General features: G+C 40.2%; 8 protein-coding genes, 3 long non-coding RNA genes and 1 pseudogene across 11 annotated transcripts; 11 read left to right on the forward strand and 1 right to left on the reverse strand.

Moving 5' to 3' along the window:
* The first annotated feature begins 1,866 nt into the window (after nt 1–1,866).
* Nucleotides 1,867–3,016, forward strand: LOC119734000. The gene has a single exon (XM_038207381.1). It carries the CDS (start codon nt 1,904–1,906, stop codon nt 3,014–3,016), a length of 1,113 nt encoding a protein of 370 aa, XP_038063309.1. The 5' UTR covers nt 1,867–1,903.
* A 10,447-nt stretch (nt 3,017–13,463) lies between these two features.
* On the forward strand, nt 13,464–20,684 carry LOC119733670. Its single transcript, XM_038207064.1, has 9 exons — nt 13,464–13,485; nt 14,274–14,443; nt 15,308–15,459; nt 15,981–16,074; nt 17,133–17,330; nt 17,693–17,863; nt 18,439–18,586; nt 19,363–19,493; nt 20,300–20,684. The coding sequence occupies exons 1-9, from the start codon at nt 13,464–13,466 to the stop codon at nt 20,627–20,629; spliced, it is 1,416 nt and encodes a 471-aa protein (XP_038062992.1). The 3' UTR covers nt 20,630–20,684.
* Nucleotides 20,685–33,931: 13,247 nt separating this feature from the next.
* On the forward strand, nt 33,932–41,393 carry LOC119733671 (anti-sigma-I factor RsgI2-like). Its single transcript, XM_038207065.1, has 4 exons — nt 33,932–33,938; nt 36,230–36,424; nt 36,519–36,599; nt 40,948–41,393. Exons 1-4 carry the CDS (start codon nt 33,932–33,934, stop codon nt 41,391–41,393), a joined length of 729 nt encoding a protein of 242 aa, XP_038062993.1.
* An 11,772-nt stretch (nt 41,394–53,165) lies between these two features.
* Nucleotides 53,166–54,767, forward strand: LOC119733616. The gene is made up of 4 exons (XM_038207026.1): nt 53,166–53,256; nt 53,791–54,014; nt 54,177–54,336; nt 54,459–54,767. The coding sequence occupies exons 2-4, from the start codon at nt 53,814–53,816 to the stop codon at nt 54,677–54,679; spliced, it is 582 nt and encodes a 193-aa protein (XP_038062954.1). The 5' UTR covers nt 53,166–53,256; nt 53,791–53,813; the 3' UTR covers nt 54,680–54,767.
* Nucleotides 54,768–60,755: 5,988 nt separating this feature from the next.
* LOC119733751 lies at nt 60,756–62,902 on the forward strand. Its single transcript, XM_038207123.1, has 5 exons — nt 60,756–61,289; nt 61,503–61,835; nt 62,086–62,297; nt 62,427–62,591; nt 62,689–62,902. The coding sequence occupies exons 1-4, from the start codon at nt 61,116–61,118 to the stop codon at nt 62,545–62,547; spliced, it is 840 nt and encodes a 279-aa protein (XP_038063051.1). The 5' UTR covers nt 60,756–61,115; the 3' UTR covers nt 62,548–62,591; nt 62,689–62,902.
* Nucleotides 62,747–65,890, forward strand: LOC119733672. The gene is made up of 9 exons (XM_038207066.1): nt 62,747–62,908; nt 63,017–63,142; nt 63,473–64,115; nt 64,216–64,364; nt 64,472–64,645; nt 64,756–64,953; nt 65,073–65,270; nt 65,377–65,601; nt 65,731–65,890. Exons 1-8 carry the CDS (start codon nt 62,747–62,749, stop codon nt 65,596–65,598), a joined length of 1,872 nt encoding a protein of 623 aa, XP_038062994.1. The 3' UTR covers nt 65,599–65,601; nt 65,731–65,890.
* Nucleotides 65,891–79,408: 13,518 nt separating this feature from the next.
* Nucleotides 79,409–81,458, forward strand: LOC119733610. Its single transcript, XR_005271945.1, has 3 exons — nt 79,409–79,524; nt 80,298–80,356; nt 81,177–81,458. It is a non-coding gene; the product is annotated as an uncharacterized LOC119733610 (long non-coding RNA).
* Nucleotides 81,459–91,667: 10,209 nt separating this feature from the next.
* LOC119733673 lies at nt 91,668–94,498 on the reverse strand (annotated as a pseudogene).
* Nucleotides 94,499–100,614: 6,116 nt separating this feature from the next.
* LOC119734050 lies at nt 100,615–101,948 on the forward strand. The gene is made up of 3 exons (XR_005272019.1): nt 100,615–100,803; nt 101,231–101,342; nt 101,827–101,948. It is a non-coding gene; the product is annotated as an uncharacterized LOC119734050 (long non-coding RNA).
* An 8,798-nt stretch (nt 101,949–110,746) lies between these two features.
* On the forward strand, nt 110,747–112,237 carry LOC119733674 (the record flags this gene model as incomplete). The annotated part of the gene is made up of 1 exon (XM_038207067.1): nt 110,747–112,237. A coding segment is annotated over exon 1 (1,491 nt), but the record flags the coding sequence as incomplete, so codon positions are not given.
* A 1,716-nt stretch (nt 112,238–113,953) lies between these two features.
* On the forward strand, nt 113,954–115,746 carry LOC119733617. Its single transcript, XR_005271946.1, has 3 exons — nt 113,954–114,020; nt 114,983–115,070; nt 115,682–115,746. It is a non-coding gene; the product is annotated as an uncharacterized LOC119733617 (long non-coding RNA).
* Nucleotides 115,747–115,755: 9 nt separating this feature from the next.
* Nucleotides 115,756–116,845, forward strand: LOC119733618. The gene is made up of 3 exons (XM_038207027.1): nt 115,756–116,053; nt 116,252–116,423; nt 116,538–116,845. The coding sequence occupies exons 1-3, from the start codon at nt 115,817–115,819 to the stop codon at nt 116,639–116,641; spliced, it is 513 nt and encodes a 170-aa protein (XP_038062955.1). The 5' UTR covers nt 115,756–115,816; the 3' UTR covers nt 116,642–116,845.
* The last annotated feature ends 27,334 nt before the right edge of the window (nt 116,846–144,179 follow it).

A 144,179-nucleotide genomic window follows, 5' to 3' on the forward strand; every position in this document is an offset into this window, starting at 1 on the left:
ATTGTCAAATTTTGATTTTCACATTTAGACTTTATTTGTAGTATATTTACGCTTTAGAAACTCACTCGCCCTCTTTAATTTAAAGTGATGGTAAAGAAGTCCTGCCTGTTCAGATGTCTATTTTTCATATAATTTCCAGGTTCGTTTGCACACGTCTGCATAAATTCCAACATTGAGAAGGTCATGCGCAATGCTGGATCGTTTCCGCTGTCAGTCATGAAGACTTTAATCAAGGCGCACGTGATAATCCAGACACGAAAAAAGACCAGAAAAAAATGTTGCAACCTGACGCCACTTTTTTCTTCACATCATCTCAATGCAAAAATGATAAAACGCAAATCTGGGACTGAGAAACATTTCCCATTTTGTTAGGAAATACTTAAGCGTAAATGTACTACTGTACATGCACATGTACTACAAATAAAGTCTAAATATGAAAATCAGAATTTGACAAAGTTATAATAATGTCCTAAGTGTGGCCCTTATTTACGAAGGTACAATGTAGTCCAGTAAGTTTGCCTCATTTTTGGGGCGAACAAAGTCTTTTAAAGTGATTGTGAAGTTTAGGACACCATAAGCATTAGCATTCCTAGCGCTATCATCAACAAATACTTGCCGAACTCTTCCGAACCGACATTTGGGTTCGATTCGTGTAGGGTTCGGTTCGGAAGGCCATCAAGTAAGGCTATTTTTGGTACTGTTCGGCTGTAGCACAAAATTCTTGTAGTCTTTTATCATTCCAAAACGTTTTTTTTTTTATTGAAGCCTATTTTTTCATAATTGTCAATATAAAATTTGACTTTTAAACTGATTTTGTTGAGTTGCTTATCTGGACATGGTCCACCTGCATCATCACAGTCCAACAAAGACTTCATCGCACACTGACATGCAGCTGGCATTGAAAATGTCAGACCCCCCCCCAAAAAAAAAAAATAGTCAGACCCCCCCCGAACTTCCAAATGTCGCACACCAAAAAATATGTCGTTGCAAGGGTTGTATACATGTAGCAGAGGATCCATGCGAAATGAGAAAAGAATCAAGTTGAACAAGATAATAAAACGCCATGTTGAGGGATGTACTCATTCCCTAGCAAACATGACTAAGTTGCACTTTGGATATAGTGATGATGACTACCAAAAAAGCTCTTTAATGCCAGGCACGTTGTGCTTTAACACATGCCAAATTTAATGGTGCTTTAAAAAAAAAACCCACATGTACATGTACCTGTACATGTGTCGGTTTAGCAGGAATTTGGTGCACTGTAGATGTGTACAATATCAAATCGTTAGCAATTTCCATTTCTTCGCAAAATGTCTTTAAAGTTGCTCTCAAAAATTGAAATTTGTAGCTCTGCTTTTTTATTACCAAATACTCACATACTAGAAAACGTGATTAAAAACACTCTTGCCAGGGGGTCACAGAGTTTTTGCTTTGTCGAAATCAAGACATTTGAAAAAAAAATTGTGCACTTGGCTGCATCTCATTATGTGGGAGCTTCAGCAGAGTTTCAGCAAAATGTGGGACATGCAAAAATTACAACTTTTTCCTGAAATTTGTTGATTTGACATAGATTGGTGCGTTTGTCTTTTTTCAGAAATTTGAAACCATGGAGTTGGCCATTGCTGTGTAAGCTATGGGCTCCGTGCACCGACAAAGAGGGCGCCCCTTTACCTAGCAACGACGTCCCATGGGCGGGACATTTCACTGGTTGACGCGCACTGATCCTTGTGTGTGACGCACGTACACCAGGGGATTTGTACTATGTACATGCAGTGGCCGCGCTTTGCGGCAAATTTTGCAGTCAGGCCAGATGGCGTCGGTCGGTTACCCCCAAATGTACTCTCTTTGCCGGTGAGGGGTACTTGTGAACGGAGCGGATAGCCATGAATCTAACAACGTTAAAATGGAGTTGACATGCTTCAAGTGCAACAGACGTATCCGTGTGAATGAAGGCACGAAAGAACTGGCCGTACATTTACGCTGGGTGCATGGAATCTGGGGCTCTACGGAGGAAAGACTCATATGTTGTCAAAATGGTTGTATGAAGACTTTTACCCTAATGAATTCCTTCTTGAGGCATATTAGATTATTTCACATGTTTGCACCTATTATTAAAAACCCCAATGGTCAGGAAATTCAAAATCATGAGCTGGAGAATGATGAACACAATGCAGGTTCAGACTCTGAACCCGAAGAAGAAGATCAAGATGCAGATGACCCAGAGCAGGCCGATATCGAATACTTTAATAATTTTGATGAAGATTTAGTAAAGCAAGTTGCTGCCTTACTGATTGTGAAACTAAGATCTTCTGCATCAGTGACTTTTTCAACAAGAGACAAGGTTATCAATGGAACCAAGGTGATTTTTAGTAATACTCTTCAGGCACTCAGACAACATACATTGTCTGTAATGCAGAATCATGGGATTGATCCAAATGCTGATGATGTGCAGGAGTTGTTTGGAAAGTTTTCTTCTTTAGAAAATCCATTTTCTGGCCTAGAGACACCACATCAACAGATGAACTATATGCTGGATAGATTATTGTTAGTGCCACCAGTTGAAACAGCTTTGGGAACTAGGATTGATCAGGCTGTTGATCGAAAAACCGGTCAGACAATACAAAAACTTGTAACGGAAACATTCCAGTACATTCCTGTGTTGGAAGTACTAAAACTTGTCTTGAATGAACAGGTAAGGCAACTTGTTGACAGTGAAAAAAAGTCCCCTCAAGGATACTTCATCGGATATCAGGATGGGTACTCTGCTGGTCAGCATGGATTTTTGATTGATCATCCAAAAGCACTTAGATTCCAGCTGTATTACGATGACGTGGAAGTCGTTAACCCCCTTGGTAGTAAAACAGGAATACACAAACTTGGCCTGTTTTATTATTCAATTCAAAATCTCCCACACCACTACAATTCTTCAATGAACAGTATATTTCTATTGGTTGTATGTTACTCAGCTGACTTGAAAAAATATGGATTCGCACCAATTTTTGAAACCGTTCATTGAGGAAATGAAGCAGTTAGAAAGCGATACTGGTGTACAGCTTCATGTCAATGGTAACATATTGAATGTCCATGGTGCCTTGGTTTCGTTCAGTGCAGACTCACTAGCAGCACATGAGTTATTGGGTTTCATGAGCTCAGCAAACATGCTTTGCAGATTATGTAAAGCGACACGTGATGATATTCAAGTTAATTTCCTGGAGGACGAGTTTGAACCACGAATGATAGAAGATCACGATGCTGCTGCTGAAGTTGCCTCCAGAAGACGACAGGGAGATCCTGCGACTGGTCTAAGAAATAACTGCCCTTTGAATACCTTGCGATGCTTTCACTGCACTACAAACTACAATTTGGACGTCATGCTTGACTTGTTGGAAGGAGTATGCCCGTATGAAGTGAAATTGGTACTCAACCATTTAATCTTCATTGATCAGATCATATCATTCAACGAGTTGAATCAGCGATTAAAGGCCTTCCAATACGGATTCTGTGACAAGAAAAATAAGCCATCTCTCTTGCAACGTAATCGTCTGCTGAATCTAGAGGATCACAAACTGGGGCTAAAGGCAGCACAAATGTGGTGTTTGATCCGTATGCTTCCTCTCATCATTGGTGATCGTGTTCCTCATGGCAATGCCTGCTATGAAGTGCTACTCCTCCTGCTTCAGTGCATGGATATTATATATGCACCTGTTATTCATGTATCCCAAACTGTCTACCTGAAGCATTTGATTCATGACCATCATTCACACTTCAAGCGGACATTCCCTTATGAGAGGATGATTAACAAGCACCATCATATGGTACATTATCCGACCTGCATTAGAATGTCTGGGCCTTTGGTAACCATGCAGTGTTTAAAGTATGAACTAAAACATGGTTTCGGTAAGAGAATGGCTTCTGTCAACTGTAACTTCAAAAATATCTGCAAATCTGTGGCCTGCAAGCATCAAGTGTTGCAATGTGCTCAGTGGTCATGTGGCAAAGATGGGTTAAGGATGGACTATGAATGCCGTGGTGGTGGTGTGGTTCAAATTTCATCTCTGTGTAACCGGGGAGAGTGGAATTTAGTTTGTTAAAATGGGACACTCTCCTTATGTCCGAGTGGTTCCACTAAAAAATAATTTGGGAAGAGCGAACTTTCTGTAGTCTCACAAATACGAAATGGTTTTATTTATAATACAAATAGAGACAATATATACAAATTATTAGATATTTACACAAGAATTATATTAGAAACTTGGTTGGGTATATAAAAACGACAGTCAAAAGGGGAATGGCTAATGAAGTAGCTCCAAGGATATTAATCACTTGGGAAGATCTACGTTCATGCCTACTCCGTGTCCGATGTGAAAATCGAAGTAGAAGCAGCAAAAAATAGATGAAACTATTCTACTGCAGTATAGGGAGCCTCTCTCAAAATTTCAATAAAAGTGGAGAGTGTAAGCGCTCGTAATAGATGGTCTGCTCGCAACAAGATGTTGGATCGAAATCAACAATATTCCGCAGCAGGCCCTACAAGAAAAATATACCGAAACGCCCGGAATGTCAACTATTCCTCTTAAACAAAGCGCGGTGGAATGCAAAACTTGCACGCTCGCTACGCCCATCGCATAGTTAAGCAAAATTCTAGGCGGCGCGCGCTGTTAAAAAAAAGTTTAGTTGGCCGCGAGAGGGCGCTTGTCAAAAAGCATGATCGCAATGGCTGCTCACATGTAAATCTACACAAACACGAAGTTACAAAAGTTTGGTATGAAATAATGCTGGAGTAAGGAACCAGTCGGGGAAAAGTAAGTACTGCAACCCGACCTGGTTACACTCACCCCCTAATTTTAAAGAAAAAAGAATTTTTTAGAAGTGAAATTCAAAGTTATCAGAGAAATAGGCAAAGTCGAATTGCAAAGGAAAAGTGAGTGACCATCACAGTGCACTGCAATCATATGTACATGTACTCTTCGACCACATGATGATAATAAAAATGAAGGAAACTAGATCTTGTAGAATCAGGAGTCCATCCTTAGTCTGTCACTAAGGCAGAGTTTATCTCATATATAGACAAATAGAACTCTCCAAGAAGGTTATTTCCTTAATAATTGCAAAAATTTGCAAAATATAGGCAAATAAATGCCAAGAATAGAAAATACCATGACGAAGCGTATTAGACGTATATATCCAATCCAGGATGTCCCTGGCCTGAGTTTATCTCGTTGGACCGTCTTAGTAACCTCGTATGGATTCAATAGAAGTGATCAACAAGAGACATGAAAGAATGAAGAAAAGAACAAGAATGGCAGCAAGGTCATAAAGGTAAGATTATTTTCTAATGGTGATGTTTTCAGAGTAGAAAAATCATGATTGCAGTAATGACACATTTGTTTTAGTTGTGTCTAATTATGGGAATTGGAAATAATGAGACAAGATTTCAAGACTGAGTAAAAGATCACAAGTGTGTTCTTAAATACAGATGAAAAGATTAAAGATACAGAAAGGCAATCACAGTAGGATAAGTGGTGATCAAATCATGTCATAAAAATACTTTTTTTTTTTTTTTTAAACAAATTATATACATATATTATTCAGAACATCACTATCCATCAGTATAGTTCTGAAAAGTCTGCAGCCAACCATAGAGTCTAGCTATATGCTCGATCAGCCACCGAAAATAGAGTTTGCACCCGATAAGTAAGGTGACAGATGGAACAATCCACAGCAGATGGAAATAGCCGAATGTCTGTCCAATATTCAGGCCTATCAACATGACTATGGCACTGACCAGCAACATAATTATTTGTCTGTCGCTAGTGAGCAGCAGATGTTGTTGTTGGAGGACAGAACGAGGTAGCCTGTGGACGTTGCTATGTTTCCCTCTGGTGGATCGAGTGGAACGTCGTATGGTTGGCTGTTGAGGAGGAGGAGGCTGTGCATCTTGCTGTTGGGGAGGAGCAGTATCTTCATCTTCCTCAGGTAAGAACACTTCAACTTCATATTCAGTGTCTGATGATGAAGTGCTAGAATGTGAAGGTGTTTCCTCTTGAGAAGGAGGACTAGGAAAAGATGGAGAAGTAGCTAGCTCACCCAAAGGGGTAGAAACAAGTTTAAGTTCAGAAGAATTCACAGTTTTCTGCCCACCAGAGCCATCCGCTAATTCGATGGTGTACACAAAGGAATCCTCTGAATGGTGACGGATAACTTTGTAGATGTCAGGAAAGTAGTGATCTTGGATTTTACTTCTACCTTTGTGGTGTTTACGAAGATAGACAAGATCGCCTACTCTAAACCTGTTGGGATTCGTTCTACGGTCAAAATGCTTCTTGCTCTTCCCTAACTCATGTTGTGTTCTTCTTTGTGCCAGGTGATATGCCTCCTTTAACCGGGATTGATGTAGAGCAACCCAGTCATTGGTGATGTCTTCAGGTAGGTCTCTGTTAAGTAGGAGATCTACTGGCAGCAAAGGCTCTCGGCCAAACATAAGATAGAAAGGGGAGAAACCTGTAGATGAATGCTCAGTAGCATTATAAGCAAAGAGAAGTTCTGGTAGGTGTTTTGGCCAGGCTTGTTTCTGCTTTGCAGACAAAGTGCGAAGAAGATTATGCATAGTGCGGTTAAATCTTTCACACTGTGCATTGCCCTGGGGATGATAGGGAGTAGTTCTGGACTTGGTGACGTTGTACAGCTTGCACAGATTTGCAATGAGTTCTCCCTCAAATTGGCGTCCTTGGTCAGAGTGAATCCGATGCGGGACTCCATACTTGAAAAACCACTCTTTTACTAGAGCATTCGCTGTAGTTTTGGCTGTCTGATCCTTGGTAGGGACTGCCAAAGTGAATTTGCTGAAAACATCAGTGATGACAAGGACATTCTCAGTTCTATCAGACGCCTGCTCCAATAAAGTAAAATCTATAGCTATTGTCTCCAGTGGTCTAGAGGCAACTAAATGACCAAGAGGGTTTCTCACCGATGGTGAGGGTAACTTAGCTACAGAACAACGTTCACACTCCCGAATCCACTTCTTTATGTCCCTATACATGAATGGCCAAAAACAACGTCGACGAACTAGAGACATCGTCCTCTCTTCACCTTGATGACCAAAGTCGTTGTGCAGGCTAGTCAAGATTTTAGATCTTAAGCTAGATGGAAGAACCACTTGGTGTAACTCACCAAGGACAGGATCTTGAACTTCCCTGCAGAGGACACCATTGTCAAGTTTCAGACGTTTAGCTTGGCTAAACAAAACCTTGACTGCCGACGATTCATGCTTTCTCGATGATTTATCTAAGTTGTCTGAACAGTGAAACTGCAAAAACCTGTGAATGTCAGGATCATCCTGCTGTAATTTGGCTAATTCAGATGCAGACAGAGATGGAAAAGAAGCTATAGTGGAACAAACATCTGCTTGGACTCGCGCTGGACAAAGTTCACCAACAGTGTGGAATATCTTCACTTGCAAAGTTGCAGGCAAAGAAGTTGAAGAGGCATTGAACTTGCTTTCCTCTGCTATTACTTCAGAGACACTGCCTTGATCACTCTCTATGTGATGTTGACGAGAAAGGCCATCTGCATTGGAGTTGACACGACCAGGGCGATATATGATGTTGAAATTGTAAGCTGCCAGAGTGGCAACCCACCGTTGCTCCGTAGCACCAAGTTTCGATGTATTGAGATGGCTTAACGGGTTATTATCCGTCCTGACGGTGAAAACTGAACCATAGAGGTAATCTTTAAACTTCTCTGTGATAGCCCACTTCAGTCCTAATAATTCTAACTTGCGAGAGCTGTAATTTTCCATGTTCCTCTCATTTTCTCGCAGGCAACGACTGGCAAAGGCAACCACCTTCTCCTCTCCTCCCTGAACTTGAGACAAGACAGCCCCTAAGCCGGAAAGACTCGCATCTACATCCAGTATAAAAGGCAAGTCAAAATCAGCAAATGTCAGGATAGGAGGTTCTACAAACTTGGATTTTAGTTCCTCAAAGGCAGTCTGACAAGCTTCTGACCACTGTTTCCGAAACACCTTTGGAGTACAATGTTGAGTCATACCAACCAAAGCATGGAGCGGTCTAGCTATCCGGGCAAAGTCTTTGATATAGCGCCGGTAATAGCTTGCAAAGCCTAAAAAGGAACGAAGCTGCTTGGTCGTACGAGGCACAGGCCATTCTACGATCGCCTTCGTCTTGTCAGAGTTGGTAGAAATGCCATCTTCAGACAGAGTATGACCCAGATAGTTGATCTGCTTGCAGAAAAGATGACACTTAGAGGGTTTAAGCTTCAGGTTGTGTTCTTTTAACCTGCAGAAAACAGTGTCAAGATATCGCAAGTGCTCATCGAAGGTCTTGGAGAAGATGCACACATCGTCCAGGTAAACAAAAATGAGTTGATATATGAGATCACCCATGCATCTCTGCATCAACCTTTGAAATGTTGCAGGTGCACCACAAAGACCAAAAGGCATCCGGGTGTATTCATACAAGCCCATAGGTGTGATAAAGGCTGTCTTCTCCCGATCAGACTCTCGAACCCGCACTTGATGGTATCCGCTGGCCAAGTCTAATGACGAAAAGAATTTCGCACCAACAGGAGCGTCGATGAGTTCGTCGATGCGAGGGAGAGGAAATGCATCCTTCTTGGTGACAGCATTAAGGCGCCGGTAGTCAACGCACATGCGGAGGCTACCATCCTTCTTTCTGACGAGAACTATGGGTGAGGCATATGGACTGTGACTCTCCTGGATGATGTTGTGGGTGAGTAGCATCTGTATATGTTTCTTGACTTCCTCGTACTGATTGGGGGGTATTCTTCTGTAGGTTTGTGAAACTGGTTGAGAATTGGTGGTTTCAATGTGATGCTCCACAGTGTCGGTATCACCCAAGTCAAAGTCATGACTAGCAAAGACATCTCTGTGTTTCTCTAGCAGATCTTTGATTCTGTTCTGTTGTTCTAAGGTGCCTTCAAAGCCGGAGATGTCTACTGGAACTGAAGGAGAGGCAACAGGGACTTCTGCTTTATTGACTCTAATCTCTTCAGAGGATACTTCAAAGTCAACTTTCAATACATCATCCACCACACGATCAACTGCTCGGAGGACACCTACTCGGGTTCTACGACGCAAGGTAAAACCTGAGCTAGAAATGTTGTCAATCCTGACTGGAACAGTCCTGCCAGCCTTGACCAGAGAAGATGCCACAAGGATACCAACTGGAAAGTGATCACTGTTACGGAGTGGCTCAACAACCGCTGTTTGAAAGGACACATGTTGAGGAGCTGAACACATGACAGTAACAGAAGTGTTAGCAGGAATGTAGACAGACTGATTGGAAGATCGCACAAAAGACACAACATCTTGCTCTCTGGCCTGAGCATCTATCTGAAGACAGAGAACAGACTGCAAAAAGTGTAGAGGAGATGTTGTGGCTAAGCTGGCATCACCCAAAGCGCTAACCAACGGAGCTAAAACATTCATCCCAAGGAGACCTGGAACTAGTTGTTTCTCCTTCTTGATGTCAACATCAACTGGATCGCGGACGACTAGAAAACCCATCTGAGGCAAAATGATCCCATCACAATTCAGGTCTAACTCCAAATACCCAACATATGGTATCTCCAAGCCATTGGCAGCTGTGATCCGCAAACAGGGGCCGTAAGACCTTAACTCGGTACCTTTTGGTTTCAGATGGTTCAGGAAAAACTCTTCAGTTACAGTAGAAACCATTGAGCCTGTGTCAAGGAGACACTTTGTCTCAACAGTCCCTAGTCTAAGAGTGAGTGTGGGACAACTACCAACAACATTAGAGGTGGAAGGACGCGCCTCAGCAAAACAAGAACTACAAAAAGGGTCCGTAGTTTCCCTCTCTTCGAAGGGACCCTGGTCCGAGAGAGGAGTTAGTTTCCCTGACTTGGAGGGGATTTCGTTGCTTTCCTCAACTCTTCAATCGTACCATGTGCTTCTTTGAGTTGTCGCTTGAAGCACCTCTCTGCTGTGTGTCCTGCCTTGCTACAAAATGTACAAGTTACCTTCGTCTGCTGTCGGCCAGTGGAGTTATTGGGCTTGGCTTGGGCTAATTGCTGGACAAGGGTAGTCAATTCATCCAGTTGTTTCTGCTGATGATCGATCTGCTCTTGTTGTTTGACCATGATGTCAAGTAACGATCTGGCACTCGGTTCTTCTTTTGCCGATTGTCTACTGATGGTCACAGGATTGGAAGAAGAGGCAGCCCCTTCACTCTCCTCAGCCCACTCGATGGCTTCCGTCCTCAAGGCAAAGAAGTCGATGCCAGGTGAACCACGAAGCTTACTTTTCAAGTACTTTCGAAGTAGAACATCGTGGACCCCCTCTGCAAACTGGTCTTTTAAGAGATGCTCTCGCTTCTCCATGAGCTGAGGGCACTTCCTGGCAGCCTTAGTGAACAGGTCAAGAAGGGAGTGAGAAAAAGAAGTTAAGGACTCTTCCTGTGTCTGCTTCCGTTCAAAAAATGTCCGTTGCAGACGAACAGATGAGCCATGATCCCCAAATGTGTCTCGCAAGACAGAAAATAGGGCTTCCAAACTACCTACTTTGTGGTATTTGACCTCCTCTCTAGCTGAACTAGTTAGATACTGGAGGGCAAAATCTATTTCTGCCTTCTTAGACAAGGGTCGGGCCTTTACAGCAGTACTGACATCATAAATCCAGTCCTCTAACTTAATATCTGAAGATTTTCCAGAAAAAGACTGTAATTTCTTTTGGCTAGGAACCAACAGATAAGTCGGACTTTTGACTTTGGAAAATTCCTGTGTTTGATGGAATAAGGAACGCAAGTCTTCAAGTTCATCCATGAGATGTGACACACTAGGACCTCCTTCTGCCCCCTCCATTTCCTTAGGCATGACTAGTGTTATGATAGGAAAACCTGCTGCTTATTGGGGATAAAAGGTGAATATATGTACAAAAATATGTGGTTTTGCTTACAAATGCCTGTACGCAGCAAGCGCAACCTAGTAATATGCAACCTTAACGCTTAGCAGCAGTGCACTTACACAGTCCACTAAGTCTAGAACCCAAGCACGGTAGATCACGTGCAGCTAGATGACAGGTGAATCACGGGGTGGAAGAAGGGATGGATGGCATGAACGTAGTCACCCAAGTGGTAGTATGTCCCAAATCTGCATGCACAGAAAAATATAAATGAAAAGACATCTGCCACAGGGGCATTAAAATGTTCACACCAAAAAGACTTGTGACAAAGCTCAAATAGAGACTATAAAGAATAATCAAGAATTCCAAACACTTAAATAGAAATTCCAAAAATTCCAAAAATTCCAAAGGTGATACTGAAATGCTATAAAACAGCAAATCTAGAGCTAAGGTCAGTGGAACACCAACTCTTAGAATGTTATGAGGAGAGACAAATTCTTGGATGCTCCTTAAATTGCTATAAAAGAGCGAATTTAGAGCTAAGGAGCAGGTTACTATAACACCAACTCTCTAGAATGTTATGAGAAGAGACAAAATTCTTGGATGCTCCTTCTATATTAAGTGCTAATTTTACAAATGCAGTATACAAATGACAATATAAATTTTCTCACATAATATGTACAATTTTGTTTTGTTCTTTGTCTTTTTTCTAGGTTTTCAGAGAACAATATCAATGCAATGAATCACAAGCAAGAAATATTACCACCACCAGCAAAAATATGAAAATGCAGCTCCTACAGCCCGCTCCAGAGACCAATCGTCGCTGTCAGTTCGATGGACGGCCACCAAGATGGAAGGAGTTCTATTCTTGGATCTCGACAGTTCAGTGGCGTCAAATGGCAGCAGATGACCACTCCTGCAGCCCACTCTGGAGGTCAGTCAGTGGTTCTCTGGCGGTGGGCACTACCAAGAAGACGCAGTCAATTGGACGACCGCAATGACCCGTTCAGGAACAACCGCCCAGATGCAACAGGTACAGTCCAGCCGGAACAAGATTCAGAGCTTCAGCGGTGTCTAAAGGCAGCACCAGAGTCTCTTGGAGAAAAATGTGTGTCTTTCCAGATGGCACCAAGTAAGGACGGCGGCAGGAACCTGGGCCGGTACACCCCTCCTTAGTCAACCTGGTCTGGTACCCAACCTCCGCTGGGCCTACTATGCCGATGCTGAGCTTAGCCTGGACTCCCAATCGTCACGAGCAGAACGACGCCACAGCTAGAGCTCCCGGTCTCATCAGTGCCAGGCGAATTCCCTATATATTTGACTGTCGTTAAACCCTGATTTAAGTTATCTAATTTCGCTCCCAAATCTAAAATAAAGTGGATAGCAAAGCTATCCTGCCGACTACGCCAAGTGTAACCGGGGAGAGTGGAATTTAGTTTGTTAAAATGGGGCACTCTCCTTATGTCCGAGTGGTTCCACTAAAAAATAATTTGGGAAGAGCGAACTTTCTGTAGTCTCACAAATATGAAATGGTTTTATTTATAATACAAATAGAGACAATATATACAAATTATTAGATATTTACACAAGAATTATATTAGAAACTTGGTTGGGTATATAAAAACGACAGTCAAAAGGGGAATGGCTAATGAAGTAGCTCCAAGGATATTAATCACTTGGGAAGATCTACGTTCATGCCTACTCCGTGTCCGATGTGAAAATCGAAGTAGAAGCAGCAAAAAATAGATGAAACTATTCTACTGCAGTATAGGGAGCCTCTCTCAAAATTTCAATAAAAGTGGAGAGTGTAAGCGCTCGTAATAGATGGTCTGCTCGCAACAAGATGTTGGATCGAAATCAACAATATTCCGCAGCAGGCCCTACAAGAAAAATATACCGAAACGCCCGGAATGTCAACTATTCCTCTTAAACAAAGCGCGGTGGAATGCAAAACTTGCACGCTCGCTACGCCCATCGCATAGTTAAGCAAAATTCTAGGCGGCGCGCGCTGTTAAAAAAAAGTTTAGTTGGCCGCGAGAGGGCGCTTGTCAAAAAGCATGATCGCAATGGCTGCTCACATGTAAATCTACACAAACACGAAGTTACAAAAGTTTGGTATGAAATAATGCTGGAGTAAGGAACCAGTCGGGGAAAAGTAAGTACTGCAACCCGACCTGGTTACATCTGGAAGGAAGTGCGACAGTTGCAGAAATGCTCCATTGTGATGATGAGATGGAAGTATTCCTTGCAAGTGAAGTGACACTATATGGAACTATCTACAAGCCAAAGTTGTATTTGGCGCTGTCGAGATCCGTTGATGGTGAGCCTCAGTTTGGCAGAATTGCATCTGTGTTAGTCTTTGGGAAGACCCCGGAAAGTGTAAAATTTGTTGTCTGCAAGTGCCAAACAGTTGACTTCATCACCCATTTCCATGCATACAAAGTGTCGGAACTGACTGAGTCAGAATTTTCTGTTGTTGTGCTGGAAGATCTGCTAGATTTCCAACCACTTAGTGGACTAAGTTCCTTCGAGGAAAATTCATCTGTCTACATTTGTCCTCGATATGCCCTGCAGCAATTACCCAGGTACATTGTCCAGTATTTCAATATTACCATTGGGGAAAATTCATTACCAGAAGTGTACATTTGTTAAATGGGTTATTCTATAGATTAGGCGTCTAAAGTTAGGGACATTGCATTAAAAGGGTACGAAAGCCTTTTTACAAGATAGGAGATCCTTAACAACTTCATGTCATCTGGAATATTAAAAACACTAGGTTTTACACGTAACTGGGACACCACACAATACCATGTTAATGTGTGACAAGGACAAGGACAGTGACAAGGGGACACCAAATGTTACATGTGAAACCATAATATTGGGGAGCACCATATCACTGACATCTTCACACATTTAATTCTTTAAAAATTGTATCGCATTTTGAAACTGAGGTAGTGCATCCATCATTTTGATCTACATGTAAAAAAATGACAGTTTTTAAGGAGGCAAAAATATGAATATTTCGAGACTAATTTTTGTCCCACTTTTTAGCTAAAAATATGAGAATGTTCGTCCTATTTTCACCAAAACAAGAACTAAATGGGATCAAGATGACAAATTTGTGTGTTTTTTTTCAAAGCAACTTATTGGAATTTGTTACACAAAGAATCATTAAGTTTAATCCATTTCTTGTTTACTTAAATTAAAGGAAAACCACTATTTCATATTGGACCCATAATTTATAGAATGACCCAAATGCATGAACCACAAAGCTTTATTCGTAGTAACCTAACAGTTTTGGACCGAGGCTGGTGGCCTAATTGTGTTATAATTGTTGCTTGTATGCAATAGATGTTGATTTTTATTTCCTCAGGGAATGATGTCAATATGGAGGTCTTCCGGACAATGACAGAAGAGGATCTTCGGGAAGTTGGCATCACTAGTTTTGGTGTGCGAAGACAGTTGAAGTTGGCAATAGGAAAGCTAAACATGCCGGAGCCAGTGGAACAGAAACATGCAGATGATGAGCCTGTACATGTACCGGTGCGTGTTTGTGCCGACTTCTTTCCAAGCAAATATTCTGACCTACATTTCAGTATTTTTAGACCATGTTTCAAGATACATTGTACCATTTGATAGTATTCCTGTATGTCTTCAAGTGTGATGGTTTGTTTCTGTTTGGCTAACATGTAATTATATTACCCTTTGTTCTTTCCGAATAGCAAGTTAGGCATATGTTTCTGAAGGTGAGAGTAATACCAGCAGAGATTCTGCTCCAGGTACATTGCACATAGATAAGACAGTGGGATACAATCATGTATTTTTATAATTGTATCTTTCCAGGATTTTTCTTCGTTCAAGTGCTTCATCGGACACTTCAGGTGACCATGCTGCAGTTCCTACCAAGAAGATGCGTACATCGGTGAAGAGTTCCTTCTCAACTCAGGTAAGATTGTGCTTACTAAAATTATTTTACAAAAAAACCCGTTAACAACCCCCTCTGCTTCACACAGACACACATGCTCGTCTTTAGCCCATACATACATGTACCAGTAGCAGTCTTTCTGATTTGAAAATCACAGGCGTGTGGTAAAAGGCACACCTGGATTTTTTAGGCGTGTGGTTTTTCTAGGTGTGTGATTTTCTAGGTGTGTGATTCTGTGGCTCAGGGAAATTCAGGGGTGCAATTGTTCGCACTTCTCAGGAAGCTTTTAGGCGTGTGATAGCGTGGGGTGTGATCGCACGCCTCAAATCAGAAGGACTGCAGAACTGTTCTCAACTGGGCATGTTTTTGATAAAAATGTTGAGCCAAGGTGTCCTGGGACTTAAAATGCACACACACTTTGCAGCTTTCTACATTATACATGTACATGTACATCCAGAGCTCTGTTTCTTTGACTATCACAGAAAATAAACCTTGAGGAAGAACTTTCTGCCATTTCTGATGGAAGAGATGTAGTGAAGCATTTGCGAGCAGGTGGAAGACCTTCAACTTCACAGAGGCAGTTATTGGTTCGAGTTGCTGTGGCAACCATGGTGGAGAAGGGTGGCAATGGGCTGTGAGTATTGTGTTTTCATATTTATACCAGATATATTTATGGCCAGAGGCATATTTTGTCCATATGGGGTTAAATATAGTAACAGATGACTTGACATTGTCTGTGCTTTCATGCTGCGTGAACATGATCTGTATATAGTCAAATGTAACTTGCGATGGTCTCCCAGACTTATCCCCGCCCTTAATAACTTTGTATCATTCAAAATACGCAATAGATGAATCAGGAACCAGTCTAGGTCTCCCCCAACTCCTCAGTACTCCTCAAACTTTTCTGGTCATTGAAGGAATACTTGTGCACAGAGCCCATTGTGATTGAGCGTTATAATATAATTTAGTATTTGGGAGCCTAAAGGGATGTTCGCTATATAGCTAAATATTTGTTGCAGCAGTGTTCGTTGTAGCATTGTTTTACTGTGGCGGTGTTTCACTGTATTCATATAAATGTCAGAATACACATGGGTTTGGTTTTGAAATCAACTTTGCCTTATTATGGATGTTTGTTATGTCCAATTTTTGTCTTAGATGGCCAACTTCAATGCAAAAGACTGAAATGGCCAAACTTATCACGAAGACATACCCTTCGACACAGGACACTACGGAAGGGTTACAAGGTCATGTAAGTATATATCTTATCAATAATTTTGGAATATAGGTCGTGTAGGGAATATGCCACAGTGCACCCAAAACTTAAACAAAGTATTCAGTGTTCTCAGAATCTCAGAAAGTTGACTAGATATCGCCGCTAGGCATCATCATCCAGTTTGACTTCATGCCGGTGCCGTGCAAGCGTGTTGGTGTAACCACCGCACCAGAAGCACAGAAATCATACAGGTGTTGTATACTGCCTGTATGTCGCTACAAAAGGACAAAGCACCAATATTTCAAGGAGACATTGGGGTAATAGTGCTCTCTGCTACCATGAATTGATAGTAGTCAATTTCTTTTTTATTGGCAAGGAATATTGGTAAATAAACATGCGCCCTCTGGAGCATTCGCTAGCGCATCACTCCCTGAACTGAGAGTCCATGTGGAAACTTGAGGGCCAGTTCCTAGACTATAAGACAGGGACATTCCCCTTCGCAATATCACTTCACACTGCATGCCAGGCATGTGGGGTTGCAGCCAGACTGTGTTTTTTTCCCCTGTTTTAGATAACCACAAGCCTTTCTTAAAACACTTCCAAACCAGATGTCCAACTGACAGTAAAGTGATTTTTCATTTTAATCAATAAATGCTGCGCCCAATATAATTCACAATGTTTACAATTTGTTTGCATAACATACAGAATTTCTCATGGAAGAGAGGCAATTATAACATATTTCTCAGAGGAAATTCCATTGGTTCACCCATGCATGTGTCACCAACCAGGGTTTTGTTTGGTAGATCTGCGAACGCAAAAACGTTTTCAGCGTGAAAATCAATGTTTAAGCTGCTGTCTGTATTCCGAAAATTATGTTACATATGTGGGTCTGTATTACAAAGAACAGAAGTGCACACAATAAGGAAGTGACAGAATGATTAAATGTAATTTCCTGTTTATACTCCTTACACATATTGTTTTTCATTTGAGATAGAATGGGGTCGCTATATTTCTTGGAAACAAGTACACAGAATTCACGTAGCTATGCCCTCAAAATAGAAAAACTAACTCCCTTATTTCCTTCATTTCTACAGGAACACTATTACCACAATGGGGCAGGATTCATAGAGTACCGGTTGAAGACCATTCGGACGAAACTTAAGCCAGAAGAAATGCAGAAACGCCGCCGCTCATCAAGTACAGCCATTCAGCCAGTACAGCCAGGAGCTGATCATAGTGAAGAGCAGCTTACATCTGCAGAGGCCTTGATGAGCCCCAAAGACGAAGAGATGGTAGGTCTTTACATGTAGTTTGCACACTTCTCCACTTTGTTCTTTTCACAAAGTAAATATCTCAGGATTGTCGCGTTTTGTAGACGTTGAGAAATAGAATCAATACAGGAATCGTCTTATTTCCTTGTGAAAATTAGGGAAAAAAATCAAACAATGTTATTGTATTATGGGCTTTTTATTTGATAGACCCAGGTTTCAGTCTTTACAGACACCAATTCTGCAACCTTTTACATTGCAAAGGCTTTCCTACTTTTATGAATGGAGGAACCTTGATTAAAAACCATGCAGTATTTTTGTCTTTACTTCTATTTCATAGAGAGAGCCAAAGTTGTTAGTGTTGGTTTGGTCTGATACTTCTACAGGTTAACTGGATGAGATACACCCCACCAAATAAGGAGAACAAATTGAAGCACGTTCAATACTTAAAGGAAACCCACGAGTATCGTAGGCAGTTCATCGAAGGAGGGCATGATCAAAGGACAGCAACAGACATATTGAATATGTTTCCCCGATTCCAAGACTATCCAGAGTTGGTAAGATAATTAGCACCTATCTTCTCTATTTTCTCCCTCAACTTTTAAATGAAAATAATTTTCAAACTGAAAAATAATCAGGGAATAAAAGTGTACAGGGATTACATTCAATGTGTGGACTTCCTAACAAAAGCAGTCCACATAAACCAGGCAGCAGCGACGTCCACACAGTGTTTCCCCCTCTCTGGAAAATAGGTTTAGAGGCATTTTGGGTAAGGTTTACCTGTGGCAAAATTAAGCAAAACACAAAACATTTTTTTAGAAAAAAAATTGGGTTGAAAGAGTTTTCACAGTGTGAGTTATATTAATTTTTTCACAGGTTTTTCTTAACTACACGAAAACAAAGAAATGCCACACTACGTATGTTATGTAAACATGGGTGTGCTGGGGCATGTGTATAACTTGTAGTTTATGACTGGTGAGGAACCTGGTCCCCGATAATGGCCCAAGCAATGCCTTTCTGTGTAAATTTATTTCCTAATTGTTTGATTTTCTAGGAAAATAGTGAATATCCTAAATCCTTCAAATTCAAATATTTTGTTAAAAAAATGCCTTACAATTTATTTGTCCAACAGGTCAACATTGAATTTGGAATAATGTACAAGGACGCACAGGATAACTTCATTACCAAATGGAGAGCTTATCGAGATGCCATTATCGCAATCGCAAACAAAGAGTACCTTGCAGTGCGTGAGCTTATCGCCTCTTTTGAGGATGGAAACAGTAAGTTACAAAATGACCTAATCCAATCCATAAAGTTGAATGCAAACATTTACATGTACAATATATGCCTTAATTCCAAAAAGGAAAATGTGTGCATTGTCAATCCCAAATGTACAATGTAAATTAATATCCTTGGTACATGTGTGTATTTTTCAAAATCACAAGCACATTGAGTTGATGCATTCATTCTGTGTTAATGATTGATATTTATGATGATCGAGAAAGAACAGAGGCAAATGAAATGTATCCCCAAAACACACACCCAAGTGTGTATTTGCCTGCAATTGGGGGCCCCCTATTGTCCCTCTTTTGTTTGTAGTCTAATTTTTTAGGAGGACCAGCCGTATGATTTGTACACGATCGTAAATTGGGGACCTTTTGTGGACCCTATTGTCCTCTATTGTGCAACGTCCCTTAATTGAATGCAGAAACAAACTCACCCCCCCCCCTCCCCCAACCCTTAAATAATCCACCTCAGACCCTTAAAAAAATCCAAAATTCTTTAATTAGTGCTTTAAGGGGCAAAAGCCCAGTGAAAACCATAAAGTCAACGGATTTACCTTGACGCAAACTAGAGGAGAATGACAACAGACCGAGTATACTCTCTAATTGTTGAGTTTCCGGTTCATTTCAGAACCAACAATCATTCACAAAAGAGATTGATTTTACATGGTGCTACCACAAAGACTATGTTATTGTCAACTCACCATGCAAACCTTCAAAAGTTATGTCTTATTGTATTGTAGTAATTAGCATTTTTCTTATATTTATATCAGAGGACCTGTGTGGACTCAGCTCCCTTGTGTACATGCTTCATCGATCGGTGAACAAGACCAAGTCCAAATATGGATCTTGCACTAGCAGCAGAAGATCAGGAGCCTTGTTGCACCTCATACAACATAAACCAGTAAGCACATGCACACCTGTAAATAAGCCTAAACCCATCCGCCGAGCTCATGAGTAAAAGTTATACCCTCAAAATATTCTATATTAGAGAGTTCTGAGAGCCATAACATTTGGGAATTGAAGAGATGTGGCAATGAACCTCTGGCCCGGACTTGGGGCTTCCAATTCTGAGCATTTTGGATGCATTTGGGCTCAAAAGTGGCACTGTTTTGCCATGTTGTGGCGGGATCCTTTTTCAAGATGGCTACTTTTCCGCTTTGGGAAAAATAGAGGTCATCTTCTTTGAGTGAGAATTCCTCAACCCACCAAAAAATGAAAAGAAAATGAAAGATGACATGTTGATCATCATTTTTCTGTGAGAATTCCGAGTATTTTCAAAAGAATCCTGAAGTATGGGCATTTAGCACTACTGTGTATGGGAATGTTATTGCACTGTTGCACCCGTAAGTACTTGCAGTATGTCTGCATGTGTGCACTTTATCAGATAATCTTTAAGTCAGGACACATTTTTGTTGAAACAAAAAAATAAAAATTAAAAAACTGCTGACATGCACTCTCTGAGGCGATGCATGTGCTGATTGGAAACACTGATCTTTTTTGTGGGACTAATAAAAAAATGTATGTATTTGGTAATACAAATTTTGCACTGAAATGGAATTAATAAAATATATGCATGGAGCAAAATTGTTGATGCAGTCAACCCTCTAGATATATTTATTTATTGATTAAAAATATGTTTTGCATTGATAAATACAAATGTAGTATACTTTAAATGCTGCATCAATATTTTCACTCCTTACTTCACAGCTAGGAACAGATGTTGCTGGTGCTGTTGAGGGAAAGGAGGAGGAGTACCGACAGCCATTTCTGTTAGCGCTGGGACAGAGCTCCATCAATCCTACCCAGTTCTTCATCGTTCTTGACCGTATGGTCATTCCAGCTGGATTGGACCTTGTACCTGCCTTTGACAGACTGTTCAAGATCCATTATGTTTTTAACATTAGCTACTCCCCAAACTTGCAAAAGTTTTGGGAGTTTGTGGATTCAGTGATCTACAAGGTAATGGCCCCAACTAAAGCCAAGTCCCAAGTGCGGGAGTTGGGTTCTGCCGTTAGGGCAATGATAGACAGCAAATAATTTCTGAGGTGATCCACATTGGCCATTGTAGTTTTTAAAGGGAAAATACAACATTTGCAAGCATTGAAAAATAAAACGAAATACCTTACAGTCTAAAGCATTGTGTAAAATAATGGCACCTGGTGTGAAGTCATTTTCAAGTAAATGGTATCTTTGTATACATTTCCAATGGTGGTCGGCCTAACTGCTGCTCCAAATTTACCATTTTTTTTTTCAATAAATCTAAAATTAATGTGGCCTGACGTTGCGAACTTAGCAAGTTCTTCTTCAGAGGCTAAAACAGAAATGACAGAGATACATACATTAACATGGGGGTGCACACAAACATGCAGGGCTGAAAGAAGAAACACAAAAGGAGGATTAGGAGGGAAAGGTGTGGAAAGATGCAGGGGAGGGTGGATGAGAGAACAAAGAAACAAAGGGAGATGGCAAACCACAAGGGGTCTGGTGTAAACAGGGGAGGGACCAGAAAGGGGAAGGATCAAAGGTCACAGGGAGTGGGAACGGACAAAACAGTGTGAGAGTGAAGGGATGATGCGGGGGGGGGGGGACAGTATTGAGGTGGAAAGGGATGAAAGATGGCGGGAGATGTGTAAACACAAACAAGGAAGACCAGATGGATTATCTGTGACAGAGGACAATGGAGGAAGAAAAGGATTAATCATTTCCAAGTTGGATGTTGAGACCATGTGGTTGAATAGTTCGAAGACGATTCATCCACACCTTCTCTCTGCTGAGGCGAACTGACTCTTTGCGATGGCCAAGAGATTCAATGCCCTGCAAAATCATATCAGAAATGGAGTGGTTAGGCAGGTTGAAGTGATGACCAACAGGGGTGTCTAGTTTCTTGGTGTTGACCGTTGACCGATGGGCATAGAAACGCTTCTTGAGCGTATTCTTAGTCTCACCTACATACTGCACTCCACAGACCCTGCAAGAAATGAGATATATGACATTAGAGGTGTTACAAGTGATGTTACCAATGGTTCTGTGGGTAGTGACAGAAGAGTGGCCAGAAAAGGAGTCAGACTCCTGGATATGAATCTGGCAGACAACACATCTGGAACTGCACTTGAAAGTACCATGCTGGGTGGGAGGGGATGCATCTAAGGATGGGACTTCAGCTCGAACAATCAAGTCCCGTAGATTTCGAGGACGCCTGTAAGCCAATGTGGGGCCGTTGGGGATGGCGCGGGCAAGGCGATCTGAAGTATGGAGGATATGATGATTGTCATTAGTGATTTTGCGGAGGGGAGGGAGATTGGGGTGAAACGTGGTAACCAAGGGAATCATGGGTTTGGCCATGGCATCAGGGGCCTTTCCCGTGAGAGCTTGATTTCTGGGGATAGATTTAGCTCTGGCAATGGCACGATGAACTTGGCGAGAGCTGTGACCCCTGGCCACCAAGTTGTTCTTCAGTATCTGTGTATGGCGGGAGAAATCGGAATCATTAGAACAAATTCTTCTGAGTCTGAGTGCCTGGCTAAACGCTATGCCAGTTTTGCAGTGCCTGGGGTGACAGCTGGAGGAGTGGAGGTACTGGTGGGTGTCTGTGGGTTTGGAATACAGGTCAGTGGTTAGTGAGTTGCCTTGCTTGCGGACGGTGACATCCAGAAAGTGGGTTTGGTGAGCCGAGAACTCCGATGTGAATTTGATGGTTCTGTGGAAGGAATTGATGTGGTTAGTGAAGGTCAAGAGACTGTCCTCATCACTGGTCCAGATGAAGAAAACATCATCAATATATCTCCACCAGATCCAAGGGCGACATGGGGCCGAGGCAAGAATGCGTTCTTCGAGGTCACCCATGAAGAGGCAAGCCATCGACGGGGCCATGCGAGTGCCCATTGCAGTGCCGTGTACCTGTAGATAGTGTTCACCAAGGAAGGAAAAATTGTTCTTCGTTAGTATAAGTCTCATGAGGGTGCCAACATCACTGATGGGAGGAGTCGTGTGTCCTGCCTTGGCCAGAGCCAAGGAGCAAGCACGAACTCCCTCCTCATGTGGGATGTTGGTGTACAGAGATGAGACGTCGAAAGTCCCAATGATGGCTGTGCTGGGAATCTGGTCCTTGATTCCTTCAAGCTTGCGTAGGAAGTCTGGGGTGTCGTGAATGTATGACGAAATCTGTGGGACAAGGGGTTTGAGAAAACTGTCAATGAACAGGGAGATGCGTTCCGTGGGTGAGCCATTACCGGAGATGATGGGTCTACCGGGGTTGCCAGCCTTGTGAATCTTGGGTAGAAGGTAAAATCTGGCAGTCCTACAATCACAGGGAGAAAGAAATTTGTGAGCTTTCTTCGACAACTGGTCACGTGATCGCATATCGTCAAGTACCTGTTGTATATCTTGACAGAAAGTGCCTGTGGGGTCAGAGTCAAGGCGGGTATAGTTAGTGCGATTATCCAACTGGCGATGGGCCTCATCAATGTACTGCTGACGATCCATGATGACCACAGCTGAACCTTTATCTGCTGGCTTGATGATGATGTCGGTGCGAGAGCGCAAGGAGTTGAGAGCCAGGCGCTCCTCTCTGGGGAGATTATCATGAGTCCTGTGGGGGAAGTTGTCCGGGTTAGTGACTTGGGAATTGATAACCTGAACGTATGTCTCTATGGCTGGCACACGATTCTTGGGGGGTACCCATGAACTCTTGACTCGAAAAGGCTCTGGCTCACACGGTTCACTGTCCAGGAAAAACTCACGCAGGCGGATTCTACGGTAGTATTCCGTGAGATCTTGGCTGAGCTGAACCTGGTTCACAGAACGGGGAGCGGGACAAAAATTGAGACCCTTGGAGAGAAGTTTGTGCTCTGCGTCAGATATTGACGAGGAAGAAAGATTAACTACAGTGTTGACAGGGGGTTCTGGCGGTGGCGTGGTAGATGGGGACCTAGGACGTCTGAAACGTCTGTGTTTGCGTTGCTGTTGCTTGGCAAGCAAGCCACCAATCTTCTTGTTTCTCCTGTTGAGTAGGACAGAGTCAAGGTTAGACAAACCCCTTTCAATCTCATCATGGAAATCATCAAGCCAGCAGATAAAGGTTCAGCTGTGGTCATCATGGATCGTCAGCAGTACATTGATGAGGCCCATCGCCAGTTGGATAATCGCAGTAACTATACCCGCCTTGACTCTGACCCCACAGGCACTTTCTGTCAAGATATACAACAGGTACTTGACGATATGCGATCACGTGACCAGTTGTCGAAGAAAGCTCACAAATTTCTTTCTCCCTGTGATTGTAGGACTGCCAGATTTTACCTTCTACCCAAGATTCACAAGGCTGGCAACCCCGGTAGACCCATCATCTCCGGTAATGGCTCACCCACGGAACGCATCTCCCTGTTCATTGACAGTTTTCTCAAACCCCTTGTCCCACAGATTTCGTCATACATTCACGACACCCCAGACTTCCTACGCAAGCTTGAAGGAATCAAGGACCAGATTCCCAGCACAGCCATCATTGGGACTTTCGACGTCTCATCTCTGTACACCAACATCCCACATGAGGAGGGAGTTCGTGCTTGCTCCTTGGCTCTGGCCAAGGCAGGACACACGACTCCTCCCATCAGTGATGTTGGCACCCTCATGAGACTTATACTAACGAAGAACAATTTTTCCTTCCTTGGTGAACACTATCTACAGGTACACGGCACTGCAATGGGCACTCGCATGGCCCCGTCGATGGCTTGCCTCTTCATGGGTGACCTCGAAGAACGCATTCTTGCCTCGGCCCCATGTCGCCCTTGGATCTGGTGGAGATATATTGATGATGTTTTCTTCATCTGGACCAGTGATGAGGACAGTCTCTTGACCTTCACTAACCACATCAATTCCTTCCACAGAACCATCAAATTCACATCGGAGTTCTCGGCTCACCAAACCCACTTTCTGGATGTCACCGTCCGCAAGCAAGGCAACTCACTAACCACTGACCTGTATTCCAAACCCACAGACACCCACCAGTACCTCCACTCCTCCAGCTGTCACCCCAGGCACTGCAAAACTGGCATAGCGTTTAGCCAGGCACTCAGACTCAGAAGAATTTGTTCTAATGATTCCGATTTCTCCCGCCATACACAGATACTGAAGAACAACTTGGTGGCCAGGGGTCACAGCTCTCGCCAAGTTCATCGTGCCATTGCCAGAGCTAAATCTATCCCCAGAAATCAAGCTCTCACGGGAAAGGCCCCTGATGCCATGGCCAAACCCATGATTCCCTTGGTTACCACGTTTCACCCCAATCTCCCTCCCCTCCGCAAAATCACTAATGACAATCATCATATCCTCCATACTTCAGATCGCCTTGCCCGCGCCATCCCCAACGGCCCCACATTGGCTTACAGGCGTCCTCGAAATCTACGGGACTTGATTGTTCGAGCTGAAGTCCCATCCTTAGATGCATCCCCTCCCACCCAGCATGGTACTTTCAAGTGCAGTTCCAGATGTGTTGTCTGCCAGATTCATATCCAGGAGTCTGACTCCTTTTCTGGCCACTCTTCTGTCACTACCCACAGAACCATTGGTAACATCACTTGTAACACCTCTAATGTCATATATCTCATTTCTTGCAGGGTCTGTGGAGTGCAGTATGTAGGTGAGACTAAGAATACGCTCAAGAAGCGTTTCTATGCCCATCGGTCAACGGTCAACACCAAGAAACTAGACACCCCTGTTGGTCATCACTTCAACCTGCCTAACCACTCCATTTCTGATATGATTTTGCAGGGCATTGAATCTCTTGGCCATCGCAAAGAGTCAGTTCGCCTCAGCAGAGAGAAGGTGTGGATGAATCGTCTTCGAACTATTCAACCACATGGTCTCAACATCCAACTTGGAAATGATTAATCCTTTTCTTCCTCCATTGTCCTCTGTCACAGATAATCCATCTGGTCTTCCTTGTTTGTGTTTACACATCTCCCGCCATCTTTCATCCCTTTCCACCTCAATACTGTCCCCCCCCCGCATCATCCCTTCACTCTCACACTCTTTTGTCCGTTCCCACTCCCTGTGACCTTTGATCCTTCCCCTTTCTGGTCCCTCCCCTGTTTACACCAGACCCCTTGTGGTTTGCCATCTCCCTTTGTTTCTTTGTTCTCTCATCCACCCTCCCCTGCATCTTTCCACACCTTTCCCTCCTAATCCTCCTTTTGTGTTTCTTCTTTCAGCCCTGCATGTTTGTGTGCACCCCCATGTTAATGTATGTATCTCTGTCATTTCTGTTTTAGCCTCTGAAGAAGAACTTGCTAAGTTCGCAACGTCAGGCCACATTAATTTTAGATTTATATATTTCAGGTCCATCCAGTCAGTAAGCAGTTTGCAGCAGTTTTACTTTTTTCTTTTTTTTCATTTTTTTTTTCAGTCCAAATTTTGTTTGCTATTGGTTGCATGTTCATGAATGGGGGCAGGCCAGCTAGACTGGTTCCCTTTCTGTACACTTTTCCGGCATCTGTAAATTGATCCATTTCATTTTCAGTGGAGTCAGAGAACCAGACTACTTGAACATTTCTGGTTTTCCTGGTTTTCCAGCATTTTGGAACACAAAACTTAAAGCATGTCAGTGCAACATTTTTTGATCTATTATACTAACCCCTCAAATAGTTCATCTCTGAAAATTAAAGCAAAAGCCAATGATGTACATTCCCTTTAAAGGGAATATACATCATTTGCTTTTGCTGTAATTTTCAGAAATGGATGGAATTGGGGGGTTGGAGGTTTTTTGAGGTTTTTTGGTTCGAAAATGCTATAAAAACCAAGAAAAACAATCATTTTCCTATAGTCTGGTTCCCTGACTCCATATAAGAAGAAACAGAGCAGTTTACATACATTGGGAAATTGTAAGATCAGGGAACCAGTCTAGCTGGCTCGTACCTGTTCATAGGTTTTTAATCGATTGCAAACAAGTGCGATGGTCAATTGGGGCCAGTATTTGAAAAAAAGCCAGTTTTTTTCCAACGCTCATCGGCCGATCAGCGTTGGAAATTGATACAAAAATACCACTTTTCTTGAAAATGACAGTATACCGGCAGGTGCCATGATTTTACAGGATGCTTTACACTGTCATTCACTAACAGTCCAGCAAGGTATTTCAAAATGATTTGGTAGTTTTATTTTTTGATGTTTGCAAATGTTGTATTTTCCCTTTAATGCATTCCTTGAACTTAATGAAGTCCTTGAATGTGATGTTTTATTGATCTGAATGCATTCTTTGAACTTAAAGCATTACTTGAATTTAATGCATTACTTGAGTTTAATGCATTCCTTGAATTTTATGTATTAATTGATCTTAATGCATTCCTTGAACTTATTGTATTCCTTGAACTAGATGCATTCTTTGAACTTAATGCATTCCTTAAATATACCTTTATTGGGGTACGCCATCTTGAAAATCAAAACGTGGCGCAAAGTTACAACAGATTGACAACCTTATAAATGCATGGATAGCAATATCAATGTGTATTCTAGGTCGGTAATGTCTCGTTGCATTTTGAAGAAGGATCGTTGAATATAAAGTCTCCATCTAGTACTACTCGCTACAGTCAACTCTTTCTATTTTCACTTTTCCATCCGAGGTGTTTTCTGAGCTGAAACTGCAATTAGTTGGTGAGTACTACTCATCCATGAACTGTCATTTGCACTGGACCTGTCATTTCCCAGAAAAAAGAGGAACTAGAGCCTGGGAAGTTGTCAGTCTTACACTGTACCCTAACTTGTTTACATGCGAAACGATATGAGAATTCGAGACGTCCGTCTGATCTATATATACTAATAGATGGGTGTCTCAAAGGCTTGCATCTTTTTCATGTAAACGAGTTGTGAAATGTCTTCATGTCAAGAAAAGTGTTCATGTTTGTATCGGGCTCCAATTAATCCTCTTATTTCTGGGAAACAACAGGTCCTGTGCGAATGACAATTCACAGATGTGAGTATTTCGTACTGAATTAATTGATGTCTGATGTTCATTGGCTGTGCTGCAGCATTAACTAAGTAGCGAGGATTGCACAGAAACTTCAGTTCGGCCACTGGTTAAGGCTTTATATTCTAAGATCCTTCTTCAAAATGCAATGAGACATGACCTACCTGGAATACACATCGATATTTCGGGGGGATTTGAGCTATCCGTCGTTTATAAGATTGTCAATCTGCTGTATGACTTTGCGAGAGTCACTCGCTCACCACACCATTTACTCTGCAATGTCATGCTTGCTTGCATATTTTGCCTCGCTTTGATTTTCAAGATGGCGTACCCTGATCATGCTGATAAAGGTCTATTTAATGCATTCCTTGAACCTAATGCAGTTCTTAAACTGAATGTATTCCTTGAATATAATGCATTCCTTGAATTTAATGCATTCCTTGAACTTGCATTTAATGACACTTTTGCGCTCGGCAAGTCAGCGACTTCTTTGAACACTTTCAAAGAACCATTTGAAGACTTCTGTATTTGTGTTTTAACTATATGTGTACATGTACATGACATACCCTTCATCAGTGAATTTTTAATGATTAGATTATCGCTAATAGTCAGCAGCTTCCCTCTGTATTTTCATGTGTTTTGTTTTCTTTGTGTCTGTGGTCTTTTGGTCAGTCAGTGTTTCTGTCTGTTAGTTAACGGTCAGTCGATAGGTTTTTTTGTGGGGGGGGGGTGCGATTTGTTTGTTTGTTGATGTTTGTTTATTTGTAACTTGTCTTTTATGTTAAATGGTCGTCCATCTTTTTGTCTATTATGTCCATATGTCTGTTTGCCATCGTCTGGTCCTCTGAGTTGTCCCTTGTTTATGTTATTTGTCTGTGTATTCCAATTTGGATTTTTTTTTAAATAAAGTTTTAGATTATCCTTTATAGTCAGCAGCTGCCCTCGTGTATTTTCATATGTGTTTTATTTTCTTTTCGTCTGTGGTTTTTTCGTCAGGGTCTTTCTGTTTGTCAGCGATCTGTTGATAAGTCTTTTTTGTGTTTGTTTGTTGATGTTTGTTAAGTTGTTGTTATGTTAAAGGGTCTTTTTGTCTATATGTCTGTTTGTCATGGTCTGGTCCTCTGAGTTGTTCCTTGCTTTTGTTGTTATTTATCTGATTGTGTATTTCAATTTGGATTTTTTTCTTAAGTTTATATATATATTTTGTATCACACCATAACAGTTTTATATTATGTTAATCCTCTTTTTTCCCCATCAGACTTGAACACCAATAAATTATATATATTTTAATGTTTTTGTATCAATTTAATAATAAACTTGTCATTCTCTTTCACTTTAATTGTTTTAATCTTAGTTTTTAATGTTTTAATTATGCTTGCAGTTTCATTTTTTTTTAGTTTCAGGATTTTAATTATTTTCACTGATTACAAGGGGCCATGTAAGATTATTATAGTTATTATTATTGATGGTTCCTTAAACTGAATGTATTACAATGAACTTGAATTTTATGTATTACAATGAATTGGAATTAAAGCAGCAATGTATTGAATTAAAGACACGAAGATCTACATGTCATTATATTAAAAGGATTGTGCAACTTGTGTGTTTGGGCGGGAGTGCGCATGCGCGAGTGTGTCAATCCAGCTAGGTTAGGATTGAGAATTTTCGATCTTTAAACGATTGTGAATTTCAATCTTTTAGATTGAATAGTTCAATCATCAGTCTAGATTGAAAAAATTTCAATCCAAATTCGATTGAAAATAGATTGTAAATTTCAATCTAATAGTTTGAAATTCCACTCGTTTGTGGATTGAAAATTGTCAATCTAAAAAAAAGATTGACGGTCAATCCGGAAAGATTGTTCCCTCACGGCAATCTGTGAAAGATTGGGAATTCAATCTTATAGATTGAAATTTCAATCGTCAGAATTAAGAGAGTTTGATCCTTCCCCTTTCTGGTCCCTCCCCTGTTTACACAAGACCCCTTGTGGTTTGCCATCTCCCTTTGTTTCTTTGTTCTCTCATCCACCCTCCCCTGCATCTTTCCACACCTTTCACACCTAATCCTCCTTTTGTGTTTCTTCTTTCAGCCCTGCATGTTTGTGTGCACCCCCATGTTAATGTATGTACCTCTGTCATTTCTGTTTTAGCCTCTGAAGAAGAACTTGTTAAGTTCGCAACGTCAGGCCACATTAATTTTAAGAATTATTGTTTAATTCCAAACTATTTTTAACAAACAACTATGAATTAACAAAGAGCAAATCATATCCTATAGGATAATGCCAAAAATTCCGAATTCTGTTACTGCAAAGTGGTCGAAAATGTCTTTTGAAAAAATGAATAACTTTCAAATGCGATTATCTCAGGATGAACTTTTGTCAAATGTTGAGGTTTTTGTTACTTCGTGAGCAAAGCGACGATTTCTTCAACCGTCAGGATGGGGTAATACTCCCTTCGAAAGGCTTTGTTCAGGTCCTTTGGGTCTGAGCATATTATGACTTTGCCGTTCTTGACCACAGTCACCATCAAGCTGACCCAGTCTGTGGGCTCTGTGATTTTGGTGATATGGCCATCTTGCTACATCTCTGCTAATTTGCTGATACTCTTCTGTCTCAGCGCCTGTGGTTGTCTCCTTGGGCTGTGTACTACTGGTGTGACTGTCGGGTCTATTTTCAGTGAGTACGTTTCTGGGAGTGTGCCAATTGTTTTTTTTTTTTCAGCTCTGGATATCGGTCTATGCTGAAGATTCTTTGGATGGGTCGTAGCTGCTGGCGGTTTCTTGTTGGAACTGACAACGTAATACAGAACATCGACTGATTTGTTCTTGTATTGAGTTGCATCGTCACACATCCTTTTACTTCCAGTGACTGGAGTAGGTCTCGAATTTCTGCTTTATTGGCTCTAACTTCTGATTTTAGCCAAGTTCGACGAAGGCATGGCATGATGCTTTGGGCAGCACACGTATCTATTTGCATGCGGAGTGTTTTGCCTGCTATTTTCACATTCTCATACCATTCGTCAGCATTCTGATCTCCAACTGAGCTGATCAGGTTTGCGTAGTCGTCTGATGCACAGTCGTTATCTGATGTGTAAATCTCGTTCTCTTCAACCTGATGTGTCGCCTGGCAACTAAAATTGGCGGCACACTGCTGCAAAGTGGTGCATTTTGTGACAGTTGCTGCATCGTTGGTTTTTAGCTGGGCACTTGCTGTGTGCTGAGCTGTAACCACACTTGTGGCATAGTTGGTCACTTGATTGGGCACCTTGGTAGCGTTTGGTCTGCTGTTGTGGTGTCTTGCCAGCTGGAGAACGTCTGGGTGGAGGTTTTTTTGTATTTCCTCCTTTCCGTGTTTGTTCAGCTGGTTTCGAGAAGTGACGTTTCTTGATGGAATGGACTTTCGAGTCATCTTCCTTGCTGATGATTTTCAGGCTTTCTTGTGACGTTTCGTGGTTTTGCCCGATACTTATCGCTATGTCCAAAGTCAGGTCATCACCTTTGTCAAGACACTTTTCTCGATTTTTGGAATGCCATGCATGACATACAATGGCATCACGGATCATGCGGTCCTCATCTGTGTAACCGCAGTCCTTGAGCAGAATTTTCAGATCAGTGACGAATGCATCAAATTTCTCACCGTTTTGTTGTATATGCTGCTATGGGAATTTACTGTAGCTCTGATCTGATTTTTCTTTGGTGCCACGTAGCTCTCGTATTTACCACACACTCCTTGCAGAGTGTCATTCTCCGCTGAGTTGTCACCAACTGCAGGTGTCCATGTGAAAGTCTCATAGATCTCTCTCCCCTTGTCTCCAATATATGTCATCAGGTAGTTGACTTTCTCTACTTCTTTCTTAGAAGCAAGAGGGCCTTTGAAGGTGAACTCACAGTCATGGGCGTCGCCAGGATTTTTTTCTAGAGGGGGGCAAAAAAAAGATTTTGCAAAAAAAAATGCTTGTATTTCTCAACACATACTCGATTTATCAGTTTTAGATGGGCAGGGACATTTTGCCCCCCCCCCAACTCATTTTGAAACAAGTGAAACAAATGCATTTATTTTAAAGTCTTTTTATATTAAAACTGAAACTAAAATAATGGCTGCTTTTATGTTGTTAAAGGCGCATTTAAAAAATGGATGACCTCAAAAAACGTCGAGATTATCGTCGGCAAACCCGGAAACCACCGATCGTAGGGTATCGTAGAAAGATTTAATCGAACGCTAGCCGAGAGACTGTTTGGTCATCAGTAGGCTCAAGAGATGTTAAATCCCGAGAGTAAAAACACGCAATGGATCGAGCGATTACCCGGCGTGATCAAGGCAATAAACGACGAAACGACAAGATTAATAGCTAAAGCGCCGTCAGAGGCGGTTAAACTAGAACAGGTCCAGCAGTCGCCGGCTAACCCCGTTAAAACAAAAGAGCAGAATTTACCGCAAGACGCCATGGTTAGAAGAGCCACGGATCCCATTTGGAGCGTAGACATCTTCAACGTGGAAAAAAAAACGAGTCAATTTAAAATGATTAACTGAAAAAAAAGTCACGACGGTTCCTACTCTTTATTACCTTCAAAACGGCCCAAAAAGGAGTTTTGTGAGACGAGAGCTTCAAGTCGTACCCGAGGACACGCATTTACCTCCGTGGTGACCAAAAGCCAGCGTGTTTATACCGTCCGGTAAAATGTACCTCTTTGTGTCCAACGGACTCAACGATAGTTTATTTTGAGATACGGTGTAAAGGATGTGATTTTCCGACCTAATGTGAGTCATGATTTCGTAATGAGATTTCTTGTTTAAGATGCAGTCGTAATAGTGTCGGTGTTTTAATTTCTTAGAGGTGACCGATTTTGTGACTCCCTTGCTTTTTTCAGGTTGATGTCGGCGGTTAAAATGGAATACATTTTAGGTCTTATGCAAACGACTTTTTTGATTATTTTACTTCCAAATTCGTCTTTAAATTTACCGATCATTTTTTTATTGGTTGGATCGTACAAAGGATGATCCGTCGGATAATTTGAAAGGTCGTATTGTTGCCCGTTTTGCTGCATATATTTGTATACGTCGTCAGTGTGCAATTTGCACTCAAAAAATGACGTCGTCGTTTTATAATTTTTTCGTATTTATCTCGATCGTCATCGTTACTGTCTCTGAGTAGGTAACCGTCAATCCGGTTTCTGACGTTTTCCATCGTTTTACCAAACACGCTGTTATTTATCAGTATAAAAAAGTCTTTCTCAAAATCAGAGGTCGCTTTTGTTCGGAGTTTCGTGTTTTTGTCTATGTAAGATGCTATCCAAGGCGCTTGTTAATTTGCAACACTCGATGCACCTTTTTAAGTTTCAAGCCGAGTTTGAGATACATCTGTAACGTGACGTAGTGCAAAACATATTTTGTTTAGGATTAAGGGTACACGTTAATTTTTGCACTTTGCTACAAGGTTAGGTTTCCAATAACTCGTTTTGATAATCAGACATCCATTCTTTTGGTGTGACGATGTTTTCTGGCGCTAGGGAGTAATCGTTGTGCAGGTCGTGGAGATTGTCCGGGTAATCGAGGTCTATTTCAAAGCAGTAACCGGTGTTTGACGTTTTCCTGAAGAATAATATCTTGGACTCGGTAAACGTTTTTGCAGACGCCCATTTAAAGTCTTTGTACGGCAGGTATTGACGGCTTGTTTGGTTTATGGTCGGGTAGGTATTTGTTGTTGGCTTTGTGGTATCTCATACCACCCACGCTCGAGATACCACCTCTTTTTGCCTTTTCAAAAAATAAATGTTTGTCTACGTCTTGCAACAGTTCGAGTTTAACTTCCGAGTGTTTTAATGAGGCATCCCACGACAATCCTGGTGCTGTGTAGTAATTAGCCGGATCTAACGCGTAGTTTGTAATACACGTTTGCCTAAAGTTTTCAAATACGCAAGCCAGTAATAACGTATCAGTAGTGACGTACAAATTGTGATATTCCCCCATGTTTTTAACTTTAAACTCGTTCAACGTCAGTTTAGCTCTGTCGTAGTCCTCTCGCGATATATTTTTGTATTTAAGGCTGCTGTAAAATTGTTCGATGGGGGGGTAGGCTGGTCTCTTGAAATCTGTCAAACGAGTCCATGTATTCATAAATTATGGATAAACTCCTTTTTGTAACAACGAGTCGATGTTTTGACAATTAAAATGTTCTCTGAGTAGTTTAAACGACTCTCTTGGACAAGTTTTAGATAATCTATCCAACGAAGACGCCGTAAAATTAAACGAGTCTATAAATCGCATATTTCCGATCGAAAACGAAATATACTTTTCCGAATTTCTAGCGATAACTTGTAATTCCTTTTCGTCATCTTACTCTGAAATACTCTGCATGATCAAGTGAGCGTCGTAATTTTGCAGATTGTGAAAGATGACCGGTATGGGGTTAAACCCTGGTTTAACTTGTAATTTAAGATTGCAGTAGGCGTGCGCGGCACCTCTATATCTACCCGTGACGTGACAGTGATCTCTCACCTTTCTAAATAAGTTGATTTTCTTTTTGCATTCGAGGCATTTGCTCGAGTAATTGGGATAAATTGGTTTCTCGCAAATCCAACACGTGTTTGTTTTATCATGATGTTTTTTAGCTCGCTCGTTAAATTTAATGGGTTGGGTTTTTTTTTAATTTGCAATTTATGTCGCTTTGTATTTTGAACATTTTATTTACAAACTTTGATGCGGCATCTTTTCCTCTATAAGTCTCTTGATACGCATTGGTGCCGTCGCATCTAACTACTACCAACGAGTAACCGCTAGCTTTGTGAATGTTTGTCTTTTGCGTGTTGTCCTTTTTTATCGTCCGAGTTTTTTTCTAATATCGATTCAAAGTCGGCGTAAACTACAAACGGTTCTTTTTGTTTAAACCTGTAGTTTTTAAATTCTAATATTGGCACATCGTTTTCGTCGACCATCCACTCGTTATTTACAAATTTTCACTTAGAGGTAGGAAATACAATCTTTGACGGATGTGTATCTATACCATTACAATCGGTCATGTGTCTATCTAATTTTACTTGCGTTCTATAATGACACAGGCACCTTCGACAAAAATATTTCTTACTTTTATCTTTTGTAACGTTGTAAATCAATCTCGAAAAATTATTTATCCAGCAGTAGTGATGCTTGTCGCCCTCAGAAAACATAAACAGATCGATAGGTCGTGACTCTGCTTTGTAGTTTTTAGACACGTATAACGGATATATTTCCCCCTCATAACCGTATACGTTTATCGTTTAATCATTTTGTCTTTCTATCTTTGGTATCTGGTCGATCGGTGTTGGAAAGTCTACGCCTTTAAATTTGAGTCCGTCATCTTTGGTGCATACAACAGGTTCTTCTTTATGAATTTTATATTTAAGATCGTTTTTTTTTTATGTTTATTACTTTATCCGTATACAACCCAAGAGCAGCTCTCAAACACCATCTCAAACACTCGTCGTCTTTGTTTTTAATGTTAATCATCGCCGTTTTCGGTTTGATACATTTTGGTAGGTCAATATAAGAACTACCCCTCACGGGGTTAAACCTGTTGATGTTGATATACAACGCCATTATCTTTTTTAAAACCCAACCCGATCCTTGATTCGTATACCTTTCATCCTTTTTAAATAGCTGGTCGATGTCTTCTTTTAAAACCTGTTTTATTTGACTTTGATTTAAAACAACTCTCTGATCGGTAAAATGTGTAGCTTCGATCGTTTCGATCGTACCATCCGGTTTGTTTTTTTCGTATTTTATTTTGATTGTGAGCTCCATTTTTAAACCTCTCAGATCTCTCAATTCTGACTTGATTTTATTTACAATTTGATCTTTTTGCGTATCAAAACACTTGACTAAATCGTCGTTAAAAAGTCTAGGAATCAGTTCCCAGTTTCTAAAGTTGTTTCTAAATCTCCTCGTCGCTCTAAACTCAGCCTCTTGAAAATCATCGGGTTGCCTAGAGTTTTAAATCGCCGAGAGTAAATCTTTTTTCAAAAATCGACCTTTATAACCCGACGGGTTATTTTCTAGATCGTTATCGTCTGCAATGTGTTTGAGCTCATGTAGCTTCTTTTTCCTCAAGTTTTTAAATTGAGCTTCGTAGTTTTTTATCCCGTTGATGTAGACTTTACGCGTAAGAGCAACATTTTGATTGTACGGTATATTATATCGCTAGACGTAATCGCGCAACGTCGCTTTATTCCCTCTAGAAAATCCCTTAACGATTGGCCTGATCATATTCATCATTTATATAATTATATCAATATAATTGTTTTAAATTTTTTTAAGAGGTCAGACTTTTTGATTTATAAGCAATCAGACTCACCGGCTGGTGAGAGACAGATCTTCAAGACGAGAGATAATGGGCCCCGGTTTTGGCCTGGGGCTGAGACTGAGATATTGGGAGGGGGATCATTGGGAGGGGAGGGGGCGGAGACGGGAGGGGGCGGGGAATCGTTGGGGAGGGGTAAAGTCTGGTACCTGCCCCCCATTCCTATGGCAAAGTCTGGTACCCTCCATATATACCTACTTTTTTTGTTTACAATAGTATCCTCGGATATTCTTGTTTAGCTACAAATTTCCCAACATTAAATGAAATGTTCTTTTGCAAAAGACGTACACAAAGTGACATTGTATATTTTTGTTGGTCAAAGTTCAAGTATTTTTTTCCCCCTTCATTATGTTGCAGACCTTTACTTAGCTGAAGGATCTAGCAAATGCATTAAGATCTGTACCTTCGGTTCAGTCAGAGGATCCCCTCCCAGCAGCACCTCAGAATCATGCAGCACCTCAGAATCCTGCAGCACCTCAGAATCCTGCAGCACAGGTGCCTGCTGCTCAAGTATAGGCGCTAGGCACATCCGAGGTCAAGACCCCTGCCAAGGTACGTACACTTTACATACGATTCACCTCATAAAGTTGCTATAATGTAGCATAATATTGTTCTGAGTTCTGTTTTGTGTGTTTTCTCTATCCAGGTGAACAGCGGCAATGGAATTGTACTGGAGAAGGTCAAGCTGCTGGCAATCACCCAGGCCAGCGACAGCGCCACCAAGTTGGCAAGGAATCTTTTTGTTACCTTATTCAAGAAAGAAGAAGTTGTAAGGCGAGCCCTCAAATTAGAATCCCTCCCCAGACCGTTCGGGGTTGAGCCCGCCCAGTATGTTGAAGGGATTGGGACCTTGCATGGAACCGATCGGCCTGGATTAACTCCACCAGGCTTCTGCACCATGGCTCTGGCTCATCACAAAGGAACCAATTTGCGACGCGCTAATCCTCCAGTAGGCAACAATGGCTGTGATGAACTTCATAGAAGTTGCCGCTGGTAATCCGAGCGGGCCGAATAATCCTCCAACAATGGCCAGACTTCAATTTATGTTGCCTATTGTGAAACCCCGAGTCACCAGTTTGGACCGATTGGGGCGTCACGCTTCAGTGACCGGGTGGCTTCTGGCTTCGTACCGATTGGGGTGAAAGAAATTAGCATACCGGACCCGGTACCCGAACGGTCTGTTATCTGATGGCTCGCCTAAGCCGTAGCCTGACCGGCAAAAATGTCAAATGCCCATTTGGCATCGTCCATGGAAACACAGGCACTGGATCCTGCAAGAGTTGGTGCAATCATAGGTATTGTTACCTTTCTTTTTCAGTCACGCTTGAAACAATAATGATATAGTAACATAAATTTAACATGTACATGTAGCCATATAAGACCACTTTGAATTCCTGGCGTGGGGCATCATAGGAATACCCAGTGTTAAAGTAACAGTCAAAATTATTATCTTATCTAGTATCTCCGAAGAATAAGAAAGGAAAAAGAAAATGAAATGAAAAGACTCGAAAAAGAAATGGTGGGGATGTTTCAATCAGCCCCCAAAAGAGTGGGTGAAACAAGAAACATAAAACAGTAAAACTCGCATGTCAAAAAAGGACAACCTTTTACATCACTACAACTTAATCCATAAGTAGGTTTGTTTTTGTGGTTTCTTTAACCCTTACCCTACTAGACCCTCCAACGCATGTGCCTCAAGAATATCTCCTATGTTTTTTGCATGGCCCTCCAATATCTGCCATGTCATTTCAAGGGTAACTGGACAGGCACTCCAATACATGCCACAGAGAACTCTGATAACAAAGTGAGTGCCCCCAGCTGGTCAGTATCAGGCACCCTCCAGGGCCTCCAACTCCTGCCAATTGGAGCCTTCACTGTTAAATAAAACTATCTGCCAATAAACTGCAGCTGGAGGGCATTGGCATAACCAACTGACATGCAGTAAACTACCCTCATAGAGTAAGGGTTAACATACTTTACGGTGAAGAGATTTCCAAGTGCCTCGATCATCTATTTTAAGGCAGTCACTGGCAAACAAGGTAAAAGAAATGAACAAACAAGACTGAAACAACGTTCATCTGTTTTGCCCCCGTGTTCACTTTGCTGTAATTTGACTTATTTGCCCATTCCTTTAAATTTAGTTAACTACGTGTACGTGTGTAAGTTTTGTCATCCAAAACTGTACCTCTACACAGTATCTTTATCATTGTTGCTGCCAAATGAATTTGGAAAAGAAAACGGTAAATGAAATTATACAATTCCATGAAATTAAGACCTCCTTTGTGACAATTTATAGCACAAAATAAGTCAGTCATGCCGCTATTGACAATGCTGTTATAATCACTCAAGTTGATTTCTAAAGGCGGGCACCTACTTACAAAAAGAAAAATATATAATAATGAATGCCTTTGATCCAAATAGCCATGAACATAAGCTTTATTCCAAATTTATTTGGGAAATTTAATTTGTAGGTATAGTTTTTTTAAATGTTTACAAATATTAAAACGAGGTGAAATTATGTGACTCTTACATATTTGGTGCCAATAAAATTGCCTTCAATATTGTTTAACATGAAAATAATGCAGTGAAGATGTCATATAATTTATGCCTGAACATACGTAGTTTCGAAATGTACTGGGTATCTAGCTGGATAGAATGACTGTTGGAAATTATGATTGGTGCTTTTGTTGAAATTTCCAATTGTAGTTTTCAAACTGTCTGAATACCATTGCCTTTCAATAAAGCTGTATGCATGGCTTTACAAACTGAATAAAGGTATGGATTGTAGCAACCACAAGTCTTTCATGCATGTGTCTTTCTTGCCAAATTTACAGTATCCTTCTCAGGAAAACAATTCAAATAAAACTGTGGGGTTGTTTTTCAGTCAACTTCTACATGTGTTATGATGTGAGATTTACAGAAATCTAACCTTCCAATTTTTGATGTCTCACATTTTTTTGGTAAGTGTCTTTGTTTACAACGTACATTGTATCATTGTCTTTCAACAGATAATAATGTGGCTTTACGGTTACACCTCTATGTTCCGACACCCCTGTGTTCCGACTGCACATATTCCTATTCCTATTCCTAACCCTAACCGGGTGTAACCCAATCTGGGTTGTCGGAACATAGGGGTGTCGGAACATAGAGCAGTCACCGGTTTTACAAACTTGGCCTGGATCGTTCTAACCACAAATCTAATTCTTTCTTAATTGCAATATCTTTCCCATGATGAAATTTTGTGGGGTTTTTCACCTGAATTTATATATGTTTTATTAGAAGACATTTACAAGTTGAAAACATTTTCACTTGTACAACATTTAAAAAAACTTATGTTTATTTATCTGCCATTGTTTAACACTGGAACGTTATTATCCGTGTAAATATTTAAGTTATCTCTTAGTATTATTCATAATCAGGCAGCATGAACCTCTGTGTATTTCATAAGTGAATATTTTTTTTCATGACATTAACTGTGTACAGACTTTGTAAATTTTAGGTGCTTTTGATTGTAATACACTCCCCATTTTTTTCTTCATCACATTAACTGTGTACAGACTGTATGCATTTTTGGTGCTTTTGATTGTTATACTGCCCAGGAAAGATATCTGCCCACCCTTTGCATGCACAAATATGTAAATTCAGAAGAAAAAAAAAGAAAAAAATACGTCTGTCCATCTATAGTTGTGTATAAATGTCATATTTGTTTTTCGTGATTTTATTTGGTAAAGAGTAACACCAATGTCACATTTTGAAGTTAACAGAACTAAATTTTCAATCATTTCTCCAAAGAAATGTCGAAATTTCTGTAAAAATTGTATTAAATGTTCTATAGAAAATCATATTTCTAAAGAATTTTATTGTGCAGCTTATAGAAAAGGTTCAAATTTCTATACAATTTTATAGAGTTCTATACAATGTTGCAAAACTAGCTACACATTTCCATAGTTCTATAAAATGTTTTTATAGAAATTTGAGCAAACTTTTATAAAATTTTATAGAGTTCTATAAAATGGTTCATAGCAAAGATTCTAAATTTTCTTTAGATTTATATAAAATGTTTTATAGAAATTAAAGAAAATCTTTATAAAATTCTTTAGAGTTCTATAAAATGTTTTTATAGAAATACGAGAAAATCTTTATAAAATTTTATAGAGTTTTATAAAATAGTTCACATAAAAAGTTCCAAATTTTCTATAGAGTTATATAAAATGTTTTTATAAAAATAAGAGAAAATCTCTATAAGTTCGATTGAGTTCTATAAAATAGTTCATAGAAAAAGTTCAAAATTTTCTATATATTTCCATACAATATTCTATATAAAACTAGCCTTATTTCTATACAATTTTATTCACTGCTCTATAGAAGGGCCCAATTTCGATAGAATTCTATAAACCGGTGTATAGAATTATGGCCCATTTTTCAATAGAATTTATAAAATCTCTATAAAACCTTATAGAAGACTTCTAAAGAAACTCTATAAAATTTGTATAGACAAAATTCTATAGAATGTTTTATAGAATTTCTATAGAATTCTTTCTTATAGAATTCTATACAATTTTTGTGTACGGGGATGCAGAATTGAAGGTAAGATGTTGGTTTAGGGCTGACCCTAACCCTACCCCCAATCCTGCATCCTACCCCTAATCCTGCATCCTAACCCCAATCCTGCATCCTAACCCCAATCCTGCATCCTACCCCCCAACAACAAGCATCCTATTCCCTAATCCTGCATCCTACCCCAAATCCTGCATCCTACCCCAATCCTGCATCCTACCCCCAATCCTGCATCCAGCCCCCGATCCTGCATCCGACCCCCCAATCCTGCATCCTACCCCAATCCTGCATCCTACCCCCAATCCTGCATCCAGCCCCCAATCCTGCATCCTACCCCCCAATCCTGCATCCTATTCCCTAATCCTGCATCCTACCCCCAATCCTGCATTCTACCCTCAATCCTGCATCCTACCCCCATTCCATCCATCATTCTAACCCAATCCTGCATCCCACCCCAATCCTGCATCCTACCCCCAAACCTGCATCCTACCCCAATCCTGCATCCTATCCCAATCCAGCATCCTATTCCCCAATCCTGCATCCTACCCCAAATCCTGCATCCTACCGCAATCCTTCATCCTACCCCAATCCTGCATCCTACCCCCAATCTTGCATCCAGCCCCCAATCCTGCATCCAGCACCCATGCAATCCTGCATCCTATTCCCCAATCCTGCATCCTACCCCAAATCCTGCATCCTACCGCAATCCTTCATCCTACCCCAATCCTGCATCCTACCCCCAATCCTGCATCCTACCCCCATTCCTGCATCCTACCCCATTCCTGCATCCTACCCTAATCCTGCATCTTTACCCCCAAACCTGCATCCTAACTCAATCCTGCATCCTACCCCAATCATGCATCCAGCCCCAAACCAACATCGTACCCCCATACCAACATCTACCCCTAATCCTGCATCCAACCTCAATCTTGCATCCAACCCCAAACCAACATCCTTTCCCTAATCCTCCATCCTAACCCAATCCTGCATCCTATCCCAATCTAACATCCTGATGCAACTCTGCATGCTAACCCAATCCTGCATCCAATCCCTTCCTTCATCCAACACCCACTCTGCATCTACCCCTATTTTGCAGCAAAACTCCATCATTCCTTATTGAACCCTTATCTCCATCCAACGAAAAAGAAATCCGTTTAACATGCATGTCACATTACCGCGATGAACGTCATCATAAATTTGCCATATCTTGAAATAGCATGTCTAAAAGCTGCATGAGGTGGATTGAACTATAAAATGTCTCAAGTGCAGAACAAATATGTTATTCTGTGTGAACTGAATTGGAAAAAAAGAGAAGAACTCTCCCGAAAAAACGCACACAAAAATAGAATAACAACTGAGTTTTGTGAAATTTCACTGGTTTAACTGGAGTCTTCCCCCGGATGGGCCGAGGTCCGCACTGGATTGGCTAAGTTCTTCAACGGGCAGGCTGGGTTTTGCAGGAAGTGCCAAGGCAGCTCTGTGTACTTTATGTGCACATTTAGAAAAACATATGGCACTGGAATATGTTTCTAGAGCATTGTCAAGGAAAACATCCTCACCGTGGCTCCAAATCACTTACAACACAAACAGTGAACACAAAGGGTTAAGAATTGCAACAAAATTATCAATTTTGTATATAAAATGTTTTTATAAAAATAAGAGAAAATCTCTATAAGTTCGATTGAGTTCTATAAAATAGTTCATAGAAAAAGTTCAAAATTTTCTATATATTTCTATACAATATTCTATATAAAACTAGCCTTATTTTTATACAATTTTATTCACTGCTCTATAGAAAAGGCCTAATTTCGATAGAATTCTATAAACCGGTGTATAGAATTATGGCCCATTTTTCAATAGAATTTATAAAATCTCTATAAAACCTTATAGAAGACTTCTAAAGAAACTCTATAAAATTTTTATAGACAAAATTCTATAGAATGCTTAATAGAATTTCTATAGAATTCTTTCTTATAGAATTCTATGCAACTTTTGTGTACGGGGATGCAGAATTGAAGGTACGATGTTGGTTTAGGGCTGACCCTAACCCTACCCCAAACAAAATTGTCCATTGAATTTGTATTTCATCCCAATTCGAAGCAGATCAACCGGTTCTTATCAAACATACCATCAGTGAAGATGTACAAAAAGAATCCACTTTGAGAAAAACTTAAAGAGGTAAATCAAGCATGAGGTAAAGATTGTTGTAGCACCATATGACAAACCCGTCATGCTACAGTAATTAAATAAAGGACAATTCCAAACCATAAGAGACCTGTGCATCGATTCTACTGGTTTTTTTCTACATGTATTCACACTGGTCTGTTTTTTTTCTATTCACAATGGCCTGCATGAAAAACAATGAAATAAGGAAAATGGCAAATCCAAGACATGCCTTCAAGTCTGCCTCAAAATCATTAATTGGTGATATTGTGTCTGGAAGTTGAATCCAAAGAGGAAAGAGAAGATCTCATACATAGTACAGGGGTGTGAGTGGAGTTAAAAAAAATAGCTGGAAATAGCTGAACCTGTAAATAACCGAACCTGCGAGCGCGAAGCCCTTACGGCGTGGGGTCCGGGGCCCGCCCAAGGGCCCCGAAATTTTTTTGAAATGTAGATGCTTTGTGGTGCATTTTACAGCCTCCTGGGCCAACTATTGGTCAAAAATGTTTTACAATTTATGCATGTTTTAAATTAACTTTTCATTTATTGGCATGAAACTGCCTCAATGGCCAACTTGTATATGAAAACTGTGTTGAAATTGAGGTTTGGAGTGCGAGTCTGCCAAAGCCCCGCCTCGCAAAAAATAAACTTCCTTTAAATCTACATGTAACTCTTTCATGCTGTCTGGCCGTTGCAAACCTCACAAGGGACTCTCCTTACCTTATAAGGCCCTTTTCTGTTTTTTTTACACGGTGTTCTTCAAGATCCTCTTGTGCCCTTTTGAATTGTTCAAGTTTAGTTTGGGTTTTTGATGACACTGTGACTGTCTTGACCGGTTTCTCGAAACCCATCTTGTTTTTCTTTTCTTCTTCTTTCTTCCTTGCACTATCTTTGTTATCTGTATACGTGCGGTATGCAGTCCGCATATTTTTGCACAAGGTGGTATTTACAGGAGTGTAGGATGGGTCTGCCCTGTCAAAATACTGCAAGGCTGTCTTGTCGTTTGACATAAGCTCGTACTTGACAGTCTGGATTGCGGAGAAGCTGCCGACTTGTAAGCTTGACTTCTTCTTGTTCAAGACATCCTTCATTATGCTGAAGGATGACTCAACAGCTGGGCCATGGAACTTACTATTAGTAAGTGCTGGGCTAGTTGGTGAAGGTTTGCAAACATGTATATACAGTGTGTATAAAAGAACAACAACATTTCTTTTGACTTTTGTTGAGACTGGGCTAATTTAACACCAAATACCTAGCAGCAACTTAAAGCCACAGATTCCCTCTTTCCAATGATGCGTTATTCATTCAAATGGTCATGGACGGCTAAACGCTCATTTTTTTTGACAATGAGACAAAGAGGACTTGGAACCAAGTTTCACTCAAAATGCCACTATAAATCCTATTCAGTTTTCCCTCTCTCCTGTAAAATGTTTGTGATGAAAAGGACATGTGTTGACATAGCCCGACTGCGTCTGGCCGTACAGTACTATCGCAAGCTTTGTAGTACGGCCAGACGCCCGATGCTTCCACAGAGACTGGATTTTGTTGGCCGCCGATGTAGCGATTTTGCTACATCTTTCGATCGCGATTATCTTTTCATCCAGGACACAAATTTCCAAAGTTAAGGTTTGTAGTCGTAGAGCAACTCATACCTTTTCGAAAAAAACGTTCTTTGGTCTCAATATTTTCATCCATCTGGCCACAAGACGAATTTCAGTCATCAGATTCCACAAATATCGTCCCCCATGCGATCCCCCATGCGATTTCAAAATGGCGGCCGCGCTGTAATGTATGCAATTAGCAGGCGCGCCCGCGCAAAATCATGAATATGCATAAACAGTCTGTGACGTATACCGTTCGGCCCTGCTGCTGCACGCACGTCCAAAAACACGTCGGTCATACGTCACAGACTGTTTATGCATACAAGTGTCCCCTTGCCGTCATTGAGATCACAACATTAGGCAGATACCTCAACCCCTGACGGAAAGTTCTTTTGAACAGCTACACATGTGCTTGTAGAAGAGATGCTTATCCCCTTCAGCTACATCAAGTAAAGCATACAGAGTTGACGCCCTGCGTCTGTATTTAGTAGCGGTTAGTTTGGAAGGATTGGATAGCTGATTTCCCATAGCCTTGGTGACATACTTAATTGCCGACCATCCGTTGACATGATTTGTCGATTTCTGGGTGTAGGCGAACAGAAATACGTTGTCTGGAGAAACCCATGCATCTTTCCTCATCTCTACAATAACCTGAATTGGTTTCAGAGTGTCAAGAGGACTGGGACAAGCTTCCGACTCCCTTTGCCTTTTTGGTAAATCAACTTGAATGACTGCAGCAGAGCCTTTTCCATAGGATTGCTGACTGTCTCGATGAGCTGAGGATCTATCCATGCTTGAGATACACCATCCTGCCATTCAGACATTGTTAATCGTGCAGGTTCAACCCCTCTTCTAGCGTTGGATAGCGTTGAACAATCAATGACCGAAGAGTAGTGACACATGCTTAGGCCTCACAAAAAAAAGTGTTATGTTGGCGTAACCCGACCGACCCTAAAAATGCGGCCGACCCTGCATATTTTTTTTTTTTTGAAGGGAAGAAATATAATTAAAATCTATAGAAATGAATTTTAAATACGTTTTGAAAACATTTCTGAACGTTTCTCCTCAATTGTATGACGATAGCGCGCGTGGAACTTTGGAGTGCACAACGGTTTTGCACCTTCCTAGATCCTCTCCATGACACAACGAACATGCAGAAGATCGCGCTACAGGCAGTGCGCGTGCGGACGGAGATCGATGCACCATGCATGCATGATGATAGATGCACACGTACATGTACAGTACATGTATAGCCTCGTCCTAAACTGTTGCACGGCGCGAACTGCTACATACACTAAAGATAAAATTATTTATACTCAGTTGCATTGTACTTGTTAGATTACCAGTCTGTTTTTGGAGGCTGCACACAGGGAATTCAAGTCTATACAGTTGGCCTACATGATAGCTAAAAATATATAGCCTGGACACTTCTAGAACATCTAGGTCAACACCATATTAGGGAGTGCAGTGTTATGCAAATTAGATGCAAAGTTTTAGGAGGTGCTCTCCAATCACAGGAGAGGTAGGCAAAACTTTTAACCAATGAAAGAGTTGGCTGTATCTGGGGACTCTAGGAAGATTGTGGGTTTGAAGGTGTATAGCCTCACTTTGTCACAGTTTCTTGAGCTGAATACATGTACATGTAAATTGTTTTTACAACAGTGATTTGGAAATAAAAATTTGTGTGTTGGATTTCCACTGCTTTTGGATATAAATTGTATGGTCAACACTTCCATTTGGATATACTTTCTTCTGGATTTACTCACTTTTGGATATATATTGTGTGGTCAACACTTCCATTTGGATATCCTCTGGATTTAGGCCTACTCTTTTTTGGATAAGCCCTATTGTGTGGTCAACACTTCAATTTGTTTTTGGAGATATTTGCTTCTTCGTGCTGTGCATAACTTTTCATCCTTGGTGATTCGATCGTGGGAGGAGTCGGACATTTTTCACAAGTTTTCAACTTTTTATTTGACGGTTTTGGAGACAGAGCATATAGGCCTAGGCCGACTCCATTTCTGCTTGAATTTCTACGATACACTATCGGATGCAGACTCAGTAAACATTTGTTTTTTGTGGTAAGCCTCCCGGACAACTGGATAGTTTCGAACACATCCCCATCACTGTGCCATGCCGCGTCCCAAGCGCACAGTGGGTCGGCCAGCCCGTTTCATCGACCGCCAGACTGATGGTGTTGCCTCTGCTGTCACACAACCGCCAGCTAACAAGAAAGCCAGGACCTCCCAGCCGCCTGCTTCTCGACCGGTGCAGATGGCAACAGCTAACGGGGATCCTGTCAATGTCTCAGGGAACCCAGCTCCAACTCCCCCTGTGGCTGTGCCTGTGGTGACGTCCATAGTCCCTCCTGTGGCCATTCCGGTCATTGCCAGTCCCTCCCCTCTAGGGGGTCGGGGTGAGTATGGCACTGTTGATGATATTTTGGGTAGTAGTAGTAATGTTATGCCTACTAGTTTGACCATGCCATGTGAAATACCAGAACAAATTACTCAAGTTGGAATTGATATTCCCTTAGGTGTTCATGTATCCCAGGCTACCAAAGAAAAAATTTGGGAAAGTGCTTATGTTGACCTTGCGATATTGTATACAGATCCTACTAGTGCAGCTATTGCTAATATTGCTAGGTCTGACAACAATAATATTACTTTCGCGGTTGACGGGGATCAATTGGTGCTGAAAAAAGCAGGGTGTTCTCGAAAGAAAATAGATACTTTTGAGATGTGGCAGTCCGCGTTCCATACATACATGGCAATTTATCTCACAAAACACCCAAGGCGCTCTGCAGAATTGCTGAAATACACAGAAATTGTTCACATGGCCTGCACTCAGTACCCAGGCTTTGGTTGGAAGTTGTATGACGAGCAGTTCCGCTTAAAGCAAGCGACTGACCCCTCCCGCTCATGGGGAAATCTAGATATGGAACTGTGGCTCACAGTTGTTGCCGTGTCTGTCACATCCCCTAATGCAGCCCGGGCAGCAGGCCTCATTCAGTCGTCTAAGCCTAAACCTCGTGTGGGTGTGTGTTTTGCCTTCAATAGCATTCAGGGTTGCCGTTTAATGATGTGCAAATTTGCGCATACATGCAGCAAGTGCTACCGCTCTGGCCACAATGCCGCAGCTTGCCGAATTGGGGGACAAACGCGCTGGTTCAATTCCAATCTTTCCAAAGGGCTTGGTTCCCGTCCTGACCGTACTCAGACACATGCAATGCCGCGTCCCCAGACTAGCAGGCAATATGGCGGCCCGCAAGCCAGTGCTGTAGCCAGTGCGCCAACAACCCTTAACGCTGGCGGAAAGGTTTCTTCTTTTCGCAATTCCCACGCCAATTAAACTATCAGTTCTAAATAATTGGTTGGTCGGGTACCCAGATGCAAATGCGGCTGATATTTTACGTAATGGTTTTACTTATGGGTTTTCCCTGTGTTATAGTGGCCCAAGAATGCCCCGTAATTCAGATTGTTTGGCGTCTGCTGCCCAACGCCCGCATGTAGTGCGAGATAAGCTGTATCAAGAGATTCGTTTAGGCAGAATAACGGGACCATTTGCCAGTCCCCCACTACCTAATTTGCAATGTTCTCCTTTTGGATTGGTTCCCAAAAGTCAGCCGGGGAGTTTTCGACTCATACACCATCTTTCCTTTCCCGAGGGTCAATCCATTAATGATTTTATTGATGAAAGTCTATGTGCGGTGCATTATGCATCATTTGATGCTGCAGTTGGTCTCGTGGTTCACGCGGGCCGAGGTGCGTGGTTAGCTAAGGCAGACATAAAATCTGCATTCCGTTTGCTTCCTGTTTCTCCACAAGATTATGAGCTTTTGGGCTTTTCATTTAACGGTGTTTTTTATTATGACAAATGTATGCCCATGGGCTGTTCTATTTCATGTTCAATGTTTGAAAAGTTTAGTACATTTTTGGAGTTCCATGTTAAACAAGTAACGGGTTGCCCACTCATTGCCCACTACATAGATGATTTTTTGTTTGTGGCTCCCTCAGCCTCATCATGTTCACATTTGCTAACTACCTTTTCCTCAAGCTGCGAAGAATTGGGGGTTCCACTGGCAACTGAGAAAACAGAAGGGCCAGTACAAGTCCTCAAGTATTTTGGGTTGGAAATAGATGCATTGCGTGCGCAAGTAAAGGTACCTCGGGAAAAAGTACAAGCCATATCTGCGCAAATTCATACAGTGTTAAGTAAGCGCAAATCACCCTGGTTGGGATTCAGTCATTGGTCGGCTCCCTTAACTTTGTGTGAAGGGCGGTGTCCCCTGGGCGAGCATTCATGAGGCGTCTACCCAGATAGCAAGCCGATGTTGGGCCAACGTTGGTTAATGGTTGATTAATTGGCTGAATATCGGTGTTGGCTGAGTGATGTTGGCCCATTGTTGGCCCAACAACAGAAACTTTTCTTAAACTTAACAAAAAAGTTGACCGTTGGCCCATTGTTGGCCCAATGTTGCTGAAAATGACGGCAATTTCCATATCGGCACGCCGTTGGCCCAATACAATTAATGCGCTTCGCACATTAATGTGAAAGTATATGACGCACATACAGTATACGGATGTCAAACTCATTACTAAAGATCAAGAAATTGAATCAGTAAACGGCTTCTTCGGATTGTATTAAAATAATTATCCCTTTGTATGTCATTTATGTAGTATAAAGAAAACTTCATAAATTCAAAGCATTTTATAAATTGTCCGTGCTTTAAAATAATGGACTAAAAACACCGCGAAAATTTTGCGCGTCTACAGCAGCTAGCTGGCAAGTGGCCAAATAACTCGTATACACTCGTACATATTAAATACGCAGTATTGTATACAATATAGCGCGCATCGGTGATCGTGAACGCGTTGTTAGTGCATGTATGCAGTACACGTCCCCACACATGCTCTCTCCCCGGCCGTCTGTACAAGAATCAAGCAAGGGAGTCCCTCTGCAACCGATCAACCGAACTTTGCTCAACAAAGACCACGATACTGCTAAAGTGCATGCTAGTTTGTTGAGATGAGGTGTGTAGAACTTTTCCAATCAATTTCTTAAAGCCATACAAACCGTGTTTTAAATGCGATATGTAGAAGATGTAGACCTAGGCTTGGCTGATTGTTTTCTTAGCCCAATCACGTTGCTCAGTACATTGTACATGTACGAGCAACCGTAGGGTACCTGGCCCACAGTGTGCATTTTCCATAACGTTTAGCTTGCTGGATCTGTGGCTAGACTTTGCTAATAATTTTGGCTGTGTACTAAACGGTAGTCTATTGAGTACTGTTTGGGGTAAAATGTACAGGGCATCGTCTTACTGGACAAAGAGAAGGAAATTAAAAGCTAGAGTTTCAGAACACATTAATGACATAATTGAAAGTACTCCTAAGCGGCCTAGGCCCAATTGTCGCGATCATTTGGGCCTAGGCCTACTTTCAAACAATGGCAACCCAGGCCTATCCCTTTCGGCGTTAGTGCCTGATAAGTCGGTAACAGCACTTACTGCAAGTTCGTCTGATGAAGAACACTCAAACTTAAGCAATGTTGACATGGTTGATGAGCCTGCAAGTGCAACAGATGCCTTCCTTGATCCTGCTTGCAACACAAACAGTAACCAATCATTTGATCACCTAATGTTGCTTCCTGAAGATATGCAAATGTACCAATTCCATGATAACCATCATGGGCATTCTAGTAGTACTGGAAGTGAGTTTAACTTAGACGAAAGTGTGACTATGAGATCGGAAGCAAAGTTGATAGCTGATATCAAAATTTGGGCAATACGAACAAATATTCCTATGTCAGCTCTTGGTGCACTACAGGAAATACTAAAGGTTTATTTCCCTTCCATGCCCAAGGATCCACGGACTTTGTTGAATACAAAAACATCTCTTGCTGTAAAAGATATTGCTGGAGGCCAGTATTATTATTTTGGAATCGTAGATAGGATCAAGGACATTCTTCAGTCACATGTTGAGTTGTACGATGAGTCATCCCTATATTTGCAAGTGAACATTGATGGATTGCCTCTATTTAGAAGCTCTAACACACAGTTTTGGCCTGTTTTAGGTCGTTTAATGGGTTGCAAAGAGCCATTCATCATTGCTTTGTTTGTTGGAGAAACCAAACCAAAAAGTGTTTCAGAGTACTTGCATGACTTTATTGAGGAAGTTGTCGGACTAAAAAGTGAAGGATTTGATATGGATGAAAAACATTTCACTCTTCATGTTTCATCAGTCATATGTGACACACCTGCCCGAGCATACATCAAGAGAGTGAAGTCACACAGTGGTTATCATGGTTGTGATAAATGTTGGGTGGAAGGGGAATGGGAAAATAAAATGCTATTTCCACAAGTTGATGCAAACTTGAGAACTGACGATGAATTCCTCAAAATGGCAGATGAGTATCATCACTTAGAAGCATGCCCATTAAATGACACAGGTATAGGTCTAGTATCTGCATTCCCAGTTGATTATATGCATCTGGTGTGTTTGGGTGTCACTCGTCGATTGTTACTGCTCTTGATTAAAGGCCCCCTACAGTGCCGATTAAGTGCGATAAGGAGGAAGGAGATATCTGATGACCTAGTGAATCTCAGAAACAGTGTTCCACGGGAGTTTGCAAGACGCCCACGGTCCTTGAAGGAAATCGCTTGCTGGAAAGCAACTGAATTCCGACAGATACTATTGTACACTGGGAAACTAGTTTTGAAACGAAGGGTTTCAAAGGAGGTTTATTATCACTTCCTGCTCCTTTCTGTTTCAATGCATATCCTCCTGAACCCAGGATTTTGTCAGCTGTACAGTGACTATGCACAAAAATTACTTGTCTTGTTTGTGGAACAGATGGGTAGTATTTATGGTAGGAGCCAGTTTGTTTACAACGTTCATGGACTCATTCACTTAGCAAGTGATGCTAAGCAGTTTGGGACTCTGGACAATATTTCAAGTTTTCCATTCGAAAACTTTCTCCAGAAACTAAAAAAACTGGTAAGGAAACCATCATATCCTCTTGTGCAGGTTGTGCGTCGGCTTTCGGAAGACAGACTGGCACATTCATGTGACAAAAACAAGCAGCCTTGTGTAAAAAGAGAGCACTCGGAGGGTCCTTTACCTCAGTTTATCCAACCCCACAGTACTAAGCAGTACAAAGAGCTTCACTTAAGCTCATGTATCATCTCATTAACTTGGAGGGACAGTTGCATTAAAGTTGATGATGGCGTTGGGATAGTTCGCAACATTTTGTTGGATGGCCAGATAACTGTCATCTATGAACTTTTCAAAGTGGTAGATAATTACTTCATGACCCCATTGCCATCGGGCTGTCTTGGCATACACAAGGTAAAAAGACTAGATGGTGTACTGCATTCATGCTCCATGGCAGATATTAGATGCAAGTGTGCAATATTCCCTTACAGAAGGGCCCACTTAGTTGTAGCATTAAATCACCAGGTCTTTTGAATTCTGCAACTGACATTTTCACATCAAAGTTACATTAGTTTCAGTAAGTAGATGCATCAAAAGTACTTTTTGACCACTGTTAATTTCTAAATTCTTTTTTTACAGTTTCAATGAACTTTTCCTTAAAATTTGTACTTTTTAATCTGATCTCGAAAAGCATGGTTTTTAGAAATTGATGCGTTCAAAATATCTGAAGAAGCAAACGTGTAAATATCCTCAATCTAATTGAGGATGATTGTATTATGTCAAGTATCTATGCAGTGGTCGAGTTTGTTGGAGAGCAGTCGGTTGCATTAGCAGCAGAGAGCTGGTTGGTGGACAATGAGACATCTGTAATGTGGCCGCCTTATAAGTCACAGACGAGAGTAGACAAGGCAGTGCAGAAACGTGAACCACCAACAGATGGATATCAGAAGTTTCCATGCCGTGTTTTGTACAAAACTAGTAAGTTTTAAACAGGGCAGATGCAGTTCATTATGCTTCACATGTTTTAATTAGCCCCCACATTCAAAATGTAGCTGTTTGCAAATTCCTCTCTTAAAATCCTTCTACAAATGTTGTGTAGCCCCCAGTTTCATCACTCAAGAGCATTTACACACTGAATCGATCATAAACGCATGTTTATACCTTGATCTAGAGAAAGGTGGTTAGTTTGAATGAAATTGCAAATGGTTTCAAAATGGTATATCACTTGTGGGTAGTGGGGGCTTAAGCCTAGTGTCCAAAATTGATAATTCAGGAAGTGTTTTGCTAGGCAACTTTTACAAAATATTTATAGACAAACTATTGATGCTGGCATAGCATTTATATTTCTTTTGTTGTTTTATTTTTGAAGGCTCATATGAAAAAGGCTTGGCAAAAGTGAGGAAGGCAGAGGACATTTCAGATTTGGCCACAGATGCTGAATGTGCTGGTATCCCTGTGAAGAGGAAGTCAAGGTAATGATTCAAACTAATTTTAGGTAGGTTATGAAACTTTCATAAAACAAAATTTGAGTAGTCTCAGTCAAATAGCTCACTGAATATAAATTATGACCAATGGTGCGAGTAAAAGTGTTCCAGCTTTTTTTTCGTCTTGAGAATGGGAATGAATAGTTTCAGATCGTACTTTTCCTTAACAGTTTCATAGCTCATGATACAATTCCATGAATTTGTACAACAAATTGTATACCTGACACTGGTTTGGAAAGTGCAAACACAATCCTGTGTGCTGGACTGGGACATCTGTGACTATCATCACTGGCCAGACACAAAGTTGCTGTTCGGTTTCCAGCTGATTGAATATTAACAACAATTCTAGGAGTCGGTTAATTTGAGTTTGAGCTTGTGTAAATGTAAAGCTACACTATTGAGGTAGTATGTGACACAATGGACTGTTTCACTTTTTGTTGACCAAACTTTCTAGGCCAAACCCCCGTTACCAAGATAGCGATTCCTCTTCTGACGAGGATAGACCAGGCCCATCACACACCATTCAGCGAGCAATCAACAAAAACAACATCCAGCTGCAACTTCTGCACCAAAGACGCCTCCTCGAGCACTGCCTTCTCCACCCTCATCCTTGATCAGTCAGTGGCCAGCTCCAGTTTGTACAGGTATTTTTTTATAATCATTCTATAAAGTGGAAAAAACGGTGTTTTGGGGGCTGCTTTTTTTTTGGGGGGGGGGCAGAGAGTGGTATTTCGGTGTCATGAAATTCATTTGTTCCCAACATGTAACACTTTCGGACATGTCCATCTCAGTAACAACTCAGATTAACTTCACAGTCCTGAATCCTCCAAAATTGATTCAATTTTGCACACACCCCAGATAATTAGGGTTAATAAAGTGATTAACTTATTGTGATGCCTTATAGATCTTAATTAAACAGTGTAAAACCTTATTTGTTCAAGCTGAAAATGCATGAGTTTGCTTGACCATTCACAATTGGGTTGTATGTTCTAGGTAATCAAGGATGTTTTACTTACTCTCGTCCGGTCATGTCATAAACATGGCTTCTCAGCTTAACATAAGGGATAATTTCTTAACAGAACTTTTTTTTTTTTTAACAGTTTGTTTTTGTTTTAAGTTTGTATTTATTTGTTTTTTTTAATGTTATGCATTTGTCTTTTCCCGGTCTATGCACATAGCAACAGAAAAGAAAATATTGACAATGCTTGAAGAGGTCAAGATGTTTCAAGCGGAGAACAGGGCAATGCTCATCAGCATCTGTAGAAAGCTTGACAACTATGTGCAGGGGAATACAGCTTCAACCAGTGGTCTTCCAGAGGAGGTGGTTCTTCCTTTAAAGTTGGTGAAGGACATGCGAGACCTTGAAACTACCCTAAACAACTTTGAGAAGGAGAAACAATTGGTGGGCCATCACTTCCATTTTTATAGCTATTTATGCATTAACTTTTTTTTTCTTTAAAGGATTAAAAACAATTACAATCAAAAACCTCATTCTGCTTTAACGTTTAAGTTTCAATCTTGTAGACCATGCAAAAGAGTTGTTTTAATTTTTTTGTCTGCTCAGGTGACATACTTATCCAACATCGGGGGAGACAGTCTAAAGAGCATCGTACGAAGAATCCTTACATGTGTCATCAGCAACGACCTAGCACGACAGTATAACTGGGTTGGCAAAGGAACAAAGGAAGCTTTTTGCAAGCTGAGGCTTGTCACTGTCATACACAGTAAGTGATTGGACTGTATGTTTTAATCTCATGGAGCTAACTTATTGAAATCCTGCCTTTCCAATATCTCTGTTCATGATCACTTTGAAATTGACGGGAAAAAAATGTGAATTATTTTCTAGGAGCTGTTCGAAGAAACCCATCCGTGCAGTCGGCCACAAACGCCGAAATTGACGAGGTGATGAAAGTGTGGCTCCGCTACTCGAAAGACCGAGATGGTGGCAGGGCAGCAAGACGAGCAGCAGCCGCAGCCGCAGCTGTAGCTGAGCCTGCAGCAAGCCAGAGTCCTTCCAATCTTGATGAACTATCCACAGAGGAATACAGCAGCAGTGACAGGGAATGAAGGTTGTTCAATAGTGTTTCATAAAAAGAGGTATTCTTGATTTTAACAGTTAATATGACAAGACCTATTCAAAAGCCTTTGGTAAAAAAGCTGGGTTTTTTTAGATGACGTCTTAAAGCATTGCTGTGTTATTTTTTACTGGATTCCATATGTTGAAATTATGATACTTTTGTGATGAACCCCAAAAATTGTCAAAGTCTTGCTTTTCAATCAGTTGTGTGATGGCCAGTGTGGGTTGGTGCATAAAGCCTGATTTATTTTTCATTTGGCATTTGAAACACTGGTATTTAGTGAATAACAGTAAAAAAAAAAAAAACTCATGGTTTCATCTGAAAGCTTTTGCTTCCGATTGCCAAAGCCAAGTGAAAGTCAAGAACGTTAAGGTCTGCTGCAACCAACAAAGCCTTTAAAGTACAATTACCAATTTTTAAAACACCCTTTTTGTATCTGTTCTTGTTGAAGTTATTTTTATGTAAAACTTTGCATGATGGGGGAAACTTTCTCAAACTAAAGTTTATTGTGACGCCATTTAATAATCTCTCTTGAAGCAGGTGGTAAAAAGTGAAGGAAAAAACTCATTGTGTAATTATTTACACCTGAGGCTTTTCAGAACTACCACAACCCACAGAAGATTAATAATTGGTATTACCACAAACCCTAGTTTTAGAATGCCGAAACCATGAAGCTTCTTTTTAATAATTAGCAAAATAATGATTACAGCAAAGTTTCAAAGACTTGCTCTGCGAGGACAGTGATTGCTCAGATTGAAGTTCAATTGTTGAGTTGACATAAGTTTGTTTGTTATATTAAATCAGTGGCAATTTTGCCATTTACTTGCCGTTTACTTTTGAAAGTGTTAAAAGAAAAAGTGTTAATATTCGTAAAAATTGTTGCAAAGAAATATAACTGCTATGCTTTGAACAATCACATGGACAACACTTTGAAAGTAGTTTTTAATGTGTTAAAACTCAGTATTTTTTTTCTATAAACCATTTCACCAAAAAAATGCAGATAGACAAGCTAAGATTGCATTGTTCTTGCTATACAAAAATAAGTTAACCTTTGACTGCATTCCAAATACCCTGTAATTGTAATATCATTATTTTGTAAATTATGTTATTTTTTCATAAAAATGTAAACGAATCAGTTAAGAATTAAAGTGCAATCGGTTTAAAGTCTAATATGCTATGAGGATTTTTCTTTTCGCTGAACAACCATAAGAACGCAGTATACAATCTCCCATTTAGTAAATTTATTGAAAATTTATTTTTATGATCATTGGACAAATCCATCCCTAACGGTCAAAAGAATTCTTAGAAACAAAGAAAGTAAACGCAGTATCTTTTCTTTCTGTTTAAGCGTATTATTTTAAGTAATGCTCCCAACCCCGCTCTCACCACCAAAACAACATTTGTATTTACCATCATTACAAATATATAGGTAGAATGCAGACGCGCGCTAAAACACCAACCAAACACCCTACCTGCCCCAACCGTCAACCAACGAAGGCTCTATGTAGGCCCGTTGTTGGCCCAACTGAGACCCAACAATCGGCTGAACACAATTGGCCCAACCACGCATTTTTAGTATTGGCCCAACCTTGGTCAAATGTTGGCCATCAGTAGTCATGATTGGTCCGCTGTTGGCCCAACTGCGACCCAACAATCGCTGAAGCCTCATTGGCCCAACCATTAAATGTTGACATTGGCCCAACGATGGCCAAAGGTTGGCCATTCTGTATAAGTGATTGGCCCAACGTCAACCCAACATGTTGGCCCAACCGTGTGCCGATGAGCAAATCCAAATCGGGCCAATGCGGCACGCCGATGTCGGGCCAACAATTAAATCCTACGTTGGCCCAACGTAAGCTTTCTATCTGGGTAATCGCTTTGTCCTCTGGTTTAACCAGGCCACATCATAAGGTTCGTATAACAACAGGGGCCAGGCTTGACTTACTGCTCTGGCTTGATTTCTTGTCCCATTTCAATGGGGTTTCGGCATTTTGTGATCAAGGTTGGGAAGCCAGTTCAATTATTAATTTGTACACTGATGCAGCTGCTAATCTAGGATTCGGTGCATATTTGAACGGAAAATGGGTCCAAGGTCGTTGGCCTGCAGATGTTTTGCAAAACCCCCCATCCATTGCATTTCTTGAACTGTTCCCGTTGGTCATTGCTGTGATTTGCTGGGCGCCTCTACTAGCCAATCGCAAGGTTAAGTTCCACACAGACAATGTTGCTGTGATGCATATCATCAATAAGCAATCTTCTCATTGTCCCAAAGTAATGCATCTAGTTCGTATGTTTGTGCTTGAGTGTCTCCGGTTTAATATTAATTTTAAGGCAGTTCATGTGCCTGGGACATATAATGTTATTGCTGATGCGTTATCCCATTTCCAGATGAGTCGGTTCCGTGCTGCAGCACCACACGCAGAGGCGGCCATGACACCTCTACCATCTGTTCCGCTGGTATGGTAGAGGATGAAATGAATAGACTTTTGACAGCAGCACTTGCAGCAAACACGCACAAGACATATGCGGCGGGTTGGAGAATTTTTTGTCGTTTTCAGCAGCAACATATGGATGTGGTTGGCACATCCGCAAATGCCGACGATGTCCGTCGTTTTATTGCATGGTTATCCTTACAGAATTATGCCTCGTCCACAATCAATACGTATGTATCGGCCATTGGTTATTATCATAATGTGCTTGGTTTTAGTAATCCCACTAAGGATTTTTTAGTATCTAAGCTACTTGAAGGGTGTAGACGGAGCAACCCCTCTATAGACGCACGCGAGCCGGTATCATTACCTACACTACACAAAATTGTTGCGGCATTGCCTGCTGTATGCTCATCCTGCTTTGAGTCAAGCCTGTTTAAAGCCGTTTTTCTGATGGCTTATTTTGGTTTTATGCGGGTAGGTGAATTTGCTGCGACTTCTCGGTACCGCATTCAACAGTCAGTATTATTGGATTCTGATATTTCCATTTGCTACACTGACAAAATCGCTACATCCATCGTTGTTAGCTTTAGGCACAGTAAGAATAATCAACATGGACCCCCACAAGTCGTTAGCATAGTGCGATTCGGAAATGCATACTTTTGCCCAGTTTCTGCCCTCCAAGAATTTTTGCAGATCCGCCCATCGATTACAGGCCCCCTATTCTGTCATTTTGATGGCACACCGCTCACGCGCTATCAGTTCAATGCCGTTATGCGAAAAGCTCTCAATTTTGCTAATGTGCCAGATGACCATATTCGTGGGCACTCATTTCGAATAGGGGCCGCAAGTTCTGCGGCTAGTTTGGGCTTTTCTGTCGAGCACATTCGTGCTATGGGTCGCTGGCGTTCTAACGCAGTTTCCACTTACATCCGCCCAGTCCCGGTGTGTTCATTACCCAATCACACAGATTGATTTTTGGTTAACAATACAAAATGTACACAATGATATTGTTGCTTGTATGCTTCATCAATGCCTGTATAGGTTCCACACTCATCATGGGGGACTCCCTTGTGCATTGGGCAGCAGGCCATCTTGACCTGGACATCGATGTTGTTTGGCACGGCAAAAGGGGGGCACATTTAGGGGACATGATGCCCATGTTGGCAGCACGACACGGGCCTGACCCCTCAGTGCTGCTGATTCATGTAGGTACAAATGATCTTGTAAATATGGACGAGTTCTGTATGCGTCAGCGAATTCTGCTGCTGCTGAGCTCGTGCACAGTGCGTTTTCCGCACACAGTTTTAATTTGGTCTGCCATTTTGCCTCGTGTTTTTTACTTTGGTGCGCGATCGCAGTCATCGCTCGAAAGAAAGCGCAAGGCCTTAAATCGCTGGGCAAGGAAACAATGTGTGAAATTAGGCGCGCATTACCTGTGCCATCCACAGTTTGTGTGGACTGAGACGTCGTTGTATAGGTATGACGGGGTCCATCTGTCTCCCCAGGGTAACAGTCTCTTTCGGGGGAACCTGCGCCAAGGCATTCAGTCCGTTCTGGGCACTTGTTAGTTTCTCTGCGCTGCAGGCTTAATGTTGGCTTATTGGGGCATATAGGCTGTGTTTCCCTTTGGGACGCATAAATGCGTTTGGCTTAATTTTGACGGGATTTACACAGCCAATAGCCTTGCATTTCAAGTGCACAATGTTTAATGAGGTTTTAACAATGTTATGGAATTTAGGTTTTGTGGAATTTCTGAGAATTTTTATGGCGTAATTACAATGTGTGTAACAAGCAGTGATAACAGTGCCCTGATGTACCCCTAGGGCTATTCCAGTTCTGACTTTAAGTACCAATGGTCAGAATTCATTACTTGCTTGAGTTAAAAAAATCGTACTTGTGTATAAACAGTTTATAATAGGGTATGTGGTATACATTACAAATACCTGCTTTGGCCTGAAAAAGTTAAAATTCATACAGTCAGTTTGGTGGCAGGCAACTAATAAGTTCGGTGGCAACAACATTCGAAAATTAACAATTGTAGATCTCAATTTGGGGCGGGGGGATTCACAGGTTGTTCTTTGGGTCTTGTGTACCCCCGCTAAAGGCAATGGTGCCAATTGGTAGGGATCAGGTGTATCCCCAGTGGTTGGGATCAGGTGTATCCCCAGTAGTTGGGATCAGGTGTATCCCCAGTATACAGTTGGGATCAGGTGTATCCCCTTTTTGGTGTGTGACCGGTTTGCCCAGAACATTTTGGTATCCGGCACAATTAATAATAAAAACAAAGTTCAAGGCTGTGGCCTTCAATCAAAGAATTTGTCCTTGTTTGTTTTGTTTGGAATCTGAGTATAACACATTTTATCCCTCAAAGATAAAATTATTTATACTCAGTTGCATTGTACTTGTTAGATTACCAGTCTGTTTTTGGAGGCTGCACACAGGGAATTCAAGTCTATACAGTTGGCCTACATGATTGCTAAAAATAGATAGCCTGGACACTTCTAGAACATCTAGGTCAACACCATATTAGGGAGTGCAGTGTTATGCAAATTAGATGCAAAGTTTTAGGAGGTGCTCTCCAATCACAGGAGAGGTAGGCAAAACTTTTAACCAATGAAAGAGTTGGCTGTATCTGGGGACTCTAGGAAGATTGTGGGTTTGAAGGTGTATAGCCTCACTTTGTCACAGTTTCTTGAGCTGAATACATGTACATGTAAATTGTTTTTACAACAGTGATTTGGAAATAAAAATTCCCGCCACCACCCCAATGCTCCTCCGATTAAGGAGCAACTGTCGTTGTACTGTCTTGCTTAATTTTGACGGGATTTACACAGCCAATAGCCTTGCATTTCAAGTGCACAATGTTTAATGAGGTTTTAACAATGTTATGGAATTCAGGTTTTGTGGAATTTCTGAGAATTTTTATGGCGTAATTACAATGTGTGTAACAAGCAGTGATAACAGTGCCCTGATGTACCCCTAGGGCTATTCCAGTTCTGACTTTAAGTACCAATGGTCAGAATTCATTACTTGCTTGAGTTAAAAAATCGTACTTGTGTATAAACAGTTTATAATAGGGTATGTGTTATACATTACAAATACCTGCTTTAGCCAGAAAAAGTTAAAATTCATACAGTCAGTTTGGTGGCAGGCAACTAATAAGTTCGGTGGCAACAACATTCGAAAATGAACAATTGTAGATCTCAATTTAAGGCGGGGGGATTCACAGGTTGTTCTTTGGGTCTTGTGTACCCCCGCTAAAGGCAATGGTGCCAATTGGTAGGGATCAGGTGTATCCCCAGTGGTTGGGATCAGGTGTATCCCCAGTAGTTGGGATCAGGTGTATCCCCTTTTTGGTGTGTGACCGGTTTGCCCAGAACATTTTGGTATCCGGCACAATTAATAATAAAAACAAAGTTCAAGGCTGTGGCCTTCAATCAAAGAATTTGTCCTTGTTTGTTTTGTTTGGAATCTGAGTATAATTCGCTATTTATTCCATGTTAAAAAAAATAGTTCATTATAATATAAATTATTTTAATTAATTGTCTACTATTTTAAACGATAACAATGGATATAAATTTATTCTAAAAATGGTTAATTATTCTGTAACCCCGGCGGCCAACATTACCCGGCCGGCCCCCGGCCCGTGGTTACGCGCGTACGCCGTCGCATCATGGCGCCCGGTACCGAAGCGTACAGTGTTTCCATCAAGGGCAAATGGGGATCTTCGGTCATTTTCGACCGTTTAATGCGGATAAATTTGAGTCTAGAGCTGGGGGTAATCGCCCAGAGCTGTGCCGATGGTGTAAAACCGGGTTACACCGTGCAAAAAATACAAACTGCAAAGGAAGAATCGGGTCCATATAAAGATGTCGAGGCAGATGAAACGGCTAACATTTTGTCTGATTTTGGATACCGCTTTTTGTATGTACCTTTGGAAAGGTTGATGATGAGCCAGTACATATTCCTTCCGTCAATGCATTCTCTAAGATCATGTCAACACCGCAGGGCCACCAAGGACGAGCAGTTCTCAAGAGAAAGACTACTAGCAGTGGTGTAGTTGGTGGGACATCTGGAGTTGACAAGATTTACAATAAAGTTCTCACTCTCTTTGAAGAAAGGGGACTGTATTTCTGCACGGAAAATGAGGGAACGTACGTAGTACAGGTAGGCATGCCCCACTCTACAAAATGTGTTTCGATATTTTTAGACCACACTGCTATAAGTTTTTAGTAGCCTACTTCTAGGCTAGTCGTAGCTAGAGAGGAGGGACTCTAGCATGTCTAGGCATTGCCGATTGTAAAAATGTACTTGAATATTGATATTAAATTAAAAATATTAATTAGAATTATAGAAGTATTTTCATTTCAAAATTTTCAGACACTGACCAGGGCGCTATGGTGTATTACGAATCCCCATTCCACATTGGCAAGAAAGAAGAGCCTTCCATGTCTATGGCATGGATTTGAAAATTTCAACGATCTGAAGAAGAAAAAACACCGTAAACAGTGTCTGTGTAGTAGTGACCTGACCAGGCACGGGGATGAATTTTATGCCCTGCAAGGCCGCCCGTCGATCTCTGGGAGTAAATGGAAAGATGTCCGTTGTGCAGTACGAGAGCTGGGGGAGTGTTTGATTGAATATGCAGAATATCTGAGAATACAGGCTGAAAAACAAAACAAGAGACAAAAAATGAACCACTGCGTTACTCAGGTGGAGTACAGTGTGGGATTTTTTATTTACCAACAAATTGATATATTTTATAGGCCTATCCTGACAGTTCTGTGAAATTCAAGGTTTTTCTTTATTCTTGTATTTAATTCAATATACAAACAATGAAGTATCTCACATGTAGGCCTATGGATTTTGAAAAGCTTTATAAACGTTTGCTACACATTTTTGATTAGGCCCTCAAGTAAAGAGCCTTATCTCTCTTGATGTTTATAATATATTATTTTTACAGTTGTCAGATGCAGCTTCAGTAGCATTTCGTGTGAAAGTTTCGCATGTAGATGACCAGTATCGCCAGATAGATGAAGTAGTAGCAGCCCAAAGTTTTGGAGAAAGTGTATTGTTTGATGAACATTTGCACCTACTAAAGCCCTTCACCAATCGAATGCAACAAATGCGGTTCTTTGAAGATCTTCACCTTTCTGTGGATGTGGACATGTTGAAGTAAGAGCATTCTGTAAAGGAACAGTTTGTAAATGATACTGAAAAGCACCAAGATATTGCTTTGAAAATACTAAATAGTTATACAAGTAATAATCAGATATTAAAAAAAATCCCATTTTCATTCAACAGATACTGTCCTGGAGGCTCCCATGTTGCTGTTTATGTGATTTGTAAAGTACCAGTAGATAGACCATACAGCCAAGCACCTACCGATGCAGCGAAACTGTTGGCGGCAAACCAAATGTATTAACCTCAGTACCATACACATGCAATGAAACAACACTTCAGGAAAAGGTGAATTTCTTTGTGAAAAATGTATTTAATACTGTATTGTACAGTATTTACACTTTCTAACCAATTAATCACTCAAACTGTTTAAATTGTTTTATAGGTACTCTGGTATTGTGAAACAGCCCCATGTTCTCAGATCATTATACTCTGAGCTCAGTATGGATGCCTCTGTGGACCAAAATCCAGAGATGGATGCAAGGATGCGCATGGCCCTGGAGGGAGAAGTTGGAATTGTTGTGGATCTTCGCACAGAGAATAAAGGTCGCCCAGGGAACAAGTTTGATACATTCTTTGAACATCTGGAAACAGAAATAGAACAGGTGAATATTTTATGAATTTAAATACAACATATAATGCATATAGGGAAAATGTACTCCGTCATTTTCATTCTTGTTTCCACTATTAAAAACATTAAATTCATGTTATAGGTGCTTGCAGCGGACGACAGGAGACATAATGTGGCCCATCTGTCCCAATGGATATCCCTCCCAGATCTTGTAAAGCAAGTAACCCGGAAATGTCCTCCAAATACTGACATTCCCAGCAAGTCTCTGGTACGTTTGCAGTTTCAGCCCAGAAACAAAAATAGTCATACAGCTGCTACATACACAAAATAGTATGCTGTGCAGTACAAAATACAGGTACAGTTCAATGTGATATGCATGCCCGCTACTGAATTGTTGAGATCACATTGTTCAGTGATACTTTTCATTTCATGCATTTTACGAGACCATGTTGTTCAGTGGTATATTTCATTTCATGAGACCAGGTAGTTTTTATTTCCTTTCATACACATTTGAAATCATCTTCTGTTCTAGGTGTTTGTGAAATTCGTATTTGAAGTAAAATATATTATATTTTGACAAATATTTACCTTCCCACAGAGACGACAGTTGCGAGAAACACATCCTGATGTGCACTACTGTGCCGCTATTTTCAAATATCTGCGCTCAATGGCTGTGAAACTCAAAGCGTCCTGTAAATTGCTGTGTGTAGATGACAAGTCCAAAGTGAACTTTGGAGAACCGGGAACTGCTATGGCAAGTGGTGTTCGGGGCAAACAGCAACTGGGCACTTCTGCGTCAACTATATCAGCTGCAGACCATGATGTACACAACAAGGGTCATCTAACCCCATCAGTGATCCTGGATGTGGAGATTCCAGATAGTGTTGACAAGTCCTTCTGGCGTGGAGAAGTGGTGGTCCACTTAAATGACTCCATTTTCCAGGCTTCAACACCTTTCCGCCATGCTGTGTCTATCAGGAAACATGTGATGCAGCAAGATATCAAAACAGAGGTTTTGCTGTTGTTCTCAGATGGTGGCCCCGATCATCGTCTAACATACGAGTCTGTCAAGATGTCCCTCATCTGTCTGTTCCGCGCACTAGACCTTGACATGCTTGTAACAGCACGTTGTGCTCCGGGACATAGTTGGATCAACCCTGTGGAACGCATTATGTCTATCTTAAATCTAGCCCTACAGAATGTTGCGTTAGAAAGAGACACATGTACAGAAGAACTTGAAGGTAAAAACTTTTCTGTTGTTTTATGACACATTAAATCTCTACATATAAAAAGTACTCTTCTGTGCTTTTACTTTTCCATATATTTGATTTGTGATACTAGGCATCATCAAGAAGTGCACAGGAATGGCGGCCATTCGCAAAGCTGCGGAGAAGCACCCAGACCTTAAGCCAGCCTGGATACACAGTTTGGTGGATATGGTCTCTATGCTGCGAACAAGATTTGAGCGCCTTGCCTTGAAAGAGAAGCCTGTAAGTCACAGATTTTTAAAGTTCATTATTCTCTTAAAGACTCCATTGCTTTTAAATAAAAAATAACAGACTTTAATATTTATTTAATATGTTGTCTATTTTTATAGATTGTCACAAGAGACCCTGTGTCTGATGATGAAGTAGAGGGCCTCCAAAGTTTTGGACTTCAGATAGATCCAGCTATAAACATGACACAACTTCAACAGAGGTTTGTGTCTCGCTTGGCTGATTATCAGAACTTTGTAGAAAGACACTGCCGAGCGCGGAATTATACTTTCCAGGTATTGTGATACACATGTGCTCTATGTTTGCTATTTTTATTATGTTTTCTGTTGATATTACCCCTTCTTTTGCATTTTATATGAAACGCATATAAATGTTGTTGTTACAGATAAAAAAGTGTGATGATGCCAAATGTTGCAGTGCGAAGAAGCTACCAGCGGAGGACCTTGCCTGGTTACCGGATCCAGTACCAGACTCAATGGGAGAGCACTACAAGAGCTATGAAGTGCTACTTCCACAAGAAACCACACAAGAGCACATGCCTTCCAACAAGAATTTTGTAGGAAAGGTTTCAGAGGATGCTCAGGTAGTGATTCTTTTTGTCAAATACATGCATTTCAATCTTCACATAATGTTTTAAATATCTACTGTTTTGTAACAATCTTAAATCAATGAAATTTTCCCTATTTATGCGCTACTTTGTAGGGATGCAAGACGTCGGAATTGACTGCACAGCATGCTCGCAAGATAATCAAGTGCGGGGAATGTGGAAAGCCACGAGTAAATTACAGCTCTTTAAAGCCATCTTCTAAAGATCTGATTGATTTAGATGCTTGTATTGAAGACTGCGAGTACACATGTGGGAGTATGCTTGTGCCAATTGGACACAGGCTTTACAAAAAGGTATGAACTGGTTTGATTTTACATAAACACTATTTCGTTATTCCATTTTACGAGTTTAAGGAAAACATTCAATGATGTGTCTGTGTTGAATGATGTTCTCCTCTAGATGTTTGTGCGTCTTGCCTTGAACTGTGCAGATCCAATTGAGTACCCATACTATAGCTCAGGAAATTTCCTGTTTGGAGTGTGTTGCTTCTGCGTTGCAGAGACAACTGGTGGTCCAAGGAGAGCTGCGTTACGCGAAAAATACAGAGTTGTGTTGCCAGTCTGCAACAAGTGTTTGGATGATGGGAAAGATTTCCCCAAATCTAGGCCATTTAAACGCTAAAAGGTAAATATTGCTTGAATGTCCTATCCTATCCTATGCCTATAATTTAAATATAACATACTGAAAACTGAAATACAACAGCCAGAACTTTTCTTAACTCATGGTTTTTATTTTTAATATTTCATTTTACAGATGTACACCAAAAACAGCAAGTTGGCTTCATGCCTCATCTGTCCTGAAGCACACTGCAGGCCTTCGTCTTCCATGCCTCCCTTAAATTTTGTTCGACCTGACAGTTTTGTTTTTATTTGCACAAAAACAGGAAAGACATAAAAAGTGAAATAAATGTCACTCAGAGTATAAAAGTAAACAAATATTGTGTGTAGCCTTGTTTTCTTTTGTTATCGTGTACTACTACCGGCTTAATGTCATTTTCGTTGCTGGGATTTAAAAAAAAAAAAAAAACGACCTACCTACCCTATTTTTTCTGGCCCGTTACGCCAACATAACTTTTTTTTTTAGGCCTTATTCCAGGCCAAATACTGGTCATTGATGATCTCATTCATAGACTTGATGGTGTAGTTCTCAATTTTTATGATATCATCTTCCAGGGGCATGAAGTGAGGCCTCCTAAGTACTGCCTGGCGTTTCCCTTCAACTGCATACAGGCTTCTGTTGAACAGTAAGTCCAGCTAAGGTCAAGTACTGCAAGGAATCAGTCCACCTCCTTAGCAAGATTATGCCTACCATCAATGGTGTACAACGCTTTCATAACCTTGGCAGCCTTCTTGAGCAAGTATCCAATACTGAGACGAATCCTATGCTTCATTTCATTTGATTCTTTCTTGGTCAACTCATCCAGAGCTTCCTCTAATTTGTGAAAATATTCTCGTCGGATGAGATCCTCCCCAACCAGATTTGGCTTCCCTGACAGGTGCCTCAATTTGACCATGCAGTAAGTTTCCGAGCCTTCTCATATCGTTCATTACAACTGCCTCCTTTCTCTCTTGTAGCAGATTTTGACCACAACTTCTTTCCCAGGTTGATGATCATAGAATCACTTCTACAAACATTCCCCACTTCATCACCACGGAACCTGTCCAAGACTTTCGTCTGTAACATATCGTGCTTCTTATCTTTCACTCCTATCAGAGAAGTCACAGGTACGGATACCGTTTTGTTGACAGCTGTATCATGACATATTTGTTTATGCCGCCAAATTCTGCGCTTACAGTAAAAACCCCTGCGTTGCCCACACATTACGACCTCTGATGGCCCTTGACACATATCCCTTAGCAATGTGGCATCGTGACCGTCGCTAGTGTTTAACCTGGTGAGGTTTTCTTTGTAGATTCCATCTTTTCTCAGTGTGGCATTGAGTTTAAGTCGTTTTCGATTTAGTAGGTTTAAAGCAGCCTTTACCTCCTCTTCACTTTTTTTGCCGCCGCCTCAAGTGCCTATTGAGCTGTGATTGCATGTCCCCGCAGTAAACACATGGGCGCTTATGTCTGCTTGAGGTTGCAGGGTTAACCTTAAAAACCCAAAACAAGCCTTAATTGTGTGCAAACAGCATGACTAGGCAATCCTATCTTTGAAAACACCATTTTCCAACTTACGATCCTGCAATCTGCCTCACATTGTATTTGATATTACTCGTGTGAGACTTCACCACAGTTCGAGCTTTTATGTACAACAAAAAAAACATCTGCTCTTTCTAAGTGAACCAAACTTATCGATTGCTGCTTAACCACAAGAACCACATAGTGACATGCTACTTTAAATAAAAATTCAAGGAGAAATGAAAAAAAAACACATTAAACCATTGTCAAGGAAGAGAATGTCAAAAATTGTCTCTCACAATTGTTTTGGTTAAACAAAGTGACTCTCAATTTAACGAAAAATAGTTTGCATGAACCCAGAAGACATTCGTGTCTAAACATCTTACACACTAAATCCAGGGGTGAGATTTGAAGAAAATGATAAAAAAGATGCCTCTTCACTACCTCTTTTGCCGTCGTGCTTTCGAGCCAGGAAAATTTCCAAGGCTTTTTAAGCCTTTATTTAAGTGAAAGATTTCCAAAGCAACCAATGACTTAAAAGCCATATTTATAATCAATCAAAGCAACAATTGATGAACAGGAAGTGTAAAAAACAAATGGCGTGTGAAAAGTTTACCGTGAATGCGGACAGTAGAGATGCGGGGCATGTGTACACAGCTAAAAGCTGTAGTAAGAACACAGGAGGGCTTGCTTTATCTCAACTTGCACCAGTCTTTCATTGACTTTTGTTCAATTATAAGGAAATAAAACCTAAAGTTTACACAGCCATGAAAACAAAACAATCCATAAATCCTAAATACATTTTTTCAAAAATGAAAAATGTATTTTTTGCCAACATTTACCTTGCTAACTAAAACACGTTCTTTTAACTTGTTTTGTTACAGAACAAGGTTTAAAACTTTTTGCCTTAAACCTCCAACCAAAATGAAAAAACCCAGCATACTGACAATACATTTAACCATATTAAGGAAATAAACCATGTTTAAGTTGGCAAGGAACATGCACACTGAAAAAAAACTGACTTGTAATTTCCCAGAGAGCAGTCACTCAAAATGGTACAGAGCTCTCAACAAAAATATCCTGTTAACCATTTCTATTCCATCTGGTCAAAACAATGCATCAAAATTAAACGCAACGAGGGTATTAACTCTTTGTTAAAGATACATATGGAGCTGATTGTCTCATTTAGGGCGCCGCCAACGACGAAACAGAGATAGGCGTGTAGAATTCGATGCCGAGAATGCTTTGTCATTTTTAAATCACTGTATGCTGCTCATTTCAAGTACTCCGCACAATTTGTTCACTCGGTATCTGAAACTACAGTTATTCAAGATCATTTTGTGAGAAAATTGTAACAAACTGTGAAACTTTTGTGTTAGTACATGTATGCTTGAAGTTCGACTTAAATGTTTTAACCAAAACACGCGTAATGTATATGGGTCTTTGTTCAAGCAAATCACAACACTATCTTCCGCGCCGTGTCGTGACCCATTGAACCTCATTATACAATTTGTTCACGCGGCTTATGAAACAATGGCTCGTGAATATTCGATTAATATTTCAATAAAAGGTCAATATGCAAATTTTATGTAAGTACATCGTCCTCTCAAAAGAGGTTCACCGTTCCGTGTCGTCGGTCGCGTTTCGGGGACATCCCATTACCATATTTGGTCATATGGACTGTTTCATTTCTTTGAAGGATTTATTTTAAGAAAATTAAACGGCCAACTCATTTTCACATGAGGTTTCATTGAAATTATCTGGCATGCTCCACAATGTAAAAGCTTTGACAAGTTTTTCATAGTCCTAGGGCCTGTTTTGTTAGGCTTAGGCTAGGCCTAAGTATGCGTGCTGGAGCAGAGCTAATGCTATCCACCCGAGAGTAGAATGGAAGTGACCATCTGACGACACACGCAGAGCGGATGCACGGAGTAACGTCGCTGAAACTAATGAAAGGTCGGGAAACACTCAAATTTATCGGAAATTGATGCACTTTCCTCGATGTCAATTAGCTCGCCGGCTTTCCAAGAAGGCTGTGTGGGTCTTATTTTACAAGTAAATTGTCTTGGAATAAATGGATGTCTCAAATTTGTGTTAAAAAATGGGTGGTTTCGACGCACGTTTTCGCATTACAAACAGTTAAGTCGCATCTTCCATAGACAACCACGCGCGTGTACATGTAGTGGCATGAACACGACGCGCTCTACTCCATAGTGATTCTACACAAAGCAAAGAAAAAGACGGCCTCACGACTGTTTCCAAGACTTTCAGATTAATGCACACCGAGTTTAAACTAGAAAATATATTACTTAAACATTCTGGAGGAAAAGTTGGAAAAATGGAAAAACCATACATCCGTACCTTGTACATTTTCCTACTTGTGACAACACGCACATTTTGACTAACAGCAGAATGAGCTACGGAGATTTGCACGTAATTGACAGCGTGACCGGCGGGCTACCGCAGTGTGCGCACTGCACTGAAAGTTCCAGAATTCATGACGCTCCGTTACTTCAAGTAATAAATTCACACTTGGCACTGTAAAGAGGATTTTGTAAGCTTCATTTTGATCGATCGTTCAATGCAGTTGGTAAAACTAAGACCCCGTACCAAGGACCAAACAAATATTTTTTTACTCATCAGTCCTTTGGCCGCCCTAAAATACGGCGAACTTCATTTTGCTACGCTCCACCACTGTGTTGTTACAAAAGTAACAACTCAGCGCGCGCGCGCTCGCGCGATCAGGCGATGGTAGACTTGTACTGACACACACGGCGAATACACACATGCAAGGGATAAACGCAATTGCTGCGACAAAAACTGTTCCACACGCACTTCACGTAATCAATCACTGACTTAGTAAAGTTTAATACTGCTGTTCATGTTGCGACTCGCCATGTACAAACAGTTTGTAATGGTCTGTTTACATGCCAAATCCATCGACACGTTCTTACGTCTCCATGAACGCGCGCGTGATGCGCGCACTAAATGTCACTCCTGATTGGATTAAAGTGCGTATCCAGGGTGAGCGCTGTACAAATAAATAGCCCCCTTTATCGGCTATCCCAAAGAAGGAATGAGACAAACAGTTCCATATGATCCCAAAAATGAAAAATGAAATACATGGACTTCAAACCAGAGCATAACACTAAAAATGGCAAAGGAAATATAGAGCAGTAAACTCCGGCTAAGACGGCACTCTCGGGACCTGATAATTTGTGATCGACGGCTTACGTAAATGTTGGCTTCTGCTGCAAGACGTCATTTTCGACTAACACAAATACACAAATTGAATCACGGAGGGAACAAAATAGATTGAATTATAGTCTATGCGCATCTGTATCTGGATCATGCAAACAGGATTCGTGGCTAAAATTTAAGGCTTTGATTTACCCTTGTTTTTTTAAAAAAACAAGGTCGATTCCAGCAAATATATCCTCAATGTTTATCATCACAAACAGGCTGTGGTTTTGATCACAGAAAGTCATGCATGTACATGAATGTACGTACGTACGAAGCAAGGACGGCGCAGCCGGCAAGCGTTGACAGTGGTACCATATACCGATCGCTTGCATTTAGACCGTGGGCCAGAAATCCTATCTTGCCTAGAAAATGAAGTCCGTTAAAACATTTTGGTGGCAAAAAAAAAAAATGCTTGTTCTTTGTCAATTCGAGGGTGCTGAATTAAATTTTTCCTGTTGCCGAACTGTCAAATCTATTAGGGGCCCCTAGCGACCAATGGCGGTATCCATCCGCTTAAAGTTTTCAGAAACGGCTACTCCGATTCAAATGTAGATCGTCACCCACTTAGGATAATTAATGATTATTAACCCTATAGACTTGTAGGTTCATAAACAAGGTGTTTCTTAATAACATGTACTTTAATTATGCAAAAACAATGCTCATATATGTTTAATTGCAAATTGGCACAGAAGGCATACATGTAATTGACTTTTCCATATAAGGCATGACTAACTTTTATCTATAATTGTATACGACTGTAACGCTTTGGCCATATTCAATGTTTTTAAGCCAATAAATAGTTCGTTAAACGTATCACTGAATTTTTGCATGCGAGGATGAAAGTATTGAATTACACGTACATTTATGTCATTAATCCAATTATGGTAATTAATTGTTCAATTTTGCAATAAATTGGATTATAACAGCACAAACTTTTGTTCTTAAATGTTTATGAAAGGAAAAACTATTCGGAAAAGACTGACTTATTTCATTTACCTAAACTAAAGCCCTTGATGAAAACAATAAATGGTAATTAATTCTCAAACTATCAACAAGTAACGCTAAGTTGACCACAGTCAACACTTTGTACGACCCAATTGTTTTTTTTTGTAAGATATCAACGAGTTTCCATAACATATGAAGTTCAAAGACTTATTTTCAGATTACCGAATTATGTTATTTACATAAAATAGAGTATTTGATTCCAACAATGTCCTAATTGAAAAGGTTTTTATTTTGTGGTAATTAATTAATAAATAAGCAACAAATAAATCTTTGGCCATACTCAATATGTTCTTCTAAAAAGGGTTACACCTCTATGTTCCGACACGCCTATGTTCCGACTGCACATATTCCTATTCCTAACCCTCACCTTAACCGGGAGTAACACACTCTAGGTTGTCGGAACATAGGGGTGTCGGAACATAGAGCAGTCACCCTAAAAAGAATTCTTCAAGGTATCACTGAATTTTCTATTAACACAAAAAGGAACTGTCTAGAACTGGAACTTCCATAATTCCAAATACATGTATGTCATAATTATTGGAATAAAGTATGCAATTATGCAATAATGGATTGTGAGAAGAGTCACGCCGGAAAACAGCACTGTGGTCAATACGGTACCAATTTATTCGCTTGAGATAGTCAAATTCAACAAGCATTAACTACAATCGCTTTATACAGCCTGTATACTAATGTTTAAATCATTACATCAAGGTACACCAATCAAGTAAACAAGAAATGCGCAATCGCATAACGGGTCCCAAGGGACTACGGATATCCATACACATAAGCACAATGCTTTTAGAAGCGCCAGCGCTTCTCACAACAAGTCGAAGCGTAAAATTGCTTCACACAAGCTGATTACCGCTGTGCTGTGGATAATTCACTTATCCGCAGCACAAGAGCCCATGGAGGGAGGGATGGTGGATCACATGATCCATCATCACCGTTAGGATGATGGCCGTATTAAGCCAGCACTGGCGATAGTCGCTCGTCCGTCTGTGCTGACCCTCACAATCAAACTTTGACAAATGGCCAATCTCACCTCTCCCTCCCTGGGCTTACACCATCCATACAACCAAACACCTTTTTTTTTTTTGGTAGCCCGTTCACCACTATCGTGTTATCTCTATCAAGGCTATCATGTTAGCATCTCTTTAACCAATAACACGGGCAAGTACATGTAGCTTACAAATGACATACAGCTGAAAACACTACTTTACGTATTTTCACACACTACTTAATTAACATACACACGCTACGTACTTAAATTCCTACATCACACTATGTTGTCAACGAAACTTTCTTCAATGTGCTTGAAACTTTGCTTAAACTCAATCAATCTGGCGACAAACACTTCACCCTCGTCAAGCTCAGCAATTCTTTTGCTGTAAAACAACCGTCACAATGGGATAAATACTGTGTTTCTCGGTGGTGGTGGTTGTTGTTTTTCCTTTTTTTTTTTCTCAATTGTTTTTTGTTTGTTTTCTTTTTCCTTTTAATCTTCTTCTTCTTTTTCTTTTAACGCCTGGGTGAGTTAACAGAAATTTAAAGCTCTAGGTCTGCCTCTTGTTTTGGCTACAAGTAGACGAGTTTGGGCAAATCTGCCTGACTGAACTGACACTTTTCGTGCCAAGTTGTTTTTCTTAATGTTATGGTATGTGCCTAAAAGATCCACCGGTAAGGTCCACACGGGCTGGTTAGCCCAAGTGCGGCCACATTCTATGTGGGGTGTGTTGCCAGGAGTGCAACTGAAAAGTCGTGAGTTAACAAATACCTTAGTTAACAATTACCTCAATTACCTCGGACAGGTGAACCCCACCTTTAAGGAATCAGTGCTAACTGTGACGTCACCATATCTGGATGAAAAATCAGCGATGTATTTGGCGACTGATGACGCTGACGTCTGGCATATTATTTAAATGACTTTCTCACTCCTCGAAGGCTTTTTGGAAAGAATGGTACAACCACGAGGGGTTGGGTGCGTTTGCAAGAGTCTAAGTTCAAGTTCGGTGAAAAGTCTTCAAGTAATGCTCCGCTTCTTCCCAACCAGTGGATCTCTGTACTGTGCCAAAGCTCGCCGTTCCTGTAGCCATCGCCCGGCCTTTAGCTTGGCGGATGAGGCTGTCCCCGCTGAGCCATATCCTCGGTACCCTGTATGAATTAAACCACAAAAGAACCCATTCGAAAATGCAACCCACAACTTTATTTACCAATGAGAAACTACGCCTTAAAAACAAACCCCATTTTTGATATCTTAGTATCCGAATCGTCAATCACTGCATGGTGACCAGGCCTGTCTCGTGATCACCTTTTCTGTACCCGGATATATGAATGAAAGGCGTCGCTGCGCCACCGGCCCATCTTTTGTATTTCCTCTGCTGAGGCCCCATTCAAAGCTGCTGTGGTGGCCGCCCCAATTCTAAATGAGTGGGTCCCGAACCGCTGAGATGGGAAGCCTGCGTTACATAAAGCCTTATGTAACACCGCCTTGAACTGTGAGGGGGGTTGCGTCTGCGTGACAGAAAAGAGGGCCCCCGACCGCCGGTCGAAAGCCCACATAAAGCTTTACTGCCTCCAAGGGGCACAATCCTCTGGGGCCTTCAATGATACGGAGTGTTGTTGACCGCCCACACTGATCGGTCTGGGAGAACCGAATACAAATCAAAAGTGCTAGTTGGGCCCGGGGCCCAGTCAATATCCGTAATGGCTAGAACCCGCCCGGTCGGGCCCCTTTTTGACGCGACGGTAAACTCCCCCACCCGTAACAATCCAAAGTAGGCGAGCAGAAAGGCAGCTTTGAAAAGTGCGCACTCAAATCGTCACCGTTTTCACGAAGAGCCACATATGTCAAAAATTACCATTTTTTCGATTTTGATTTTTTTCAATGTTTTGCTTTAAAACAATGAACTTAACCATTTTGACATGTTTCTGTAAGCAAAACATCATTAATTTCCAAGTTACATTAATGTTGCAAGGGGCCAAAATCTCGATAAATGAGTTTTGCGTTTTCACGAAGAGCCACATATCTTTGTTACAATTTCAGCTGCGCGCGCGTACTCACACGCGCCTATGGAAATACACGTTGAACAGAAAGGGCCAATATGTCGGAAACCTGAATTTGCGTTTTCACAAAGAGCCACATATCTTTACTAGTTAATTTTCACTTATTTACTGCTGAATTAAGTCTTATTACTGGGTTTATGTAAAACTTCAGCTCACGCAGAATAGTGTGATGGTTTCCTTGCTTCACAAAGTTGTTGCAAAGTGGTATTTTTTGCAGTTTTAAAATATGAGAAACTTCTTTTGCGATTATCTCGAAAACACTTTTTCTTCAAAATCGACATATGTGGCTCTTCGTGAAAACGGTGACGAAATGCAGTTGTTCATGCTGCCGGCAAAGTCGGCACGATTTGTCTTACGATATCCCAAGTGATAGGACGTCTATAATTCGTCACCGTTTTCACGAAGAGCCACATATGTCCAAAATTACAATTTTTTTCGATTTTGATTTTTTTCAATATTTCGCATTAAAACAATGTACTTAACCATTTTGACATGTTTCTAAGTAAGCAAAACATCATTAATTTCTAAGTTACATTAATGTTACAAGGGGCAAAAATCTCGATAACTGCATTTTGCGTTTTCACGAAGAGCCACATACATTTTGGCCCTTTGAACGCGTACAAAACCCATTGCACGGAAATACGTAAAAGTAGGTCAAATGAGATTTGCGTTTTCACGAAGAACCACATATCTTTGTTACATTTTCAGGCGCGCGCGCGTACTCACGCGCGCCTATGGAGATACACGTTGAACAGAAAGGGCCAATATGTCGGAAACGTGAATTTGCGTTTTCACGAAGAGCCACATATCTTTACTAATTAATTTCAACTAATTAACTGCTTTATTAAGTCTTATTACCGGGTTTATGTAAAACTTCAGCTCACGTAGAATCGTGTGATGGTTTCCTTGCTGCACAAAGTTGTTGCAAAGTAGTATTTCTTGCAGTTTTAAAATATGAGAAACTTCTTTTGTGATTATCTCGAAAACACTTTACTTCAAAATCAACCGAATATATATAGTATGTGGCTGTTCGTGAAAACGGTGACGTATTGTCCGGTGCCCCCGTGAGTCTTTCGTGTCCCTCTAGCATTCTTTTTATCAGGAAGTGGTGAGTGGGGTCATCCCAATTATGACTTTTGTGTACTAGGGATAGAGCTGATACGTGCAGGGCAAGTGTGGATGGGGCTAGTTCTTTTAGAGACAGAGCTGCCACAAAAGCGATAACTTGCTGTGTCGTGGCTGGCCAGGCCCGGCACAAACGCGTACTTATGCGAAACTCCTGAAAAGTGGCGATTACTCGCTGGTAAGATGCTATGGTGCTAGGGGCTAATGACCTGGAAATTAGCTTATGGGTTTCAATAGCTAAATCCTCCATAGAAATGCTGGCAAAGTTGCTGGCTTTTGGTCTGCAAACGGTGCCGCTTGTCTGAACCTGTGTAACTGCAAACGAGATAATGAATCGGCAATGATGTTCTGTTTTGTCCCGATATGCACCGCCTTAAAGGAAATGTCATACTTAAGACAAGTCAACACAAAATGCCGCACTAGCGACATGATTTTGGGGCATGCCGACGTTTGCTTGTTAACTATGTACTTCACAGACATATTGTCAGTGAAAAATGCGACTTGTTTCCCCGCTAGCTCTAGACCCCAAATTGTTACTGCGGCCACTATAGGAAACATTTCTTTCAATGCAATCGAGTAGTCACCTTCTAAGATCATTGCTGGCCATCTACCATTAAACCATTTGCCCTGAAAGTATCCTCCGTAGCCTATCCCCCCGCTAGCATCAGTAAAGAGCCTAATGTCCTGATTTGTCGTCCAACCCTGGGCCCTGATTATCCCCGTCCCATTGAAGGATTCTAGAAATTGTTGCCACATCGCAAGTTCCGCCTTGGCGCCCTACGATAACTGTACCTGCTGTTTGGTTCGTTTTCGCTCTTTCAACATGCCTATAAGCCGCCGTAGAAAAGCCCTACCCGGTTTGACTGCACGACATAAGAAACTCAAGGAACCTATCAGGGATTGCACCTCGGTGACCGACAAAGTGGCCGACCGAAGCGCCCTGCGTACTTTACGGTTAATATCGACTAATTTTGTCGGCGGCACCCTAACCTGCATGCAAGTGACGTCAATTTCTAACCCAAGATATGTCAACTTTTTGGCGGGGCCCTGGGATTTCTCCGGTGCCAGGGGAATGCCGAAGAACTCACAGCTGGCCTAAAGTTCAACTAAGAGCAATCTACACGACCGCGGGTCACTACCCTCCTTGCCTACACACAGAAAATCATCCATGTAATGGATAATGCCATCTGACCCGGTATTTCTTCTAACCAGAAATTCGATGAAGGTTGAAAACCTTTCAAAGAAAGCCGGTGTTCACCGCGCACCCATAGGTAAACATTTGTCTACATAATATTTACCGTCCAGTTTCATCCCCAATAATTCGAAATCCTGAGGGGCAATCGGTAACAACTCAAATGCTGATTTGATGTCCGCCTTGGCTAGTAAGGCGCCCTGCCCTATTTGTGCAACTAATTCCACCGCGTCATCGAATTTGCTGTACTGTACTATGCAGTTTTCTGGGGTGATAAAATCATTAACTGAGTAGCCCTCCGGATAAGAAAGGTGGTGGATCATACGATACTCCCCTGCCGTATGCTTTGGCACTAAACCTAAGGGGTTTACCCTCAATATTGTTCTAAGGGACGACTATTGAACGGACCTACAATCCTACCTAACTCCAACTCTTTGTCTATTTTATGCTGGGCCGTTACAGGATTGGATGTTTCTGATTGCAAATTGGGGAATTCGACCGGTAATCGAGGCCCATAGTAACCTAGTTTGAACCCCTCAGTAAAACCCCGTGCTAGAAATTACGCTGTCTGTCTGTCCGGATATAACTCAAGGAGTGTTATCAAATTGTGTTTTTTAATGGGAGTAGGCACTTAATCTAAACTGCACAAACCTATGTGACCCCCTGGCAATCGCCTAGTAACCTCGGCAGGATGTGGCAAGCTACTGTGTGTTCTCGGATTTTGGGGTTGTTTGGGCTGGTCCCTTACCACTGCTAGTTTTGGGTTGTTTTTGAGAGTTGGAATAGCACGACAATCTCCCGTGCCTGGTCGCCCCACAGATGGAGCAGCAGTGCGTGAACTTACAAGCTGTTCGCACGCACACCCCTTTATAATTGAATTCGTAGCAGTGCCCGAGCAGCTTTGCAGGTCTGTGGCCCCCTGAGTAGTTTGGGTTGCTTTTCGACTGGGTACTGGGCCGTTGCCTTGAAATGCCGACTTATTAGCTCCTCCCCCTGTGAAATTGGACTTGAGCTGACCGCCCCCTACGACATACAACAGCCATAGTTACCCGTCGATCGCCTCCCATGCTCTGTTACTCCCTGGCATACGAGACCTAAACTCGACATCATACTCGCGCCACCCAAACCCCGCGTACCGAAAAGCGGCAGATCTAATGGTACTGCAATACTTCAACAGGGACAATGCGCAATCCGGTCTTGCCTGAAGATAGATACTACTGAACACCAAAAACGCGTCAGTCCGACATTACATGTACCTGTATCAATATCATTTCAAATAATGTGCAATAGTAGGTTTTATTTTCACTCTCAGAGTGTGCTGGTATAGAGGCAGTGTTGGTTGGTCGTGGGAGACGTCTTTTTGACTAAATTTTTTACTAAAGTGGTGTCTCTCTCGTCAGATTGAAGTTGTTTTGGCTAGTTTATTTTAAAAGTGTTCCTTTGGGATGCAGTTTATCAGTTTTAACTATTCCGGTGTATTAAGTGATCTTGACACTTGTGCGGACTGCTGTGCTCTGTCCCGGCTTAATTGTCCATGGAATTGATTCCATTCATGGGATGATTGGGTCGGGATGGAGTGCAGTGAGTTTGCGCGGGTGTCGAGACTGCGCTGGTTCGTCTGCGCTTTGGTGCATTTTAGTCTTTTACTTTTCTTAAATGTTTTTAATATATATTGAATGTTATCTCTTCATGTTTGTTTTTTAAAATATTGTAATAATTGTTGCAATTCAGTTTTTTGCTGTGATGACAATTTTTAATAAACCTTTTATGAAATGAAATGAAATGAAGTTGTGCACCCAGGGATTTGGCTTTTTTAAGGGGGGGGGGGACCACTTTTACTTGTCTCCTGAAATCGCCCAAACTTCTGGCGAAATGTATGCCCAGACAGCGATAACGGATGGACTGGTGACAACTCTAAGAAGCAATGTTGTCAAGTACCCATGGTACCTAGCATAGGACAGCATTGGAGTGCAGGACCAGACTAACAATAATTTTAAATGTTGCGTGTGCCTCGTGTTTGTAATTTGGTAGTAGCGCGTGCCGCTAGCCATGGTGACCGTTTTAGCCGATTTTCGGCTAACTTTGACAGCATTTTTGTTAAAAAAACGAGTTTGACAGAAAATTTGACAGAATAGATTATTTTGGCAGATTTCTGGCAGAATTCTGCAAAAATGAGTTAATTGACAAAAAAAAACAAATTGAAAAAAAAAACCATTTGTTTAAAAAAGCTCTAGTTTTTTCAAACACATCTTGCATAAAGTGACAGGTTGGCTGGTTTAGGTGCCGAGGTTAATTGGGAAACGGACTTTGTCGTGGCCAGATCCGCGTTTTGCCCGAAATGTACGCAGTAATTTCACATCTTTATAAGACTGTTGATTCATCATCATCATCATTCAATCCACTGCTGGATGAAGGCCTCTCCACTAACTTTCCATGCTTTTCGGTCCCTTGCCAGTTGTTTCCATTTCTTCCCTATGAAATCAGAGATTTCATCTCGCCATCTCTTAGGCTTTCTTCCTCTTCGCATCTTCAATGACTGTTGATTATTTATAATGTAATTTGAGAGTACCACTCTGCACGTGATTTTAAGTTTTTATAGCGTATTTTGAGTAAGTCTGGGGAATTTGGCAGATTTTTGATAAATCTGACAGATTTGTGATGTGCATTTAGCAGAATTTGTCTCTGACTTTACGGTCACCCTGCCGCTAGCGCTTGCGAGTCACTGTGAAATATAACGACCACATGAGCTGAGCATATCGGCGGGAGTTACTGAAGTTTATAAAGGCCCCCCTGCCCTAAGTAAGATATTTTTAATCTTCTTAGCACTGTTCTTTTTGCTAGAGGCCTAGTCCATCTTTTGCAGCTATCAAACGGTGCTTCTGTGCTGAGAAAAAGAAGCACCGTAGGAAATTTAAATTAGTAATACTTAGTAATAGGCCTATATAGGCTAACATGCATACTGTACTTTTCGTTTTGTTTCTTGGCGCAAAGACTAGATCGGCAGCGCGTGCATACGTACGTACGTATACGCGCGCTAGATGTACGTACATTACCAACCTCGTTTTCATTGTTATTGCCCCCCAAATTTAAATATGGCGGTATCCACAAAATGGCTTATGTTCTGTTTGTACAGTCATAGCTCAGGTGTTTCCCTATAATTCATACTATTAAACTTGTACAAAGGTGTGTAAAGTATGTGAACATGTAAAAAGGTGTCTGTATATTAGCTAAGGACAAACTTGCTTGGTAAACCAGTGGCAGTGCCATCCACCCACTTCTGAAAATGTTTTGCCACCAGTGCCGTCTCTTTTTGCGACCCATTGATGTATTCCTTTCTTTTTCTGGTCACATTTGAAGCTTGAACATAAGGAAGATACAATTGTTTATTTTTTATAGTGAAATATGTTTTGGTCTAAAAAAAAAACCTCTTTCTTGAAGAAAATAATACGATTGCTCAATACTAGTGGATGTCCTATCAGTCTAACTATCAGTCTCTAACATGGCTTTAAAACGTACAAAATGCCATGTGTTTGTCTACAAAAATAAGTATAGTTTATTGTTATTTTTTCCAGTGTTCCATTCACCATGCAACAAAGTTGACAAGTTCATGATCATGAGAGGATTTAAGAAGGTAAGCACTGCAGCCCGGGAGTAGCGTATTTATTTTCGTAATTCAAAGTCAAACATCATTTTGTTAGGCATTTTCTCTGCGCTTCATGCTACAATTTTGATTTTATTTTATGAAATGGAGGGCATTCAAAGGCAAAGTGCTTTAATAATATGATGTACAACTTGGCTTTTTAGGTGCTTAAGTTTAGCAGATACATGTGTTTAAAGTTCGGAGGTCATGCTAATTTAAATTAGTCAAAGGTTCATTGACTCGTATCTCAAAAACTAACGAGCCAAACCACAAAAAAAACATAGTTTTGGAGATTCTCATAGAGACCAATCGTCACACCAAATATTGTTTCAATCTGTGAGGGTCATGTTTAAAATTGTGTTGCATTGATATGGAATGACACACCTATGCCAAACATGGCTCAGTTGGTTGTAGTTTAGACATTACAGCTGATTTGATATTCAAATTATTATGTCAGTCACGATGGAATTGCCCTACTGTGGAAAACTAACATTCAAGAAAATTACTTCGGGAAGGTTTCATTCAGACATTTACACATGTACTGTGGAAAAGCGACTTAATAACAAATACATGTAGTTTGGAAAATTAACATTTTCTTTGATGGACAATGGTTGTCACATCATTGTTTACAACTTACGAGTATGTATGCATACATGCGTGTACATGTACACGTTTAAACATATACACGTATCAATTCGCATGCAATTTTCCATATATAATGTAATTGCCCTGCACACTGTTTCTAAAATGGTGGTTTTAGATTTAAGATTAAGTTTTCTTCACTCTCCTCACTGACCTTGATCCATGACAGGTGGTTGACTTGCAGTGTGGGGTGTTGGTGAGTGGGGGGAGCCAAGGACATCCGCTATATTTTGAAATACACATGAGACATTAAAATGTACATCAAAAACGCTTGTGAATGTCGGGTTCCTACTGTAGTATGCGTTTACTAAGGTACCTACCGGTACTAACATACATACATGTACTAACAATTGCTATAGGAAAACTAACATTCAAGAAAATTAATTTGGGAAAGTTTCATTCAGACAATTACACATGTACTGTGGAAAAGCGACTTAAAAACAAATAGTTTGTAAAATTGACAGTTTCTTTTAATGGACAATAGTTATCACTTCATTGTTTACAACTTACGAGTTCATGTATGTATGCATACATGCGTGTACATGTACACTTTTAAACATGTACACGTATCAATTCGCATGCAATTTTCCATATAGAATGTAATTGCCCTGCACACTGTTTTAAAATGGTGGTTTTAGATTTAAAGATTAAGTTTTCTTCACTCTCCTCACTGACCTTGATCCATGGCAGGTGGTTGACTTGCAGTGTGGGGACATCCGCTAGATTGTGAAATAAATATAAGACATTAAAATGTACATCAAAAACGCTTGTGAATGTCGGGTTCCTACTGTAGTATGCGTTTACTACGGTACCTACTGGTACTTACAGGTACTTACAATTGCTATATGGGTTCTTCCACTGGGTTGAGGAACAATATGTGACATATGATCATATTAAGAAAAGCATGAATGCCTTGCTAGCAGTTCCTCTACATAATATTTGTTGTTGGGTGTTTCACTACTGCAGAAAGTTTGAAATCATTTCAATGTATTTTGCCAAAAAAATGAGCAAAAAAGGTCATTTTGGATGTAACATTGACACCGTGTCAGTGTTGCATCCAAATATGACATTTGTGCCTTTTTTTTTTATTTCTGCGAAACATTACCCAAATTCACTTTGCGTACTTCTTACTATAGATGCAACACAATAAGAAAAACTTTTGTTACGGTAGTCAGGTATCAAATGGAGCAGATATGATAGCTTGGATGTGTGGATGTAACACTGACACGGTGTAAAACCCAATGTCACACTTCCATTGAGTGATTTTTACACCGTTACATCCACACTTGAGGTATTGTTTCTGCTATATCTGAACCCTGACTATACCAAAACAAAATCTTTTCTTGGTGCTGAGGTGTCCAGTTGTACATGTACATATACAATGTCAGTTTGGGTAATATTTGACAAATGTGTAAAAAATGGCCCAAAAAAAGAATATTTGGATGTAACATTTACACGGTGTCAATGTTAAATCCGAATTAATACATTTTTGCTCATATTTTTGTCAAAGTACTTTCAAATGATTTCAAACTTTCTCAAGTAAGGCAAAATAAAAAAAAAAACATGTTTAGTGTCTTGCCTCTTTGACAAAAAGGAAGGAGGAGGCCCTTTTTTTTTTTTTTTTTCTTTTCAAAATGGCCGCCCGACACGCTAGTCCTGAGTTCTGAGACGTAGAGAACCAGTTAATATTTCACACGGGGTGAATGTATGATAGACTCTCGTGCAGACGCACGTGCTTATTGACTATTGCCACAGCTTTATACACGGTAAAAAAGTCTAAAAATACGATTTCTTTCGTCAGAGATCGATACAATTTATCAATTTTTGTCTTTAAAAAAAAAAAAAAAAAAAAAAAAAAAGGAGGCGGCCTCTAAAAAGGAAGCGGGCGGGGACGCTAAACATGTTTTTTTTTTTAAATGAAACACCCTAAGACAAATATTATGTTGAGCAATTGTTTAGAATGCCTTGATACTTTTAATAATATAATCAAATATATGGATGTCACATGCACTGCTTCCCAACCCGGTGGAATGACCCATATTTGATGCAATCATCAAGGCTTGAGATAAATTAAAAGGCTCATCATATCAATTTGTTTATGGCCAAAACCGCTCCTATTTATTTTACCTGATTCAATCCGATTTTGCGCGTAGCACGATTGTAACAAAATGTAATACAAATGCGCGTACGCGCAACGTGTACTGTGTGTGGAAGTGAGCGTGTACCATTGTGCGCTTAAGGGGTTGCAAATTCGCGATATACTGCAGAGTGCATTGGCTTCGATGGTCGCAAAATATATCAGAAGACAGAACAGTCACATTTCTGAAACATTATGATCATCACAAATAAAACTACAGCTGTTTTAGGAATACATGTGGCTTGCACCTATCAAGTTTTTTTTTTCACCAAAAGATGGACTTTAATGGGGGTTTTTACAGGTTAACTCGATGACATCATGAAATTTCTGCTTTGTCGAAAAGGATGCAAGTCTCCTACATGGACATCAGGGAAAGGCCGACCTTTTTTTGAACAAAAAATCAGAGTGTTACATAAGAAAGCCATATGTTTCCATGATGTTCCAGGCACTATAGTTGTGTTTTTACTAAATGAGAAGCGAGAAGCTGACAATTTGACAGCTAAAAAACACAAGACACAAGAGAAGTTTTTTTTTTCAAGAATTTATTTCGCAACTTATTACTTCTCAAGAATTACCCCATATTTTACTCAAACCATCAGCAACTTTACAAATACACATACAGCAAATTACAAACTTCAAATTCAAAACATCAAACTTTTCAAATTCACATGAATTTGCACAGAAATTATTATTTTTAGAATTATCACTGTCATTAATTTTCAAATGGGTTGACATTTAACAACGATTTTTGACATTTGCCTATGTAAAGAGTACAACGTGACTACTTTCCGCTAAAAAATAAAATTCTTGGCTGAAAATAAGACACATATCCAAACCCATGTGTAACTTTTCAATGGAAAGTGAAATGTCAAAAATCGTAGTTAAATGTCAACCTGCTTTCCATAAAAAAATCGTCAAATGTCCTTTATCAACTTTATAACAAGTTAGCTTTAAGACTGGAAATGAACTTTTTTTTCATCCTTACCTTTTGAATAAGTTTAATCAATTAGCAATTAAAGTTGAGGCAAATTTCAATAACAAAATTCACAAATACAAAGAAATGTGGTTTCTTATATGTGATGAAACAACGACAAATGCTGCTTTCATGTTGTTTCAGTTTGTTTTAGTGTTTTTTGGTTTGGACTTCTTGAAACTGTTTACACTATACATCCAGAGAGGTTTCTGTGGGGTCGGAATTTTAAATAACAGGTGCGTTTATTATGTCCGGTCTCACCACACATAGCACAATGGATCTGAAAGGCAGGTTTTTCCTTGTACATGTCACTCAGCATTGATATTCTTTTCTGTTTCTTGATAACTTGGACAAAGGCCTCCGAGTTGCGGTGATTTGTTGAACGAAAAAAGAGAATCGTCATAGTGTCATTTAGTTTTTCCAATGCTTGCTGGCTGAAGTGGTTGATGTTGGGATAAAGTTGGAGGGATTCTGACAGATGATTCATAAAGACATGCATGTAAGGAGTCACATCCTTTGCCTGGAAGGTAGTTGCATACTTGGTAACCCATGCACGAGCTCGACATTCTATTAATTTGGGATCACTACCGTCAGATTTTACAAGAGTCAGAATTTTGCCAAATTCTTCCAGAGGAATTCAATGTCTTGAACTTTTGGGTGATTTGGAATGAGTTGCTCGAGTTTAATGTGGTGTTGTATCTTCTTATGCTCTGGTCCAGTGAAATCTCGGTATTGAAGTTGACCAGTGTTCTTATCTGTGTATATGGACCATGGAATTGCAAGTGTTTTTAGAAAGTTCTCAAATGCCATCAGGTTTTTGCACTTGCTTTTGTCCACATTTTTTCCATTCTTCTCAACATTATCTGCACGCTTTAATATCTGAATCAACTGAATGACCAATTGGTCTGAAATTCTGAGGAAAAGGTGCAAAGGATCTGGTATTACACGGTGTACTGGAATGAAGGTCAAAATAGGCTTTGCCACACAGCCTGTATTCTTGCCTTTGTTAAGTCTAGACATTCTTTGTATTTCAGATACTGTGCGTGCACCGTTTGCTGGATCTACCATAGACCATTTTCTTGAGCTATCATACCTTTCTGAACTAGGACACTTACACCAGGCGCACGAGTACCTACTGCTACATGCTCCAATGCCCATAACTTCGTTGATAAATTGCATGTCCCCGCCAAAATAATACTGGAGGTCAAACACATTTTCATCAATGATCGTGATATCTCGCCTTGTGTCCAAAATTGTATCAAACGTCTGCTTCAAATATTCATATTTCTCAGGTACTCTTACCATGGCCAATATGTGTTCTTCACTTACATGTTTACTGTACAGAACTCGGAATGCAAAGTTTACACAATGAAGACGCTTGCCGATCCAAGTCCCATCTGCACTTAACTTAACACCTATTGTTTTAGGAATGGGGTTTGTACTGTGCTTTTTCATCATTTTATCCACGACATGCTTCACTTGCTTGTCCAATGGTTGCCATGCACCTATCATACTTCAAATATGCTAATTTCAAAGTTTAAATCTTGCATCTTGTTGACATCTTTAATTCTTCCTAAACTTGGAAGACTTTTGCATGTACGCCTCATCCTAGTATACTGTTTGTCAGCCAAAGAAAGAGTGTCTTTCAAAAACACTGCCTTTTCGATCGGAACTACTTCTTTCTCATTATCTGCTGGAGACTGATCAGGGGCCAAAAAGTCAACAATGTTTCCATACATGTCAGCTACTTGGAATCTAAGGGGTTTGTACCCCTCTTCCTGCAACATGGAAAACTTTTCTTTGATGGATTCCAACAACACTTGCTTTCGCTTCCTGCGATATGACCGTGAGTAAGGTTTGTTTTCATTTGCAGCAAATTTTCTGGCACTTTTGATAGATTTTTTTACTACCTTTTTCGCCATTTCACGATTTCGCTTGATCAAGAGACTATTTTTTTCCTTCTCCTTTTTGAATTCCATTTCACACACTTTTCTCCTCTTAGATTCCCACACTAGGTCATGTTCAAGTTTCCTTTCAACACCACCTAAGTGGAGTTTGTACACCGAGTTCTTCCAAGATTCTAACAAGGAAGCTTGTTGTTTCCCCCCCCCCCCCCTTGCCTGTCACTGTTTTCAATTTGCTGAACATATTTTTAAGTGTGCTTTGTACTCGGCAAATTACACCTTTATTCACTAAATCTGTGCTAATGGAATCATGGTCAGACTCAAAAATTCTTTCAAGTACGGACACAACATACTTGGCTTCGTCAATATTACCGTTATCTTGAGTGACCATGTGATACAACGCATACTTGTTTATTGGAACAACCCAATCATCACTAGAAATGCACCTTACATTTACAACTGCAAGGTACAGTGTAATTACAGCAATGAAAATAGTACAACCTTTCATCTTGCAGTTCAGTGCTTGTATCACAAAGACCTATTTATACGTGTCAAGGCGGTGTAAATCTGCTTGGCTTCCAAAATCCTTTACAAATCGAACTGTTACGTGGAAACCTCTATGAGTAAGTTTTGGCTGCAGATTCCTGGTATATTCTCTTAGAGGTGCTCTTTCAAATTTTCAAAATTGTAATGTGTCTTTCAAAATGTAAGCAAAATCACCTACAGCATTATTGATTCTGAAGAACCAGTCTTGAGTGCCTAAAACTGATCCAACATTTCCAATGTCGGATCTAAATATGACCCTTCCCCTACTCTTTTATGCTCTTGGGCATTGATGTGTGTCAAGAAATGTTCAATTGCTTCCCTCTGTGATGGTACCTTTATAGTTATCTCTGAGTCATATCCTCTGGCAATGTTGAGGCTCTCTTTCACCTGTAATTTAGACAGAAACAAAATACAAATTAAAAATAGAGCTTAGTAAGAACTTGAATAAGATTTATTGGTGTATAATATTGTTCAGTTTTTGTCTTTTTTTGTCTGGTATTGTGTAGTTGTAGTACGCAGTATGGACCCAGTCAGTGTGTGGGAGAAGTTTAATCCAAAAAGCTGCAGGGTAGGAATGAATTTGCTTTAAATAGCAATCTTGTTGATCACGTGCACAAAGCACGTCTTTGAATGAACTGAAATTAAGAGTTCCATACACGGCCGGCACTTGACACCCTGTGCACAAACCCTATGAGACTTGTCTAAAAAATTGTCAAATGTTTTCTCAGTAAATGCTTCAATATTTTTCATTGCTAAATTTGACTTTTTAGAACATTTTAACGCTTTCTGATGGCTGACAGGTCATTACAGGGAAATATTAGTGCCGGCCGTGTATGGAATTCTTTACAAACTGAATTACTCTAGAAAATTAATATGGGGTTGGTGATTCTGAAAAAGAACACAGGTATCACAATTGATTCTATTTCTCACACCTGCAACATATTTAGGAATTGCATTTTATGAAAAACAGGGTTGGTAGCGTGAAAAACATCGAAACAGTCAGGTACTTTCCCTGCGTATACTTTCGGGTTGAAAGTATACGCAGGGAAAGTACCATTGTACATGTAGGTACCCCCTCTGGATGAAATACTCACATTTTATTTGTGTATTAACACTTTCAAATCAATTTCAAACAGCTATCCACAGTGTGCTTGACATCCAAACTAAATCATCATATAACATTCTCAACAGTTAATTGTTTGCTTATAAATTACTTTTATATGAAAGCAATATTATACTTGCCTGAATTTTGATTTGTTGCTTCAGATTTCCGTATGCATCTTCTTCCTCTAATCCATCAGGAATGTCTACAATGTTGTTCTTTGGTAGCCACTCATCATACCAACTGTCCCATCCTATATAGTGAACCTTGAATTTATCCTCAGTCTCATCTATCACCTGTGATTAACATATTTACAGGTGTCAGAAATCCACAAAAATCTGCCAAAACTTACCATGAAGTGTGATAGATTATTTTGTGCCATTGTCAATATAATTTAACAAGCACAGCATAACTTTTAATTTTTACAAATTATTTTGAAAAAAAAGGTTCGTCTCATTAATTGTACTGTGATCGCGTCCCATTTAAACCAAACAAATAAACAGATTATAAAAAGGCTCTCAAAATATTTGTAAAAATAGTTCAAAATCTTTACCTTCAATCTCCAAAGCTTTCGAACAGGCCAAGTTATTTTTTTTTGACCTGTGATGAAATCTAGGTCTGCGCCTCTGTCCAATAACTTATGGTTGATTTTGCATTTTGACCTCAACTCCATATCTGTAGATTAAAAATAAAAACACATAACTGACTTAAACTTTCTGACTTCCAACCCCTTCAATAAAATTCAAAGGTAGACAACAGTCTTGGCAACACAGACCATATCGCACACACATGATACCCCCAATAATAAAATGGTGTGACCCAGCCACAAAAATAGCACTGTCACTAGCACTGTGCACTGTAGCCTGCGCCTAGACATGTCCACACGTTCATGGGCCTAGCCTAGCCTACGCTTGATTTAGGAATTGGACATTAAGAAGTGATAACATTTGTTGTTAAAATCAATCGTAAACTGAGCTGAGATTCAGCATCTTAATTATCAGTTATATAACCAATACCAAGGTTATTTTAGTGGAAAACTGGAATTCAACTTTTGGGTAGAAACTTGACTTTTTGTGACAGTTGACCGCCGTGACAAAGGCCAAGTTTCTTGTTGTTTTGGCTTCCCGTCCCCACACACAAGTCGTTCACGCACAGACGAAGGCTCACTTTGAGAGTGGTTTTATGGAAAGCAGATCACCAGATAAAATAAATATCATATCAAAAAGAAAGTCTGGAGCAGCATTACTATGCACATGACACAAATCAGAGAAGAAAATCCAAATAAACTTACTTACAATGGTAGAGAAAACGGTGTAATCAGCGAGCGGCCGGCCGGTGTGACAAGACTTGAGCGTAGTGTGTACGTACGTACGTACGCACGCACGCACAACGCAATGCCCACGACGTATTTGAGCAGGGTTATGATTGGCGATCATCTTGTTCAATCCTAAATGTACGGGCCTTAACAATGTCCAATCAGAATACATGTTAGATAATTAGTTAGACCAGAACTTTCCCTAACAACACTTTTTTTTAACAATGCCGTACGGTGGCGCTGTTGAAGCGTTGCGGGTTTACTGAAAACCTCGATTTACACACAAAATCGTGTTAAATTCTGCTAAAACAACAATATATATCCTGAAAAGTATGGGCTTTATTTTTAATATAAATTCAATATTTTATATCAGTATGATGTAAAATAAAATTGTCTTATTTTCTTTTAACAAGTCAAAGCGTTGCTCCGTTTTCCAATAGTGTAAAAAAAAAACCATCGAGGCGCCGTTTTTGATGGCAATTCCTATAGCGGAAAATCAGTTCCTGTGTGGACGCTTGAAAAGGAGCGCTCACAAATTGATATGTGACCACAACAGATTGGCAAGGATCTGCGGGGCTTGAACCCACAATCATTAGGCCTGTTCTCTACTGCTAGACCACACATGCCCCTAATAATGTACATTGTAATAACCCTAACCGACATATAGTGTATCACCAGCCGATCATGTTGCTGAAGCTACCGTACAGTACATTAATTGCATTATCTGTAGACCATGATACAGGTACATTATCTGATAGAAATTTTACTACACTATCACTATACATGTACCGGATAGTGACACAAATTCCGAAAACATGATTGGTTGGCGATATGTTATCCGATGGTTATTCTTTTGTAATAGCATGTAAGGCCCCCCCCCCCCTCAAGTATCCAGTTTCTGGTGTGGAACTTGCCTCAAAAGTGGTGCGGTGACGTGGCCTTTTTTTTTTCAAACGGTGCCAGACTCACTTTAGTGCAATATATATCGGAGTCCAGCGAGGCCACATAAAGCTATACATGTAAATACTAGATCATGGCCCCATCGAAAAACACGTCAAAATTGTGCAGCAGCAGGATTCCAGTCAAACCAGTGATATTGGCGGTTTTGAGACATCATCTTACATTGAAAAAAAACCTTTTTTTTTTCATTTTGCCGACGCACATGGCTACGGCGACGTGCAAGCTTACCAGAAACTGGAGACTTTTTTGGAGGGGCCTAATTGGAAGAAAACAGGTTTTTTTTTCCTTCAGTTTTAACCATGGGGAGGGGGGAGGGGAGGGGGCGGGGGGTGGAATCCCCCTCCCCCTCCTGCTGTGAGATGGTGAAAATTCAATGTAACCCGGCTCTTTTAAGGTAAAGCCTAGTTTAAAATTAAAACAAACAAAAAAAAAATCAATTTTCTGTGAGTACCCCTTACGTAGAATGTACCATACATTTGTACAAGTACACGTATAGCCCTTGCAGTTCCGAATCCTCCAATTTTAATATCATTTTGCACACCTTAACATGTACCTATTCGCATGCAATTTTCCATATATTGCTGTGCACTAGTACTGTTTCTAAGATTAGATGGCGGTTTTAGATTTGAAGATGAAGTTTCTTCAATATAGATGTACTCTCCTCACTGACGTTGATCCATGACAGGTGGACGACTTGCAGTATGGGGTACATGTTCGTATGCTGTTGGGGAAAAAAAGAATGAAAACTGGTACATGTAAGTATTAACATTAGGCTATAGATTGCAGTGCATGTACATCGTTATCTATAGAAACATGTTTGAAGCTACGGTACGTTATTCATCATTTCATGATGTAATGTTATTGCTGATCTACATGGAAACACTTCACTTCAGACAAATTTCAAGTCATGTACATGTTCAGTCAACTCTTGCTAATACAAATTCTGGATAAATAACAAAAACAAATCCTTGGTGTTGACTGTGCATTTACATGTATAAGGAATGTACACAATGAACGGGACAAGCACTCCATTTAAAAGGGAATATAAACATTATTTGCTTTTGCTGTATTTTCAGAAATGGATGGAATTGGGGGGTTGGAAATATATAGCAAATATAGTTACACTCACTTTTTTGAGGTTTTGGGTTCGAAAATGCTATAAAAACCAAGAAAAACAATCATTTTCCTGTAGTCTGGTTCCCTAACTCCATATAAAAAGAAATATCAGTTTACATACATTGGGGAATTGTAAGGTCAGGGAACCAGTCTAGCTGGCTTGTACCCATTCGTAGGTGTGTAATCGCTTGCAAACAAGTGCGATGGTCAATTGGGGCCAGTATTTGAAAAAAAAGCCAGTTTTTTCCATTGCTGGTCGGCCAACCAGCGTTGGAAATTGATACAAAAATACCACTTTTCTTGAAAATGACAGTATACAAAGTGCCATGATTTTACAGGATGCTTTACACTGTCAATCATTCAACTAACAGTCCAGCAAGGTAATTCAAAATGATTTGGTGTAGTTTTATTTTTTGATGTTTGCAAATGTTGTATTTTCCCTTTAGAGATAAAAAACAACATTTAGGCTGTATCCGCTGAGTTAATTTGTATTATAAATGAGAGTTGACGGTACAAATATCATTATTCTGTACATAATATGCTATTATGTATGTTTACTGTACTAACCTTCATCCATTTCTATATGCTATTATGTATGTTTACTGTACTAACCTTCATCCATTTCTAGAAGCCTTTTGCCCACTTTTGTGATGGCTTCTTCAGCAAAGTGGGGCCTGGTATATGTTACAATTGACCAGTGCTGAGTGGCCCATGTGTTTATAGAAGAGTGACCTCTCAGATTGAGGAACATCAAGAGAGGCGTAGATTGTGCTCCCCCGGTGGCGCATTTGTGTTGCTGTTATTCTGTCTGGAGCTTTCAGGTTCACCATGGAGCACACTTTTTTTAACGTGTGCCAGCCGGATATGTGATTCCCAGACTGTAGTGTGTTAGGAAACATATATCTGTTGCTGGGATTTATTCCAGCTGTGTTCCTGGCCTCCTTGCTTCCAATTATGGCCATGGCTGCCTGGCAGTCTGTTGGGAAAAGCACCGGGACGAGGTGGTCGTTGCCGTTGCCAGTTTGATATGTGATTTTCATTTCTGAAAACAACTGTCGTTCCACCTCGTCCACAGGACGGAACTTTTGACTGGTCAACCATGAGCCCGCCTCAGCCTCCTCCCACTCCCTCAATAACAACCGAGCAGGATCTCCACCTCTCCTGAAATTGAACATTGTTATGCTGCACGCTACCAGGTCTCGAAGCTTCACAAAGTCATGAGAATCCCAAAAGGTGAATTTGTCTGAAGTCATCTTATGAATTTCATTGACTGTAAAGTCTCTGAGTGTCTTGATGTCCTGCTCGAGTGGGAGTTGTTCAGGTTTTCTCAGCTTTACCTGTCTGTGATTGTTCAATTGGTAGGTTGCATCTCCAAAGATGAAGTTATGATGGAGGTCTAAAACCTGGACGAACTTTTCAACTTCATCTGCATTTTTATCCCTGCTTTGTATGAGGTAAGTCCCTTTAACGATCTTAGCGGTTGTCTTCAGCAGATAAAAGACTGCATTTTTCAATCCTGCTTTGATTTCGGATCCAGGAGTGTCTTTGATGTTGCACGTGTTATCATTGATCGACCCCTGTAGTGTGTCAAATTGCTCTCGATCAAGCATATCAGCTGCTGTTTCAGTACCTTTGACTGGTTTGTCAATTTCCGCATTCTTTTTGCGAAAGACAAGATACAACGAACCAAGTCGTCTCATGTCTGATCGAACTGACATCTTTACCTCAGACAGCTTGTCTTGTTTCCTTTTCACTGCCGCTGACGCTGCCCAACCATACAAATTATGGCATCATTGCAGCACAAGTTACCAACAACATCGTCTCTCAATCCACTGAGGATTTCATCCTTAAAACTATCCCTTACCAAATCAGGCAGAGGCTGGAGAAAAGAGGTGGAAACTGCTTTGGCACTTACTGATGTCTCCTCGGGGCAATAAAGCCTATTAGAGCAGCAGCCCAGAGCATTTTGATCAAACGAACGAGGTACCAATATCCAAGCACAGAAACATTTATTGTGTAACCTAACATATTCAGATATGGATGTCTGCCGGGGACCTCCTGCTGCATGTGGCCCCTGGGGCCCAAAAGAAGGGGGCAAATAATGGGCTGGATCAAACATTCGAGGTACCACATAAAACCAAGTTTAAATGAACAATTACACCCTACTAGGTATAAAATATCCATTGCCAGACAAGTTGTCTGCTGCATAGGGCCCGCCACACACACAAAGTTGATGGAGGAGGGGGCGTGGCCGTCACCCCCTCCTTTTCATTTTCGCTGATACGGTTACAACGTGATGATTACGAAAAAAATGAAACTAGTTTATATTGATGCTTTTGCACTTGTAGAAAATGAAAATGTAACTTAAGAGTGATTTCAGGTCAGGCTAATTAGTTTAAGAGTGGGGCAGAAAGCGCGAAGGGGGGCGTGGCCGCCACCCCCTTCTTGTACATTTCGACTTATACCATCGCAACGCAATTTTTAAATAATGCCAAATTTCTCTGACAGGTGTGCTAATGTCTTGCAGTTATTTTGACACCAGTTATGTGAAATTAGGGCATACCTTCGTCAACAAATGTTCATTTTCCAGAACAGGTAGGCCTAAGTTAACATTTCCCATTGATAATGTACACGTTTGCACAAATGCATGGAAGTGCACAAGAGAGTAGCTACTAACAGATCAAATTGAAATTTCCCAGATGCATTACAAATTTAAGAGTATGAAAATAAACCCATGTTCTATTGGTGCCTTGGTAGTTTTAGAAAATTACATCTTAATAATGATTTCAGGTTAGACGAATTAACTTAAGAAAAGAATGGAAGGGGCGTGGCCGCCACCCCCTCCATGTATATTTTCGTTTATATCGTCACAATGTGTTTGTGCATGTGTGCCTACATTTGTATATTGTCACAATGCATGTTTTGATCGTACCAAGTTTCTCTGACATGTTTGCTATGCATTATAAAAGGTTGAGTTACACTACAGATGTCAAGTGGTCCTCTTATTATAAAACTTTATTAAGTTATTACAACACACAGCTAGCAGATGACTAGTCAAAGTGGTTTTGGGACTTGAGTCTGAAGATGGAATTGAATCTTATTGAGCAGTATCGACTGTTAAAGTCAAAAATCTTAAACAGTTGTTTACTTTGAGATCAAACAATTCGTATATACAATTTAAGTTCTTTATACAGTATAAGTAATGATCCGATATGGAAAAATTCATAATTAGCAGAGGTCATGGCCTTTGTGTACATTTTTAGGCTATTTATTCGACAACTACAAGTTGTTAACTTAGGCAATTTTTTTCAGAACCCAATTCTAATTGCAGGTGTTTATGCTATGAAAAGAATTTTCGTGCAGGGCACTCCATCTCTGACCTCTGGTGTGCTTCAAGAGATCAATGAACTTAATGCCCAAGGTTTTTGGTGATATCATGAGGGTAGAGAAACCTCAATGGTCAGGCGCGGATCCAGGGGTGGGCCGCGGGGGCACGTGCCCCCCGTCAAATTTAGTCCACAAAAAATCAAAATGAATAAAACAGGGGGGGGGGGGAAAGGTGGAGGAGAGAAAAAAGGAGGGAAGGAGGAGGGCAACCTTCTATCAAAAATACCGGCGCCGATATTAAACTGTGTACTGGCCGTATGACACAGTACTGGGAACTCGAGAAGCTTCGATCCGGCGCAGTTGCCTTACTTTTTAATACCAGCAACCCCACTCCTATTATCGACGCTATAGCACCCCACATAACAACGGATAACACTCGCGAAAATAGACTTAAAGTGTATTTACCGACGGTTTGAACAATTTTATTTCAAAATTTAGTTTCGTACAGATGATACAGCTTTTCGAGTTCTTTACTGTCAAGAGCTTCGATATGTTTAACGGTGTATTCCTTTCCCAGGTACTTTTTTTTTTTTAGAGTTTCCGGCTGCTACGACACCGCACAAACGATCTTTATATTCTGCGTTGTGATCTTGTTCGTTCGTTAAAGCAAGTTTTAGGTCCTCCATTTAATTAGAAACGAATTTAATTTTGTTGTAGCTTTTGTAACTTTGTTACAAAATCGAAGGTATTCGTAGGTGTAAAACGATAGATTAAGCGATATGGTGATAATAGCCAAAAACTGCAAATACTCGAATATTGCTATCATTTACTAACAGAATTATGCATTTTGTTGACGTTTGTTGAATAGGTTGCTGATTTCTGTTAATTAGCAAATACCTGTAACCAATACCAATAATACCTGTGTAGCTTGTTGAATAGGGTGCTACTCACCTCACTATTAATCGCTACTCACCTAGCTACTCAAGTAGCTCGTAACTAACTGGAGGTTCGGTGTATACAACCAACTTGCTATATTTCACATCTCTCAAACGTCGTTTTATATAATCTCGTTCTTCAATGGGTACGACGTCATTTTCGTCTCACGCTTGATCAAAATATGTTTTATCTTTGCAGTAAAATAATGCCAACCAAGCCGTATTTTCTCTATAATGTTTTAAAACGCTGTTGTACTTTTGGGTCAGTAACCAACAGCTGTGATTTACGTGTCTTCCGCTAAACGCCATTTTGCTTAGCGCGCACGTGCAGCGTCATCTTGTACAATTCCAGGTCGCAGAGATTTACCTCTGGATCTGCTTGAATCGACTTTCTTTCGATGTACGTTTTGTTTTTTAAAATGGTAGGGCAAATGATGACTATCGCTTCGAATGTATTTTTATAGTCTGACTCTAACAGATCCAAAATCCATTTTGTTTTACCCGAATTTGTTTTGCCGACGATTAAAGCGCAATGCGGTTGTGTCATTTTAACTTAACAGATAAAAAATTCCCGTCTTTCAAGTTCAATTGAGCATCCATGACCAAAAAGACGTACATCGTGAGGTCATCTTGAGTTTCGGCTTCTCTGTTAAATTGAATGTTGATGCCTCCTCCGTCTCCGAGTTTCCTGACGGATCCGTGAGCGGAATTGTCGTCGTTACTTCTAAAATCGAGCCATAGACCGTACTTGTCTTTTAGGTAGTCTCCGAGGTTAAAACCCGTCAAATTTAAGTCTTTTGCCACCCCGCGCCCTCTTCGGTATCGCTGTCTCCAAAGAACTAGCTAAATTCATTCCAGTGTTGTTACTGAAACATTCCTTGACTGTAGAGTTAATTGGGTTTACCTTCTACGGTCACCGATGTTTCGGTTATTTTTGGGTTGTAAAATCGCTGTGGATTTTTGACCGCGGGATCTTTAAACAAAAACAAAATACCCTTGAGACTCCTGATGGGTTGATTGACGCTGACGTTCCAAAGCGTGTCCAATTTGTTGACGGATCTAACTTCTAGCGAGTGGATTTTATCAAACAGGTATTTCATTAAGCCCTGGTGTTTATTCCTGATGGTGATAGCTAGGTCTCTGTTGGTCACCACTTCGTATTCGAGAGACATGTCTGAGATAGAATACATTGCCGCTGTATCTGAACTGTTGACTACTTAATCGTGATCGTTAAACTTTATCTCGTACGTCCGTTGTTGGCGCCCACGATAGCATCTTGAGCCCCAGTTCTTAGCTTAGACACGTTTTCTTTTTCTATGGCCGAGTACGCCATGTTTCGAGTCGTCGAGTTGTTGAGCCAATTGTCTTTAAAGTTGACGATAACTCACGGTTTCGTTACCTTGAAGCCTGACGCTAATTTTGCGGACTGAATTTCTGGCCAAATTGCTAACAATGGTTCTATTGTTGTCACCTCCACATTCGAGTTCTAAATTAAAAGCTACTTGACCCTCAGCGTTTTCCCCGCCGATATACTATTGGGATTGTGGGTAATGACCACCTTTTTTCTCTCACTCATTATAGATCTGGGTATTTTAATAGCCTGCTGGGGTTGAGCTTTTTTTCCATACGCATTCATTTTATTTATACGAGTTTTAAATTTAAAGGTATCTGTAAGCCAAGAAGCCCACCAATAGCATTCCTCCCGCGATGATGCCAGTTCTTTTTCTATTTGTTGGTCGCTAGGCTCGTAAAAATCTTCGAGTTTGGGTTCGCGTTGCAGTCCTACTGGTAGTTCGGTAGACTGTCCACTCACCTCCTTGTAGTAACGCAACGCTCGGTCTACGTTGAAAAATGTTTCTTTAGAGGCATTTTGTTTTCTGATACGTTCGTTGAGAAAATCTAGATATTTCGTTCGTTCTCGTTGCCAATTATCTCTGGCGGCTGCGAGTTGTTCTGTCGCTAGCACGGCCGTCCCAGCGCAATTTTATTGCGCCCTCTGTTGTCGAAAGTATGCCAGTGTGTTCGTGACGTCACCCGTGATCGCGAGTTGTTTGCCCGTTGACCTTTCGTGACCCACCGTTTTAGTGTCGTTGAACGCGGAGCAGTTTTTCGAATTTTGATTGGTTAATAAGTCTCTGACGTAAATTTAAATATTCATCTATGTAGAATAGTTTTTAAGTTTTATTGAAACATGCAAATATTTTATTTAATTATTCATGAGACGTTTGACCCCAGCGTATGATTCGGCGGAAAATTCCAGCGTGGTCGTTCGCGTTGCACTCGAGACAAATTTATCGCCATTAAAAGTCGTTTTTCCTCTTCAACCCAAGTTTTCCTCGACTTGTGATGGCAATCAACTGGAAACTGCTGTATTTGTCTTTATCTGCTGTAAGTATTAAGTAAAAGCCATCGGCAAATTTTCTTATATGTTGCGTTTTGTAAGGGGTAATTTCACACATCGGAGCATGTAGTAGTACTGTGCTGTGTACGCGGCAGGTAGAATGGGTGTGGGTGTACGTGCGTGTGTGTGCACGTGCATGGCTCTATAACTAGCATGATGTATGGTCTGACCTTGTTTGGAAACATTTATTTCAATGATGTCATTCATTATAATTATGTACAATCATGTATAAATTAAGAAAGGTCAGTAGTAATATATATAACAGTTATGTACACCTGTACACAGCGATTAAGTGTAAGATTAAATGACAACAGTTAGGTATAAAGTTAAGCAGACGCTTTTGTGCCCTTGCCTATGGACAGACATACAACCAAAGTACTGTAACAAGGGACAAACAAAACACAACGGGAGACAGACAGGACAAGTGTGTGAGACAAGGCCTAAATATTAATGCACATATAACATTTCAATTCATGAATATGATTCGATAAAATTAGTTTTTAAATTTTTGACAAAGACAGATAGTGAGGGTATTACTAGTAGTAGAGACTACTACTGTATAGCACTAGGAGTAGGCCTACCGAAGTAGAACCAGAAAGTGTACACACGTGCATGTTGGTTCTCGGGCTGAATCATGCGCTAATGTCTTTTAACACACATTTTGTGCGTATGACTTATTCACTTCGGTACTCCATAGCTCCATGATTTATAGAGCAAGCTATTAAAGTATTATGAACTCTGAAAAAAAAGTCAACAGGCCTAGTACTAGGCTACTCGGGGATTGGCATGTGTCATGTGACGTCAAATGTGACATGCAATCATGACACGTTAAATATTTAATGCATAAATCAATGTCTTTGATTTGCATACATGACATGTAACGTAATGACAAACGTGTGTCAGCCTACATAATAAACATCACATCTACGCATGATGCATCTAGGCATTCTGCATGCAGCATACAACTTTCAGGGTGACTGTTTATTTATGATTTAGGCAGCAACTCAACTGCCATGACAATCTGCATTTACTGAAACAACGAGTAATCGGTATAAAAAAAGAAAGTAGGCCACTAGATGGCATTTTAATTATCAATGCCAGTGCATGTAATAATAGTATGTACATAACTTCAGGATGTACACATTCTGATATTTCTACAATTTACACATATTTTGATTATACAGTAGGCCTATGCAAATATCCATCATGTTCATGGCCAGTGTAATATAAATTATAAGATATTCCACGAGCGCGAGTGGAACATGGAATAATGTAGTGCGTCTGTGTCCCCCGGCCAAGGTAGATCCGAACATTTCATATACCAAATACTTTTTGTGTGTGTTAAAGTGCCTGACAGACCCGAAACATTAGAAATAAAAACCAAATCCGAACTGAAACCGATTTTTACTCCCTCAAACCGACCCGACAAAATGAAACGTAAAAAAACCCTGAATACCTGGCTTGGACAAGGTGATCACTTTTTTGTGCCTGCCCTTCCCAGCCCCACGTGGCGTGAATTCTTTTGCAAAACCAAAATGGGCTGCGGTCACAGTGACTGTCAATAATATTTTATCACCTGAATTTCTCAACTGTTTCGATTTGTTCCAGTTTATTTCGGGGTTTTTTCCTCCAAAAGATGGCTTAACCGACCCGACCCTAAAATGTAAATGCAAAACAGAAACCGACCCGACCCAAAGTCGGTTTCGGGTTGGGTAGGTTTCGGGTCGGGTTTGCACATCATTATGACAGAGGCCTTTGAAATTTATTTAATTTGCAGGATGCAGGTCTTCATTCCTCCTTCAGTTGATTGGCCATGCTGCTTTGGACCTCTGGGGTGGTGCTGATGTGATGCCGTTCCACTGTGGTGATGAGGCGTTTCAGCTGGTCTCTCATGCCGTGGACCACTCTCCCAGTTCGATTGAATTCAGTATGTATAAGCTCCCCTCCTTGCTCATTGAGCACTCCGAATCCAACACCAAACCGCTGTAGCTGGTTGAGCGTATGGTCCTCAAGGAGGTGAAGCTTGGGGGTGATTGAGGCTGTAGGGAAGTGGCTTCTGTAACAAGCCATGAAGCTCTTGATGCATATGTCTTGAAGTTAAAAGTAGACGGGAAAAATAAATCAATATCAATACAACCCCAGAAAAAAATTCCACAACTAGAGGCAGCATGTTATAAAAAGCAAAACAAACCCAAACAAACCCCCAACAATTCTGCATACCAATCTTTCTTAAGTCCTCCTCTGTGATTGGCCTGCTGTGATTTATCCCATGGTGTACATCTGCAAATTTCAACAGAACATCGCTGAAGATGGCCCCTAGTTCGGCAGCATCACGGATGAGCTTCTGGTGTTGGGACACGGGGATGTAGTCGAAATCCAGCTCTTCAAGGACTTTTTTGGGTGCTGCTGTAAGGTCTTGGATGACATTCGCCTGTCGGACAAAGTGTATTTCTCTTTGTAAGTAGATTGGTGTGTAAAACAAGATTGGTTAACATAACCAATCATTGGTTGAAATAACCAAGAAATGTTGGTCATTTCAACCAAAGATTGTTTATGTTAACCAATCTCTTTTTAGATTGTGTGTATCAAACAAGTAAGGAAAAGTTTTATGGCCAAGAAGGGGCATAGACACGGATAAGGTAACATATCAAGACCATGCATTATTTAAGATCCTGCTTTCACAATTTTGTGTGAAACTGTCCCAAGAGAATTCATGTTTAACACTGCAACACGGTGAAGTGCACATACTTGGCAACATTTGTGGACATGATTTCCAACGAATGCCTTGCCGTGGTAGGCCTGGCGTTGTACTTTGTGTTGTTTCAAGACATCGTCCAGGCATCCAACAACTGGACCTGCTGCTACTGGAAGACTGAGGTCAGTGTTTTCCTGTTAAACAAGACAATCATGAAATGATGTTTAATGAATTTTCTTTCTACAGAGCAATTTCAGTGAAAGTGACTTCACAAAAGGCCTACTCACCAGCTCCTCTAGCTCATGCCGAAGTGTGAATGCCCTGTTGGCCATGCCTTTGAAGACAGGATCAGCTGTTTGGAGATCTTTCTGAAGAACATATAGGGGTAATTCCTCTTCTATTTGTTCCAGCTCTGCCTGTTTTGTAGCTTTTTCCTCCTTGACCTTTCGTTGTTCGATGTATTGATCCTGTATATGTTGGTCAAAGTTGAGGTCTGAGGGACTGTCACTGGGACTGTCACTTTGGTCTGTGTGATGTACACAGAGAGTGAACAGCTCCACATCAAGTTGATGACAACGCTCCTCCAACATGTCAAACAGCTTCTTAAAAATGCCGAGTGACATGTGGAGAGTTGGTAGCACCACCTGAACGAAAAAATGGATACATGTCTTTAAAATCATGTTATCAATATCAGTAATCATTTTTATTACTAAATATTTTAATACGTGTATCAAGCTCATTCTGTTTAATCAAATGATAGCTCATTTGCATTTAACTGTAAACTTGATGTACTGACATTTTGTTTCATGTAGACTTGACACTTAAAGAGCAACTTACATGGTCAACTGGGATCATCAGAAGTGGATTGGCTATCACGCTGTTGGAGATATCTTTTGCCCTGGATTTTTTGGAGCCATCAGCAAGGTAAGCCTCATAACTATCAATGATAGACTCCAGGGTTCGTGATGGCGATGGTCCTCTATTCATCAGTGGCTCTTTCATTTGGCCTCTTGATGCTGTGCAGTACAGGCAGCAGTGGCGTGCTGTGTGAAAACATGTACAATTGAAACGAGTTTCTCTTTTTCTTTTTTTCTTTTTGAATAAACCTGCAATTGTTTTGATTACTAAGGAGATTTGTTACAAACAAGGGCTACTGAATTTGATCACATTGTAACATGTACTTCAAGCTTAAAATCTGATACTAATTATTACTGATCACGAGATGATAACGTAGCACTATTCTACTCACCATTGCAGCTGCATATCCCATAGAGCTTTGTGAGGAGTTCATAGTCGCCAAATGTAAATAGCCGTATGGATTTTCCCCTTGCATGAAACAAACAAAGTGATTTAAATTGTGTTGATGTCTCAGCTTGAAATTTATTGTATTCTTGTTTTCCCATTTTAGCTGATAGGTGCATTTGCACCATTTTCGTGATTGTATCCGATGCCACTACTATCTACAATTCATTTGACATTCCAAGTTGAGTCATGCAGCTCCTAACTAAATATTTCCGGGAAAAGCAGTTATACATGCATGTTTAAAGGTATGTAAGAGAACCATTTTAAGTTGGCTTTCCAGATTGAAGTTTGTGGCGGTTGCAAATCGAAAAAACTGAAGGGAAAAAAATCAACAGATGTTCACAAAATGGAAAGTCAGTTTTATGCCCTTATGGTACATGCAAGTGTTGAATACCTTACCTCCATGTCATTTTGCCAAGTTGTGTCACTTGCTTCATGATTGGGGGCATCACTTGTTGGAGATTTGCTGTCGAGTCATGTGCTTCAAAACAGGCAAAAACTATGGTGTTCCGTGTTGAGTTGGGGTGGCGTGTGTTTACTATTTGATAGCACATCTTAAAAGATGAACCACCAAAATCCCCGCCTATTTTGACCCATATTTCATTTTCGGGGATGAAGCTGGGCCAAATTAAAGAATGGTGTCTGAAAGAAAATATGACATGGATGTCATTTTCTAGTCACTTTTTTTTCCATATTAACGAGTATTTGCTTCAGCTCAATTAGAAATTGGTAGTTGCCCCTCCCCAACAGTGTGAAAACCTTGTGCAGTTAATATCCCATAGTCTTTAGAGATGGTAAGTCTTGCCCTGCTCCACTGAAATCCCCTCCTCTGCCCCCCTCATCCCTCACCCCCTCCCCACTACTCCTCCTGCCCCTCCCCCTGCTTCTTTGTACAGTTAATATCCCATAGTCAAGAGAGATAGTTAGTCTTGCCCTGCTTCACTGAAATCTCCTCCCCCTCCCCCTCCCCTCCCCTTCCTCACCCTGCTTACCACCTAATCTCCCTCCCCCCCCCCCCGAAAAAAAACTGGGCTTGTTAAACATATACTACTCCCAGTAATCTCACACTATTTGAGACACGGATTAATTCCCTTTTGCACTTAGATAATGATGATAATAGGATCTGCAGTTACCTGTCATGCCTGTCGAGATAGTCGAAGACCATGGAGGAGACATCCTTCACTGTCACACAGGGTACCTCCTTCGTCTCCAGGCCGTTGGAACCACTTGCACTGCTTGATTTGAACAACATTGGAACCATTGTGCCAACGATGTTGTCCTTCAGTAGTGCGGTCTGCTGACTCCTCATTGCTCGCTCGGACGGAATAGACACACCAATAGTCCCTAGGTACCTGTGTGGTTTTTTTGTAGTTTTTTTTTTAGCAAATCGCTGGTTAACATTGTAATGAAAGTCAAATTATTGTTCAGCGAATTTTTTTTTTTTTAGGGGGGGGGGGGGTTCGTCATTGAATTGTGCCCTTCCCAACCTATTTAATTTTTTTACTTTTGATCGCAGTAGTTGTTTTGGGGTTGCACATGTGATCCAATAAACTTCCTTACATACAGTTGCAATGGAAGTGTCTGAAAACGTTTGAAATTTAGATACATACATGTACAATGTTGGGAAGGGCGAAGCCATGTTTTATATATTATGTTGTTAAAGGCACCTACTTTTTCAGTAGCTCAAGCTTCAAAATTTTACTTCAGAAAAACTTCTTGACGTAAATGTTTGCTTTTTAAAATTAATAAGTAAAAATTCTGCCATTGTTCTCATATACCTGCGAAGTTTTCTTAATTGCTCCCATGCAAATTGACATTCTCGCATCATTCCTAGAGATGAGTTTACACTCATAGCCTCCTCACTTGGCGGGGATGCACTGCTGGAACTGTCGGCCTCAGATTTAGAGTGCTTTACTAGTTGCACATATGTAGGCTGATTAAAACAAGTTGTAATAAGGTCAATTGGAAATTATTAGAAATTTGTCCTACAGTTTCTCAGTGCATTAATACTAGTAATTCATAAAAGAAAATAATTGTTTCAAAACTTGAAAAGGGATATAATAATACAATTGCCTTTCATTTTCACTTGCATATTTTGAACAAGTCTTTGTTTTATGAATTACGAATACTAATGAGCACTGTCAGTAAACACATTGGGTGCATATTTTTAGCTCTTTTTTTACCAAGTGTTTATTTCAGACTTTCTACTCCAAAAGTAAGTGTTGCAACAGTTTTGTTATTTTGTAATATATGAAGTATTTTGAATTTGATAAAAAAGAAATTTAGAATTGTGAAGGAATGTAAAGTAGACTTTACAGTATATAAAGATTCCTGTTTGGAGAGGCAATTTTTTCTTCTTCTTGTTTTATGTCAGCAGTGAGAATATTATGTCACCTTCTTCCAAAATACTTAAATTTGATATTTAAAAAAAGGATTTTCAATTGTGAAGGATTGCAAAGATAACTTTCATTAAGATTTGTGTTTTGGAGAAGCAATTAAATTTCTTCTGGTAACATGTCAGCATTAAGAAACTTATGTCACTCATTGTTCTTAATAACTGCTATGGCAAAATCATTTACCCTGCCAGGTGTTTTTAGTCGGGCACTCTGGTTCTGCCTTAGCTTGTGCCGTGTCCATCGGTCAACTGCAGTTTCTATCTCGGGAGGGATGGGTGTACCTTCTTTGTGCTCAGATGCCATGGATTTCAGGAGTCTCGCCGCCATTGTAGCTTGCGAATCACTTGGGGGGTCTGGGTGGGGGAGGGGCTCTGTGCTTGGGTAGCATACGAAAGACTTGGGTCGCGGGCGCTTTTGTGGGCACAAGTGATCTTTCATTTGTGGTAGTTGGCCGATAGTTCCACAAGTCACACAAACTGTGGAAAGCGTAGTCAGTTGAACACGTAGAATTCGCGGGCATGGATTTATCTCATTGATACTTATGACTGTGTTGCAAATGGGACATGGAACAGTGTCACTCCTGCGATACCTAAACCATGCTAACAGGCATTCTGCACAGTAGTGATGTTCACATGCAGTCTGAACTGTGGGTGTTCCCAAAATGCACTGGCAAATAGCACACACAAACAGGGTGGCATCTTTAGAATTGGGAAGAAAGTCAAGGTTGCTTGGAACTGGTTCACTGGGAGATGTTGGGAAGTGCAGATTTAGGGTTGCAGATTTAGCTTGGGTTTGTTCCTGATTCACTTGTCCAAGTCCTTTCCAACTTCGGTTTCTTTTTTTAGGACGCCCCCACGCTGTTGGGTTGTAAATGCATCACAAACTGGGCAGGATCCATTTCGAGAATGTTTGATCCAGTTGGCATACACTACAATATCTCTTGGTCCACTGCGTTCCCCAAATCTCTCATGTCGCAGAAATCTCTCACACCGCCAGCATAGTTTATTTGGGTGAACAAGGGCATCATCCTTCCAGATATTTATTTGGAATGCACTGTCAATTTCTTTAACATAACTTTTGCATTCATACGGGCTGATTTGTGTACTCTTGTCAAAGCCTTTAGTGTTGAGCCTGCCACATATTCTACACAGTTTACTGAGGGCTTCTTGGTGGTGTAAAAAACTCATGCTGCAGTTCCCAATCCCATGTTCTGAAGTTTACATTATCGTGCAGGCCAGATGTAGTTTCCATTAAAACATTTATTGAAATAAAACCAATTTGGGGTATAAATCATACATGTACTTCTTACTTGATCGCTCGGAGTATCTCCACACGGTAGGCGATGGCACGGCAGTCAACTGTGCAATCGCGTTTGTATGATACATTGTACTATGCATAGGACTACGAGATTTGAAGATCTTCAAATCTCGCGCCATCGGCATCGCCATAAGCAATACACGTACATCACTGCAAAAACGCGCGCCCGCAGGCGTGAAACTACTTCCACTTTACAGCCCTTTTTAAAGAAATCTATCGATGGCTTTTCAATGAAAATTCAGAGTTATGTGAACATTATAATTGTTTATCAAAATTTAGAACAAATTATGTCAGAAAACTTGGGATCAATTAGAATGGGATTTTTAACGATGTCTTTTTTTTACTCGATAAAAAAACTGCGACGAAAATGTTCACACAGAAAACGTAAAAAATGTCATATTTTCGGGGGTTTGCTAATATATTTCACACATGTAACACTTGTAAAAGGAGAAAACAAAGAAGAGAAACACTCGACACTTCATAATTTGATTTTTTTGTAGAGCCATTGTTTAATAAAGTCCAATATTTGAGGGGTTTTTTAACGATTTTTTTTCGTCCCATGGAGGACGCCATCTTGTATTTTCCCCAGGAGTGACGTAACAACAGAGGGCGCACTGGAGTAAATAAAACACGCGGCAACGAATTCCACAAAGTTGATAACGTTGCGTTAATGGGAATGAAACGGCCGTGCTAGATCGCTAAGGCGTTGACGATCGCGCCTCCTTACATCATAGCAACGCCAGACATTATTATAAACGTCTTTATATTAAATAATATGCAAACATTATCTAAACCGTATTATAGCCCAAGCGGTTATTGGAGAGGTGAAAGTGCCGTCGACCATTTACACGATAAAACCAAAATCGATAAAAAGGTGATTTACCAACCGGGTCCTGCGTATGTACCCAGGCCTACGAATACTTTGCGAAAGTTTGAAACACCAAACGACTTTCACCAAATGGATGTGCTGTACTTACCCTGGGATAAAGTAAAACGCAAGACTTATAAATACGCTTTGACGGTAGTCGACGTTGCGAGTCGATACCATGAAGCAGAACCTTTGGTTTCTAAAACGGCGGATTCCACGCAGGATGCTATTGATAAGATTTACGCGAGATCGCCTTTGAGTTACCCTAAAACGTTGAGAGTAGACGCTGGTAAAGAATTTCAAGGCGCAGTAGAAACAAGCAATGGGTCGAGCGATTACCCGGCGTGATCAAGGCAATAAACGACGAAACGACAAGATTAACAGCTAAAGCGCCGTCAGGGGCGGTTAAACTAGAACAGGTCCGACAATTGCCGGCTAACCCCGTTAAAACAAAAGAGCAGAATTAACCGCAAGACGCTATGGTTAGATATTTATATTACCCGGGCGAGCAAGAGGGGGTACTTCGAGAAGAGCCACGGATCCCATTTGGAGCGTAAAGATTTATAACGTGGAAAAAAGAACGAGTAAATTTAAAATGATTAACGGAAAAAAGTGACGACGGGCCCCACGCTGTATTACCTGCAAAACGGCCCAAAAAGGAGTTTTGTGAGACAAGAGCTTCAAGTCATACCCGATGACACGCAATTACCGCCGTACACTGTTAAAAAAATGTCTGTTCATTAACAGTACATTCTATTGTCAATTGGCATTACAGGAGTTACTGTTTTTGCACAGTATATTCTACTGTTTCTTTTTTCTCTGTACATTAACAGCAGATTCTATTTTATTTGATATTGTTCATTTACAGGGGATTCTACTGTTTTGCAACAGATGATTAAGTGTTGTCGTTTTGTAACCCAACAGCAAATTCGCTGTTTTGTTGTTCCTTAACAACTCTCTGTTGCTGAACAAAGGGTTGTTTTTGTTAAAACGGTGATTATTTTGATGGGGGCCGATGAACGACAAAGTGTTTATGTTTGTATCGAGGATTGCGAATGACAGGTCCTGTGTGAGCTTCAGTACACAGATATTCTCGTATAATGAACGTACTTCACATGCAGATACTTGTAACACGTCATGTAATGGCGGTGCTATCGATAAAACCCACGAAGGTTCGAATGTAGATACTTGCACGTTGGCTTACGGCGAGTCATGCTGCAATGACAACCAGGCAACTTTCAAATGTGTTGTCGTTGACAATCAGGCTTACAAACTGAAACCGCTTCTATATAGCGCTTCTCTTTGAGAGTAATAGTCATTTACAATACAAAATACAAACATGTAAGCAGAAACGGATAAGCAAATTTGCTCCAAGATGCTACTGTACGCATACGCATGGACGCAACGGGAAATTGTATGGTACTGTATAGTCCGACTCCTGCGCGCGCCTTCCTTGACAACATACTGGTACCCTTCAGCGTTTACAGTAACGTTGCGCTACTACCGCCTACCAGGGAAAAATCACGCGATACGGCCGAACCTTGTCCAAAAAAGATGATTCTCTGTTGACCGACAGCGATGTTCTATTGTTGTCGCTTCCACTTTCGAGTTCTATATTAAAAGCTAGTTTACAAGTGCCGGGTACGATCACGTCATATACACCCAATTGAGGAAACTTGAACGTCAGCTTTTGCCCCTCCGATATACTACTAGGATTGTGGGTAATGACCACCTCTTTTCTCTCACCCTTGATAGATTTGGGTATTTTTAATAGCCTGCTAGGATTGAGCTTTTTTCCGTAAGCATTTATTTTATTTATACGAGTTTTAAATTGAAAAGAATCTGTAAGCCAAAAAAAACACCAATAGCGTTCCTCCCGCGATAAACGCGAGTTCTCTTTCTATGTGTTGGTCGCTAGGCTCGTAAAATCTTCGAGTTTGGGCTCGCGTTGCAGTCCTACGGGTAGTTTGGTAGATTGTGCACTCATGCACCTCGTTATAGTAACGCAACGCTCGGTCTACGTTGGAAAATGTTACTTTAGAGGCAGTTTGTTTTCTGATACGTGCGTTGAGAAAATCTAGATATTTCGTTCGTTCTCGTTGCCACTTATCTCTGGCGGCTGCGAGTTGTTCTATCGCTAAATCGTGTCCCTTATGCTCCTCGTCGCTCTGTTTCAGACTTGAAAATAAAAAAAGTTTGAACCAGTAAAAGTTAAGACGTTGACGATCGCGCCTCCTAACATCATAGCAAGGCTAGCCATATTATTATAAACGTCTTTTATATTAAATAATATGCAAACATTATCTAAACTGTATTATAGCCCGAGCGGTTATTGGAGAGGTGAAAGTGCCGTCGACCATTTACACGATAAAACAAAAATCGATAAAAAGATAATCAGAGATTGGCTTAAAAAACAAGCAATTTGGCAAATTTATCTACCGGGTCCTGCGTATGTACCCAGGCCTACGAGTACTTTTCGAGAGTTTGAAACACCAAACGACTTTCACCAAATGGATGTGCTATACCTTCCCTGGGATAAAGTAAAACGCAAGACTTATAAATACACTTTGACGGTTGTCGACGTTGCGAGTCGATACCACGAAGCAGAACCTTTGGTTTCTAAGACGGCGGATTCCACGCGGGATGCTATCGTCAAGATTTACGCGAGGTCTCCTTTGAGTTACCTCAAGAGTAGACGCCGGTACCGAATTTAAAGGTGCATTTAAAAAATGGATGACCTCAAAAAACGTCGAGATTATCGTCGGCGAACCAGAAAAACCACCGATCGCAGGCTATCGTAGAAAGATTTAATCGAACGCTAGCCGAGAGACTGTTTGGTCATCAGTACGCTCAAGAAATGTTAAATCCCGAGAGTAGAAACACGCAATGGGTCGAGCGATTACCAAGCGTGATCAAGGCTATAAACGATGAAACGGCCAGATTAATAGATAAAGCACCGTCAGAGGCGGTAAAACTAGATCAGGTCCGGCAATCGCCGGCTAACCCCGTTAAAACAAAAGAGCAACAATTACCGCAAGATGCCATAGTTAGATATTTATATTACCCGGGTGAGCAAGAGGGTGGAACTTCTAGAAGAGCCACGGATCCCATTTGGAGCATAGATATCTTCAACATTGAAAAAAGAACGAGTCAATTTAAAATGATTCACTGAAAACATTTGGTGCGGGGGTTCTGGTCATAGTGACAAGAACCTATCTTGTCAATGAAATTCGACGAGATCCGTTTGTCACACTGACAAGATACGTACGCCCCTAGTGCCAGATGACAAGATTATTATCGATCAGTGCATGCGCTCGTTGCGTGGGGAGCTGTTATTGGCTGTTGCTTCACGCGCACGCATGCGTACAGCGCGAGGGCGAACAGAACTTTTATTCGCGCCAAACAGGGTCCTTTCTCAAACCTCGGTTTCGCCTCCGATTTGGCTAAGCCTGAGTTTTTCGGTCACTAACTTTGGCGATTTCAGCTCAATATGAGTCAAATTTTCGATATAGGGACATCAAACTTAATGTTGTGAAGCCAAAGATGGAGAATTACATGTACATTATATCTGAACATTACATTGGCCTGCGAAATAAGTGCGAATGTTTCTGGGTCCAGAGGCAGATCCAAAGCTGTTGACGAAGCCGAGGTTTGAGAAAGGCTCTAGTAATCAGATAAAACGGCCTGGAAGTTGATACATTGTATGTACATACACATGCGCGTGCACGCTACGCGCGCATATCCGCGACATTGCATTTTCCTTAGTGCACGGCGGTCGTTCCCTAGTGCTCTTGGCAAACTTGAGTTGGGCCAATGTTTGACATCTTTTCTTAGTATGCTGGCAACTTTCTGAAAAAGGTAACATTTTGTGTGTGACGATCATTACCCACTTATTTCCAGTGAATCATTTGGTGCTAACAAATAATGCTTTTGAGGTAGACTTGCCATGAACATAGGTCGTTTTTCTTAACCCGTCTTTGACTGAGACCCCATCATGTCTCATGTATAGGCTACACACGCACACAATGCATGTACAGTCAATAGGCATAGTGAGCAGTGGCCTGCCGCTCATGTGTCCGTTTGGAAATTTTGCTACTTTTTCATCGTATCACACAAGTGCATCATAAGTGCATCATAAGTGCATCGTCTGGCAAAAAATATAACAAGTAGTGCCTAACGTTATAAATCGTGTCTCATCAAATTGAAATGCACTAGGCTTTATGGACATGATGGAAGACCAGAACAACATTCAAGTATTTGTGTGCATTTATTGTGAATATGAAACGCCTCATTTCAAGAGGCTGTTAAACCATTATAGGTTTGTTCATGAAATTGGAAATGGCAGATTTAGAATTGTTTGTGATGTAAATGGGTGTCACAGGAATCTTTCTTCTGTAAGATGCTTTGTCAAACACCTCAAAAGATTTCACAGAAACTTTTACCACATGCATTATGCGAATGCAGTTGAAAATGATGGTATTGATGATGTCAACGAACTAAATCAAGCTATAGCAGCACCTGAGCAAGTAGGCTTACAAGATCAAGAAGATGTGGATATGGAAGATGTACAAAACATAGGCCCACCCATGCAAATAGATTTGAGGCGTAAGGTAACACTGTTTCTTCTGAAACTGAGAGAGTTACATAAAGTGCCAGGGACTGTTTGTAGTTTTGTTGCATCAGAGCTGGTAAATATTTTGCAGATGTCTAAAGCAAAGGTGCATTCTGAGTTGGATGCAGCACTTCTTGAAGATGGTGTCAATCGGGATGCGATTGCAACTGCCATGGCTGTTATTCAGTCAACAGAATTAGAGGACATTTTTCACAGTTTGGAGGATAACAGAAAACTGAGTGGTTATGTTCAGTCTGAGTTCCCCTATGTTGAACCAATTGAATTTGTACTTGGAGTAGATATTAAGGGAAAATGTGAATCCACACAGTACATACCCATTTTGAAAACAGTGGAGTTACTCTTACAGAATGAGGATATATTTGCAGAGGTTGTGCAGGGTCATATGTCTGAGGATGGTAAATTGAGGGATTTTTGTGATGGTGCTTTCTTCAGGGAAAATGTTTTATTTGCCTCTGACTCTTCAAGTTTACAGGTCGAGTTATATTATGATGACTTCAACATTGTGAATCCCCTTGGAAATAAGGTCAAGAATTACAAACTTGTAGCATTTTATTTTGTGCTGGGAAATTTGTCACCACAATACAGGTCTAAGTTGCACGTCCTCCAGCTTGCTCTTTTGTGCAAATCCAAACACTTGAAAAAGTATGGATTTAAGAAAGTACTACAGCCGTTGATTAATGATCTGGCAGTGTTAGAAAAGGATGGTGTTTGTGTGAATAAAAATGGCCATGAGCATCACTTCAGAGGCACAGTGTCATTTGTTTCAGCAGATAATCTTGGTGCTCATTCACTTGGAGGATTCAATGAAAGTTTCAATGGCTTGAGGATCAGTCGTTTCTGTATGGCCACGAGACAAGAACTTGATGAATGCTTGACTGTTGAAAGTTGTGAAATGAGAACAAGGGAGAGCTACAATGCACAGGTTACAATGGTTTCCGAAGATAGGACATTGGCGACAGCATATGGCGTGAAGACCGATTGTGTTCTTAATGAGCTTGAATACTTCCATGTTACTAGGGGACTTCCGTCGGACATTGCTCATGACCTTTTTGAGGGGCTTGTGCCCGAGGTACTTCAGAATCTTGTATTGTACTTTGTGTCTGAGGATTACTTCAGTCTTGACCACTTTAACACAAGGATTGAGAGTTTTTCCTATGGTAAAACTGACAGGGTGAATAAACCCACTAGAATGGCTTCAACAGTGGCAGATTTCAGGGTTAAGCAAACAGCTATGCAGTGTTGGTGCATGTTGAGGCTGTTCCCAATTTTAATTGGCGACAAGGTTCCTGAGCACAACCCTCAGTGGAATGTTCTGTTACGTATCATGTTCATGATGGAAGCAATTTGTGCACCAGTTTGTTCAGAGGGCGATGTGGCTTTTCTTTCCGATCTCATAGAGGATTTCTGGTACACATATACAACGGAATTTCCTGATGAAAATGTCAAACCTAGAGGCCACTATACACTGCATTATCCTTGGCAGATTCTGCGATTTGGTCCACTTATCCATTGTTGGACTCTCCGATTTGAGGGAAAACATAACTACTTCGAAGAAGTTACTCACGGCTTAAAAAACCGGAAAAACATCTGTAAAAGTATGGCTGTCAGGCATCAGTTTATGCAGACAATTTTCCTCGCATCTGATAACTACTTGGAAACACAGCAAATTGACACAAATTGTGGAAAACTTAGTTTTGTCAGGCTTTTGTTGAAGGAGGTTCAAGATCTGTTGGAACCACTTTTAGGAGGTCAAGACCAAGTGTTTGAGTGCAACTGCCTCAAGGTCAATGGTGTGAAATACTGCTGTGGCTCATGTTTGGTTTTCAGATACAGTGATAGTTTACCTGTATTCATCATGATTGAGGACTGTTTCATCATTGGCAACATTCCATACCTTCTGTGTACTAGACTCAACACCTTATTTTTCAGTGTCCATTACCACGGGTATATTGTGGAACAACTTCACATGTATATGTTGATTAAACCAATGGATGCCATTGACTACCACCCACTTGATGTGTATGATTATCCAGCAGAACCTAAAAACAAATTAGTAATCCTAAGACACAAGATATCGCATACTGACTGAAATTACTTGCACTGAGTGGTAGATGATCATCAACACACAAAATGGCTGTATTTTCCTTCCAGAAAATGCGTCTCAAATTCCATGTCACATACAAGAGTTCGAAACGGATCATTGAGCATGAATCTGCAAATGAAAGGGGAAATGTGGATGAGATAACCAAGTCCATATGTGAACAATTCAAAATACCAAGAGATGGGGAACAAGTGCAACTGCAGTATTTTGATAAAGATTTTGGAGATTGGCTTGATGTGGCCCCAATGTCTTCCCTTGAAAATATGACGAGATTGCAAGTCCTGATGACTGCAGCTAATTCTGATAATGAACATGATGAAGCTGTGCCTACTCCAGTGTCTGAATGCAGCGGTGAATCTCCTAAAGCCAGTGAAGGGTAAGTTTTGCTTTGATAGATCACTGAAAATCATCACAGGCCTGTTAAACCTTGATTAACTTGCATATTATAAAAATAAATAATGGATTCTGCCAGAAATACATGCATTGTCAAGATGACCATACCCCATGTATGCAGTCATAAGCTTTAATATTTAAATGAAACAATGTAAAAACCAAGTCCCCAAAGTCGGTGGGTGTGGTTTTTGTTTTGTAAACACCTTCACCCCTGTGATAAAAAATAGAATGAAACAAAATAAAGTAAAATCCCCTTAAAAACTGTACACATATTTCCATTATCTCAAAATACTTATATTTATTACAGTTTTTATGAGGGACTATTTTATATCCCTTACAGTTGCCGGTTTGATTGTGTGAAGATGAAGTACATGTAGGATTGCTTCATTTTAATGTTATGTTTCAACAGCCCTACTTTGAGTACCGCAACTTCACCAAAGACTTTCCGTGTGTGGCCAGTCCAGTTCAATTTTCCGGTATATGCTGTACGTGCTGGAGTGCTGCAGAAGCTGCGAAGTGGTGAACAGCTCAGTAGGGGAGAGAGGACACAGATCACAGATGCTGTCTACCAGGAGGTCACAAAGTATACATAGTAAGTCTGAAAGTTTGGATTGCAATTATGCCTTTCTCAAGATGCACATAATCCTTTGGTCACGTTATGATTCAAGCTCAGTCAAAAACTGCCTGTACTTTATTCCAACAGCATCCTATTTCCACACAAATTACAAGTTTCACACAAAGTAGTTTAAGTTGTGCAACACTTTTGATTTATTTCCGTTTATACTTAAAGCAAAAGTGAATCCCTACCAGCAACCTGAAATGGACATTATTTTTTCCTTTCAAATCTTACGTTTCTGGATTTTCTTGATTCTGCAACAGTGGCATAGCCACGGGGGGCGTGTGTGGGGGGGGTGGGGGGGGCGACAGCCCCACCATGAAACCTTGTCGCCCCCCCCCCCCCCAGTCGCCCCTCCACTGAGATTTTGAGTTTCTAAAAAAATTATCATTGATCTACATGACGCCCCCCCCCCCCCCCCCCCAATGAAATGTTCCAGCCCCCCGAGCGCCCCCCACTGGAAATTCCTTGCTACGCCACTGTTCTGCAATGAGTTTTCACACACAGTGGCGTAAATCTATGCCAGCCAGTGGGGGAGGGGGTGTGATATGGAGGATAGTGGATGACCAAAATCAAAAATTGTCCTTGCCGAGGGGGGGGGGGGGGGGGGTGCTAGACACCTCATTACACTAGGGGCACTGTTCGTGGTACAGAGGTACATCCTATGTATACTAACGTGCCTTAACCTTGCATCAAAATGGCGCATTTTAAGCTGAATACATCAGTCTGGTTGTTGGGCAGTTAAAAAAGGTCCAAATCCGCATTTTTTTTTTATCACGGAAAAGTGGAGAGGGGGATGATTCAATAACCCATCTATTACTATTACTGTGCTACTACCCCCCTCCAACTGGGATTTACACCACTGATTACACACTGGAGTGGGGATTGAATAATTTTACAATCATGATTGGCATTTCTCTTTATTTCTGTTTCCACAGTTACCCAAAAGAGTGGCAGTACACCGAGGTGGTCACAGCCTTCATGGAGAAGTTTCCCAAGGTGAAATCCAATGAAAATTTGTCAATGGTAAGAACTTAACATTATGTTGATGAAGCATATACACTCAACTTTGCAGTATATAACAGAAAACTGAACCTGTAGGATTTGCTTTGTGCTTTGTGATCATAACCATAAAATCTAAATGAAGCCAACTGCCAGAGTCACACATATGCTATTAATTCCATAAACATTGAATAATTTTTATGCAACATTATTTGCTCATATGTATGACCACATTTGTATTTCAAAATAAGCACACATTTCTAAACTAACCGCTTTTGTGTCACCGCAATTATGCATGTAAGCTCCGTCCTTTCCCAACCTGTAAGTCAGTTGTTCACGAGATAAAATGGTGAAATTTCATTCAATCCCAAATCAATGCACATTATGCCCGGCTTTTATCCAAGTTTTATCTACATGTATCACCTCCCAGGTGAGAAAAAAACTAAGTGATCCATTATTTTAGGCTCCTTTTGTATTCACACCAACATTTTTATCTTCATCGAGCCAGGTTTTTCCCAATACATGCATAACATTTTTGTGTGAATACAAAATCAAATAAACAAACAAACAACCCAACACCCCAAGGACACCTTGTTTGTTGCTTAATGATGAGAATTACATTTTCTTGTTTTCAGAGTCTGTGGCGTCAACGGATTCAATATAGGTTTCAAAATGACCGAAGGCGTAGAGATTGTGTGCCGGGAAAACGCCGACTTGCAGATCCAACTAGTACAGCAGCAGGACCACCTCCAACAAAGAACGACAAGCTCATGTGGGGACTCAAAAACTACATCAGTCAGCGACCAGAGGGCGAAGACAGTACTTCAATTGAACGACATCAAGCTGCTATGAAGGTGGAACTCGCGAAGAGAAACCCAGACCGGAGTCGTGTTGATCGCCAGATGGCACTGACATTTGCTGACCGCAGGGAATTCATCATCAAAGGCAATCCACTGATGGCTGACATCAAGGCAGGTTTTCCTGCACTTCTTGCAGGGGGAAGCGAGGTATTTATATTGCTTCTGGCTGGCACTTAACTTGCTATTGAGAACAAGTAATGTGATAACTGAACACAAAATGAGTCAATTTACTTCCAAGTACTAGGCTTTTAAAGCAATGTTAAATTTAAACTGTAAAGGTGCAGTCCATTTCAAAATGTTATTTTCTACTGTTTTTAGTATGAATATTGTATCCTTATTGTGCAGGTTCTAAAGGAGTTTAAGCGGATTTCAACAGAAGACCTGGGGAGGAAACTTGCAACTGGTTTGAAGCGGTACCATGATCGGCTTTTCTGTCTCGCAAAGAAGCAAGATCACACTGTCATCAAGAAGCTGATTGAATTGGCATCACTTGAAACAACTGAAGAAAATCGTAGGGGTAAGTGCTGTCATCTAATGCATATAAGAAGCGTATTCATTATTTGAATGTGGTACTAGGCTTTAGTCAAAGTAATCTGAAACATAACTTAATGGTACTTTTAATCTATTCCAGAAAAGGCATACTGTGCTTCCATTGCTGTGGTGCCATTACTACTGAAGAAGAAGCTGGATCATCTGCTGACTCAACAGGTACATGTAAGATTATGCAATGATTAAACGTTGAAAGTGTTTAGACCCATAAACATGTGGTGAAATTTTCAAATTCAATGCATTGTTTTGGAACTGATTCAAATTGAGTGACATGCTCATATCTTCACCACCTCATCTCACTTGCATGGTAAGTACTGTGAATGTCTGCATATTCACTTGTAGCTTCATACATTAGTACTTAACCTGCAGGTGAAATTGAAGAAATGTTGAATCTGCATACACTGCCTGATCTGCATACAAGTGTCCGGCACAAATGTGCACTGCTTTTTACCTGGGGACGGTAGCCCCGGTTTCTGTGGAAAGACGCCTGTCAGTATTTCAGCCATACTGTGAAAAACCTAAATGAAAATGCACCGATATCCCAGACACCCGATCACTGGGCTTCTTTGGCTACATAGTCCATCATTTGCAATTTGTATTGTGTTCATTTGAATCAACAAAAATCACGGTGCTCAAAATGTATCGTGCCACTCAATTTTTTTAAATAAATAATATCATCAGTTACATTTTGGGTAGCTGCAAATGATGGACTATAGCTTTAAGCAGCCTGCTTTTACTGAGAAGCTTGTGTGGGGGCTAATACTTGGGTTATTGCAACACTTCTACTGAAACTTGGCCTTCAATCATCCATGCATCCACTCACTCATTTTGATAACTCTTTTTGTTTTCCCTTTTTAGACCGGAGAATCACAAATGGATCCTATCATCCACCAACAGGACGACACCACATTCAAGGTCGTCATCGAAGAAGAGGTAGTCATGAAGACATCCCACTTGTTTTCCGCATTTGAGGTTTATTTTGCATCTTTTTATGTTTTTAACCTGTCGTATCCCAAGAAGTTGAAGAAAACACTTCAATTCTTCCAAAGGCCTATCCTGAACATTCAGGACAAGGAAAAGGTCCACACTAGTGTGTGTGCCCTCCTTGAAACTTTAACTCAGTAGTTATTACCAACAAAGAACCCAAGAACATGTCAGCACAGATGTGCAAAACATGTAAAAATGTAGAAATTGTTTTTGATAAACAATTTTGACCATCATGTTCTTGAATGATTTCTAAGTGGATAAATTCAGGGAAAGAGTTCCAAACAAGGACAACTCTTAACACCCTGTGCACAAACCCTATTAGACTGGTCTGCATTTTTTTTCCAAGTAAATGCTTCAATATTTTCATTGCTAAGGCCAACAAAAAAAAGATAGCCGGTCTCTGATCAGACCGCAGTTCCGGAATTGATGCGGCGACGCGGTTTTTTTTTTAATCAAGCTTGTATTGTACAGACAAGGTGGGTACTATTTTGCTTATTTTGTGTCCTCATTATACATTGGTGTCCTCCATAATTTGCCTTGGTGCCCTTTATCATTTGCCTTGGTGCAATTTCCCCATTCCTTGGTGCTCCTTGGTACAAAAATTTGAGGAGGCACGGCAAAAGAGATCGACGCGCATGATTAAAATGGACACGCGCGCTGACCACAGACCGAGTAATTTTTTTTTGGCCTAAAGTTTACTTTTTGTTAGAACATGTTACCACTTCCTGATGGCTGATAGTTCACTTGCTATCCGTGTATGCAACTCTTCCCAAATTCGGTCCTGGTTCTGTTTTCTGTTTCAAATTTGGTTTGATTTCAAAAGACTGATTTTGAGATTTGTGTGGCCAAAATTTGACTCTTGTAAAACTTAACTTGTTAAACCTTGTGTGTTTTTTCTCCTGGATCTTGAGAATGTTTGATTCCATGCCCAAATGTACTGAGCTTTTATGACTACTTTCAGCAAATCTGAAAAAAATTAAATGTTGAAGTTTTATTTTTATTAAATGGATGTGGCTTTTTGAAGAGATGTGGTTCATAAGGATGTTAAGAATGTACCAACTACATGATGGAAAATTGTTCCTTAAAGCCTTGTTGTGACTTGAATAAAAGGCCTCGGGTGAAAAAATATATTATAAAAAAAAAGAAACTGTTGCCAAAATAGTCTCTCTTTTTTTAAACTATTGAGCCACCTCAAGTTCAAGTCTCAAGTATTAACTTGATCATTTTTTTAAAGGTTTTGTGAATCCTGTGCGCAAATCCACTGAAACCAGGGCACAAATCTTATACTAGCTCCTGGCCATGTAATTTGAAAGGATTGATCTCGAGAGTTTCATAACTAGTTTCAGCAAATTCGAAAAAGGTTCTATTTTCACCTTTTATTTCACTGGTGGAAATGGATGTGATGTGGTGCAAAAGAATGTAAAGAATGCACCAACTACATGTACATGATGGAAAATTGTTAAGCCTTGTTGTGACTTCAATAAAAGGTCATATGTGCAAAAGAAATTGTAAACAAAACTTGTTGCCAAAAGATATTTTTGATTTTTTTTTTTTTTTACTGTTGACCCACCTCAATTAGTTCAACTGTCAAGATTTCACAGTTTTTAAGGTATTGTGAATCCCGAGTGCAAATCCACAAATCTTGCCGTAGCTCCTAGTCCTTTAATTCAATTTGATTGATCTGAAGATTTTTTTGTTGTGGAAATTGTATTGTTGCAATTAGTTTTTCACTTGTATTTCATTTCATGTCCTCGTTATTTAAGAGTGGTGTTTAACTTAATGAGTCATTGGGATGTAACTGATAAAATAAAGTAATTCAAAGCAATGCATTGTTTATTTCATGTGTTCTTTTTCGTTTTGAAGGCGTCTCAAGATGGCTAAATAATGTCAATTTCAAAATACAGAGCATGGCATGATAAAGGCCTACACAAGACAAAAATATTGACAGATCAAAACAAGACACTGACTAGATTATCACAAGATAATGACGAGATGCCAGCAGGATAGTGACGAGGTGATGACTAGATGTAAACCAAATGATGACTAGATGTAAACCAAATGATGACTAGATGTAAACCAAATGATGACTAGATGTAAACCAGATCATGACTAGATGTAAACCAGATCATGACTAGTAATTGTAAACCAGATGATGACGAGTTGTAAACCAGATGATGACGAGTTGTAAACCAGATGATGACGAGTTGTAAACCAGATCATGACGAGATGTAAACCAGATCATGACGAGATGATGACGAGTTGTAAACCAGATCATGACGAGATGTAAACAAGATCATGACGAGATGTAAATAAGATCATGACGAGATGTAAACAAGATCATGACGAGATGTAAACAAGATCATGACGAGATGTAAACAAGATCATGACGAGATGTAAACAAGATCATGACGAGATGTAAACAAGATCATGACGAGATGTAAACAAAATCATGACGAGATGTAAACAAGATCATGACGAGATTACAACTTGTCAGTTAGACAAGTGAGTTCTTGTCAGTACAGACACTCGGGCGAAACAAGATCTATCTTGTCAGCATGACCAGTTTTTGTTTTCAGTGTTAACGGTAAAAAAGCCATGACGGGCCCCACGCTTTATTACCTTCAAAATGGCCCAAAAAGGAGTTTTGTGAGACAAGAGCTTCAAGTCGTACCCGACGACACGCAATTACTGCCTAATTAATATCTAGATTACGGTGACCATAGGCGAGCGTGTGTACTCCATCCGGTAAAATGTACCTCTTGGTATCTAACGGACTCAACGACGATTTATCTAGCGATATGGTGTAAAGGATGTGTTTTTCCGATCGAATTTGAGTCATCGTTTCTGTTTTAGATTTATTTTTAAAGATGCAGTCGTTAGTGTCGATGTTTTAATTTTTTGTCAGTGACCAATTTTGTGACCCCCTTGGCCTTTTTAAGAGTGATGTTGTTGTCATCCGCTAAAAGCGAGTACATCTTAGGTCTTACACAAACTCGTCTTTAAATTTACCGATCACTTTCTTATTGGTTGAGTCGTATAACTCGTGATCCAGATTGTAATTTGAAAAGTCGTAGTGTCGCCCGTGAGATCGCATGTATTTGTATATGTCATCCGTGTAAACGACAATCAACAGACTGTCCGTATCCGTATACATCAACCTGATTTTATCTCCGTATTTGTCTTTCAATCGGTTGTAATTAAAATCGTACATCAGCGTCTTTGAGACGATGGTTGTCGTTTTATATGTTTCGACAAACGACAGGTCACATTCTGGAAACGGCGTTGTTGTTTTATAGCTCGGTTTTTGAATTATTTTTTTTTGTATTTTGCTTGATCGTCATCGTTATTGTCTCTCAGTAGGTAACCGTCTATTTGATTTCTAACGTTTTCGCTCGTCTTACCAAACACGCTGTTATTCATCAGTTTATTCAAAGTCTTTCTAAAAATCAGAGGTTGCTTTTGTTCGGAGATGCGTGTTTTTATCGATGTAAGATTTCATCCAAGGCGCTTGTTTAAATTTTAACACGCGATGCACCTTTTTAAGTTTCCAACCGAGATCAAGGTATAACTGTAACGTGACGTAGTGCAACACATATTTTTGTTTAGGATTAAGGGTACACGTTATTTTTTGTACGTCGCTACTAGGTTCGGTATCCAATAACTCGTTTTGATAATCAACCGTCCAAGCTTGGGGTACGACTAAATTTTCGGGTGCTAGGGGATAATCGTTATGCTTGGCGTGTAGATCGTGCGGGTAGTCTAAATCTACTTCAAAAAAGTAACCAGTGTTAAACGTTTTCTTAAGCGTTAATATTCTTTCTTCGGTAAACGGTTTCGAGGGTGTCCATTTAAAATCGCTGTACGGTAGATATTGACTCATAGCCCAACCGTACAGATTGTTGGCATCCAGATAAGCGATATAACTCGAGGGCTTGTTTGAATCGTAGTCATCGAGATATTGATTATTGGCTTTGTGATGTCTCATTCCACGCTAGATATGCCTCCTCGTTTTGCTTTTTCAAAAAATAAATGTTTGTCGACTTCTTGCAACAGTTCGAGTTTAGCTTCCGAGTGTTTTAATAGAGCATCCCAGGACAATCCGGGTGCGGTGTAATAATTGGCTGGATCTAACCCGTAGTTTGTAATGCACGTTCTTCTAAAGTTTTCAAATACGCCTGCAAGTAATAACGTATCGGTAGTCACGTACAAGTCGTGATATTCTCCTAGATTGTGTATATTAAACTCGTTCCACACGCGTTGAGCTCTGTCGTAGTCTTGTTGCGATATATGTTCGTCTTTTAGTCTGCTGTAAAACTTGTCGATGGGTGGTAGGCTGGTCTCTTGAAAGTTATCATACGAGTTCATGTATTCGTAGGGATAAATTCCTTTTTGTAATAACGAGTCAGGATGTTTAAAATGCTTTTTAAGTAGATGAAACGACTCTTTTGGACAAGCTTTCACTAATTTATCCAACGATGATGCCATAAAACTAAAAGAGTCTAAAAATCGTAGATTTCCTATCGAAAACGAAATATACTTTTCTGACTTTTTAGCGATCACTTGTATTTCTGTTTGGCTATCGTATTCTGTCATCCCCTGCATGATTAAATGCGCGTCGTTTTTTTGTAAATTGTGAAAAAAGACCGGTATCGGTGTACAACCGGGTTTAATTTGTAGTTTTAGGTTACAATTAGCGTGTGCGGCACCCCTATATTTACCAGTGACGTGGCAGTGATCTTTCACCTTTCTAAATGTATTAATGCTCTTTTTGCAGTCGAGACATTTAGACTCGATAAATTCCTTACTATTTTTGTACTGATATTCTTTCTTTTGTTTTATCGTCTTGGGTTCTCTGGGTTTCTGGCACTGACAGTTGCTCGAGTAATTGGGATAAATTGGTTTGGGGTTTTTCAAATAGACAATTAATATCGCTTTGTAATTGTAACAACGTTTTTATAAATTCAGTTGAAGCGTCTTTGCCTCTATAAGTCTCTTGATACACATTTTTACCGTCGCATTGGACAACAACTAGCGAATAACCGCTACGTTTGTGAACGTTAATCTTTGTTGTGTTTGTCTCTTTGTCTGAGTGAGTAGGTTTAGATGTTAGTGCTTGTGTGGGTGTTGTTGTTAGTAGTATGGATTCAAAGTCAGCATAAATGACAAATGGTGCTTTTTGTTCGTGTTTATAGTTATTAAATTCTAATATCGGTACGTCTCTTTCACCTGGTTGCCCGTCTATGTATTTTGGTTTACCTGTCGGAAAAACAATCTTTGGTGGATGTGCATCTATACCCTTACAATCGGCAATATGTCCGTCTAATTTGTTTTGATTGGTAAAATGACATAGACATCTTCGACAAAAAAAGTTCTTACATTTATGTTTCGTAACGTCGTACAGCAACCTCGTAAAATATTGTATCCAACAATAGTGATGCTTGTCACCTTTAGAAATCAAAAGCAGATCAATCTCTCGTGACCCGTAGTTTTTAGACACGTATGACGGACATATCTCACCCTCATAACCGTATACGTTTATCGATAAATTATTTTGTCTTTCTATCTTGGGTATCTGATCGACCGGTGTCGGAAAGTCAACGCCTTTAAATTTGAGTCCGTCGTCTTTGATGTAAAACGACGGTCTGCTTTCGTTGATTTTATATTTAGGATTTTTTTCTTATTTGATTTTTTACTTTGTCCGTGTATAACCCCAAGGCAGATCTCAAACACCATCTCAATTTTAAGATGTTCGGGAGGGGTTTATGTAGGAACTACCTCTCGCTGGATTATATCTGTTGATGTTGATGTATAACGCGAGTATTGTATCGACTACCCAACCCGATCCTTGATTCGTATACCTTTCATCCTTTTTAAATAGCTCTTCGATCTCTTCTTTTAAAACCTGTTATATTTGACTTTTATTTAAAACGGCTTTCGGCTTGCTATAATGAATAACTTTGATCGTTTCGATGATATCGTTCGGTTTGATTTTTCGATACCTTATTTTTAGTACAAGCTCTACTTTTAAACCTCTGACCTCTTTCAATTCAGACTGGATTTTATTGACTATTTGTTCCTTGTGCGAATCAAAAAACTTGATTAAATCATGGTTTTAAAGTCTGGGGTTTAATTCCCAGTTTCTGTAGTAATTTCTATACCTTCTTGTTTCTCTAAAAGCTGACTCTGTAAGGCTTCGGGTTGTCTGTATGTTTTAATCGCCGAGACTAAATCGTTTTTCAAAAACCGTCCTTTATAACCCGTCGGTACGTATCTTAGATTTTGTTCGTCTACAATCTGTTTGAGCTCATGTAGTGTCTTTTTCCTCAAGTTTTTAAATTTACTTTCATATTTTTTTATCCCCTCGATGTAGACTTAACGAGTAAGAGAAACATTTTCATTGTGCGGTATATTATATCGCTGCACATAATCACGCAGCGTGGCTTTGTTCCATTTAGAATATCCTTTGACGGTCGGTCTGAACATATTACTCTCCATTTTATTATAGGAAATATAATTTTTTTTCTCATTTTTTTGGAGGGCGATCAATTATTTCATAATCCATGAGAGCTTGACTGTAATGGAAATTCCCTCTTTTTTATCCTGAGTTTCAAGGTTACATTGTTTACGCTGAGTTTCAAGGTCGCGTTGTTTACGCCAAATTTCTATCGTGTCTCAACACGTTTCAAGGTTACATTGTTAACGTCAAGTTTCAAGGTCACGTGGTGGTGACATCACATCATTTAGGTGACGACAGATTTATTTTTAACACCAGAGCGACAGGCCCTGACTTGGCACACATTTTTCCATTTTGCTCCCGAACCTGAAGTCAGATTTCTAAAAATTTGCCGCAGGGGATTCCCCTATATTTTTCCCCAACTATTTTTAGAATCGAGAGCGGCGTGTCCAGGCTGGCCGCAGATTGTTCTATTTTGATCCGGTAACCCTACCTTCCCTACTGCTTAGTAAGACACTTGTCACAGCTCTTCACAAATCGCTGAAGAAGCGATTTAGAGGGATCTTCATCAACTGTGGCATGGACACCGAACCAGGCAGTAGGAGTCATCAAGAGCCATTCATTGGAATAAGATTTATCTTGTAGGTGCTGTTTTGGATCCTCTGTACATGCTGCACTGGGTAGATGCGGATGTGGTGTTCACCGGAAGCCCAGAAAATGCCAAAAACAAGCTGAAGGTTACTCTGAAAGATATGTTATGAGTTTGTGATCAAGAGCAAAAGAGCAAAGTTTGAGCGAAAAAAATTAATTTCAAATATCCATGTTTAAGGACGGTTAAAAAAAGTAATGGAAGAAGATTTTTTGTTCAAATATCAAGATTAAAATGTACCAATTCAATTCTCAAAAATAACTTATCTTAAACTGAACACATTGTGGCACTGTTGTGGGGAAAAGAATATAACGACAGTATTGAAAATGTATAATGTCAAAAACACCAATTTTGCTAATGAAAAAAGTGATCCCCTTAAAATATGTACTGACAAGTCTAAACACTCATTAATATTAGACGACACAAAAATATTACTGGAGTTATCATTTACAGAAAAAAAAACGAGAAAAATCTGTAATGTTTTTGTTCACAAACCTGCCATGATATTGCAGTTTTGCCTTGGATGACATTACAGATATGCCACACTCAGAAAAGGTTTAAAAACACCCCAAATTAGGCAGTGAAAAGGATATTTTTTTGTTAGATTGAGTTACAGGGTCGTTTAAAGTCTTTAAAATCTTATTTCATGTGCCATTTCAATAAACTTGTACAATATATTTTTCTTGATTGATGTATTTTTCTTATATAAAAGAGATGGTCAAAACTGAGGCAGAGAGGTTTGTATCCAATAGCAGAGGGGGGCTAATAATGAGACCCCATCGGGCAAGGCTAACCCCACACATGCTGGAGACCCTAATGATCCTAAAATGCAATGAATATGTACTTTGAGGACTGTAAGATTCATCATGATAAGCCAGTAAGCCAAAACAGCCAGATTTCACTCTTGCTTTCTTGTATAATAAAATCATTTTAACGATCACCTTCGTGTAAAGATGTGTGTATAACCGGCCTCGGCCTCAGACAATGAGGCCTTGGCCTTGAAGGCTGTTACTCGGCCTTGGCCTCGGCCTCGAAGACCCATGACTCGGACTCGGCCTTAGCCCGGAGTATGGTGTTCTATAGACGCCAATTCTGCGTCGCGTCGTGCTTTCACGTCGTGCCGTCGCGTCGTACCGTCGCGTCGTGCCGTCGTCCGTCGCGTCGTGCCGTCGCCCGGCGCGTCGTGGCGTCGCCGCCCGTCGCGTCGTGCCGTCGCCGCTTAAATTACCGTTTCAAAGCACGTACACCGCATGAGGAAGCGACGCACCTTCACACGTCGCGTCGTGCCGTTGTACGTCGCGTCGTGCCGTCGTACGTCGCGTCGTACCGTCGACCGTCGCGTCGTGCCGTTGTACGTCGCGTCGTGCCGTCGTACGTCGCGTCGTACCGTCGACCGTCGCGTCGTACCGTCGCCCGTCGTGTCGTGCCGTCGCATGACTTTATCTTTCTTGACAATAGGTGGCGCGCTGTTTTGTTTTGATTGTCTTATTGTAGTTAATGATGGAGAACGTCTTGAACTCCGTTGGCCTTGGCCATCTATTGGCAGCGTTTGAAGACAACAATGTAAGTATTAAGCCTTGTTTGCCGCAGTTTAGAGTGTTTCTTGTGCACACTAGGTATTGAATAAAGTGGGTTATATTAACGTCTTTAAACTTGTACTTTTCTAAGAAAACTTACGCTTACTTTGATAGGCCTACCCTTGATCACGTGGGAAACTTACATGTGTGTATGGCATGTATGGGCTAGGGACGGTGATCCTGACTCGCCGGTATCGCCATGCATTTATTTTCTGTTATGTTAACTCTATCAGTGCCAAATTCGTACATGTACGAGGTATTTTTGTTAGTCCAAAAGCGCCAACCTCGTACATGTACGAGGTAATGTTCGTGCTTTAAATCGCCAAACCTCGTACATGTACGAGGTAGAGTAAACATTTTATCAAAAGGGGGCGCTCTCGCCCTTTCTAATGGTACCATTTTCATGCATGTACGACCTGTATTTATTTTTATATTCGAGTTCTTGTAAGGGGGCGTCACACTGCTGAGTTTCGATTTGTTGACAAAATGGCGGCGCCCATAAACAGAGCTCGCGTGTTATCTCTAGAGAAAATCAGTGTATTTTTTCGCCGATTTAGACATGGTAAGGGATTACCTTTCTGATTCAGAATAATCTATGGATATTTCAGAACTGGATGGTGAGTCAGAAGACGAACATTGGGGTACTGATACAAATAATAATGATGGTGCTACTAAAGTAAAAGTAAAACTAATGAACATGATGAACAGAGTTTGTATGACTAGTATGAATGAGGATGTTATTCTGCCAAAGTTCGGAATTCCCCTGTGTTCAGGAGAGTGTTTCAGGGTTTATTACTAGGTGCATGACTAATATTGACTTTTGAAGGTAACGAGAATATACCAGAGAGCAAGATACAAGAAGTTTGGTGATTACAACTTATTTCCTTTTTTTAATAGAATTTTGAATAATTAAGAAAAAAGCTCGAAGTTGGGCACTTTAGGGTTAAACTTTTGAAATGTTGCGGACACTGAAAGAGATAATAGGAATATTGAATCATTCCTTCGTTAGGTTTAGGCCTAGCAAGCTTAATCCTGATTCTACTTAGTATCATGGTTAGTGGTTGACAAGGAGCCAGGGTGACCAGACATCATTACTTTGACTGTTCGAGGCATGTTATTTCTATACCTACTTGGGCCTGTTGGGCCTGGGTGTGACCATGGTTACTGTCATGACTGTTGGTAAAAGCAAAATGTCGGAGGTAGGCGGAGCTTGCCGGAGGTAGGCAGAGGTAGCATTAAATGCAGCGCATAAACTTGCACCAAAGGACACCTGGCAACGATTTTAAAAAGAAAAAAATGCCTGTGATGAGTGCCCAAACCAAAAAACGCTATTTATTCGTTTGTTTATTTTGTCCTCAACCCCACATCCCCTCACGATTATTTTTCTGTCCGTGTATTGCCACCTGGAGGCCCATCGGATTTAGTTAAGACTTACTTGAACAAATATTCAAAAATTTCAGATGTGCGGCATTAAATGTTAAATGCTACCTCTGGCAAGCTCCGACTACCTCCGACTTTACCAACACCCCTTGGGCCTCGACATCAACAAGAAGATACATGCAAGTGTGACTAGCACCCTCTATAGTCTAGACACTTAGGAAAGGTGTCATTATCATTATCTGCTCTTTACAGGTGTCAATTAGTTTAAGTTTGTAAAATGTGACTAAATATAAATGAAATGTTTTAAATTGATGGCCATAATGTATGCTTGCTACATTCTACCCTTCAGGTTGGCTGTAATGAAGCAATCTCTTTGACGGATTCAGAGTTTCTCATGTTAGGAGTAGAGAAAATTGGCGACAGGGCAAGGATTCGCCAGAAATGCAAGGAGGTGATAAGTGGTAGGTATTACCTGAGAATACAAGGGTTGTGTTTACAGGTAATTGGAATGGTGGAATAGAATGAGACAGGTCTTCATCCTAGTGCAACTTAATAATCACATGCAGGCCTTCTCATAGCTAGCATAATTTCGCACTCTTGACTGAGTAAAGGAAAAAAGGTGCACTATATTTCATGACATTTGAAGATGGACATTGGTGGATTGAAATATATGTCTAAAGAGTATGACCTGAAGTTGTTTCAGAAGAAAAGTGTCATTTGTTGTCCTTAGCTTTATTCCTGAGCAGGGGGAAATGTTAACACGCAATTTTGAGACAGAAAAATTGAGATAGAGTTGCAAAGTTGTCTTTCCATTGTGATGCTGATAAATTTGGGCTTGTTTTCTATCAATCTCAGATCCATTTTTTTCTTGGTGGGTGTACTTGGATGTAGTGGTGTAAATAAGTAAAGTAGCCAGAGAAAAAAATTGCATTTTGTTTTTTCCATCATGCACCCACTCGTTCAGAAATGGATTAAGATCAACACATGATTATGTGAAAGCGGGTTGATGTCTTACTTAGTTGACAAATCTCATGATGCATCTTGCATTTCAACAATGTATTAGACATAGGGCAACTGTTGGGCACGTTCTTGTTTGTTTGGTGTTTCAAAATTGTGGTTTAGAAATGGAATTTTGCACCTATTTCATTCTTCATGGTGTGTTTGATTAAGTGAAAATGTGTCCTATATTCAACAGAAAATACCAGATCACTTCCAGCAGTGCAAAGATTAAAGGAAATTATCAACAATGGCAAGGCAAAAGCTAAGGCTCGTCCCAGTAAGAAAGAGAGTGAAACCCTACGTGTTTACGTGGGATGGAAACATCGTGACAAGAATGGCAGCACAGCTAGACAAGTTATTGCCAGCCGGGGTGGTGGGATCAAGAAGTTGGACCTCCCTCGTGACGCATCACCTGACACACTTCATCATCACTTTTGCTCGGATTTTTTTCCTAGGGGAGAAACCAAGCCAAAAAGCTACAACTGGCAAACCTACAAACAGCAGTCACAACGTTCAGTGGAGAGAATATTAAGCCTTTCTTTCCCTCTGGGAGTTTCACACTTGATGATTTTTTTTCAAGACTATTATGGTTATGTGCATATTATCTTTGAAATCTGCAGTCACACTAAATAGAAAGTTAGTTTGAATGAGGATGTTCAGTTGTAAAGGTTTAAATGTAATTTTCCTTTGAGGGCAATTTCGTAAATTTGGACATGTCAGACACTTTTATGACCTGCTGTTGGAAAAGTGTTATGTGATACATCACTTTTAATGGGCAGAAAACAATTTCTGACTAGACAAACATACCACCACCTTAATGTGGACAGGTGTATGTTGGATTTTATGCAATTGCCCAAAACAGGAAAAATGCAGTGAAAGAAGTGCTTTATGTTCATAAAATTTGTAATTAGAAATAATTATAATCTGAAGTTTTCATAGAAAATGTTGGAGTGTTATTTACTTGCTGACTCGTGTTGTGTACTCTCAAGTATGTACATAATTGTCGCACATTACAATTCATTTTGCTTCCTTCAACCAACGAAAACAGTCAGACATTTTGTTCAACCATAGCTGTGTACGTGTACATCCAACCTTGCGTTATTTGTTCGTGATTAGTGAAATGCAAATAAATAATATTGAATTGCAATGAATTATACTTCTTGTGTTTTATCACTCTGTATCATTCACAGCACAAAAAGCTTCATTCAGCTCTTGCCTGCCAAATTTAAATTGATTTTCACTGCCACGGACTTTCTCTAAAGGAATGGACACATAACCTCTAAAGCACGTTTTAAATATACATGTGTGCACCTGTGAAATGAAGTCCTCTCAAAATTAGCAGAAAATACCATGCATGTTATATATATTTATCAAATCCGATGAGCCTGTTTCTTACAATGTAGGCAACAGCCGTGCATGGGGGATGGGGGGGGGATGACATCATCATGACGAAAATCATAGAAACTATCTTCGGCTGCTGGTGTAAGTGTCTACCAAGTGTATCAGATATATGGAAGTGCCAAAGTGTAACGTTTGAAGAAAAACGTTTTCAAAACCTATGGGAGAAAAACGCATCTTTAATGTAACGTAACCTGGCACCTGATGATGTCACGATCACGAATTTCTTCTAGGACCATCTGTTGGTGGTGATGTACATGTATGTACCGATATTGATCAGATTTACGAAAGAGCCAAAGTGGAGTGTTTTTAAACGTGATGTACAAAACCTACGGAGAAAAATACATCTTTAATGTGACGTCACGTGACACCTGATGACGTCAGATCACGAATTTCTTGTAGGACCATCTGTGGTGGGTGTTGGTCTAAGTTTATATCAAGTCTAAAGTCAATCAGATTTACGAAGGTGCCAAAGTGGAGTGTTTTAAAACATGTACAAAACATATGGGGGAAAATGCACATTTAAATGTGACGTAACGCGACACCTGATCACCGTCACGATCACAAATTTCGTCTAGGACAATTTGTGGGTGGTGGTCTAAGAATGTACCAAGTCTCAAGTCGATCGGGTTTACGAAAGTGCCAAAGTGGACTGGTAGAAGAAAAACGTGTACAAAACCTATGGAGCAAAGTGAAAAAAATAAGAAAGAAAAACTAGACGGGCGTTGTGTTTGTAGGTAAACAAACACCGAGCTGTTTCGGTGTTTTTTCTGTCTTTGAATGAAAAAGATTGACGTGGCCATCCGCGGCTATCGAACCCAGAACCTTTGTGTGGGGATTCCAAGTTTTTGCCGTGTGTGCCAAGTGTGTGAAGTCGATTTATGTCAGACGTCCTAAATCCACGTGGTTCAATGTGTACGCAGTCCTCTTTTCTTTGCGTTTGGGAACGGGTGCGCGTGCAAAGCGTAGGTGGGTGATTCCATAAATTTAGGGTCCAATTTTGGTGTCCGAGTTACATCTGACTTGTGTAAGATTTTGTAATTCAGGACACATGTCTCTGATTCTAAGAGTGATTATGTAAAGCAAACTACCTGGTAAACAAATGAAAAAAGTAGTGTGAAGTCATTTTTATTGACACTTGAATGGCAAACAAGGATGATTTTTTTCCATATGGTAGGCAATGGGCATGGTTGTGCAATGGGGGGGGGGGGGTGCTTCTATGTGAATATTGTATTCTTTACATGTAGTTTACTAAGCACCTCTGATTTTTTTTAAAACGTTATCAGCCTACATGTATATGACTGCCCAAATCATCACTTGGTATCCAGTTTTGCCCTTCTCTGATGATATCCTTTTATCCCCGCCCCCTGCATTCGTCACATGACTGTCTCTTTTTAACTGCACACATTGATTCCTCAGATTGTATGTAATTTTGCCCCTCGAAATATAATCCTGACAATCTCGAACGTTTCATTATAAGTAAATCATTTAAAACACTAGGGCAGCAAACAACTTTAACAGTGCCACAGTTGTGTGCGAGGTCTGACAAGAATACAACCAAAATCAAAGCGAAAAAAGCGAAAAGAAGATTTTCAAATCTGAACATTTCACGACATCACTATCAAATTTCTTAATTTTTTGGACATCTTACATCCTGGTATACAATGTAGGCCTACTTACATGTTTATTGCAGGTCAAAACCCAATCCGACGTATAGTTCAGACACTATTGGCCTCAGAAAAAAAATATGTCCCTTTAATGTGACATCACTTCCAACGAGTTGACATTATGATGTCAGTTGAATTTTAATCTATACCACACCCCGATTTTGGTACATATCAAGTAACAACCAAATCAGATGGAAATCCACCATTTTAACGACACATCACGCGACATGTAATCAAATCATGGAGATATCGCAGAAAAAAAAGGCACCACCAAAATTGGACCTACATGTGTATTGTTCTATAGCTATACGTCTCAGACATACCCCCTTCAATGTGACCTCAGATGATATGTAACGATGTCATGACGTCATCTTGACCTATATTCTGGTATACAGTGTACAGTATAACTAATCCAAGTTTGTGTGAATACAAAGTTTCAACCAAAACGTAAGCATACATCTAGCTTGAGCCATGGGGATGGAAATGATGCAAAGTCAGGGTGCCCTCACATGACAGCAAATAAAGTCACTATGATTTCACCTATATTATCAAATACATGTATAACAGATCCCAATATCAACCGTGGCCCTATGAAGAAAAGAACGTGTACAAACCCTATGGAGAAAAGAACGTGTACAAACCCTATGGAGAAAAGAACGTGTACAAACCCTATGGAGAAAAGAACGTGTACAAACCCTATAGAGAAAAGAACGTGTACAAACCCTATGGGGAAAAGAACGTGTACAAACCCTATGGAGAAAAGAACGTGTACAAACCTTATGGAGAAAAGAACGTGTACAAACCCTATGGAGAAAAGAACGTGTACAAACCCTATGGACAAAAAAATGCCCCTTTAATGTTACGTTACTTGACACCTGATGACGTCATGATGACAATTTTCTTCTAGGACCCTCTCTGGATGATTGTCTAAGTATGTACCAAGTCTGAAGTCGATCAGATTTACAAAAGTGCCAAAGTGGCATGGTAGAAGGAAAATGTGTACAAACCCTATGGGCGAATTGACTGAAAAAGAAAAAAAAAAGAAAGAAACTAGACGGACGTTGTGTTTGTAGGTAAACAAACACCGAGCTGTTTCGGTATTTGTTTCTGTCTTTGAATGAAAAAGATTGACGTGGCCATCGGCGGCTATCGAACCCAGAACCTTTGTGTGGGGATTCCAAGTTTTTGCCGTGCGTGCCAAGTGTGAGAAGTCGATTTATGTCAGACGTCCTAAATCCACGTGGTTCAATGGGTGCGCAGTCCTCTTTTCTTTGCGTTTGGGAACGGGTGCGCGTGCAAAGCGTAGGTGGGTGATTCCATAAATTTAGGGTCCAATTTTGGTGTCCAAGTTACATCTGACTTGTGTAAGATTGTGTAATTCAGGACACATGTCTCTGATTCTAAGAGTGATTATGTAAAGCAAACTACCTGGTAAACAAATGAAAAATAGTGTGAAGTCATTTTTATTGACACTTGAATGGCAAACAAGGATGATTTTTTTTTCCCACATGGTAGGCAATGGGCATGGTTGTGCGATTGGGGGGGGGTTGCTTCTATGTGAATATTGTATTCTTTACATGTAGTTTACTAAGCATCTCTGATTTTTTTTAAACGTTATCAGCCTACATGTATATGACTGCCCAAATCATCACTTGGTATCCAGTTTTGCCCTTCTCTGATAATATCCTTTTATCCCCGCCCCCTGCATTCGTCACATGACTGTCTCCTTTTAACTGCACACATTGATTCCTCAGATTGTATGTAATTTTGCCCCTCGAAATATAATCCTGACAATCTCGAACGTTTCATTATAGGTAGATCATTTAAAACACTAGGGCAGCAAACAACTTTAACAGTGCCACAGTTGTGTGCGAGGTCTGACAAGAATACAACCAAAATCAAAGCGAAAAAAGCGAAAAGAAGATTTTCAAATCTTAACATTTCACGACATCATTATCAAATTTCTTAATTTTTTTGTACATCTTACATCCTGGTATACAATGTAGGCCTTACTTACATGTTTATCGCAGGTCAAAACCCAATCCGACGTATAGTTCAGACATTATTGGCCTCAGAAAAAAAAATGTCCCTTTAATGTGACATCACTTCCAACGAGTTGACATTATGATGTCAGTTGAATTTTAATCTATACCACACCCCAATTTCGGTACATATCAAGTAACAACCAAATCAGATGGAAATCCACCATTTTTACGACACATCACGCGACATGTAGGCCTAATCAAATCATGGAGATATCGCAGAAAAAAGGCACCACCAAAATTGGACCTATTGTTCTATAGCCATACGTCTCAGACATACATGTACCCCCTTTAATGTGACCTCAGATGATATGTAACGATGTCATGACGTCATCTTGACCTATATTCTGGTGTACAGTGTACAGTATAACTAATCCAAGTTTGTGTGAATACAAAGTTTCAACCAAATCGTAAGCATAAATCTGGAGCCATGGGGATGGAAATGATGCAAAGTCAGGGTGCCCTCACATGACAGCAAATAAAGTCACTATGATTTCACCTATATTATCAAATATAACAGATCCCAATATCAACCCTATGAAGAATATGAGGCGCCATGTGTAAATAAATTATTTAACAAAATTATTTATATATAATTCATTATTTATTATATAATTCAGTTTCCCGGACAATTATATGTAAATAAATTTATTTGCCACTGCATTATTTATATATAATTTTTTTTGCAACCTAATTATTTACATATAATTTTGGGCAAACTAGAATTATTTATATATAATTTATTTGCAACCTTTATTATATATATAATTTTTGCACACTTTTTTAATTTATATATAATTTATTTGCAAACTTATTATTTATATATAATTTTTGCACACTTTTTTTATTTATATATAATTTATTTGCAAACTTATTATTTATATATAATTTTTGCATACTTTTTTTATTTATATATAATTTATTTGCAAACTTATTATTTATATATAATTTTTGCATACTTTTTTTATTTATATATAATTTATTTGCAAACGTATTATTTATATATAATTTTTGCATACTTTTTTTATTTATATATAATTTATTTGTAACCTTTTTATTTATATATAATTTTTGCCCACTTTATTTATATATAATTTATTTGGTACCTCATTATTTATATATAATTTTTTGCCCACTTTATTTATTTATATATAATTTATTTGGTACCTCATTATTTATATATAATTTTTGGCACGCTTTAATTATTTATTATATAATTTATTTGGTAACTTATTATTTATATATAATTTTTGCACACTTTAATTATTTATTATATAATGCATTATTTATTATATAATGCATTTTTTATTATATAATGCATTATTTATTATATAATGCATTATTTATTATATAATGCATTATTAATTATATAATGCTTTATTTATTATATAATTCATTATTTATTAAATAATTCATTATTTATTATATAATTCATCATTTATCCCCGCATGCTACCAAAGACACAAGAGACCGGAATCAGAGGCTGCACACTCAGCATTCTTTGTTACCTGTGGCCTGAGCAGCCGTTTATTCAATATGCCAAACATCATGTTCCCGCCCGAAGCTGATAGCGCAGAACTGCAAATATATTTGGCAATAACGTAAAAGGTTGTTCCCGCCCGAAGCTGATAGCGCAGAACTGCAATTACATGTATACATAGCAACAATACCACAGATTGTTCAGCATTATTCTCACAGATTGTTCCCGCCCGAAGCTGATAGCGCAGAACAGCAATTACATGTATACATAGCAACAATACCACAGATTGTTCAGCATTATTCTAACAGATTGTTCCCGCCCGAAGCTGATAGCGCAGAACAGCAAATACATGTATACATAGCAACAATACCACAGATTGTTTAGCATTATTCTCACAGATTGTTCCCGCCCGAAGCTGATAGCGCAGAACAGCAAATACATGTATACATAGCAACAATACCACAGATTGTTTAGCATTATTCTCACAGATTGTTCCCGCCCGAAGCTGATAGCGCAGAACAGCAAATACATGTATACATAGCAACAATACCACAGATTGTTTAGCATTATTCTCACAGATTGTTCCCGCCCGAAGCTGATAGCGCAGAACAGCAAATACATGTATACATAGCAACAATACCACAGATTGTTTAGCATTATTCTCACAGTTTGTTCCCGCCCGAAGCTGATAGCGCAGAACAGCAAATACATGTATACATAGCAACAATACCACAGATTGTTTAGCATTATTCTCACAGTTTGTTCCCGCCCGAAGCTGATAGCGCAGAACTGCAATTATACTTAGCAAGTATAGTTAAAACAATCTTGTCAAAGTCTGCTCCCCTCCAAAGCTTGATAGCAAAGCCGCAATTATAAGCAAAACAGTACTGACACTGTTAGTTCCGGTCCAAAGCTGGTGACGCGGAACTCTGCAATTAGCCATGAGCAACATAATAATGACAGATAAACTTCAAGTGTAACTTATGAATATATCAATCAGCAAAATAGGTAAGAGAATACAGACTGCATGCCTTTTGCGATTAATCCCTTAAACATCTTGTGCCTGAATTACCGACAAAGGCAGGGGTCAAGGGCTTTGCCCCCAAATCCCAGAAGCATCATAAATAATGAATAAAGTGGCCAATATCTGAGGCCTATTTGCGGTCTTGGAATGCAATTCCCGCCAAACTTTACTCCGTCGGTGATATTGCCGATTCTAAGAAAGGCGAAAACCCCCTCAAAAACCACAGAGGGAAAAAAGGGGGGAAATTCCTTTCTGGCTCCGCTAATAAATGGCAACCGAGTACTGCAAGTTCATGATCACTGCGTCAAACACTCTAGAATCGGCAAATTATCACTCAAACATATCGTGCCATAGAAAACATCAAGTTTTACCATGGCAATGTTTATGCGGAATATGTGCAATTAGGTGGCTACGAACGGGGAGGAGGAGGGAATTTTTTCAGCAAGACAAAACTTTCTTGCCGGACCTAACTGCGTGGCTGCTCAAGCAAAAGTGACCGTGTGCTCGAACTTTCAGTAACAGTCCAATTACAGTGAACTAGTTCATGCACCTAAATCATTGTGGCCACAAGGGGAGTGACCTGGAATGGCTAACCTTCCAACCAGCCCTGTCAACGGTCCAGCGGTGATAAATTATTTGAAGCTTCAATTCCATTTGCCTCAAATCGATTATCCCCGCATGCTACCAAAGACACAAGAGACCGGAATCAGAGGCTGCACACTCAGCATTCTTTGTTACCTGTGGCCTGAGCAGCCGTTTATTCAATATGCCAAACATCATGTTCCCGCCCGAAGCTGATAGCGCAGAACTGCAAATATATTTGGCAATAACGTAAAAGGTTGTTCCCGCCCGAAGCTGATAGCGCAGAACTGCAATTACATGTATACATAGCAACAATACCACAGATTGTTCAGCATTATTCTCACAGATTGTTCCCGCCCGAAGCTGATAGCGCAGAACAGCAATTACATGTATACATAGCAACAATACCACAGATTGTTCAGCATTATTCTCACAGATTGTTCCCGCCCGAAGCTGATAGCGCAGAACAGCAAATACATGTATACATAGCAACAATACCACATATTGTTTAGCATTATTCTCACAGATTGTTCCCGCCCGAAGCTGATAGCGCAGAACAGCAAATACATGTATACATAGCAACAATACCACAGATTGTTTAGCATTATTCTCACAGATTGTTCCCGCCCGAAGCTGATAGCGCAGAACAGCAAATACATGTATACATAGCAACAATACCACAGATTGTTTAGCATTATTCTCACAGATTGTTCCCGCCCGAAGCTGATAGCGCAGAACAGCAAATACATGTATACATAGCAACAATACCACAGATTGTTTAGCATTATTCTCACAGTTTGTTCCCGCCCGAAGCTGATAGCGCAGAACAGCAAATACATGTATACATAGCAACAATACCACAGATTGTTTAGCATTATTCTCACAGTTTGTTCCCGCCCGAAGCTGATAGCGCAGAACTGCAATTATACTTAGCAAGTATAGTTAAAACAATCTTGTCAAAGTCTGCTCCCCTCCAAAGCTTGATAGCAAAGCCGCAATTATAAGCAAAACAGTACTGACACTGTTAGTTCCGGTCCAAAGCTGGTGACGCGGAACTCTGCAATTAGCCATGAGCAACATAATAATGACAGATAAACTTCAAGTGTAACTTATGAATATATCAATCAGCAAAATAGGTAAGAGAATACAGACTGCATGCCTTTTGCGATTAATCCCTTAAACATCCTGTGCCTGAATTACCGACAAAGGCAGGGGTCAAGGGCTTTGCCCCCCAAATCCCAGAAGCATCATAAATAATGAATAAAGTGGCCAATATCTGAGGCCTATTTGCGGTCTTGGAATGCAATTCCCGCCAAACGGACATGCTGCGGGACGGAGTTTCGCAACATGACCGCCGCCAAATAGGCTCAGGTCGTATGCAACCGAGGATAAATAGACATAATCATGTAAAGCAATACGCAAAAAGTGTTCAGCATCGGTAACCCAAAATAAACGAGCAACCTTCATCGGCCAGGTGAACCTCATCTGTGGGGTGCTGTGGAGTGGTCCAAATATTACGGTGTTCGACTCGTGTGCCGTGGAACATGGGTTCGAATCCTGACCGTGGGAACACGGTGCTTGTGCTCTTAAGCAAGGCACGTTACCGTTACGCCTTTCGGAAGGGACGTAAGCCGTAGGTTCCGTGTGTTTTGCAACGCACATTAAAGAAACCAGTAACACCTATCGCTAAGACTCGGTTACTAAGAGAAGGGGTTTTTCCCGGTGTTTCTGTCAGTGGCTGCAATATGCGCTGCATCACCTTGTAAACCCTGAAAGGTGCTACACAATGGGTCTTATATTTCTCAAAAACTTTAATTACCTTCCTGTAGTAACTGACATAATGTCCAGCGCCTTGAGTATACCTTAATGTAGGTAGATACCTGGCTATATAAGACTCCGGTATTAACATTGTTAATATTAAAATCTGTCTGATCATCCAACGACGAAATGGAGGCAGCCAAAAATTAATGACTCCCTATATGCATTCCAGAACAGGGAAATATATGCGTAATGAGCGAAAGTCTAACGGCGGATTGCCTACAAGCGTATTTCGGTACACTGTTATGTAGGTGATGCTTTGCAGAATTTCGGAAAAGAAAATAATGAAATAGGAAAGTGTCACCGTGCGTCTTGCCTGTTGTCATAGATACTCTAGCCCGCCGTGAGTTTCCAGAGTTGCTTGTGTTTACGAAGCCGAAGTCAATGGAGCCGACCTGTAACACTGCACCATGAAGGCAGGCAATGACGAAGCCGCAGACCATGCCTAGTGCATCCATAAAAATGCAATGTACTCGGTCAGCCGCATTGTGTGCCAGCTGTTGCAATGGAGGCTCTCTCCCAAGGGCGATGACCCCGCCACCCGCGCAAAACCAGTTCAAGAAAGCGTTTCCATGCTCCAACCATGGAGATCCTTTTTACAGCTACATGCTCCTTTTCATAGCTCCATGCGCCAACTTCTTCAATCGGCCTGTCAGGTGGCGAATCTCATGAAAACAGAAAAGGAAAAGTTGAAAACTCCATTAATACTGGGGATATAGCTCTTGTTTGAAAATACTGGGCGAAATACGAGTGTAACGACGGTAAATAAATACGAAATAGCCTAAATGTGATAAACCTGTCATTGTGAGGCCCGGCCGGCAAACTCAAGGGCACGACGAAGGACTGCAAACTGAAGACGTGTGTGACCGCGCTCCCATCGAAATGAGACGAAAAATATGTGAAGCAAGTGGTAATGTGGAACCAGCAATGTTATAGCCACCTGTACTGCATGGCAAAGCATGGCATGGCATGACGAGTTTGCAAGGCTGGGAAGGAAATAACGTAACCATAAACTGGTCAGTTTTTGAAAAACACAGCTCCAGTTCAAACCTAAATGGCCTAACAATCACAACAGTGACAACGGAGTGACATAGCGGGGAAGGCGAACTGCAGGACCAGGGCAGTAAAATGCAAATAAACCCGTAAAATGTAATAAAAAAGGCAACTCGATATAAAGGCGAGCATCAAAGTGATTCGTGCATGCAAACGGCCTCTATATACCGACACAATGCGGCATAAGATACCAAAGTGATGGAGCGTCGTCTATCATCGTTTTACTACAAACTGCTTTGTTACTTTTATGAGGAAAACTCAGCTACTATACATTTGAAGAAAAATCAGATAGGTATGAATTAATCGAAGCAGGGGCATAACTAGATACCGACAATAAAATGAACTTAACAAGCTGCAGCATGGAGGGACAACGCTCGGCATCAAATTCCTGGCGTGCACGGAACTGAAAAGATGTCAAGCCCTCCAATATAAAAGGCTAGTGCGAGGGGCCAGAGCAATGGCGTTTTGGAAACTAATGACGCTTGGACGAAAGTCTATTGTTGATCAAACCATGGAGCTTCAACACCTTGGTCAAAAAATCCCTGGTCAATGTTGCCATGCAAGCACAAATGGAAACAACTCCATACAAGCGATAGAAAGGAACTTCACCTTAACATGTGCTGACCATTTGGTGTTTTCGTGAGAAATTTCGAAAGACACGTGGTTCTTTGTAGCTGTACTGGTGCTATTGTTGACTGTTTTGCAAATAGTAACTGCTGCGAAACCATGGAAAATGCTAAACCCAAAAAAGTAAGGTTCGTTGACTCGATTTTGTCTCCGAAACGTGGGGGCAAACTTAAATGCGCTCCCAAACCACTTGAAAGATTGAAGGGAACGGGCGCACTCATTAGAGCGACTAGCACCCATGCAAGAGAAATTACAGAAAAACTCCAAAATGTTTTTGAGAGAAGCAACCTTGCGAGTACAAGAGTACTCAAGGAAAGTACTAAACCGTTCAAACATGACACATGACATAGCGCATACCATGGGCATACATTTATCGTAATAAAAATGGCCATAAAAACCCCAGCAAATCAAAATCATCCGGATGAACAGGTAAAAGGCGAAAAGCTAATGTCAAATCCGATCGTATTAAAGTGCATCTTAGCTTATCGAAACTAGAAATCCGAGTTATACATCATCAAACTCGTGTAAATGACGGCAGTGATAGATGGGTCAACGAAGCCGTTCACTGAACTATAGTGGTAATGGGGACAAATTAAGAATCAACCGAAATCAGTTGCGTAGGTACCTGTACCAGACCCACCGGTGAACAACGTGAAATTGGGAAGGGCTCAGACAAAAACGGACCGGCCACACGACCCAAGTCAATCTCACAATTGATGTTGCAATGTAAAATGGCTGGATGTTCACGAGCAGACTGAGAATTACGCGCAGAAGAACTAACCCTTGGTCCGGAAAAATCTAGTTGAAAATCATATAGAAACCTTCCTTCAAACCGTGTGTACATTGTAACTATGGTAAAGAAAAACACGCAGAAAATTGGAGCATTCGAATTAGTACGATCGCGCTCTACTGGGACGAAAATTAGGCTGTTGTAAGACGGGTGCCCCGTACAGTGTTAACCAAGTTTCGGCATCGATGTTTGCCCCAGAGCGGGACGGCAAACGCGCCTGCTGCAGGCGCAACTGAAAATCATAATCTCGCCAGGCATAGCCAACACGTCAGAATGCGGCAGAGCGGAAGGTTTTTGCCTATAACAGCAAATGACAAGCATGCGAAAAGGGTGTTGCCACAAATAAACCGAAGCAAAAAAAACTAGAAAGGCAGATGTCAACTACTCGATTGATGTTAAACGGGGAGTTTGCTTATAATGAGGACAAATCAGCCAAGCCGGCGACTCAAAGTAAAACAGTAAAACTCAAAGAATCATCAGTAAACTCGAAGCATGAAAATGAAGTGACTGCAAAAGTGTGCCGAACCCTACACACTCCCTTTGCCAAATTATTTCCTGCAAATTAAGGAAGACTCCACACCGCAAATCATCACATACACTAGTTTAAGTGGCATCAATGGCAAAAGAGGAAAGAAGCAGTTGAATCAGCTATGTAGGGGCCGAAGTTACGAGCAATGGGAACTTGTAACCCACTAATTCAGGAGTAAGTTCGACATGAATGGACTTACCGCAACACCAAAGTCGTCACATAGACGAGTTCCCTCCAGGCCGACCGAAGCATGGCGGGTGAAGGCGCAGCTAGCAGACGGTCAATAAGGCTGCCGCTCCCCAGTCCCACGGTATACAAAGGGACCGCGGAACTTGCAACGTCCGTCGACTACGCGTCGTTTCCCGTGTCCCACCTGATGAACTCCCACGTCAACCGGTGGCTGGGACTGGAATCTGCCGTGCGGACGATCGAGGCTGTCGCCGCCTGTACTTCACCCTATCGTGACCGGCCAAGAGGCAGCTTGCCCAACAAAAATATCAACTGGAAATTTTTTCAGCAAGACAAAACTTTCTTGCCGGACCTAACTGCGTGGCTGCTCAAGCAAAAGTGACCGTGTGCTCGAACTTTCAGTAACAGTCCAATTACAGTGAACTAGTTCATGCACCTAAATCATTGTGGCCACAAGGGGAGTGACCTGGAATGGCTAACCTTCCAACCAGCCCTGTCAACGGTCCAGCGGTGATAAATTATTTGAAGCTTCAATTCCATTTGCCTCAAATCGATTATTATATAATTCATTATTTATTATATAATTCATTATTTATTATATAATTCATTATTTATTATATAATTCATTATTTATTATATAATTCATTATTTATTATATAATTCATTATTTATTATATAATTTTGCGCCCGAAGCGAACGAGGCTATGATTTATAATGAATTATATAATAAATAATGAATTATATAATAAATAATGAATTATATAATAAATAATGAATTATATAATAAATAATGAATTATATAATAAATAATGAATTATATAATAAATAATGAATTATATAATAAATAATGAATTTTATAATAAATAATGAATTATTTAATAAATAATGAATTATATAATAAATAAAGCATTATATAATTAATAATGCATTATATAATAAATAATGCATTATATAATAAATAATGCATTATATAATAAATAATGCATTATATAATAAATAATGCATTATATAATAAATAATGCATAATATAATAAATAATGCATTATATAATAAATAATGCATTATATAATAAATAATGCATTATATAATAAATAATTAAAGTGTGCAAAAATTATATATAAATAATAAGTTACCAAATAAATTATATAATAAATAATTAAAGCGTGCCAAAAATTATATATAAATAATGAGGTACCAAATAAATTATATATAAATAAATATAGTGGGCAAAAAATTATATATAAATAATGAGGTACCAAATAAATTATATATAAATAAATGAAGTGGGCAAAAAATATATATAAATAAAAAGGTTACAAATAAATTATATATAAATAAAAAAAGTATGCAAAAATTATATATAAATAATAAGTTTGCAAATAAATTATATATAAATAAAAAAAGTGTGAAAAAATTATATATAAATAATAAGTTTGCAAATAAATTATATATAAATAAAAAAAGTGTGCAAAAATTATATATAAATAATAAGTTTGCAAATAAATTATATATAAATTAAAAAAAGTGTGCAAAAATTATATATAAATAATAAGTTTGCAAATAAATTATATATAAATAAAAAAAGTGTGCAAAACTTATATATATATAATAAAGGTTGCAAATAAATTATATATAAATAATTCTAGTTTGCCCAAAATTATATGTAAATAATTAGGTTGCAAAAAAAATTATATATAAATAATGCAGTGGCAAATAAATTTATTTACATATAATGCAAACTGCCAAACAATTATTTACATATAATTGTCCGGGAAAACTGAATTATATAATAAATAATGAATTATATATAAATAATTTTGTTGAATAATTTATTTACACATGGCGCCTCATAGAAGAAAAGAACGTATACAAACCCTATGGAGAAAAGAACGTGTACAAACCCTATGGAGAAAAGAACGTGAACAAACCCTATGGAGAAAAGAACGTTTACAAACCCTATGGAGAAAAGAACGTGTACAAACCCTATGGAGAAAAGAACGTGTACAAACCTTATGGAGAAAAGAACGTGTACAAACCCTATGGACAAAAAAATCCCCTTTAATGTTACGTAACTTGACACCTGATGACGTCATGATGACAATTTTCTTCTAGGACCCTCTCTGGATGATTGTCTAAGAATGTACCAAGTCTGAAGTCGATCAGATTTACAAAAGTGCCAAAGTGGCATGGTAGAAGGAAAATGTGTACAAACCCTATGGGCGAATTGACTGAAAAAGAAAAAAAAAAAAAAAGAAACTAGAACTATGTGGTTGTGAGTGAACAACCACAGAGCTGTTCCCAACATGTTTTTGATTGTCTATTGCAGAGTACAAAATGATTCAATGATTTGTTCTAAACAAATTTTACTATTAAATTGAAATTATAATATGAATCGGTGATGGTCTTGTTCGGGACACATTTTCCGAAGAGAAGCTGGTTGGGTTCTGAAAACATAAAATTGAAAATATATCTTTGGGAA

Source organism: Patiria miniata, unplaced genomic scaffold (assembly GCF_015706575.1).
Source record: "Patiria miniata isolate m_02_andy unplaced genomic scaffold, ASM1570657v1 HiC_scaffold_26, whole genome shotgun sequence".
In the NCBI taxonomy this organism is placed as follows: domain Eukaryota; kingdom Metazoa; phylum Echinodermata; class Asteroidea; order Valvatida; family Asterinidae; genus Patiria; species Patiria miniata.

What these genes read in the sequence shown, in the direction of transcription:
- LOC119733671 (XM_038207065.1), top strand. An exon ending in AGGTCAAGACCCCTGCCAAG is followed by an intron (nt 36,425 to 36,518) that starts GTACGTACACTT and finishes TTCTCTATCCAG; the next exon opens with GTGAACAGCGGCAATGGAAT. An exon ending in GCGACAGCGCCACCAAGTTG is followed by an intron (nt 36,600 to 40,947) that starts GCAAGGAATCTT and finishes ATCCCAATCCAG; the next exon opens with CATCCTATTCCCCAATCCTG.
- LOC119733670 (XM_038207064.1), top strand. Translation starts at nt 13,464, where the DNA reads ATGCCCTGCAGCAATTACCCAG. An exon ending in GCCCCAAAGACGAAGAGATG is followed by an intron (nt 17,331 to 17,692) that starts GTAGGTCTTTAC and finishes ATACTTCTACAG; the next exon opens with GTTAACTGGATGAGATACAC. An exon ending in TCCAAGACTATCCAGAGTTG is followed by an intron (nt 17,864 to 18,438) that starts GTAAGATAATTA and finishes TTTGTCCAACAG; the next exon opens with GTCAACATTGAATTTGGAAT.
- LOC119733672 (XM_038207066.1), top strand. Translation starts at nt 62,747, where the DNA reads ATGGATGCCTCTGTGGACCAAAATCCAGAGATGGATGCAAGGATGCGC. An exon ending in TGGAAACAGAAATAGAACAG is followed by an intron (nt 62,909 to 63,016) that starts GTGAATATTTTA and finishes TTCATGTTATAG; the next exon opens with GTGCTTGCAGCGGACGACAG. An exon ending in ATGTACAGAAGAACTTGAAG is followed by an intron (nt 64,116 to 64,215) that starts GTAAAAACTTTT and finishes TTGTGATACTAG; the next exon opens with GCATCATCAAGAAGTGCACA.
- LOC119733751 (XM_038207123.1), top strand. Translation starts at nt 61,116, where the DNA reads ATGTCAACACCGCAGGGCCACCAAGGACGAGCAGTTCTCAAGAGAAAG. An exon ending in TGAACCACTGCGTTACTCAG is followed by an intron (nt 61,836 to 62,085) that starts GTGGAGTACAGT and finishes TTATTTTTACAG; the next exon opens with TTGTCAGATGCAGCTTCAGT. An exon ending in GTGGATGTGGACATGTTGAA is followed by an intron (nt 62,298 to 62,426) that starts GTAAGAGCATTC and finishes TTCATTCAACAG; the next exon opens with ATACTGTCCTGGAGGCTCCC.
- LOC119733618 (XM_038207027.1), top strand. Translation starts at nt 115,817, where the DNA reads ATGTGGGGACTCAAAAACTACATCAGTCAGCGACCAGAGGGCGAAGAC. An exon ending in TTCTTGCAGGGGGAAGCGAG is followed by an intron (nt 116,054 to 116,251) that starts GTATTTATATTG and finishes CTTATTGTGCAG; the next exon opens with GTTCTAAAGGAGTTTAAGCG. An exon ending in AACTGAAGAAAATCGTAGGG is followed by an intron (nt 116,424 to 116,537) that starts GTAAGTGCTGTC and finishes AATCTATTCCAG; the next exon opens with AAAAGGCATACTGTGCTTCC.
- LOC119733616 (XM_038207026.1), top strand. Translation starts at nt 53,814, where the DNA reads ATGCTTGAAGAGGTCAAGATGTTTCAAGCGGAGAACAGGGCAATGCTC. An exon ending in TTGAGAAGGAGAAACAATTG is followed by an intron (nt 54,015 to 54,176) that starts GTGGGCCATCAC and finishes TTGTCTGCTCAG; the next exon opens with GTGACATACTTATCCAACAT. An exon ending in GCTTGTCACTGTCATACACA is followed by an intron (nt 54,337 to 54,458) that starts GTAAGTGATTGG and finishes ATTATTTTCTAG; the next exon opens with GAGCTGTTCGAAGAAACCCA.
- LOC119734000 (XM_038207381.1), top strand. Translation starts at nt 1,904, where the DNA reads ATGGAGTTGACATGCTTCAAGTGCAACAGACGTATCCGTGTGAATGAA.